Source organism: Felis catus, chromosome B4, assembly GCF_018350175.1.
Source record: "Felis catus isolate Fca126 chromosome B4, F.catus_Fca126_mat1.0, whole genome shotgun sequence".
NCBI lineage: Eukaryota > Metazoa > Chordata > Mammalia > Carnivora > Felidae > Felis > Felis catus.
Window position 1 is genome coordinate 76421278 of NC_058374.1, and position 140305 is coordinate 76561582.

At 47.3% G+C, this 140305-nt stretch overlaps 4 protein-coding genes and 2 long non-coding RNA genes across 25 annotated transcripts in view; 3 read left to right on the plus strand and 3 right to left on the minus strand.

Annotated features, from left to right (window-relative positions):
• Positions 1 to 334: 334 nt before the first annotated feature.
• FAM186B (family with sequence similarity 186 member B) lies at positions 335 to 24074 on the minus strand. 7 transcript variants are annotated; one of them, XM_006933676.4, is made up of 8 exons: positions 21840 to 22099; positions 20787 to 21012; positions 16345 to 16527; positions 12261 to 13935; positions 11553 to 11745; positions 9728 to 9906; positions 8840 to 9025; positions 335 to 495 (listed from the first exon to the last, which is right to left on the minus strand). In XM_006933676.4, the coding sequence occupies exons 1-8, from the start codon at positions 21933 to 21935 to the stop codon at positions 474 to 476; spliced, it is 2760 nt and encodes a 919-aa protein (XP_006933738.2). In that variant the 5' UTR covers positions 21936 to 22099; the 3' UTR covers positions 335 to 473. The 7 variants fall into 7 exon arrangements, with proteins under 7 accessions (XP_006933738.2, XP_044917697.1, XP_006933739.2 ...); XM_045061762.1 differs by having other exon boundaries at positions 8835 to 9025; XM_006933677.3 differs by lacking the exons at positions 335 to 495; positions 21840 to 22099 and adding exons at positions 5790 to 6125; positions 24013 to 24074.
• A 6033-nt stretch (positions 24075 to 30107) lies between these two features.
• Positions 30108 to 51166, plus strand: PRPF40B (pre-mRNA processing factor 40 homolog B). 7 transcript variants are annotated; one of them, XM_023257019.2, is made up of 26 exons: positions 30108 to 30270; positions 36774 to 36854; positions 37627 to 37770; positions 38082 to 38147; positions 38827 to 38854; positions 39083 to 39108; positions 39247 to 39357; positions 39645 to 39765; positions 39848 to 39872; positions 40091 to 40273; positions 40509 to 40638; positions 40721 to 40785; positions 41301 to 41465; positions 41567 to 41675; positions 42053 to 42203; positions 42837 to 42970; positions 43638 to 43752; positions 43901 to 43992; positions 48410 to 48526; positions 48755 to 48892; positions 49101 to 49187; positions 49455 to 49541; positions 49759 to 49936; positions 50199 to 50260; positions 50374 to 50517; positions 50618 to 51166. In XM_023257019.2, the coding sequence occupies exons 1-26, from the start codon at positions 30268 to 30270 to the stop codon at positions 50708 to 50710; spliced, it is 2655 nt and encodes an 884-aa protein (XP_023112787.1). In that variant the 5' UTR covers positions 30108 to 30267; the 3' UTR covers positions 50711 to 51166. The 7 variants fall into 7 exon arrangements, with proteins under 7 accessions (XP_023112787.1, XP_023112788.1, XP_023112791.1 ...); XM_023257020.2 differs by having other exon boundaries at positions 39645 to 39717; positions 49101 to 49196; XM_023257018.2 differs by having other exon boundaries at positions 30109 to 30270; positions 49101 to 49196.
• A 279-nt stretch (positions 51167 to 51445) lies between these two features.
• On the minus strand, positions 51446 to 105470 carry FMNL3 (formin like 3). 7 transcript variants are annotated; one of them, XM_011283911.4, is made up of 27 exons: positions 105056 to 105469; positions 73754 to 73837; positions 71684 to 71764; positions 71327 to 71403; positions 68055 to 68138; positions 65138 to 65290; positions 63810 to 63918; positions 63514 to 63590; positions 63070 to 63163; positions 61649 to 61723; positions 60758 to 60868; positions 60293 to 60439; positions 59793 to 59894; positions 58222 to 58501; positions 57690 to 57758; positions 57476 to 57600; positions 57074 to 57276; positions 56092 to 56326; positions 55860 to 55928; positions 55675 to 55755; positions 55456 to 55585; positions 54654 to 54814; positions 54201 to 54302; positions 53789 to 53881; positions 53379 to 53502; positions 53131 to 53247; positions 51446 to 52425 (listed from the first exon to the last, which is right to left on the minus strand). In XM_011283911.4, exons 1-26 carry the CDS (start codon positions 105179 to 105181, stop codon positions 53156 to 53158), a joined length of 3084 nt encoding a protein of 1027 aa, XP_011282213.2. In that variant the 5' UTR covers positions 105182 to 105469; the 3' UTR covers positions 51446 to 52425; positions 53131 to 53155. The 7 variants fall into 7 exon arrangements, with proteins under 7 accessions (XP_011282213.2, XP_011282212.2, XP_044917700.1 ...); XM_011283910.4 differs by having other exon boundaries at positions 60293 to 60442; XM_045061765.1 differs by lacking the exon at positions 105056 to 105469 and adding an exon at positions 104123 to 104479 and having other exon boundaries at positions 60293 to 60442.
• Positions 105471 to 113995: 8525 nt separating this feature from the next.
• LOC123386593 lies at positions 113996 to 117360 on the plus strand. Its single transcript, XR_006600703.1, has 4 exons — positions 113996 to 114216; positions 114936 to 115207; positions 116119 to 116432; positions 116874 to 117360. It is a non-coding gene; the product is annotated as an uncharacterized LOC123386593 (long non-coding RNA).
• A 3776-nt stretch (positions 117361 to 121136) lies between these two features.
• LOC109501571 lies at positions 121137 to 122383 on the minus strand. The gene is made up of 2 exons (XR_006600702.1): positions 122088 to 122383; positions 121137 to 121286 (listed from the first exon to the last, which is right to left on the minus strand). It is a non-coding gene; the product is annotated as an uncharacterized LOC109501571 (long non-coding RNA).
• TMBIM6 (transmembrane BAX inhibitor motif containing 6) overlaps positions 121206 to 140305 on the plus strand; it is a 21337-nt gene continuing 2237 nt past the window's right edge. Inside the window, exons 1-9 of one of the 2 annotated variants that reach the window (XM_003988673.5) lie at positions 121206 to 121345; positions 131710 to 131797; positions 132883 to 132991; positions 135928 to 136048; positions 137433 to 137481; positions 137588 to 137685; positions 137891 to 137970; positions 138281 to 138381; positions 139219 to 139294. In XM_003988673.5, the coding sequence (XP_003988722.2) occupies positions 131742 to 131797; positions 132883 to 132991; positions 135928 to 136048; positions 137433 to 137481; positions 137588 to 137685; positions 137891 to 137970; positions 138281 to 138381; positions 139219 to 139294 (690 nt within the window). In that variant the 5' untranslated portion in view covers positions 121206 to 121345; positions 131710 to 131741. Of the gene's footprint in view, positions 121346 to 121947; positions 122098 to 131709; positions 131798 to 132882; positions 132992 to 135927; positions 136049 to 137432; positions 137482 to 137587; positions 137686 to 137890; positions 137971 to 138280; positions 138382 to 139218; positions 139295 to 140305 lie in introns of those variants that run through there. The other variant, XM_006933679.4, reaches the window with a different exon arrangement.

Genomic DNA, 140305 nt, shown 5'->3' on the forward strand with positions numbered 1-140305 from the left:
GGGCATTTGAGCTCCCTTACTAACCTTTCCTGAATGGGATAGAAATTGTTAATAGCTTCCAACTGGTCTCCCTGCCTCCCCCTCCCAGCCTTCAGTCTGTTCTCATCACTGCAGCCAGAGCGATGCTCTTTTCTTTTTTCCAGTTTTTTTTTTTAAGTTTATTTTTGAGAGAGACAGAGTGCAAACAGGGTGGGGCAGAGAGAGAGAGGGGAACAAGGGATCCCAAGCCGGCTCCATGCTGACAGCAAAAAGCCCAATGCAGGGCTCAAACTCACGAACCTCAAGATCATGACCTGAGCTGAAGTCAGACGCTTAACCAACAGAGCCACCCAGGTGCCCTTCCAGTTTGTTTTAATTGAAGTACAGTTGACACATAATATTACGTTAGTTTCAGGTGTCCCAGGGCAATGCTCTTGAGGTGTCGCTCAGATTATGTCCTTCATCTTCTCAAAATTCTGCAATGGTTTCCATTTTCATTCAAAGTAAACATGGCTCCTATTCAACCAGAGTAAAAGGGAAGTCCTTACTGTGGCCTGCAAGACACTGATCTGTCCCCCGGTCACCTCTCCCTCATCATTCCTTCTTCTTCTCCCACTCACTCACCTGGTGCCAGACACACTGGTGACTTGCTGCTTCTGGAGTTTTCCAGGCATGCTCCTACCTCAACTGTTCCCTTGCCCAGTATGCTCTTACCCCATGGCTCACTTCTCACCTCCTCAAGACTACTCAAATGTCACCTCAGGGAGGCTTGATATGACATATTTTTTTTAAGTTTATTTTTTGAGAGAGACAGAGATAGCATGAGTAGGGGAGGGGTAGAGAGAGAGAGGGAGAGAGAGATGGAGACAGAGAATCCCAAGCAGGCTCCGCACTGTCAGTGCGGAGCCCAACACAGGGCTCGAACTCATGAAACTCTGAGATCATGACCTGAGCCGAAATCAAGAGTTGGACACTCAACTGACTGAGCCACCCAGGCGCCCCGACGTGACCTATTTTAAATTGTAACCCCTGTATTCTGGTACCTTACCCTCTTCTGAAATTTGTGTCTCTCCATGGCATCTTTTACCATCTAACATTTGGTGTATTTTAGGTCTAATTTCTTATCTGGTTTCCTCCAAAAGAATGTAAGCTCCATGAAAGCACTTTAAAAAATCTATTTTCTTCAGTACTGTATCCCTAATGCCTAGAATCATGCTCAGTATTAGGTGCCCAATAGATATTTGTTGAATGAATGAATGAATGAATGAGGACATAATGCATGTTTGAGGAAGTCTCAAGTAGGGCCTCCTGGCAGAGTTCCTAAAAACCAGTTGCCTGAAGAATCATTTGCAAAGACAGCACTCTGAACTGCAGAGCTGAGGCCCCTACTGGGGTGGTCAAGGGAGGGTGAAGTGGCCCTGACTGAGGGAGAGAGGACCCTGGCAACCAGGAATTGTCTGCAGGATCCAGATGTCCAAGGAGGAGTCAGGAATCTCTTGTCTCTTTCCCCTACCTTTGCCATACTTGCTTTCCACACTCAGCCGAGTACTGTCTCAGGGAAAGCCCACCAGTTTCAGCTGTGTCCATCTTTCAGCAGTGCCCAGATTTTAAATTCAACCCCTCTGATTCTCCAGGCCAGCTGAGGCCCTGAAACAAGCTCTTTGCTGCCTCCTTGTGGCTCCTGCAGCAAAGGAACTCTTCTGGAAAGTGAGGCCACACAGAAGCCAACACAGGGACTCTCTGAACATGGGTCGTGGGGGAGGAAACCTGAATCTTCTTGACCACATGGCAACTCTGAATTATGGCAACTGGCTGCCTCTCACAGACTTTGCCACCAATGGCAGTGACCATCCACTCAGCAAAGTCCTGACAGGTGTCCCAACTGGACTCAGGCTTTGGTTGTTCCAGGCTGGTCACGCCTGGGGAAAGGCTTTGGAGCAACATTCGGATCCCAGGGCCTACCTCGATGGGCGTCGAGGCCAGTCTACTAGTATGTCTAGCCTCTACCTACTCTACCTCCTTCCAACTCACAGCCAATAAATATTATTTGAGGGGTGATGTGGCCACAAGCCAGTTCAGGGTGGGGTGTGTGTAGAGAAAAGGGCTGGGTGTGGCATGGGGTGGTGGTGGTGGGGCTGCAGGTGGTGAACTGGAGAGCCAGTGCCCTGCAGGCTGCTGCTTAGCTGAGCCACTGCTCGGCTGCACCCCATTGTTGTTTTTGCAGGTAACAGAAATCTGCCCAAGCTCATATCAGCCCCCCAGATGGGAGAATATTCTGGAATGTTACTGGGCTTATCTTGTGGACCTATATGGCAGGGATAGAGCTGGGCCTCAGGAACCATCTGGTTGAGTTTATTTTTTCTTTCTTATCTTTGTTAATTAATTTATTTTGAGAGAGAAAGAGAGTGTGGGAGGGGCAGAGAGAAAGAGAGAGAATCCCAAGCAGGCTCTGCACTGTCAGCGTAAAGCCCAACTCAGGGCTTGAACCCATGAACTGCGAGACCATGACCTGAGCTAAAACCAAGAGTCAGACACCTGACTGAGCTACCCAGGCACCCTGCTGAGTTTCTAAGAAGACTGCTTCTTGCTTCTTTATGTAATTTTTTCTTCTTTCTGGCTACTTTCAGGATGTTCTTTTATCTTTGGTTTCAACAGTTGGGACTATGGTATGCTTAGGTGTGTTTTTCTTCCCATTTATCTTGTTTGGGGTCCTCTGAGCTTCTTGGATCTGTGGTTTTTGTCTTTCGTGAATTTGGGAGATTCTGAGTGATTATCTCTTCAAATATTTCTTCTGCCCCATTCTGTCTCCCCTCTTCTTCTGAGACTTCCATTACATACGTGTTAGATCATTTGTCATTGTGCCATATGTCTTGGTGCTTAGTTTTGGGTTTGCTTAATTGTTTGTTTGCTTTTACTTTTGTGATACAGTTTGGTTCATTTTTACTGAGCTAGCTCCAAGTTCACAGGTTTGTTTTTTTTTTCCTCTGCTTTTGTCCAGTTTATTGATAAACCTGTTGAAGGAATTCCTCATCTCTGATATTAAGATTTTCACTTCTAGCATTTCCATTTTTCCATTCATTTTTACAATTTCCTACTCTTTACTCAAATTCCCAAACTGTTACACATATTGTCTACCTTGTCCACTAGACTAGTTTCTTTACGGTAAATATGGCTATTTCAAAGTCCTCATTGATAGTTACATGTTAGCCATGCTCTATTGTATTTATTTATTTTTTTTTTTGAAGATGACTCCTCCAATCATGGAGTCAGTCATGCTCATCCTTTTTCTGGCTTTCCAAGTTGGCCTCCCCTGTACATGGAAGACAAGACCCTGCATGGCTTTTCCCTCCCTAGCCCTTTGGCTGGGTTGTCTTCCAAAGGTTTTTGTCCTTTCCACTTTACCCACACCTCCTTGAAGGTCACACTTAAGGCTTAAAGTAAACCCTTTCCTCATTTCCCCTTCTCCACATTAGTGTTGGTTCATCATCTTTGAGGTCCCCAAGGCCATGGCCATGCAAGCAGAGCTATGGCCAACCCCTAAATCTGACTCGAAGAAATATGCCAAGAAGTATTCCTTCCCATGCCTTGGGTTCCTGGGGATTTTTTTGGGGTGGAGGCAATATCTTATTTGACTAAGTACATCAACTTTGCTCTGAAAAAAAAAATGAGACTCATGTAATATCAAAAACCTCATCCCTGGAAAGCCACCATATATAGTGCTTTAAATAATTTGAAAGGATTTATATAACTCTGCCTTGAAACTAACTGGCCATGAGTTTTTTTTAACGTGTCTTTGACTATGACTTCTCAACAATCATCATGCATAGGGCGTGCCTGGGTGGCTCAGTCAGTTAAGTGTCCAACTCTTGATTTCAGCTCAGGTCATGATTTCATGGTTTGTGATATCATATATCATAATAAAGAGACATAGATAGGAATATATCTCCTTGGTGTCCAAATCTCTTGGCTTCACAGATTGGGATAATCCAGGCCCTCTTTGTCCTCAAGGGGATGACACCATTGACAAAGCAGAAGAATCAGTCAAACACTTTGCTTGCTTGCCAGAGAGCTTGCTAGAGGATGTCCGGAAAGTCAAAGTCCTTCATCACTAGAGCAGGTATAGCCACTAGGCCCCTTAAGCACAATGCCAAGAGCCTATGAAAATGTACAAAACCTTTAAGATATCATTGCCATCAAAATACAAAAATGTAAAAAAATTAATATGTAGTTGTTTACAAAACATAACATTGTCAGTTTCATTACACTGTCAAACTTAATATTAAAATATTTTCATTACATTTACAAAATTTGTTAGATTTCATCTCTATGCATGATGATGTTTTATAAATGTTCATTTATTTACTTGGAGAGAGAGAGAATCCCAAGCAGGCCCTGCTCTGTCAGCATTCAGCCCAACACAGGGCTCGATTTCACAAACCATGACCTGAGCTGAAATCAAGAGTCGGACACTTAACTGACTGAGCCACCCAGGCACCTCATATGCATGATGATCGTTGAGAAGTCATAGTCAAAGACGTGTTTTAAAAAAAAAAAACTCAAAAGATTAAAAAAAAAATTAAGAAAAAGGGGCGCCTGGGTGGCTCAGTTGGTTGTGTCCAACTTCGGCTCGGGTCATGATCTCATGGTTCATGGGTTCGAGCCCCTCGTCGGGCTCTGTGCTGACAGCTTGGAGCCTGAAGCCTGCTTCAGATTCTGCGTCTCCCTCTGTCTCTGTTCCTCCCCTGCTCTCATTCTGTCTCTCTCTCTCTCTCTCAAAAATAATAAAATAAAAGATTAAAAAAAACCCTCATGGCCAGTTATTTCCAAGGTAGAGTTACATAAATCCTTTCAAATTATTTAAAATGTTGTATTTAGTGTTAGGGCATTTTATTATGTAGGATACAATTTGGGTGAGGCCTCCAAAGAAAGAATAAGCTCGAGACCTGAAAGGCCAGGAGCGGCTCTTGGCTGTCACAGTTGTCCTGTGTTAAGACCTGCAGCAGGAATGCCTCTCCCCTTCCTCCCCAACCAGGCATCCTTGCCCTATGTTAAGCCATGGCTCAGCAGTCATTTCTACTCTCACATCATCTAAAGGCCAGCTTTTCACATCCCACATCTTCCTCTTCTTTTCCGAGTCTTCACCTTGGAGGGAAGCACGCATGGGCACCAATCCTGATAAACAGAATCACTGGGTTGCGGGTTCTCTGAGGACAGGGTCACTTCCTAGACAATGTCCCCAGGCCAGGTGTGTCTGGGCCAGTGGAGGAAAGTGGGAGGCTGAAGGCCAAGTGGTAGAGGAGGCAGATGGCTGTGTGCTAGAGGGGAGTAGGGTGGACAGCGGTGCTCATGAGCTGAATCAATTCACGAAAGCAGTGTTGTAACTGCTTGAATTGAAGAGTTGCCAGAGATGGCCTCCTTAGACCACACCATCTAGAGGTGGAACCTCTGTGTCTTCATTTCTTCCACCCTTGTCCTCATTCCTCAGAGACATATCTGCCTTTGCCTCCTACCCAGTGACACCTGGCTCTGACTGGTACTTGATACTTCCTTTTGGTCTTATCTTCTGAGCCTTCCTGCTAATCATCAGCACATCAGTTACTTATTTGTCCATGTCTCTGATGAATTGAAAAATTACTGGTGCCTACTGCGTGCCGGGCACTAATCGTGGCCGCCCTGGCTTACTGGCTCCCAAAGGGCAGAGGTGACACTTGGGGAATCCTCCCTGATTGGCGTCCAGGTCAGGGGCCAGATGGTCATAGATCCGGTTCCAAAACTGAGTTCAGTGTGGGTTTCAGCAACAACACAAAAAGTTTTAAAAAGAAACACACCTCTATTTTATTAAAAATGTACAGTTTGGGGACTGAAGGAGGGAAGTGGTGTTTCTCAAAGTTCTAGGACTATTTAGCAATGCCCAGGATGTTTGTTTAAAATGCAGCTGGGAACCTGCATTTGAAACAAGTTCCCATGTGATTTTCAGTCACCCTGAAGTTTGAGAATCACTGACTAATGGATGGAGTGGGGACTGAGACTGTCTTGATCCTTCTGGCTTTATGGTTCCAGGGAAAGACTCATTTGACTTTTTACAAACAAGCTCAGCTGACTCATCTGGGGCTTCCCGGGATTCATTTCTTTTGGTCGCCAAGACACTGAAAGAGTTAATTCAATTATGGGTTGGAGAGCAGCTGAGACAAGACCCCAGGATGTGTGTGCCCACCTGGCCCACCCAAGAGCTTCCCTAGTCAGCTCTGGGAGACAGTCCAGAGCTGCGTCCGGACTTGACCTGGATGCGGAACTGCTTAACATAACCTCCCTGCCACATCCCAGGGGCTCTGCTTCTCTTCTTGTGACCTGCCTCTTGTCTCATATCACAGAAAATTTCCTCTTCCCTCCCTTCATTCTTCCCTGCTCCTTCCTATCCATGTTCCTTCCTCTCCACTCCCGTCTAATCTCCTTCCCAGAAACCAAGTTTTAATAAACCCTCTCCTCTGTCTGCAGTATATTGGAGATCTGTGCGAGTCTGTGCTCACTGCATCTTGGCCATGCATGTGAACCACCGTGTATGTTAGCTGTGCAGGAATAGGCCGTGAGCAACAGAGGGCAGGGCAGTTAGAGTCAGGATTAAGATCCTTCTCCAACTGCAGACAGTGTTTGGTATATGCAGGCACACAGCTGTCTTACCTGTCAGAGCCCAGAGGAGATGCTTGCAAGACAAAGCAGAGAAAGCTCTTGCAGAAGGGGGTCTGCTGGCTTTTGAGGGACATGGCCTTTCTAGTGTCCCAAACCAAAGAGAGAAGATGAATAGCCCTTCCCCATATTCTGAGAGGCCACCCAGTGGCCTCTGGATGAGACAGGCTGTCCATTCCAGGCAGGCAGCATGTAGTTGGTCCTAGTTAGGAAACCAGATGGTGGTGGGACCTGGGCCAGGGGAGCTGGTGAGGCTGGCAGGATCACAAAGAAGTGAGTGACCTGAGACCACACAGCAGGTGGATGTGAGCATCTGTGATGAGGCAGGGGCAGGCGGTCAAAGAGAAGGTACACTCTGGGAATGGAAACAGAGTGTGTCTCCAGAGGCCACATGCACGGAGCACTCACAAAGAGAGCAGGATGGCCACCATCCCTGAGGCAGCAGGAGCCTGGACAGCGGCAGAGAACTTTCATCAGAGAGTGGCAGATTCCCATGTTATGATAACGGGGTCCCAAGACAACATGGCGAGCTCCCACACTGAACCACCCAGGACCAGCCTGACACGCAGGTAGGCAGTGCCAACCTGGGATGCGGATCAAGAAGACAGATGAAGCAGGGCTTTGTCTCTACACCTGATAGTATGATAAACTGAATGAACTTGTATGGAGTTAAAAAAAAAAAAAGCGGGGGGCGGGGTGGGGGGGAAGAAAATTGTATTCACCTAAATTCCCCTGGAAAGGGGAAGCTGTCTTTGTTGGGAACAATATTTTGATAAGTGCTTAAGCCTGAAGCTGAGATCCCAGTGGAGGCCTGGGTGTGGGTGGAACAGCTCTGCATGAGACAGGAAGGAGTTTTTGAGTTTTGCATGTTACGCCAGAGAGAGAGGGGAAGAAAGACGCTGTTGTTTGGTGCTTTTCATTCTGAATCCCTTTCCCCAACATCCTCTTAAATTTTCAAAAAGATACTAATATCATGAAAGGCTTGGGGTTGAGTGGAGTGCGTATTCTCGATATTTATGTACCCATATTATGTGTGGGGAAGAACAAAAGGGTTGGGGCCTCAGGTTCAAACAGATGCCAAGCAAAGCCCAGGCACTAGCTGGGATGCAGAGAGAGGAGGAGCTCGGGGACGAGAGATCTACTATAGGGGAACTTGGGCAAGTTTAGCCAAATCTTAGTGGGGCGGGGCCCCAGTTGACCTCTGGTTACTGAGTTCTGCCACAGTGTTGTTTTGGTTGCTCTCAATCAATTTTGTTTGCTTTATCCAGCTCAACACCACACACACATACACACACACAGATGCACACACACCTCTTAGCAATTCTCCAGGAACTGAAAACCAGGTATCTATGTACCAGCTGGGACTCTCAGACCCACTTCAGAGCAGAAGCAGAGCCAAGGACCAGCCTTCTTTGATGCTACCATGCCACCCTGTCTCACCTAAGTCCCTGTCTGGAGGACGGGGCAGCACCAGCATCTTACAGCCTTAATTCTGGTTAGATCTAGACTGGCAGCCATCAGTACCCTCTCCCTGTCAGAGATCTTTAATTGGGGCAGGGCCAGGGCCATAAGAGGCAGCAGGGATTGCTACAAAAATCTAAAAACGCTCCTTGAAAGAGCCTTAAGTCTTCAACAGAACCTTCCTAACTGGAATAGCCTCTTGTTGGCCTACTGAGTCCTGCCTCTTCCTCTCAGCTGCTGTTCCTGTGAACTATTCTCCAAGGCAGTAAAGAAATGAAAATGCCAAAGACAGGCCCAGGCCTGAGTCTCAGGTTCATCACGTGATTCTTGGTCTCCTTCATCTCTCCATTCCTCTACCTGGCTCTCCTTGAGAACAACCTTCAGGCCTAGGACAAGATTCACATCCTGAGCAACTCACATGCAGCTCAAAAAACAACAAACTCACATGCAGCTCAAAAAACTTGTGTAGCGATCTTCTGAGACACTACATAAAGTCCTCTGAGAAAACTAGAATGGTGGCATGGGGACCCAAGCTGATGGCCAATGAAGCAGGTAAGCATCTCTCTGTCTAATGTGGTACAATAAATGAGGTTGTTATGAATGTCTGGAAAGAGATCTCTTGGGTGGTTGGTCAAAGTCAGTGTGTACTCTGGCCCCTGACCTTGGTGGGAAGGTTTCTCCAAATCCAGATTAACTATCCAACCTTGTACCTTACCGGGCCTTGAGGGACCTCAAGCTTTTCTGGTAGGCGGAATGCACATCCAAGGTCAATAGCCGGGGAATGTCTGGGCACCCCCCTAGCTGGTCCCAGGGCAGGCTGGGGGGAGTCTTCTTTTCTATTGGGTGACTGGAGGAGGCCACATCAGTCTTCCAGATGGCTTCTATCTGGTTATCCTGTTGTCTGGGGTGTGGAGGTTGAAAGTGTAGAAAGAGATAAAGGGTTAGACACACAGAGGGAGACTGAGAAACAACAAGCTCTCCAAAGCCATAAGGCCCAAAATGTCAGGACTTGTTTTCTTTCCCTCTCAAATAGTTGTTATCACCATCCTGTCACCTCTCTTCCCCTTAACTCTAAGCCTCACCTCCCTGGGGCTCCTTTGGCTGAGGAGCTGCTGAAGGGGTGCTGGGATAGCCTCTGTTCTTCTAGGCACATGCCTTGGGGCTGCTGTGCACTGGGCCATACTAGGTGAGGATGTGGGTCTTCTTGACTGCCCAGAGGCTCATGGTATCTCTTTCTGAGCATGGGTGGTGGGGTCACACGGTGGGAAGGATCAGGCTTATTTATATGGACAGGCTAATGGCAGGTGCTGGACCAACAATGTTCAGGGCAGAAATGGTTGTAGGCTCTCAGATGTGGGTCCTCAGAGTCTTTCAGTTGTAATGTGAAACCTATCTGGATCGGGCTGGCTCCTGAGCCCACCCATCTGGGCCAATGGCTAGAACTGAGCAAGGCAGCTGAGAAGGCAGGCATCTTACAACTCATGAGATGAACTCTGCCTGCCTGTGCCTTCACCAAGCTCCCAGTCTCCCCAGTCTGGCCACCCCAGCTTGCTCCATCTCCCCACCCATCCAGCTGGCTGCCTACCCGCTTCCCTGCACCTACCGAGCCATGCACAGGGGCTCACATTCCCAGTGCTTGCATGGAAAGTGCCCAGGAGGCTGCCTGCAGGAGGGGCCACATGAGTGCGTGTGCCGGAGAGAGGATGTGGGTGGCTTGTTTTTCCTCGGCTTTGTGGAGGTGACCACGGGGATGTGCAGACGAACGTTCCACTCCAGCTGGAGCTAGGGACACCAGCAGAGAGGCATCAAGGAGACAGGAATTTATCCCCTCTCTAGAGCAGAAGGAGGCATAGCCTGACTCAGGGCTAAGAAGAGAAGGTAAGGCCCAGGGAATGTCTCCAATCAGAGAGCCCTAGAACCCCCAAGTATCAAATTCCCTAAAAATTCCTTGAATTATTATTTGCTAGGTTAGTTCCTGTTTTCTCCTTTGTTGTGGAGAATCTGGACAATGAGCAAAACAGCAAGAAAGAAACTAAAGGAAGCCAGAGCAGCTGGAACTCGAGAGAGCACTCAGGATTCACAACATGAGGCCAAGTTGTGCCTAGAATGCTCTGGGTATTTTTGTATCCAGCCTCTGCCCTGGCACTGGGTAAGGAGCTGGGGAAACCCTTCTAGCCACCCAAAGAATTGTCATATAGTCCGTTGTTAACAAGTCAAGACACCTACAACTTAACAAGTGAAGATACCTACAGGAGATGATTGGGACTAGTACAAAGTGATAGGAAACTGAGTTGGGAGATGGCCCCATGACCAAGGCTTCTCCAACTGCCTGACACAGGCACTTACACTAAGTCCCTCAGCACACGGCTTCCCCCAGACTTGGGGGGGATTCCCCATGGGTTCTGAGCCAATGCTATGATTTTCTAATTCCCTGGGAGGTCAGCTAGTCCTCTGTGGACCATGTCAGCACTTGCTACTTCTCTGACCCTGCTAGCAGGGGAAACTGAATCTAGCCCTCAGAGAGTAAAAACAGTGCAGACCCACAGATCAGGCCTCAGAGTGACTTTGTACTGTCAACAGCAACACCAAAACCCAGAAGGCAATGAGAAGTGCTGTCAAAAATGAGAGGGAAAATGCATTCTAACCTAGACTTCCATATCCAGTCCAACTGTCAATTAAGAAGGTACTAGGGGCACCTAGGTGGCTCAGTTGGTTAAGCATCTGACTTCAGCTCAGGTCATGATCTCGTGGTTCATGGGTTCGAGGCTCTGTGCTGACAGCCCAGAGCCTGGAGCCTGCTTCAGATTCTGTGTCTCCCTTTCTCTCTGACCCCTCTCCCACTCATGTGCACGTGTTCTCTCTCCCTCTCTCGCTCTCAAAAATAAAAAAATAAACATAAAAGAAAAAAAGAGTGAAGGTACTACGTAAAGACGTTTTCAGACAACCAGGGTTTCACTGATGTTACCTGGCAGGAACCTTGGTCAGGAAGTGATCAGAGGAGACCTGGCATCTAGAAAGCAAAGGAACCATCCACAGAGAGAGGCAAAGTGAGATCCCAGCATGTGGGTAAAAAGGACAGCTGAGACTAAGTCAGTAGAGGAACCAGAACACACAGGAACAGGGCAGAGGGTCCCGTGGGGGAGGGAGAACTTGAGCATAAAGTTGGGACTACAGGATCCAGCTGCCTTCTCTCTCCAGAAGAGTCTTTCTTCTACAGTTCTGTTTGAGGGCCCCTCTCTCTCCCACTCTCCCCATATAAAAAATCAGAAAGCTGCCCTTCCTTATGCTTGAGCCTCCAGCCTTTGCCTCTTCCTGGCTCAGAGTCTCTAACCTGCCCTCTTATTTCCTGTCCGCTACCCTGCCCCCAGTTACACCCCACCAGCTCACATCCCTTCCAGCTGTGCTGACCCCCAATGAGGGAGGCCCACCTTGGGGAACATGGTCACCATGCTGCTCAGGCACTCTCGGCGCTTCTCATCCAGGTCCTTCTGCTTGTCTGTCCAGGCCTGCAGCCAGAGATTCTGCAGGCGGTCAATGTTTTCCAGGTAGATGTAGAGGTTCTGGGTCTTGTAGGTAGTCTCAGTTTCTTGCATAACTTGTATGTGGTTGGTCACTTCTTGTCTGGGAAATGGGGTAAGGGAGTTAGTGGGTGAAAGGGCCTGCTCCCCAAGTCTCGTAACCAACGTTGACTCTGCGTTTGTAATTCCTGACAGCAAGGAGGGAAACAGAGGTTGCTGAGAGTCACAAAAGCAGGGAGCAGAGAGGTGGGAGGTGGTGGCAGGTGAGGAGCCTTGGGGCCAGGCTGGAAACAGAAAGAGAGAATAAGGCCAGCAGGGGAACATATCAGGTGCATTAGGGACAGTGCAATAGGAAGAGAGGAAGAAATAAGGAAGTGGCCTCAGAGGAAAAACCCACCAGGGGAAGAGCAATGTGTATGTGTAAATGCCCGACCTCCCACACCTCCAGGGTCACCCCAGGCCCAAGGTCAGACATCCTTTGCCAGCCCCCTCCCTCAGGGGACCTTGTCCAGGTCTGGGGTGACTCTCCATTCCCATTTGCTGCGTGCTCCTCCTCTCCCTTTGGGTTTTGTCTCTGCCCACATACTGCAGTTGGCGTGGGTGTCAGGGAGTACCTACCGGAGGCTCTGGAAGTGTCTGTAGCGGATGTACTTATGGCACAGACACTGCAGCCGAAGCACGTTCAGCTCCATGGTGGTGGTGGTGAGATCCAGCGCCTTGGTGCGTAGGTAGTGGGGCAGCCCCAGGTCAGCCTCCTCGCCCAGGAGCTGCAGATTCTTCCTCTGTGCCTCCACATCCATGTGGTATACCTTCCCCTTGAGAGTTACTGAGGAGATACGCAAAGGAGGCCGGGACACCTTTTGGATGGATGTCCCCGTGACAGGAAAGGAAGCCGATTTCTTGGGCTTCGTGGGAACCTGGCAGGTCCACGGTTTCTGGGTAGACTTGGCTGAACTCGTGTTCCTCTGGTTTCTGGGGGCAGGCTGCTGGGTATTAGGGGACCTGGGAAAGTGCTTCCTGCCTTGGTGAGCAGACTGGGCCCGGCTTGAGGGAGGTGCCAGCGATGCCTTCTCCAAGTCCCTCCACTGCCTGGTGGTCATGAAGAGCACCCTGTCTGTGCCCTCCCCTGGAGGCTCTGGCTCCCTCCATGGGCCCCCTTGCTCCTTTTCTTGCTGGCCCGACCTCTGCCACTGCTCCCTCGCCGCCTCCTCCACCTTCCACTGTTGCAGCTTCTCCCGGTGTTCCTGCTCCAGCAGGGCCCACTTCTTCTGACGCTGCAGCCACATCTCCTCCTCCTCCAGCCACTGCTGCCTCTGCCTCTCCCAGCGGAGCTCTTCTTCCCAGTGCTCCGCCTTGCTCTCCAAGGCCACCTTCCTGGAGCTCTCTGGGGACAGCTGCATCCTCAAGTGGGGCTTAATTTGGAGTCCTTCCTTCTCCTGGGATGCTTCCTGGACATCCTTTTGGTCTTTCACTTGGTGAAAGAAGTGGCCTGGGCTTTCTGCCACCAGTCTTTCCCATATCTTAGGAGACCTGTGATCCACCGAGGACAGCATCATGGGCTGAAGATGTTCGGTGTCCTTGGTGCTGTACACATCCGCAATCCTCGAATACATGGTCATGGTGGAGAGTGGCTGAGATGTTGAAGGCCTGGCACCGCCGTCCCAGGCTGTGGCCATGGGACCTGGGGAGAGTGGTGAAAACCACTGCTCCTTCTTGGGTTCCTGCTGAGTTTCCTTCATGACTGTTTCTTTCTCTGGGAGGGTCTCTTTCTCAGGGGGCCCCAGGGAGTCAACCAAGATCTTGGTCGGTTCTTCTGCTTGATCTCTAGCAGACTGAGCCTTCTCTAGCTGGAACTCTAAGGCATGCTTTATCAGGAGAAGGTCATGGTATTTCCCCCCTAGAATTTCCACTTGCTTTAGCAGGGCATCCCTCTTGCTCTGGAGAACTTGGAGGGAATTCTGGAAGTATAGCCTCTGGGTGCTAAGTTCTTTGGTCATCTCTATTTTCAGGTTCCTGTATTTGGTCTCCAGGCTTCTGTTCTCTTTGTGCTGGAGGGTCAAGGCCTTGTTGAGGTTCTCTACCATGGCAGACATGTACCTGATGGCTCTGACCTCCCCCTGGTTGAACATGGTGGAGTCCAGGAGCTCCTGCAGCATGGACTTCACCTCAGAGACCTTCGTGCAGGTAGCATGACTGTCCTGGAGCATCTGTTCTGGGCTCAGTGGCTGAGGGTAGGGTGCAGATTTTGGGGGTCTCTGTTCCCACCAGCCCTGCCAGAAGGTGTGTTTGGATACTAGGAGAGACAGAACAAAGGCAACAAACTCCCGTGAGCCCCAACAATTATACTGATTCTGCACACCCTGCCTGGCCAAATTCCCTTCCAACTCTCTTACGCCTTTGGCAAGAATAAGGAGCTGAGGCAACAGGTGAGGCCAGGGGAGATGTTGTCAGGAGAGATCTCTGCCAGGCTCAGAGCTTGCTCAGAGTTTACCTGTCAGGGTGAGCCAGCTCCATAGCACCTGCAGGGCCCATGGGCCTGAAACTATTCAATTCAGTTCAGTTCAATTCAGTGTACCTCTTTTTTTTAAATATTAAAAAAAAATTATTGTTTATTTATTTTTGAGAGAGAGAGAGAGAGAAACAGAGTGCAAGCAAGGGAGGGACAGAGAGAGAGGGAGACACAGAATCTGAAGCAAACTCCAGGCTCCGAGCTGTCAGCACAGAGCCCAACGTAGGGCTCGAACTCACGGACTGCGAGATCATGACCTGAGCCGAAGTCGGACACTTGACCGACTGAGCCACCCAGGTGCCCCTAATTCAGTGTACTTCTGATCTCATGTATTTCCCTGGAGTAAAGTCACCTTTCCAGTCATGCTACTTCCCAGACTCAATATCCATGTTTGGCTATCTATTGCCAACTATCCAAACTCTGGAAACCTACCTGGCACTTAGACTCCAGGTCACCTGAGAAGTTTTGTTTCCCTTTCCTGTTACCATTAGACTGTGTAGAGAATTTATCACATGGTTCTGCAACTGTTCATATGTTGGGTTTTTAAATGACTAATGCCATTTCCCATTTTGGGGGTCATGAACTCCTTTGGTAGTTCGATGAAAGCAGGGGACCTTCTCCCCAGAAAAATGCACATAAACACAGACCGTGCACTATGTTCAAACCCATTCATAGACCTCAGCTCCTCAGGGCTGGATCACGATTATAGTTGTAGCCCCTTGATCTACCATATGTAGAGCTGCTGGAGTGATTATCTTGGACCATCCATTCATCTGCCCATTCAGTGAACATCACTAACAGAAAAAACACTGGCTACCTTTGGGTGAGGAGCTAAAGGGAGATGGAAATTAAATGGCATTGAAGTCAAACTAGCATTTAGCTAATATTGTCAGAGAGGTCATATGGTTCAGAGCTTGAATTCTGGAATCAGATAACTTAGACTTGAATCCCATCCTTACCACTTGCTTTAGGCAAGTTTCCTAACTTCTTAGTGCCTCTGTTTCTAAAAAATGGGGATAACCAACCAAAGCATCTACTTGTAAGATTTCACTAGATTATGCATGTTTAGCGGCAAGCACAGTCCCAGGTATCTAGTAAGTGCTCAATAACTAATCCCTAAAAAGAAACTAATAAGACATAGTCTTTGCCATCTAGGAGTTTATAATCTAGCTATGAAATATATACAAATTACTATACTTCAAGATATAACATGGTAAGGATTGTAGGAGAGATTATCTCCTTATCCACCTTTCCCTGCTTCATCCCTCCCCCGACTATCAATCTTGCTTGATTGATAAGGAGTCTGGCCATGAGAGTCAATGGTGAAACACCAAAGTGACATATTGTTCATTAAGCTCTGAGCATGTTCTAAGCATGGTGCCAGATGACTTACACCCAGTGGAACCCTGCAAGTGGGCGGGTGCTCCTCATTTTGTATATGAGAAAAGTGAGGTTCAGAAAGATCAAGTAACTTGTCCAAAGTCACACAGTCAGAAATTGGCACATGGGATTCAACCTCAGGTCCATCTGACTGTGAAGCCCATATTCTTGAGTAAGATTAAAAAGCCAGAAAACCTAAGCGTGGGGTCTGGTTTTGCCACAGATTTTTGCTTTGTTTTGTTTTGTTTTGTTTTGTAGTCCTTTCTCTTCTCTGAGATTTAATGTTCTCATCTACAAAGCATAGGAGGAGTTAGATAATCTCAGGTTCCTTCTAGTGTTGACAGGAGTAAAATTTCAAGGTTGAACTATGTTGTCGACTGACCATTCCTGGAGCAGCCACAATTAAGAAGATCCTGGAAGGGCATCTGGCTGAGTCTCGCCAGACTTCTAGGCTCTACAGCTGGATTTGGAGTAAGGAAAAGATGTTCTTTGGGCTGTAGCTACAAATTCCAGCCTTTTTGGCCTACTAGCCTTGATTCTCAGGACCTGCATGAGGCTACAGCTCCAGAGAGTACCAACAGGGACCTGTCTCCCCATTACCCCTCCCTCTAGCCCCAAGGAATTGCTTAGAACTGCTCAGTGCTCAGCTTGGGTTAAACACCCCAACCCCTCGCTATTGCCTCTCCATCTCAGATAAGGCTTTTGTTATGGAGGAGAGTCAGAAAGACCCCACAGGTGCTGGCATGTGACCTCTTTTCCTGAGATGGTATCCACCCCATTCAACCCCCCCTCCCAGGTGTTCCTGGAACCTACTTTGTGTCCTTTGCTTTTGTCCTTCAATGAGAGTGGAACAAAGGGAAGTAAGAGATTCGATGCCTCCTTTGGTGGCAATGAGAGAGAGAGGTAATACCTTCTCCATCACCTCAATCCATTCATCCAGGGCTTCCTCTTCCTCCTTACACTTCCTGTTCCTGAGCTCATAGGTCAGACTGTCACCTAGAAAGGGAGTGGGAGATGCAGACTGAGTGCAATCTGTCCTCTAGGGAGCCCCAAGTAGTCCTATAGCACAGGGGTTCCAGCAGGAGGCTTTGAGGTTGGATTAGTTTCACCTCTTAATAACTGTATGATGTTGGGTAAATCACTTACTTCTCTGAGCCTCAGCATCCATGCCTGTAAAAGGGTTGCGTAGGGATTAAATGAGATAATGCATGTGAAATGATTAACGTGAAGCCTGCTGTGTCGAAAACGTACAATAGATGTTAAACAGTATTGTTGTTTAACTATAAGGCTAGGGATGTGTCTGCCTTGTTATTGCTCTATCCCCATTGCCTAGTTCGGTATCTGGACAATTAAATGAATTAACTGGAGTGAAAAGCCTACTTAGTTCTTGGGGGCAGCTGAAGGATCATAGAACTATGAGCTCCTTGGAGGCAGGGCAGGGTGAAGGGGGTAGGGCACATCCCTATACCATCTCACTCCAACACTGCGGCGTCCACCCAACCCCAGAGCAGCCTAAGGTCTCACGATGGCGCAACAGTGATGTTAACAGGGGCAGCACCTGGTCCAGGACTGGGTATAGTTGGTCCACACTCAAATGGCTATACCAGTTGTTTACAGCTGGCATTAGGGCTGTTTGGCCCATGCAGTAAGGGTCACTAAGTACTATGAATATCACCCATGGATTCTTCTATAAAACACCCGGCGTGGTCCATCAAAAAACTGTTAGAGCTAATAAACAAATTCAGTAAAGTTGCAGGATACAAAATCAACATACAAAAATCAGTTGCATTTCTATAAACTAACAATAAACTATCTGAAAAAGACAGAAAACAGTCCCATTTACAACAGCATCAAAAACAATAATATACTTAGCAATAAATTTAACCAGGGAAGGATCTCTACACTGGAAGCTATAAGACATTGATGGAAGAAACTGAAGACACATATAAATGGAAAGATATTCCACCTTCATGGATTGGAAGAATCAATATTGTTTAAAATGTCCATACTACCATTTAGAGCTATGTACAGATTCAATGAAATCTCTATCAAAATCCCAATGGCATTTTTCACAGAAAAAAAAAAAAGCAACAGAAAAAAAATCCTAAAATTCATATAGAACCACAAAAGGCCCCAAATAGCCAGAGCAATCTTGAGACAAAGAACAAAGCTGGAGGCATCATACTACCCAATTTCAAACTATATTACATGGCTATAATAATCAAAACAATATGATATCAGCATAAAAACAGATAGGTAGACAAATGGAGCAGAATCGAGAACCCAGAAATAAACCTATGCATATATGGACAATTAGTATTTGACAAGGGAGCCAAGAATACACAGTGGGTAAAGGATGGCTCTTCACAGTGATGTTGGTCAACCTGGACATACACATGCAAAAGAATGAAATAGGACCCCTATCTCACACCACTCACAAAAATTAACTCAAAATGGATTAAAGACTTAAATGTAAGACCTGAAACCATAACACTCCTAGGAGAAGACATAGGGAAAAAGCTTCTTGACATTGGTCTTGGCAATGATTTTTTGGGTATGACACTAAAAGCAAAGGTAACAGAAGCAAACATGAACCAGTGGGACTATATCAAACTAAATAGTTTCTGCACAGTAAAAGAAAGGATCAATAAAATGAAAAGGCAATCTACAGAATGGGAGAAAATATTTGCAAACTGTATACCTGATAAAGGGTTAATATCCAAAATAAGAAGTTCATACAACTCAATAGCAAATGAAACAAAACAAAACAAATAGTCCAATTTAAAAAATGGGCAGGGGCGCCTGGGTGGCTCAGTCGGTTAAGTGTCCGACTTCAGCTCAGGTCACGATTTCGCGGTCCGTGAGTTCAAGCCCTGCGTCGGGCTCTGGGCTGATGTCTCAGAGCCTGGAGCCTGCTTCCGATTCTGTGTCTCCCTCTCTCTCTGTCCCTCCCCCGTTCATGCTGTCTCTCTCTGTCTCAAAAATAAATAAATGTTAAAAAAATTTTTTTAAAAATGGGCAAAGGCCACACAAGATGTGATAAAGACAAAAGGAAGCTGGCCTGGTCTCAGAGATCTTTTCCTTCTTGATGCAAGTACGCAGCTTCCAGAAAGTGGTCCCATGACAAGTGACAGCAATTTAACTGTCTAATTGTAGCTACTTTGTAGCTAGTTGTAACTGTGCAAGAGTCATATCCACATCCCTTTGATCAAATTTACTGTGCTTATGACACATAGCTTATGACACATTTTGAACTGGTTTAAATGTACACGGCACAGAATCAGTTATCAGACAGCCTATCGACTTGGGGAGAAACCTATGCATAGGTGCAAATCTCAGCATCGCCCTGGAGTTTAGGAAAGCAGGCAAATGTGTGTCCCCCACTGTGCTGATAAATGTGTCCATGGTCGCTGCACTTTTCCAAACACCTGTCAGTGTGGGCCTGGCTGGGGCAGGACCAACTCCCCAGTGATGAGGAAAGGACAGCCCAGAAAAATTAAATGATTTGCCTAAGTTTACGCATCCACTAAATGGTGGAGACAGACACATCTCCTCCACAGCCAGTAATTTTAACCACAAGGGTGTGGTGTCTCCTGAAGTTGGAAAGGAAGTTCAGTCAATGTGACAACGGTCAGTGGCACTGAAGACAGAGCAGGAGGCAGGGGCCGACAGCACCAGACAAATACTAAAACAAATATCCTGAGATATTTTGAGGGCACACTAACATTAGAGATGATGAATTTAAAATGACACCAATTTGGAAGCACTTATTTTGTTATTTTTAATTTTCTCATTTGTAATATTAAGGAGGTTAAGCCAGATTATATTTACAATTCTTTTCAACACTGTGATTAAATATGTATGTGCAAAAAAAAAAAAAAAGACAAAGGATCTGTTTTTTAAAGAAGACATACAAATAGCCAACAGGTAATGGAGATCAACATCACTAATTGTCAGGGAAACACAAATTAAAACCACAATGAGATATTACCTTATTCCTGATAGGATGGCTATTATGAAAAAGACAAGAGATAAAAAGTGTTGATGAGAACATGGAGTAAAGGGGACCCCTGTGCACTTCTGGTGGGAATATAAATTGGTACAACCATTTTGGAAAACAGTATGAAGGTTCTTCTAAAAATTAAAAATACAATTGTGATATGATACAGCAATCCCACTTCTGGGTATATATCCAAAGGGAATGGAATCACTCTCTCCAAGAGATATCTACATGGCCATGTTCACTGAAGCATCATTCACAAAAGCCAAGATGTGGAAACACGCTAAGTGTCAGTCAGTGGAGGAATGGTTAAAGAAAATGTGGTATATACAATGAAATATTAGTAAATCATAATAAAGAAGGAAATCCTGCCATTTGTGACCAAGGGGTTATACCTTGAGGGTATTATGCCAAGTGGAATAAGTCAGATGCAGAAAAACAAACACTGTATGATCTCACTTATATGTGGAATCTAAAAAGCTGAACAGACACACATACACACACACACACACACACACACACACACACACACAAAGTTGAATTCACATAAACAGAGAGTACAGTGGTTGCCAAGGGCTGGGGGGGTGGGGGAAATGGAGAGCTATTGACCAAAGGGTACAAAGTTTCAGTTATAAAATTAAAATGTTCTGGGGATCTAATACACAATGTGGTGTCTATACTAACAATACTGTATTGTATACTTGGAATTTGCTAAGAGAGTAGATCTTAAATGTCTTCACCAGAAAAAAAAAGAGGGGGGGTAACTTGTAAGGTGACAGATGTGTTAATTAACCTTATTGTGATAATCATTTCATAACATATACATGCATCAAATCATCACATTGTACACTCTAAAGTTACACAATGTTATTTGTCAATTACATCTCAATAAGTATGGAAAATTTAAAAATATAGCTAGCATGGATTTGAATTTAGTTTCAACCCTGCTGATAGACGACATGTCAGAATGGACCTATGACAGGCTTCATCACACATGCAGCTAATGTCACAATCTACTAGGTTTTGGACTATTACATGTTTGCCCCTCTGGTGAGTGGAGATGATTGCCATGACAGAAGCAAGGGAATATCTCACTGGAGTGTGTCTTTTGCTCCCTTGGCAACCCACCAACTGCCCTGCTTTTTCCTCCCAGTGAGAGTTGACCTGGGGTGGGGAAAGGAGGAGCCAAGAGCCAGTGTGGGACCAAGTCAGTGGGGAAGCGGCCCGCCCTCAGGCAGCCAGTCTGCAAACTCACCCCAGTCACCCAGCCAGCGGAGAATTTCATACAAGTGCTTCTCTTTAGTATTAGCATCTTCAGAGAAGGAAGCAATTTTCTCCAGTAAGATGAATCTGTTCTTGCCCTTTTGCTCCATCTGGTCAGGTTTTGCCTTTTCTTTTAAATCATATCCTAATTCTTCCTGGAAGCTGTTGATGACACAGTTGACGTTGTCCAAGATGTCTGAGAGCTGGGAAGAAATATCCTATATGGGAGACAGCAGATTGTAGTGTTTAGGGGTGTGAACTCTAAAGCCAGATACCAGGTTCTGGTAGTGTGATCTCAGACAAGTCAGTTCACCTATTGGGGCTCTAGCGTTCTTACTTCTAAAGTGGGGATCATTATATATCAATGTCACAGAGTTTCTTCTAAAGATTAAATGAACTAATATTTGTAAAGCACTTAAGACAGTGCCTGGCACATAAAATAAGTGTTAGCTCTTATTAATGTCACTTTGATGATTAAGTCAGGAAGGGAAAGAATACTAAATATCCAGGGCAAACAATTCCTTCAGAATTTCAAAATTTTCTAGGGACTTCTGAACATCTCACAAGGATCCAGAGGCAACAGACTGGAAAAATGAGGCCCTAAGAAACCTTTAGGATCAAAGGTACTAGAGGCTCATGGGCAGGGTGATTTCAGCCTTTGGCTATTTCTCTATAAGCTTCTAGGGCTTAGCTTGAAGGATTCTGACAGGTTGCCCTGAACAGACCTCAATCAAGAACTCTGGGCTCTTCCTCTTGCCCTGCTAAGACCTACCACATAGTGGTAGGACCATCCTAGGGCTTCCTTATGGGCTGTTCCCTTCCTGTGCCCAGCCCTGCCTCAGAGGGCTGGTTTGATTCCAGCCGGCCCTGCAGAGGCCAAGTCAAAGAGTTGGAATTTTGAATTAATCTGTTTGCAAATCCAGCCTGTTGAAGATGCCAGGAACCCTGAGGGCCCAGAGCTGGAATCTAGTCCCAATCTGGGATCAGTTCTCAGTCTCCACATCAGATCCCAATAGAAGGGTGACCCCCTTATCTCAGGTGTTACCTCCTGAGCCCGTGTTAGCTGGGCAGCCTCAATCCTTGAGATGATGGCTTTGACCGACGCAGGGGTCACCAACTGTAGGGGCCTGTTTTTCTCCATTTTGGATCACCCTGTTAGTCGCAAAGATGTCCTGTGTCTCTGGTACACAGACCTGGACACGTGATACTGGCTGCTTTGGGGTTAAGGGCTCCAGGGCAGTTCCTGAGTACCCTGCCTAGCCACAGCTCCCTGTAACTGCCAGACATCAGGTTCCAACTGACCTTTTCTCCGGTGACATCATCAGTTAGATTAGAAGAATGGCTCCTTGTCATCTATCTGCTTGGCTATCTAGCTTTTTATCCATCGCTAATATACATTAAGTTGACCTGTTGCTTTAAATAATTAAATGTTCTTCTACCAAACTAAATATTAATGGCTAAAAATAAGAAAAAGCAATTAGAAAATGTTCTTTTCCCAAAGAGAAGTTTTTAAAAATTAAAGCCAGTCAATAACTAACAATAATACGTTTGCATTTGCACCAGGGGTCAAGGGTCAATCTGCACTTTCACTTACTGAAGGTGACCATTATTGCAAGATGGCTTTTAAAAACAAATGTTTAAAATGGACATTGCTATATGCCCAGGACCTAGAACCAAGCCTGGCACACAGTAGGCACTTAATAAACACTTGCTGAATGAACGCATATGTAAGAACAGGTACGTATAATGCAAATTATTCTTCCATGCTATTTAAAAGTATTCCCATTTAGGGGCACTTGGGTGGCTCAGTTGGTTGAGCGTCCGACTTTGGCTCAGGTCATGATCTCATGGTTCATGAGTTCAAGCCCTGTGTCAAACTCTCTGCTGACAGCTCAGAGCCTGGAGCCTGCTTCAGATTCTGTGTCTCCCTTTCTCTCTGTCCCTCCCTTGCTCACACTCTTTCTCTCTCTCTCTCTCTCTCTCAAAAAATAACCATTAAAAAAATTTTTTTTAATTATCCCCATTTAACAGATAAGGAATTAAATATTGTAAGTTTAGTTCTTAGCAGTGCCATGGCCATTTAATAACTTGTCACCTGACACCCATCTTTCATATACCATCATTCATTCATATATTTAAAGTTAATTCTTTTATTGCCTCTTTCACTCAACAAACACTTATTGGTAACGTTCTACATGCCAAGCCTGGTCCTAGATACTAGAAATACATAAATGAATGAGATCTAGTTCTTTGAGGCACTCATACCCTGGTTTACGGATACCTTTCTATCTATACATCTTGAACTGGATAGCCCTTTAATCCCTTATGATTTCAGAGCATGTTGTAATTTATAAACAACTTATTCATGTATGAGCCGGCTAAGGCTCAGAGGACTTAAGAGATTTACCTAAAGTTACAGAGCTGAGAAGTACAGAGTCAGGACTTTACTCTGATTTCCTGATTCCCAATCTGAGGTCCTTTCTTTTCTTTCCCCTTTCTCCTTCTTTCTTTTAAACCCAATCATACTGATAATTAGATTACATATAAATGACCCAAACAAGCCAATTAAAAGATAGAGATTAAAAGGTTCAATTAAGAAAACCCCAAGACTCAATTATGTGCTAACTATAGGAAACACACTTTAGGGGCACTGGGGTGGCTCAGTTGGTTAGGTGTTGGACCCTTGATTTAGGCTCAGGTCATGATCTCACCACTCATGAGTTCAGCCCTGCATCCAGCTCCTTGCTGGCAGTGCGGAGCCTGCTTGGGATTCTCTTGCTCTCCCTCTCTCTCTGCCCCTCCCCTGCTCGTGCACACGTCCTCTCTCTCTCTCAAAATAAATTTAAAAAAAGGAAGGAAACTGGGGCGCCTGGGTGGCTCAGTAGGTTGAGTGTTCGACTTCGGCTCAGGTCGTGATCTCACAGTTGGTGAGTTTGAGCCCCATGTCGGGCTCTGAGCTGTCGGCTCAGAGCCTGAAGCCTGCTTTGGATTCTGTGTCTCCCTCTCTCTCTCTCTCTGCCCCTCCCCTGCTCACATTCTGTCTCTCTCTCAAAAATAAATAAATGTTTAAAAAAAAAAACACGCTTTAAATAAAAAAACACACATAGGTTAAAAGTAAAAGGATGGAAAGAGGTAAACCATGCTAATACTAATCAAAAAGAAAGTTGGAGTGGCTATATTAATATCAGAGTTTAGAATAAGAAATATTAGTGGGGCACCTGCGTGGCTCAGACGGTTAAGCATCCGACTTTGGCTCAGGTCATGATCTTGTGGTTCGTGAGTTCCAGCCCCACACTGGGCTCTCTGCTGTCAGCACAAAGCCTGCTTTAGATCCTCTGTCTCCCTCTCTCTCTACCTCTCCTTCACTCTGTTCATTCTCCCTCAAAAACAAACATAAAAAAAGAAATATTAGCAAAGGTAAAAAGGGAGGGACATTCCATAACGATAAAGGTGACAATTAATAAAGGGGGATATAATCCTAGATGTACATGCATCTAATGACAGAGTTTCAAAATATATGAAGCAAAAAAATAGAAGTGAAAGGAGAAATGGACAAATCTACAATTATAGTTAGAGATTTCAACATTTCTCTTGTAGGATCTGGTAGAAGTAGAAAACAATAAATAAAGATAGAGAGGTTTTGAAAAATGCTATCAACCAACTTGACTAAACTGACATTTATAGAACACACCATCCAAATGCATATGGAACAATAATCTGGGCCTTAAAACAAGTATCAATAAATTTATAAAAGTTAGAATCATACAAAATATATTTTCTGACCACAATGGGATTAAACTATAAATCAGTAATTGAGAAAATTCCCAAATGTTTGTAAATTAAACAACATGAGTAAAAAAGAAATCACAAGGAAAATTATGAAATATTGTGAACTGAGTGAAAACGACATGACAAAATTTGGTAAATCAAAATCAAAATTTGTGAGATGCTGCTAAAGCAGTGCTTAGAGGGAGAAACTAGAAAAGGAAGAAAAGAGAAACCCAAAATAAGTGGAACGAAATAATAAGGATAAGAGTAGAAATCAATAAAATGGAAAACAAACAAACAAAAACGGAGAAAAATCAATGCAACCAAAACTTGGCTCTTTGAAATATTAATAAAACAGATAAAACGCTAACCAGATTGTACCAGGAAAAAGAAAAGGACACCAGTTACCAATAACAGGAATAAGAGAGGGGACATCACTACAGACTCTACGTGGGAATAATGAGTATTATGAAAGAACTTCATGGAAAGGAAGTTGGTAAGTTGAATGAAATGGACAAATCCTTGTAAGATGTAACCTATCAAAGTTCATAAAAGAATAAAAAACCTGAAAAACCCTGTATCTACCAAAGAAATTGGATTTGTAATTAAAGACCTTTCCCTTGCAGAAAAATCCAGCCCCGGATGGCTTAATTTTTGCCAAGGGGAAAAAAATACAATTTTATAAAACTGCTTCCAGAAAACTGAACAGTAGGGAACACTTCTCAAATCATTTTTTTTTTAGTTTATTTATTTATCAAGAGGGAGAGTGAGAGCATGCACACTCATTGGGAAGGGGCAGAGAGAAAGGGAAAGAGAGAAAATCCCAAGCAGGCTCCTTGCTGTCAGTGCAGAGACCGAGGCAGGGCTCGAACCCACGAACCGTGAGATCATGACCTGAGCTGAAATCTAGAGTTGAATATTTAACCCACTGAGCCACCCAGGAGCCCTTCAAATCATTTTTTGAGGTTAGCATTATATTGCTACCAAAACCAGACAAAAATGTTACAAGAAAAATATCCAATATACACCACACACATGGACATAAGAGAAAATAAAATGGAAGCCACTGACTAGAAAAAAAATTATTTGCAAAACATATATTTGATAAAAGACTTGTACCCAGGATATATAAAAAAATCACTACAACTCAATAATTACAAGAAGAAGAACACGCCAGTTTTTAAAACAGGTAGAAGATTTAAGTAGACATGTCACTAGCTAAGATGTACAATGGTGTTACAAATATGAGAAGATTCTCAATATCATCAGTTGTTAGGGAAATGCAAGTTAAAACTGGAACCAGATGTAAAATCTGAGAAGGATGAGCCAGATAATAAAAAGTATGACGATACCAGGTGTTGAGGAGGATGTTGAGAAAATGAAACCCTTGTATATTGCTGGTGAAAAATGAAAAATGGTACAGCCTCTTTGGAAAACAGTTTGGCAGTTATTTAAAAAGTTAAATACACATTACCATACAATCCACCAATCCCACTCCTAAGTATTTTCCCAAGAGAAGTAAAACCATATGTCCACAAAGACCTATACACAAATATTCATAAGCAGCTCTATTTGTTAAAGCATAAACCTGCAAACAACCTAAATGGCTACCAACTTGTGAAAGGACAAATTGTAGTCTGCCTATGCAGCGAAATATACTAGTTCACATTGAAAAGGAATGAATTACTGATAGAGGGAACCACATGGATGATCACAGAAGCACTGTATTAAGTGAAAAGAGGCAGACACAAACTACTACAAACTGTGATTGCATTTATACGAAATTCTAGAAAGACAAAACTATAGTGACAAATACCAGATCAGGAGAGGCCAGGAGCCAGACAAGGGGGAAGAGATTGACTGCAAAGGGGCACAAAGAAAGTTTCTGAGTGAAGGAAATGTTTTATGTTGGGATTATGGTGGTGGTTACGTGACTGTGTACGTGTGTGAAAATTTACTGTATTGTACACTTCAAATTGGTGAGTTTTGTTATATGTAAATTATACCTCATAAAGCTGATTTTTTAAAATGTCATGTTTTCTAATGCCCAAGACTGTGGAAGGACTGTAGGCAGACAGTAGTAAAAAGGGCTAGAAGTTAGTTAGGAGGGAACTGGAGGGTGTGAGGAAATAAATCTTCCTCTTCTCTCAGATGACGAGTCTTCCCTACTTTCATTCCCACTAGGATGCCCCCTCTTCCAAGTTCCTCTCCCGTGCAGCTCTGTAGCCAGCAGCAACACCTTCACCATAGTTTAAGAGCCACACTTAGGTGGTCACTAGTCCAGGAAAGATGTTTGCAAACTTTTTTTATTTTAAAAAGCAGCCAACTGGGGCACCTGGGTGGCTCAGTCTGTTAAGCGTCTGACTCTTGGTTTCAGCTCAGGTCATGATCTGGCAGCTCATGAGTTGGAGCCCTGCATTGGGCTCTGTGCTGACAGTGTGGAGCCTGCTTGAGATTCTCTCTCACCCCTCTCTCTTTGACCCTACCCCACTTGCTCTCTCAAAATAAATAAACTTCAAAAAAAAAATTTTTTTTAAATCAACCTCCTTTTCCAAGCAAAGCCTTTTGTAGAACCTCACTGTCTAAAACAGATAAAAGCAAATCTTACTAGAGTACATCTATAGATTCAATTTCATGATATCTCAGTGCTATAAAATCATTCAAGTTCAACAAGGCTGTTTTGATGAACTCCAAAATTTAATACGTAGGACATTTGAGTGTATATATTTTTAAACTGTTTTAAGAACAGATAAAATATATTTAAAGTTTAAAGACAAGGCCAAGAAGATGACAGAGGAGATGCCAGGTTGCCCACTGTGTAGCAAGGGTTGATGATAAACACTCAGATTGGAGTAGGTCAGAAGACTCTGCAGAGATATCTTCAAGAAGATGAAGCTGATAGAATTTCTGCTGTGTTTACATAGTCTGAGAAGAGATTTAGGCAACTAGGTGAGGATTTGGGGGCAGAGTTTGTGATAAATACATAGAAAACATAAATAAATGAGTGGTGCCTGGGTGGCCCAGGCAGTTGAGCAACTGACTCTTGATTTCAGCTCAGGTCATGATCTCATAGTTGTGGGATCAAGCCCCACATTGGTCTCCACCCTGAGTGTGGAGTCTGCTGGGGATTCTCCCTCTCTCTCTCTCTCTCTCCCCCTCTCCCCTGCTCACATGTTCTCTCTCTCTCTCTCAAAAAAAAAAAAGAAAGAAAAGAAAACATAAACAAATGAAAAAAAAAAACAAGATAATTATTAATCCCAGGAAAAATCAAAAGTTGTTCAAGAGAGGAAGAGTAATCAAAGTGTTTTACATGACTCAACTCTAAGTAGCATATGAAGTCAGTATGGTGAAAACTGAACTAACAAAAATTATTGAATTAACTTTGACAGATGGGAGAGGAGAATGAGGTATCAGTGGGCAGGGGAGGAGATCTGAAGGGAAAAAAGTTAAATCCTCCAATCTGCCTCTATTATTTGCGGGAGCTGGGACAAGAGTACAAATGGGAAAATTACTCAAATATTTTAATGTTACATATTAAGCTAACAAACTGTTAAATAAAATACCTTCTAGGGGGCACCTGGGTGGCTCAGTCAGTTAAACGTTCAACTTTGGCTCAGGTCATGATCTCACGGTTTCTGGGTTCGAGCCCTGCATCAGGCTCTGTGCTGACAGCTCAGAGCCTAGAGCCTGCTTCAGATTCTGTGTCTCCCTCTCTCTGCGCCACCCCCACCCCCCAGCTCGTGCTCACGCTCTCTCTCTCCCAAAAAGTAAATAAACATTAAAACAATTTTTTTTAAATGCCTAACTTTACCAATGTACTTTCATAAGGACCTGGAAAGACATGTTCTAAATTAGAATTTTTGGAATTCTCAGTTCTAGTCTAAAAAACAGCAGCCCCCAGCCCCTAGCTCTTGCCTCACTCTTTTCCTCTGCCCTTGCCTCTGTCCTACATTGAGAGCCTCGCACGGGATCCCGTGGAGACCTCAGCTTGTGCTCATGCCTCTCTTGCTTCTTGCTCAAGTAACTGACCCTTGGCTACCCTTCAGGACTAGGGATGCCTACATCATCAGCAAGGAAGTAAGCTGGGCAGGGAAATCCAGGGTTCCAGATATTCAGAATATGGCCTATAAGGGGGTAAGTGGGCTTTGGCTAGGCAAGTCCCCTTGGACTCCTCACCCTGGGAGGGATGCAGCTGAAGGAGGGCCAGGGTAATGAAGGTAATGCCAAAAGAAACAGCTTAAAAGAGCTAAAAATGGCTGCCTCCGGGCAGGGAGAGATGATGGACGCAGGGCTCTGCGGTTTTTATGAACAAATCTCATACAATTATTTGATCCTTTAAAATAGATGCCTACGTATTCTAAGAAATACCTAATTTTAAAAAAAGAAAAAAAAATTAAAAAAATGTGATTGATAAGTTCATGGAAACTCTGACCACTTCTGCTATGCACAGAGGTCTTAGTAATAAAGTTTGAAAACCACAGGACTAGGCCCCCAATGAAGATCCTCTCTACAATGCCCCCCCCCCCCCCCCCCCGCCATGAATCCTTCTTCCTTTCCTCCTATTTGTCTCCTTTAATTTAGGAATTCTGCTTCCTGTTGGTAGTGTATTCTACCTCTCCCCGGTAGACTCTAAGCCCCTTGCAAGCAGGGACCCGGCTCAGAGTTTTGAATCACCAGCACCTAGCACAGCACCAAGTACAGAGCACAGGCTCAGCAAAGTGTTGACAAATAAAGGAAAATGGAAGCATCTCTATCTAGGCTTTGGAGAGAAGGTGCATCTCCCTTTCGGGCAGGAGCTCTGTCAGTTAGTAGCCCTGAGACTTTCTGCATATTCACTAAATAGCTTTGGGTTGTAACTCCCTTATCCGCGTGGGCAACACAGTATTTAGCTCACATCTGTAACGCCTATAAATGATTGCCCCCCTCTCCTTTCATCGCTCGGTGGGAACCAAATCTTTAAAAGTTCAGGCTCACGTGAGAAGCACGTACGAGGGCAGGAATTTCAGCGGATCTGTGCTTTTTTTTTTTTAAACTGCCATTTGCCCAGTGCCCAGAACAGTTCCTGGCACATGACAGATGCTCAACAAATACCCAACGAATGAATTTAAAAGTGCTAAACACAAGTACTCAACGAATAAAAAAAACTTTTTTGTGAGGTGCAAAGATACCCCTACAGTCAGAATGAATACGTCGGTCCAGCCCCCCGGTCCTGGGAGCGAGCGCACGGGATCCAGCCGCTCCGAGCGCCCGTGCGGGACGGACGCGCCAGCCGAACGGCTAACGCCGGGAAGCGACGCGCCCAGGTCTGGAGGCGGCCGGGCGGGAAGGGCAAGAAGGCAGGAGAGTTGCCGGCGCGCGCGGAGCTGGCCCGGGACGCGCGCTCTGGCCTCCGGAGCAGCCGAACTTGGGCAGCTGGAGCCGCCAGTCAGAGCCCGGAGCAGGCGCGCCCCGCGCCCCGCCCCCCGTGGGCGGCCCCCGGACCTGGCGGCGCGGGGGCGGGGCCAGGCTCTCCGCGCCGGGGGCGGGGCCGGGCCGGGCGCTCCGGGCCGGTGCAGGGCCGGCTGGTCCGCGGGCGCGACCGGAGCCCCGGCCACCAAGGGGTGCGACCCCCCATTGGCCCCGCCTTCCCGGCTGCGGCCCGACCAATCAGAGCGGCTTTTACTGGCGGGTGGGCCGAGCCGGCCCAGCTGCTCGGAGGCTCTGGCATGGTAACGTCCCCGCGCGGGGGTGGAGGGGCCCGGGGCGGTCCCACAGCGCCCCCGGCGGCTCGGGCCAGGGCCGGGGGGGCGGGGAGGCCGCCGGGGGTACCCGGGACCCCGGGGGAGGGCGAGGGGCATGAGGGGTTAGGAAAGGGAGCCCGGGAGGGGGAGGGGAGTAGGGATTTGGGGGAGAAGGGGCGGGGAGGCCATGATGGAGGATGGCGGGGTGAGGGGAGAGGGGGGTTGAGTGAAACGTGAGTTGCGGTACTGGGTGAGGAGGGGGAAGGGAAGAAGTGAAGGGTGGGTTTCTGGAGAAAGGTCGGAGAGGGGGTGGGAATGTGGGAACCGAGGAATAAGGGGAAAGCTGGGGCCACACTTTCCCCTCCTGGGATATTTGGCGTGCAACACGCCCCTCCCCAGACCCAGTGCTTGTTTCCTCTGGAGGTCAGGATACCCCGTAAGACCGCTTGGAGACCCCCCTCTCTTTCGTTTCCCCCTCATTGTCTCCTGAGGTGAGGAGGGGGCATTGTCTCCTGAGGAAAGAGAGGCTTCCGCCCCCATCCAGTGCTGGATAGTCCAAGAAACGAGAAAGCAGAGGACCCTTGGTCCCAACCCTGACTCTGCCATCAACAAACTGTGTAACAACTCTGTGTGACCTTGGGCAAGTCACTACCTTTCTCTGGGCCTCAGATTTCCCATCGGTTTTTAAAAAAGCAACAAGGAAAATGCATGAGAATGCTACCCCAGATCTTTTCCAGCTTCAAATTGGGGTGGTTCTTGAGGAAAGAGTTCAGGAGAACGGGTTCTAGGATGTGGGGAAGCAAGGGAAAGAAGGCTGAAGATGGAGGCGAGGCCTTCAGCTGGGGCTGCAGAAAATCCCCTGGGATGTGGGGGGATGGTAGGCACAAAGCGTGCAGGGCTGGAGCAGGCTAGGCAGCGCCTCTGGAATCCTATTGGAGAGACGGAAGAACTCTGGAAGTCACAGAGGAGGTTGAGACCTAACCCAAGAAAATGAAGACCAGAATGAGGTCTTCATCCTGAGGGGATGGCAGATCAGAGTGAAGCAGTGGAAGGTGTTTTCTAGTGAGACAGCCAGTCTCTTTGGGGAGTAGGAAATGCTAAGGCTGGTATAGAGGAGTGGGGACTAGGATGGTCTTGAAAACAGGGAGGGGCCCGTGCTGTTTGGGGCAGCTGAGGCAGGTAGACTGCGGGGTAGTCGGCTGGTCTCAGCCTCCATGGCATTTTTCTTTTTGATGATAGCTACTCTTTCTGAGAGGTGTGCCTTCCGGCTTTCGTTTTCCAACACAAATCCCGTTAGGGAGTGAGTGAGTCAGACCAGGCCAACCTTCAGGATTGTGTGTGAACTGGGGTGAAAAGAAAACAGGAGAATCCGTTTGTAAGAAATAGCTGTGGCACCACCATCCTTGCTGGGAGGCAGCTCGGTGGAGTAGTTGAAAGCACAGGCTTTGGGGTCAGACTGCTTGGATTCCAAACCTGCCTCTGCCACTTAATCTCTTAGAACCTCGGTCAAGTTACTTAATCTCTCTGAACCTCAGTTTCTTTATTTATAAAATGGGGATAATAATAACCTCTTAGATGGTTGCAAGGATTAAATGAGTATTTGGCATGGTATCTGGCTCGTAATAAGCACTCAATAAATATTAGTTGTTAGATGATATTAATCCCTCTTTCCATGCTCTTCCTTCTGTCTCTCCATTCTTGCTCTTTTCTCTTTTTATTCTTTCTTCTGAATCTTTAGTTCTGAGATGCCCCTTAGATGTGAAGTCTGAGAATTGATTGCACCTTGAGGTGGGGGGGGGGGGGGTGGTGATTCCACTGGCCCAGGTGAACATATGATGATCAGATGATCAATTGTCTCTTCATCATATCTCTCCAGCCCACAAATCTGTTTTTGTTCCAGGAAGACACAGGATCTCGATCTCTTTTAGCCCCATTTCCTATATCCGTCTCTCACATGAGTTACTTCAGAGTCTCACCCCAAAGTGTAATAAGACCCAAAGTTGTACAGGCACTGAGTGAGATAGGGGCAGGGGTGTTTCAGGAAAGAAAGTGTACACATCGCACAGGGGAAGCTGAAGAAAGGGAGGGCTTTGGAATTTCCATGGTAATTTATGTTCATTCCATTGCTCTGCCCTCTGCGGGAACTGTCCAAAACAGTCCAGCATCTGGATCCCGGCCAGGGGTCTCCATTCCAAGTTAAAGATGGTCAGTGCTCGCTTCGGCAGCACATATACCAAGTTAAAGATGGTCATATACAGTTCATTTTTCTATTATTTAGATTTTCCCATGCTAGTATTTGATTCCAGTTCCCTTTCCCCAGCCATACAGACAGCCTCTGCCAACCTCTGTCCCTCTCATCACAGGCTGCCTTGACCCAGGGAATTTATACAAATGTACCTGAGCATATGCACACACATGCACACATTTGCCTGTTTAGGATATTCCAGTATGCAAAAATCTAATAAGGTGAAGGATGAGCCTGCATTTGATCACAGTACTTTGTATGCAGGGCCCTGACTAGACACTCAAGAGGAGGCTTAAAAGGAGAAAACATAATCCCTGAATATAGAGAAATCTCCTGAGTAGGGAGATGGGCAGTCCCGTGGGAAACACCCAGCAAACGTCCACAGAGTAGCAGGTCATTGGTGCCAAGTAGTGCAGCATTTATCCTGAGGGGACGCAAGTAGGTAGGAGTGTGTATATGTGTGGAGGATAATCATAAAGGTAATCTGAAGGGGGTGAAGATTGGATCATCTTGAACAGAGACCGTGGAATAAGAGGAACACATGGCGTAACCTAACAATTGCTGTGCAAAGAGGAGGGCAGCCATGGAGTCAGGCTGAACCAAGAGGAGTGGAAGAGCGTTGTTGAAAGGCTTTGAATGTTAGGTAGGATTCTGTGGGGTGAGCAATAGGGAGTCATCACTGGTCCTCAAGGAAACGTTGGATCCTTGCTGATTTAACCACAGGGGGAGTGGGGAATATGCTAGAGTGAAAAAAACAGACCTGTTTCCTGTGGCAAGGGCTGTGCCCGGAAGATAGGACTGGAGGGCAGGTTGGATCCAGTCCTGGCTCTGTCCCTGACAGGCGGGGTATGGGACTGATAATTCCCCCTTAGTTTTCTCATCTGAGAAAGGAGACTACCTTGGGTGGTTGCCAGAATACCCTCCAGATCTGCCATTCTGTGTTCCTGAGTAACTACCATGCCTTACCAGTGGCTGTGTTTTGTGGGACCTGCCAAGACCATTCAGTCATTAAGTCAACAAACATAAACACCTACTTGTGTGCCAGTCAGGGACAGTGAGGAAAATACACTGGGGATAGGATATCAGAGTGAGCAAAAACAGGCAAAGTCCCTGCCGCTTAAAGTTTAAGGTCTAATGGAGGCAGCAGATAATTTCATTGATTCTGAGACTCACGTTTTAACATTTCTTGTCAAAATACATCTTTTTTATTAATTTTTTTTGAGAGACTACGTGTGTGCCTGCGTGTGGGAGGGGCAAAGAGAGAGGGAGAGGGAAGGAGAGAGAGTCTTAACCTTAAGCGGGCTCCACACCCAGTGCCGAATCCAACATGGGGCTTGATCTCCTGCCATGAGATCATGACCTGAGCCAAAATCAAGAGTCGGACCCTTAACTGACTGAGGCACCCAGGCACCCCACAGATAACATCTTAAAATCGATGAAGTATCATAATTTAAGTGTCAGCATTTGGATTTTATTAGTGCCACCTAAAATAATCCTACAATCAGCATTGTGCAAAAAAACTAAAATTCCAGTGGGTAATTGCTAAAGGGGGAGGGTACGTGGTACACGAACATGTAAAAGAGGGCTCTGACTAGCCTGGTCCACTGGGTTGGGAGGGAGCCTTTCCTGAGGAGGCGGTGATTGACAGATGTGAGACCTGTAGGCTAGGTGTATGGGGTTGGCAGGAAGTTGTGCCTGGCAAAGATGCATGCCTGACATGGGAGAACTGAGAGGAGGTGAGGGTGGCCAGATGGAGCACAAACCCAGGAGCTCAGCGTGGATGAGGCTGGCACAGCAAACCTCCCACAGCCTTCCAGGCCTTGGGTAGGGGTTTTGGTCTCCACCCTGAGAACAGTGAGAGCCGTCAAAGAATTTTAAGCAGGGAGTAACGCGGTCTGAGGTGCATTTTGATGAGCTTGTTATGGCTGCTGATTGGAGCGGATGTGAGGAGACTACTACAGGAGGTTGGATGAAAAAAAGGGGTGGTAGGGTGGAGGAGGAAATGGAGAGAAGTGGATGGATTCAAGAAATGTGTATGAGGCACAATTAGCAGGACTCCATGACATAGTGACAAGGAAGAGGGAGGTGTGGAGAATGACTCACTGGTTTCTATCTTAGACAACTGTATGGTTGGTGGTGCCAATCTCAGATGGGCAGCTCGAGCCTAGGAGGGCCCAAAGATGGTTATGCGGCATCTGGGAGGTCAGACCTCCCAGGGCCAGTGTGGCACAGAGAAATGGATTTCCTCCCATATTGATTAGTTTCTGATTTTTCATGCTAAGGACAGTCGCGAGCAGGAGCAGGTCTGAATACAGGGCCAGAGTAGGTGAACACTGAAAGAGGTGATTCAAGTTGGAATAGTTTGGCTTATGCCCTTCTCTCCTTAGGACAAGATGAGCGGAAAAAGGAAGGACAGATATTGCTAGAGGTAGAGATTAAAAAACATCTTTAAATGCTGAGCCTTCTTGGCATAGGGGTCATTGGGTAAGTAGGGAAATTGGGCAGCAGTGAGGTGTCTCCTCTTCAGCCAGCTACTACCTTTCCATAGAACTCCTTCCTCCCTGACACCTTCTAACCTTCAAGCAAAAAGGAGGAAGGGCAGGGCTGTTGGCTGCATCTCCAAGCCTCAGTTCACTTGAAAAAAAAAAAAAAAATATATATATATATATATTTGAATAGGGGGTATAATCACATGGTTCCAAAGGGTATACATACAGTGAGAAATTTCCCTTCCCACTTCTGTCCCCCTTCTACTGATTTCTTGTATGTCATCTTTTCTCTCCAGTTTTCATACCAATGATCCAACTTTGCTGTACTTTGCTTTTTTTTCCCCACTTATTAACGTATTTAGAGATTGCTCCTATCAAGACAATGAGCATCTTCATTTTTTATGACTATATAGTATTCCACTGTATGTTTGCGTATAATTTCATAGGTACCTAGTGATGGATATTTGGGCTGATTCCAGTCTGTTTTTACGAATAATATGGAATGGAAACACATACGTAATTTTGGCCATGTGGGGCTATATTTATAGAATGAATTTTCAGAATTAGGGGTGTTTGTTCCTTCATTTGTTCTTTCTTACATTCATTCAATATTTATTGAGTACCCATTATGTGCCAGACACTATCAGGTACCAGGAGTCCAGCTTTCAACAAGTCAGACATGATCCCTGTTCTCATGGAATGTTATTATACTTTAGTAAGGGGATAATAATAATAATTACAAAACTGTTATACGCACCAAGAAACTTAGAAGGGAATCAGAATAAATTGGAAGGGATCTGCTTTAAATAGTCAGGAAGTCTTTTTAGAGCAAGTGATATTTAAGCCAACCACTGAAGGATGGGATGTGGCAGCCGGTAGGTGTAGGACAGGGAGACCTAGGCTGTTCGGAGTATCAGCCACAGGAGATGGGTTTGGGATCTATAGGGGAGGGGGAGTAGAGCTAAAGAGGAGGGGGTGATTGGGAGTGGGAGGTCTCAGAGTGAGCGAGTGACTAAAGATGAGGCCAGTTGTGGGAGGCTGGCAGTGAAGAGAGGAGGCTAGTGCTTATGAAGGCATAGTGACTGTTCACAGGGCTTTGGGTTTGAATCTAACTGGGTGAATTCAGGTAGGGAAATGGGAAAAGAGGTCACTTCCTCCCGGGATACTTTGGGAATGAGAGGCCTCTGCTGAAGGTTTGAGGGAGGCTCAGCCTTTGCCCACAGACGGGAGAATGGATGAAAAGCCTTGGGAAGAGCTAGTCTGTGCCTGCGGTACAGCTGCCTCCATCTTTTCTGTGGCTTTGGCAAAATAAAGATGACTTTTTTTAAAAGTTTTTTTTTTTAACGTTTATTTATTTTTGAGAGACAGAGCATGAGCAGGGGAGGGGCAGAGAGAGAGGGAGACACAGAATCTGAAGCAGGCTCCAGGCTCTGAGCTGTCAGCACAGAGTCTGATGCGGGGCTTGAACTCACGAGCTGTGAGATCATGACCTGAGCTGAAGTCGGATGCTTAACTGACTGAGCCACCCAGGCGCCCCTAAAGATGACTATTGAAGGGGCATGGCCCGCTGGCTCTTGGCTGGTGGAAGAGAGTAGACATAGCCAGGGCTCAGAGCTGGGCATGGGCAGGAAACTGGGCCAGGAGACCCTTTCTCTGAACTTTGTGCTCCTTTTTCATCCTCACCGCTCTGCTTCCCTTCTGCAAAAGCCCATCTCTTTGCCCATCCTGGGTCCTATGACTTTTCTCTCCCTCAACAGTCGGTTCCCGATTCTGGTCCCCGGCCCCCAGCAGCGCCTGCCCCCTTCCCACCGGGGCCCCCCATGATGCCACCACCCTTCGTAAGTTTCATGTCTTTCCCTGGGCTTGGCTTTTCCAGCCTGCAACCCCCAGCTCCCCAGTCCCTAGCGCTGCTGCCTCGCCAGCACGGTTTTGTGTAATGCCCCCTCTGCTGCCCTTGGTAAAGGGGTGGTGTTGCTTGGGCATTGGGGTGGGATGAGCTGCTGTTAAGCATCCAGTCCATAAAGCTGACAGCTCCCCCTTTGTCTTTTTGTCCTTGGGATGCAGTGGGGCTGGGGTAGGAGAAGTGGAAGGGAAAAGACCCTGTTAGTGTGAGGGCGTGGCAGGGCTGCCTTTCTCTTTCACTACTCCTTATCTCTGTTCTTTCAATACGCCACAGAAGGCAGACTGAAATAGCGGCTGGTGGACACAGAGTTGGAGAAAAAGGGATGGGAGGCAGGGGACCGGGGGATTTGGGTACCTGGAGTCCTGCCTTGTGGCCCTTACTCTGAGAGGCCTCTTTGGGGAGAATTGGCGAGGAGGTGGAGCCTTCCAGCCACGGTCTGGCGGCAGTTACACTTCCCTTTTCCCTCTCCCTTCCCTACCTCTGAAGAAGTTGTATGCTTGCTTGTTAGACCCAGAAGACCCTCTCCCCCTCCCCCCCAGTTATCAGTCTTTCTCAGTGGTGAGGAGCAGGCAGTTTCATGCTTTGTGCTTCTCAAACTAAAGCCTTGAAATTGCCTCAGAGCTGGGGTGGAGGGTCAAGTCGATATTCCCTGATAGGTCAAGGCAGTGCCTTCTCTGCTCAGTATCCATTCCTTTCCTCATTTTCAGATGCCCCCTCCAGGAATCCCCCCACCCTTTCCTCCGATGGGACTACCTCCCATGAGTCAGAGACCGCCAGCCATCCCCCCAATGCCACCTGGCATCATGCCCCCAATGCTTCCACCAATGGGGGCGCCACCACCACTCACACAGGTAATCAATCCTCTCTCCTCACCAGTGCCTCAGAAAACCTGTGAGCCTAGCTGGGGGTAGGGGTTAGAGTGGGCATCTGGACTTCAGAAAGTAAGGGGAGAAGAGAGGGAGCTTTGGCTAGGCCCATGAGGATTTGTCTGCTGAATGACTGGAGAACACTCTTCGGCTAGGCCGAGAGCCCAGAAGCCGGGGATTGTCTGAGGGAGTGCCCATGTGAAGGTCATGGCCCCACATGGGATCTCTCAGGAGCCTGCCTAGCCTGTGCCTGCCCTCACCTTGGTAGCTGGTTTTTGTCTTCTTTGTATCCCTAGATACCAGGAATGGTACCTCCCATGATGCCAGGAATGCTGATGCCAGCGGTGCCTGTCACCGCAGCGGTAAGCACTGGGGACCAGCAGGAAGCAGGCTCTGCACTGCAGCCCTGTGGGTCTGATTTGAAGTACAGGGATATGGCCTCCATTCTTTCCCTCTTCTCATCGGATCCACCCTGGTCCTGGCAGCACTCCCCACACTCAAGTCCTCCTCTCCAGCCATGTACTCTGCTCTTCTAGTTTCTCGCTCATCCCCAGCGGCATGTACATTCTCTCTTGTTACTTCTCGCCGTGCCCAGCTTCCTTAAGGAACACATTCATGGCTGACACTACTGTCGCAGAGCTAGCACTGTGGACACTCGAATACAGTCCCCTCTTCACATCTTCTTTGTCTCTGAAGGAAGAAACGGCACGTGGGGATCTCACCGTACCTTCTTGTGCCATTGCTCAATATAGTAGAGTCTGGGTAGGATGTGGCATTTGGCATCCACTATGGAAGAGGGGTCTCAGAGGTTGACTCAACAAAATACTGTCACCTGAGGAAGACAACAGAGCTGCTATGCAGTTCCCCTTAGGGTCCTAGAGCCACGGCCCCAGAGGGTGGGGGATGCCTATTAGGGAGCAGAGGTCCCTGGGAGCAGGACACATGGATCCTGGCCTGGCCTGCTTCTTCATCCCCCATGGCCTGGGTCCTGGGGGCCACCGGGCTTGGCCCCAACCCTTCCCCCTCCTCTTTCTTCGGCAGACGGCTCCGGGTGCGGACACAGCCAGCTGTGAGTCTTCTGGGGGTCTGCTCACCCCAGGCTCGGAGGTTGGGGGGTACAGGGGAGAGGGGAACATGGACTAGAGCCCACCCTGGATCATGCCTGTTGGGATGCCAGGGGGCCTGGGATGTTGATGGGACCAGGGGATATTTACTGGGGTTGGAGTAAGGGAGGAATAGGTGGGATAAGATGGGGATTGGAGCAAGGACTTAATGTTTCCTTTGGCTTCTTTTCTAGCTGCTGTGGCTGGGACAGGCCCTCCGGTGAGTTCTTCCGGCTCAGGGGTCTCTGGGTTGAAAGGCTGAAAGTTGGGGGGCTGATGGTTAAATCTTTGGGGTGAGGAGGAGAAGCTTTGGGAAAGGAGCCTTGACCACCATTCTGTGCCCCCCCCCCCTCCCCAGAGGGCCCTGTGGAGTGAGCATGTGGCCCCTGATGGGCGCATCTACTACTACAATGCTGACGACAAGCAGTCCGTGTGGGAGAAGCCCAGCGTGCTCAAGTCCAAGGCAGAGGTCCTGAGCGGGGCTTTCTGGCCCTTCCTTTCAGCTGCCCTGACCCCTCCAAGTTCTTGGCTTCCCCTGAGTCTTTAACCATACACATGGTTCCTCTGATCCCAAGATCCCTAACCACCCCCCAACCTCCCTAGGATCTCAGGAAATCTACCTTCCCCCATGTTGCGCGAGGCCAGGTGGTAACTAAAAACTCCTACGTCCTCTATTCACTGGATCCCCTTAGCTCCCCCAATTGTGGCTAGAGGGCATGCCCAGTCCACTGATGTCCTCTGCCCATCCTCTTGCAGTTGCTGCTGTCTCAGTGTCCCTGGAAAGAGTACAAGTCAGACACGGGCAAACCTTACTACTATAACAACCAGAGTAAGGAGTCTCGCTGGACCCGGCCCAAGGACCTGGATGACCTGGAGGGTGAGGAGGGGGTGGGCCTGGGCTGTGGTTCTGGGGGGTGGCACTTGCCACCCTGTGACCACGTTATCTTTTCCCATTGCAGCTCTAGTCAAACAAGAGGCTGCAGGGTGAGTGACTTGCGCACCTATCCGTCCAAATTTGGGGGCCACCCGAGGGGTGGGAGTGAACCCTCTCTCCACGGTCCCTGCTCCGTGGAAGAGCCAGCTGTCAGTCTCCTTGTGGAGTGGTCTGCTCTGGCCCCAGTCCTTCGCAGGATAGAGACCAGCTGGTCCGACTCCCTGTCTCTGCTCTACTTGTGGACACTGCCCTTCTGGCTCATCTGTAGGAAGCAGCAGCCGCAACCACCTCAGCCCCAGCCTGAGCCCCCACCTGTGCCGCCCGGCCCCACCCCTATGCCTCTGGGCCTTCTAGAGCCTGAGCCAGGTGGCAGTGAAGATTGCGATATGTCAGAGGCTGCCCAGCCTGTGGAGCAAGGGTTTCTGCAGCAGCCGGAGGAGGGCCCCAGCAGGTGAGGGCTGCCCCCTGAGACATTCCAGATACTGGCCTCGAGCTCCCAACCTAGTTCAACCCTTGAATTCTGCCAGGCCTCTTGGGAAGGGTGTGAAGATCTGGGCTTGGCCTCTGAAGGGCAGAAAAGGGCTGCTCTGGGGAGCCAGGAGAGGGTGGTATGCTGCTGATCGCATAGGGCACTGAAACTGTGGGGACTGGGAGATGGCTGTGGCTGAGTCCCCTTTGCCCCCCAGTGCTGCTGGACAGCATCAGCCACCGCAGCAGGAGGAAGAGGAATCAAAGCCAGAACCAGAGAGGTCTGGCCTCAGTTGGAGCAACCGGGAGAAAGCAAAGCAGGCCTTCAAGGAGCTGCTGAGGGACAAGGTGCGGGGGTGGGGCTCCCAGGGTAGGCCTGGAGGGGGCTGGAGGTGGGCAGGCCCCGTGACCCCTGCCTGCTCCATTCTAGGCTGTCCCCTCCAACGCCTCGTGGGAACAGGCCATGAAGATGGTGGTCACCGACCCCCGTTACAGGTAGGCCTGGGCGGAGGGAGCCAGGCCCTCCAGACCATGTTTGTGAGAGCAGCTGGGCTAGGGCCTCCCTGAGAAGCCCAGCTCAATACTCAGGCCCCAAGGGGGCCTGAGTCAGGAGAGCGATAGAAGGGCAAGGGTGTAGGGAAAAGAAGCTGGAGGGCCTCCTGGAGGAGGAGGGGAAAGGTATCTGATATGAGATATTCAATAAATGCTTGTTGAATTGAATTGATTGGAACTGAATTAATTGGGGTGAGGGGGCTGGAAAGGGTGGAGGCCTGACTGCACCTTGAGCAAAAGGGCCCAGTGTTAGCGGTGTCTTGGAGCCCCGTCTTCCCCTGACTGCCTCCCACCCCTCCCCTCATCCCAGAGACCCATTTTGCCTCCTTGCAGCCTGCTGTGCCCATGCATGGACCCCTCACTCAGATCTGTCTGCCATGACCCTGCTTGGTGGCTGTGCAGGGTGGTTCAGGCTGACTCCCCTATCCCCATCCCGCTCCCACCCTCTTCCACCCCAGTGCCTTGCCCAAACTGAGTGAGAAAAAGCAGGCATTCAATGCCTACAAGGCGCAGCGGGAGAAGGAGGAGAAGGAAGAGGCCCGGCTAAGGGCCAAGGAGGCCAAGCAGACCTTGCAGCATTTCCTGGAGCAGCACGAACGCATGACCTCTACCACCCGCTACCGGTCAGGGGGCCTGGCTGGGGTGGGGCCTGGGAACCCTGAGAACATGCGGGCCCAGGGTCTCTGTTCCCTGCTTACCTACCCATGGGCCATATACTCCACAGGCGGGCAGAACAGACCTTTGGGGAGCTGGAGGTATGGGCTGTGGTCCCTGAGAGGGATCGAAAAGAGGTTTATGATGATGTCCTCTTCTTCCTGGCCAAGAAGGAGAAGGTAACAGTCACTGGCTGGATCCATTAGCCTGTCTCACTTTAGATTGTTCATGTCTTTGCATCCTTATGGAACCTGGCCATTCATTTCTCCACTGTCCCAGGGTCCCAGCTCCTTACTCAGAAGCTGGTATGGCACTTGCACATCTCCCTGTTTCTGGTCTGGGCCTATAGCCTGGGTACGGGAGGGCAAGAAAGCATCTATGAGGGGTTGGTCTGTAACCTGTGCCCCTTCCCCTTTCTGGGAGCATGAAAGTCTGGAGTCTGGCCCTCCTAGGTTCCCTAGCTATCTGCCTTCCCTGAATGCTCCTCTGTCCAGGCCCACTTGAGTAGCTCCGACCTATCCTACCTTACCCTGACCCTGACACTGTGGCTCCCCAGGAACAGGCCAAGCAGCTCCGGCGCCGCAACATCCAGGCCCTGAAGAGCATCCTGGATGGGATGAGTAGTGTCAACTTCCAAACCACATGGTCCCAGGCCCAGCAGTACCTCATGGATAACCCCAGCTTTGCTCAGGACCACCAGCTGCAGAGTAAGCCCGGGTCTCCGTTCCTGCCTGTCCCTTCCCCTTTCCTCACAGACCTGGGACCCCACTCTCCAGACTGGAGATGGAGAATGCTGGGTCACTCCCTCCTCCCCTCTGGTGTCCACTGTTGACCTAGACATTGTATGTCCTTGGAGGAAGAGCTCTAGGATAAATGTCAGAAGACCAGGAGATGATTTTTATAACTCATGTGAATATGGTCTTAAATTGTCAGGGCACTGTGGGCCTTAACTGGTCACGTGTGTTACAGTGAGCTGTTGTTGGCCTGTAATCACTGGTAATATCAGAAATTTATCTTCTGAACTTGCATCAGAGTCTGACTGATTCCCAGTTCTAGAAAACCTCAGATCCTGAGATTACTGGTTTCATATGATTACTTCCAGTAACTGAATTCACAGAGCTGAATACATGCTAATTTTTTTCTTCTACATGAATGAACCCTCCCCCAGAACCACCATTCCAGCAGCTCTCCCACATAGCCCTCTGGCCCTCTTGCCCACCACCCTGGGTGACCCTGGCATCTACCAAGGCAGCATCCTTGAACACTGGGGGTGCTGGGGTCTGTGAGGGTGTCCCACTAGTGCGGTACAGGCTGAGCCTCCCCCCCCCCCCCGCACTTAGACATGGACAAGGAAGATGCACTGATCTGCTTTGAGGAGCACATCCGAGCTTTGGAGAGGGAGGAGGAGGAGGAGCGGGAGCGGGCCCGCCTTCGGGAGCGGCGTCAGCAACGCAAGAACCGGGAGGCCTTCCAGGTATCTTTGTTGCCCACTAGATTGGAACTCTGCTCTGCTCTGCTCTGGACCATAACCTCTTTGCCCATGCCCTGCCTCCTCTCAGCTAGGCCCACTGTTTCATCTGTGTCTCGTCCTGTCCCAGCTCCATGAGGCCTCTCTGTGCCTGCAGTTCTGCTCCTGCTGTGTCCCCTCAACTCGGCCTTGCTCCTCTAGGGAGACTAGATGTATGCACCACCCAGAAACTGCCAGCAGAGAGCACCCTAAAGGCATAGCTTGGCAGCTCAGCCAAGTTCATTTCCTTTTGGTAGGGAGCCAGATAGGCATAGCTAGCTTGTCCCCCAGCTTGGAGGTGGTGGTGGTGGTGGCGGGTTACTGAGATGTATCACTTTGGGAAGCTGAAAGCAAAAACTACAGGAAGAACATGCTCCAGACAAGTTTCTGTTTCTCTGCCTTCTAGCCCAGCTTCTGCTCAAGTTTTAGTTCATTGCTGTCTGTATTTACATTCTCTGCATTTGCATTGCTGTCTGCCTCTCCATCTGTATCTCCTCATCTCTGCCTCCTTTGCCTGCATTTCCTCAATCTGGATTGTTCCTACCTCTCCCTACCATCTCCTCTCTTCCTCGTGTCTTTGGCTCTGCCTCTCTCCCTGTCTCACTCTCCCTGTAACTGGCCTCTCTCTGCTCAGACCTTCCTGGATGAGCTGCATGAGACAGGGCAGCTGCACTCCATGTCCACCTGGATGGAGCTGTACCCAGCGGTCAGCACTGATGTCCGCTTTGCCAACATGCTGGGCCAGCCGGGTAAGGCAGCCAGGCTCCCCCTTCTCTAGCCTGGCTTCCTGCCCTGCCAGCCTGTCTGCACCCCCACTCCCTCGTCCTGTCCTCGACCCCACCCCCAGGCCTTGGGAAGCTGCCGCCCGCCAGGCCCCCCTCCCTCCCTCCCCCGCAGGCTCCACCCCTCTGGACTTGTTCAAGTTCTATGTGGAGGAGTTGAAGGCACGATTCCATGATGAGAAGAAGATCATTAAGGACATTCTTAAGGTGAGGGAGGCCTGGGGTTGTGGGTGGATGCAAGCTGGGTGTAGGGCACACTCTCTGGACAGGACTTCCTGATAAGTCCTGTTTTGTAGGAGCATTGCAGCTCAGTTCAGCAGATAACTACTATGATCCCTTACTGTGCGTTGGGGACGCAGAAATAAGTAAGGTACAATTTCTATCTAGAAGGAGCTCATGGCCTTCCTATCTCATAGAAGATAGACATGACACCTATTACACAGAGGGGCAAGCGCTATTACAGAGACAGGAACCCAAAGAATTGACATTTGAACTATACCTTTAAGAACAAGTAGGTGGAGAAGGATGGAGGTCCTGGGCATAGGATATTACAGGAGCAGAGGCAAGGGAGTGGAGAGGCCCCGGCACGTTAGGCCGTGGCACAGCTGATCATAAACTGGTAGCTCACAGATGTGTTCCTTCTGGCCTGTACAGTATTTTAGAAAACTTTCAAATTTGTTGCTAATATTTTAAAACTGGGAGGTTGCACATAAAAATCTGAGTCTTCAGTTCTTTTAAAAATATGGATTATTGGGGCACCTGGGGGTCTCAGTTAAGCACCCGACTCTTGATTTCGGCCGAGGTCACGATCCTAGGGTTGTGGGATTGAGCCCTGCATCGGCTGTGCACTGAGTGTGGAGCCTGCTTAAGATTCTCTCTCCCTCTGCCCCTCGGCCCCCAGCTCACGCGCTCTCTCTCAAAAAACCAAAATGTGGATTATCTGGCAGCACTGGCTGGTTTTGCAAGGCATTCAGTGGACCCAGGCTGAGACGCCATGCATGTCATCCTTATCGTCGTCACTCCTTATCACCTCCCTGGCGTGGCAGCGAGTTCAGCTGCCATTTACTGCTGTGCATGCACATTGCTTGTCTGACACTGGAGAGAGGGTTCTCAATGTCTGTGTCCATCAAAGGTAGAGAAGTGATAGAGACACTATAAGAGAGCCTTTTGTTTCAGAAGGAGAAAATCTAAGGAAAGTATATTTCTTTGTGGAAGTCAAGAACATGCAAATGCACTGGGGAGGCAGTATGCCCGGCAGTTAGGAGCAGCACCGTGGAGGCAGACTACTTGGGGCACAAGTCTAGCTTAACTGACACTTGTTAGTTGTGTGACCTGCAGCAGGCTCTTTAACCTTCCTCAGCCTCAGTTTCCTCATCTAAAAAATGGGGGAGTTTTCCACCAACATACACCTAATTACCGAGGGGAATAACTTGGTACCTGGGGTGAAAAGGGTCTGAGACCAAAGCTAGGAATGTCCCACTGCACACACATTTCTTTGAAATCTGGTGTTTTGCTTTACAGATTCAGGTGTTGCATCTTAATGCCACATTATTTCTCTCTTTAATATAAACTTAATGTTTTAAAGTTACTTACCATTAGGTAAGACATACCATATGGTCTTGTGGCTTCCTCTGTTTCTCTGGAACCACACACCCCAGTTTGGAAGTAGAGCCCTATGTATAAAATGCCTTGAATGCTAAAATAAGAAAGTTGGATTTTTATCTTATAAGTTACAGGGAGCCAGGGTCAGATGATGTCCCGGAAGAGCCACTGGGTGAGTGTAGAGTAGTACCTCTCAGACTCAGTGCTTGTGTCCTTAGGGATTGATGGTGATAAGACAGTATTTGAAGCTTTGGGACACTGAAAGTCCTAGTGGCAAGTGGTTTAAACACATCTTGAGCTCGAGCCATCCTCTTCTGACTCACCCCAGCCTTCTCTCCCCTGCTGTTGGAGCCCTTTGGTAGAAAGGTTAGAGCAGCATGGGACTCTGGAGGCGGGGTTAGAGGTGCAGGAGGTGGCAGGGAGACCAGTCCGGAGGTAATCTAGGTGGGAGACAAGCTAGAGCTCCACAGGGAAAACAGATGAGGGAGAGCTGTAGTGCTCCAGCTGTGTTTCTGAGACCCCCTGAGTTTCCTTGGGGGCACCTTGGGACAGGGAAGGGGAGCTGAGTCAGGGGAGGGACTTTATGCTCCTTCTACTCTTTCTAAGTACAGCAGCTTCTCTTTTATATATTGAGGTTCTACGTAAGATTTTTGTTGAAAAACATGTTTCTGCTGTTGAAAAAAAAGGAAGTTTAAAATCAGTAGGTTAAAGTCACTCAGAAGTCGGATGGACAGAGAGAGGCTGGAGAAAATAGAAATTCCATTTGGGGAATTAGTCTCAAAAGTAACCTGGGGCAGGGAGGAATAAAGCAAATACCGTATTTTAAATAGGATTATCATGTAAAGTATAAATATTTAATCTCGGGAGAGCTAAATTTTATTGGATGCTTACATTTTAGCCACGGAGTGGCTGGTCTTTGCTGACAGGCCTGTAGGAATCCGGTCCTCGCTGAGTCCTGTCTGGCCACATCTCCTGAGAAAGAAGCTGCTTTAGATAGTTCCCCTTTCTGTTGCCCCTTTTTGAGCTCCTGCCTATGGAAGGCTGAGGAGCCCAGGAGTCTCTATGGCCATCCACCAGCCCTGCAGACTGGGAGGGCACCTCTCACCCAATAGGATAATGCAAAGAGCCTTGGACTTGGAACAGCTGGAAGCCAGAAGATCTGGGCCTGGGACATCCATGGGAGTAGGGGTGGGGAGGGGGGGTAGCTCATAGGAAATGAACCCTCTTGGGATCTGCTTAATTTGAAGTTTCTATAAAATATCCAGTCAATTACGGGTCTGAAATCAGGAGGGAGGTAGGGGTTGAGATTGCTAGAGATGGTGTAGATTGAAAAGACTAAATGCTCTTCTCAGGGGAACACCACATGCAAGAGAGGCACTAAAAGAGGTCAGAGACAGGAAGACAGTGTTGAAGTGAGCAGCAGAGGTGCAAGGACTGATCAGTCAAATGAGGACTGAGAAGGGGCCCTTGGAATTGGCTATGAGGAGGACATGAGCACATTTAGGAAAGTAGTGTCTGTGAAGAGGGTAGAGTAGTAGGTACGGCACAGACCTTAGGGTCAGGTGACTCCTGCCTGTTTACTGGTTGAGATCTCTGCAAGTTATAGAATGTCTGAGCCTCAGTTTCTTCATCAGCAAAATAGAGATAATTTCTGTGCACAGTTGTGAGAAGTGGTAGTATTTGTAAGTGTCTTGCTTATAGTAGGCCCAATAAATGTGTATTCATTTCCTTTCGTGCTGCGTTTAAAGATTTTGAGTCAAAGGGAAAGAAGCAGAGGTCGTTAGCTTGAGGAAGGGGAGAACAGGGTGGACAGGATGTTCCCGGTTAAGCAAGGTATGAGCTTGATGGAAGGAGCCAGTGGAGAGGTGAGATCGGAGCTTTCATTTCCCTGAGAGAGAGACTGGTGTGTTTAAGAAGGGCTGGAGCATGGGTTGAGGAAGTGCCCTCGGAATAAACAAGAGCATGCTCTCTATACTGTACACCTGAAAACGAATACAACACTGCATGTGAACTAACTGGAATTCAAATAAGAACTTAGAGAAAAGAAAAGCGTGCTGTGCATGGACACGAAAGCCAGAGCAAGTGAGTGCGGTGTGGAAGGAAGGGGAGGGAACTGGGCTGGTGCCCCAGCCGACTCCAACTCCAGTGGCTCTGCTTTTCACCAGGTTGACATGGGCCAAGTGAGATAACTTTCCTAAGCTTCTGCTTTATTGAGGTGTTGGGAGGCAGAGATGTGATGCCCTGAGCCTGGCCCAGGGTGCTTCAAGAAGGGAAGGTATTTTTAGTAGTGTTCTGGAGATGCACACCCGATGGCCTCTCTTTCCCCCGTGGACTGAGGGGTCTGTGTGGGTGTGGTGCTTTAATCTGTGGGCTTTGGTGTCAGAAGGACTTGGGGTGGAGTTCTCTGTCAGCCACATACTAGCTGTGAGACCATGGACAAGCGCTCTAGTTTCTCTAAACCTTGGTTTCTCCTTCCACATAAAATTAGGAGGCCAGGACCTATGCTTAAATTTCAATACTGAGGATTAAAAGTGATAACGTATGCGAAGTGAATGGTACCTGGCACATAGTAAGCACTCCAGAACTGAGCCAGAGGATGGGGCCAGCAGGTGTTGACTGAGAGTGCAAGGAAGTTACTGAGCGGCCGGAGGGCCCCCCTGGGGCCTGGCCTTAGGCCCAAGGAACAAAGAATTAATTGTGAGAAACCCAGGCATCAGTCAGCAGACATGGCACACACACACCCTGTTCCCCCTCCCCGTGTGACCCAACGCCCCCCCCTCCCCCCGCCCCTGTCCAGCTCCCTGGGACATCCAAACCAAGGGTAGGCATGGGAGGCTTAATCATCAGATGGTGAGGACTTGGACAGCTTGGTTTCAGAAGTGCATCTGAGTCCTGCGGGTCTCTTCTGGAGGCTGGGGGACTTCTAGAGCATTCTGTAGTCTGACCCTCTGCCAGCCCTGGAGGCCAGCTTCAGGCTTCAGGCCCGTGCTGGCCCCTGCTTCATGTGCCACTGTGCCCACAGGACCGGGGCTTCTGCGTGGAGGTGAACACAGCCTTTGAGGACTTCGCCCACGTCATAAGCTTTGACAAGAGGGCTGCTGCGCTGGACGCAGGCAACATCAAGCTGACCTTCAATAGTGTGAGGGGCCGGGCAGGGCGGGGCTGTAGCCAGGGCTCCATTCTCAAACTCATCCCTTTGTCTCGTTCCATTCCTTCTCATTCACTGCCCCCGTGTGACCGTACCCCCTGTTCAGGGGATGGCTACAGGAGCTCAGACCCCAGCTTCCCTCGACCTATGGTGTGCTTGAGTGGGGCCTGGGCACCCACCCTCCTGGGTGACCCAGTTCTACGTCCTTTCTGCCCTCAGCTGCTGGAGAAAGCAGAGGCACGGGAGAGAGAGCGGGAGAAGGAGGAGGCGCGAAGGATGCGGCGCAGGGAAGCTGCCTTCCGAAGCATGCTGAGGCAGGCCGTGCCTGCTCTGGAGCTGGGCACTGCCTGGGAAGAGGTCAGGGCCGTAGCCTGGCACCAAACACCACCCCCTCAGTCCTGAGGGCAGCGGTGCTTCTCCACCACTGGGGGCCCACCCCAGTCATGGCACAGCTCGCGGCCAGCTTCGGCTCCCTTCCTTCCTCTGCCCCAGCCCTCCCCTGTGCTCATGGCGGTGTCCGTGCCGTGCCGGGGCTGGTCTGATCAGCAGTGCTCTCCCGTTCAAGGTCCGTGAGCGCTTTGTGTGCGACTCAGCCTTTGAGCAGATCACCCTGGAGTCGGAGCGGATCCGGCTCTTCCGGGAGTTCCTGCAGGTACTGGAGGTGAGGCAGAGCTTCTGGCCCCCTGCCCCTGTCCAAGGCTTATTATGAACACCCGGTCCAGCTCAACAGAGACTCCAGTGGCCTCCTCCTTCCCCTGGGGCTTTCCTTTCCCTGAACAACCAGGGGAGGTCTGACAGTGTCCTGGAGAAGCCTGAGGCCCTAGCCTGAGAGGAGGAGGCAAAATCAGATTTTAGGGTGCAGGGTCCTTCCTGGGGCTAACCCTGGTGCCGCCTTCACCGCTCCTTCTGCCTCTACCAGACTGAATGCCAGCACCTCCACACCAAAGGCCGAAAACATGGCAGAAAGGGCAAGAAGCACCATCGAAAGCGTTCCCATTCGCCATCAGTGAGTTGGGGGGCCGAAGGGATGTGGAGGGAGGCTGGACTGTCTTAGGGAAATAGGAACCACGTTTCTTGTTTTTTCCCTACATCACCTCCCCCTCGAGTGAGATTTGAAAATTCCTTTGGCCCTGGATCCGCCTCTGTGTCCCCAGTTCCTAGACTTGAGGGCTTCTGGAGGCCAGAGAACCTGTGCCCTGACATGTATCTGCTGATCTGCCCAGGGTTCTGAGTCGGAAGAGGAGGAGTTGCCCCCGCCGTCTCTCCGACCCCCCAAACGGAGAAGGCGGAACCCCTCGGAGTCAGGCTCTGAGCCCTCTTCCTCACTTGATTCGGTTGAAAGTGGGGGTGCTGCCCTTGGAGGACGGGGTTCCCCATCTTCTCGCCTTCTCCTTGGATCAGGTAAGCAGTTGAGAGCTGGAGAGTTGACTCAGATGAGAGAAGGCCTCTGGGGAGCCCAGCCAGTGCCCTGAGGTTGGAGGTGGAGTGGACCGAGTAGGAAGAATGTCCCATCCCTGCCCAGGCAGGAACTGGGAGAAGGAAGGAAAACTGGACTGAGAGACTTCCTCAGATAGCTCCCTGTCTAAAGAATGAGGTCTATGGCAGAGAAAGGGATGAGCCCTCCCTTCTCCTGTGAGACTTACTGGGCATTTTCTATCTCCAGATCATGGCCTTCGGAAAGCCAAGAAACCAAAAAAGAAAACTAAGAAGAGAAGACACAAGTCGGTGCGTAGAGAAGGGACTTCAACCCAGGGCCCTGCCATGTTGAGAGAGCTCTTCAGCCGCCTCCCGGGCTGTCCTTCACAGGAACTGAGCAGGCGGGCTCTGGGCTCTTACAGAACAGTCCTGAGAGCGAGACAGACCCTGAGGAGAAAGCTGGCAAGGAGAGTGATGAGAAAGAACCAGAACAGGACAAGGACAGGGAGCTCCGGCGGGCAGAACTCCCCAACCGCTCCCCAGGTTTTGGAATCAAGAAGGAGAAGGTGAGAGGCAGGCACCTGACCCCAACCCAGTCAGCACTCTCTCCAGACCTCCGTGGCCCTCGGGGGAGGCTGTGGGTGAGCTGTGCCTTTGCTCCACCAGACGGGCTGGGACACGTCGGAAAGTGAGCTGAGCGAGGGTGAGCTGGAAAGACGGCGGCGGACACTCCTGCAGCAGCTGGATGACCACCAGTGACCCGACGAGCTGCTCGGCCTCGGGTCTGTGTGAGGCTGTGGATCCTAGGTCACCCTCACCATCTGCACTAGACTCCTTTCTTAGTCTGGTCTGTGTCCACTCTTCCTCAAGTAACCCCACCCCCAACACACCATTGTTGGCACCTCCCGAGGTTGCTTGTGGTGTTTAAGGGTCCTCCACTTCCCGGGCAACTAGTGCAGTCCTTGCCCTCAGCCCCAGACCAGAGATTGGTATGCCGTGTGGGGTGGGTGGTGCCAGTAGAGAAATGTGAGAAGGGGCCTCTAGGGAAGAATGACAGGTTGGTGACAGGTGGGGTCCTTACCCTCTAGCACCAGTACCTGCTCCTGCCTGCCCGGGCCCTCGGGCTCTACCACTCCTTCCTTCAGCCCCGGGACCCAGTGTATGTGTGTTTTGTTTTGTTTTGTTTTTGTTTTTTAAATAATATTTATAACATGGCCAGTGGCTCTTTTATCTTTTCCATATATTGCTGGGTAGGCTGGGTACTGGGCAGGTGCACGTGTGGCCAGCAGAGAGCACTAGTGTCTCATGACAGGCCAGCCTCCCTTTGTGTGGTTGGAGCCCACGCAGCCCGGTTCCCCTTCCCCAAGCTTTTGCCCTCACCTCCCCCAAGCAGGGGGCATCTCCATGCAGCCTCCTTTCTGTCTCCACGGTTCAGGTCAGGCCAAATGGCCACCCTAGTCCCCCACACTCAGAAAAAGGAGACAGAGTCAGGCCTGGTGCTTCAAGCCTTTGTTGAGAAAGGTCTGGGATTTATGTACACGGGAAAAGGGAGGTGGTACATGTACAAAAAGAAGTGGCTCCCTGTATTCCCCTCCAGGGGCTGAGAAGAAACTGGCAGGAGACTGAGAAAATAGCTAAGACCACCATGTCCCCTGTCCCCTGCCAAAAAAACAAAACAAACCCCCCCCCCCCAACAAAAAAAAAAACACCCTTGCTGTGGAAAGGAAGTGAGGATGCTGATATCACACCCTTTCTCTAGCTATCCTGGGGTTGGGGCTGGGAAAACCTCTACCCTTCTGCCCACCTCGACAAGAACAGAGTCAGCCTAGAGTGGAAAGGGCCAAGGGCAGTAAGCGTGGCATGGCATCTCTCCTCTACCCTTATCACCGGGGCACAGCTGGGTGGGGCCCAGGCTTAGGTGGGCCTTGCTCCTGGTAAAATATGATCTGTGACTGGAAGGGTCCTGGAGCTCCCTAAGTCTGGATACTTCCAGACCACAGCTGACCACAGAGCTGCAAAATGGAAGGGGAAAAACAGAAGGAATAGTCGCTTTCTCCTTTTGTCCCTCTGGCCTAGTGACAGAGGGCCTAGGGGCCCCTGTATAGGCTAAGGCTGGAATTGATTTTTCCCAGCCCTGAGCTGACCATTGGTGACCTTTTAGGAAAAGAAGACCCTGGGGGCAAAGTGCAGTACTAGAGGCACCAGGGGAGTGTCAGGCCCAGTGCCCCTGACATCAGGCACGCGCAGCTCTGAGCGCTGGGGTAGACGCTGGGTTGAAAGCAGCATAGCTCTCTGCTGCACCCTCAGCCAATTCCAGGGCTCCAGGTCCACGGGTTGGACTTGCAGGACTCTGGGAGTTGAAGTGCTTCTGCCACCAAGAGGGCCTTAGTGGGGGCCTGGAGCCCGAGGGGGGCCGTTGGGTGGTGCGGCACTCCTGGCTTGGTGGCGAACAACAATGGGCTGGCGGTGGAGGCCTGTGGGGAAAAGGAAGGCCTGTGAACAGGCAGGGAGGCTGGGCCAGGCCCGCCGTCTGTAGGAACAGTCCCTTCAGGAGCAGCCCCACAGGCAGGGCCAAAGAAGAGGCAGCCATGAGGCCGATGAGGGAGAAGCTTAAAGGAAGGTAGAGAGGATGGTCAGAGACACTGCTGGGGCTCTGCATTTTCAGAGGACCAGGTAGGGGTGACTAGAGGCCACTGGGCAGTGGTAGAAACAAAGCAGACTCAACAATAGCCAGAAGCTGGGGAGAGACCCCAGGTAGACCAAATATCGGGGAACAGATCAAGGGACATCTGATATGCCCTGGGCAGAAGCTACTGCCAGAGCTTTTATGATGGGGATGGAGAGGCACAGGTCACAAAGGATACCAGGGCCCAGGAATGGAGCCTCAGCAATGAGAGGTGGTGGCCTGGTCCTGCCTGCTCTGGAAATTCCCTGCCCCTTGGGTCTTAGTAGAAGCCAGGACAGCATTAGTCGGGGAGAGAATACTTCCCTGAGGGCACATGCAAGGGATAAGCCATGGTTCTCAGAGCATGGGGCATGCAAGTAGAGAAGTATGTGCCCCCATCACCACGAGGCTGCCAGAGGATGGTTCCAAGTCATGCAGGGGAGGAGGTGCCTGTGGGCCCAGCAGGAGTCCTGGGAGGTGGGCATGCAGAGGGGACAGCTGCGGTGCCCAGTACCTGTCAAGGGCCCCAGCCTTGGGGGTTAACAGTTTGACTCATCATGGTGGGCTGCATCGCAGAAGAAGCGTGAGCCCCGCTTGGCAGTACGGGCCGTGAAAGGGACACTCTTCAGCACTGCGGCCCAGGAAAGAGACACAGTGGTCAGGCCTCATGGGGATGGGACGGGAGGAGGGCCCAAAAGGGTAGGGTTGGAGTCTGGGAGCTGGGCCTAGTGGCCAGACCCAAGGGAAGGACAAGGGCCCCACCTGTAATGATGTCTTCAATGGTACCGTCCTTCCCTTCGTAAACAGGCCGATGCTCCTTGGCCTGGCGCCTCCTCAACTCTGCAATTAGCTCCTGCTGTTGCCACTTGTTCCGCTGGGAGGGGGTCTAGGGCCAAGCATTTGAAGGGGAAGGGAGTCATCACTAACCTACCATGGGTCTGGTTCCTGCCCCTAGATGCAGCCTGAAGATGCCCTTGATTTGTGTACAGCAGCCCACTCCTCATCATTGCCTAGGAATCCCTCCCAAAGCCCCTCTCCCCATCCCTTCGGACTCCAGCCTCACACCCTCTGGGTGGTCTCTGGGCTCCAGTTTTCCACCTCTCAAGCTCTCTCCCCACCCCCTCCTAATCCTTTGCTCTGCTCTCCAGGCCCCAGCTCTTGGTCCCACCCACCTTGGCATCCAGTTTCTTGGCTTCCTGAGCCAGCTGCTTCTCCCGCATTACCTCCTCCTGCTTCTTTCTAGCTTCGTTCTCTTGTTCTGCTTCCTAAGAACCATGGGGGGTTGGGGGGTGGTGGTGAAGCTCACACAGGCTGTGAGGGGAGGGGCTGACACTGAGGGTGGAGAATGGGTGGCAGTGGGGCCAGCAACCCCAGGTGGCCACCCTCTGGAGGGGCACTTCCTGCCCTGAACAATGACAGGAAGGGCCTGGGCCCCCACCCTGCCCACCCGTTCACAGCTGAGAGGCCTGTGGCCAGCTTCCATCGCTCCCTCCCAGGACTCCGAGGACTTGGATCCCAGCCTTCCCTCCCCCTACCAGTTTTCTTGCAGCCAAACTCCTTTTTAAAAGCCTTTCTTCCGCTCACCTTGTAAGAACGAATGAATCGGACAAATACCGGGAAGAATACAGAAGGGGGTGTGGTCTTGGGACTCTCACCGAAGTAGCGCACAACTGCATTGTAGGCCTCCTGGGGAAGGGGTGGACAGAAGGGATCAGCCTGGCAGAGGAGAAGCCCGGCTCCCCGCTGGGGACAGGAGGCTCACAGAAAGCAGTGCTCAGGGCCAAAGGAGAAAAACCAGCATCCCCCAGCCCTGTGGGATGGAAGAGAACTCAGGACTCCCAAAGCTCCTTAGAATATGTCCCCGGGGGCAGCTGTCTGCCCCCGCACCCCGGCCTCTGCCATGCCTCTTCTCCACCACATACAGACACCCAACTGTGTGGTAAAAGTTCTTTGGTTCAAGAACCAGAACAAAGTTCACCTGGAGGGACACAGTGCCTCGGCCCTGGCCGCTCCCACCCGCCTCCACCTTTTGCCCACCTCAGCCGTCTTGGCATCACGCTGGAGCTTGTCCAGTTTGCCTTCGTTGGTGCTGAGGAAGTTCCGAAGGACACTGTTGTCATGTATGCTGCACTCCCGCCGAATCAGCTCCATGCCACGGCCCAGCTCCTTCACATCTAGCAGCACGTTCTCCAGGGACACTGTGGTCACCAGAGCCTTGGCTGAGGCCTACCCAGGGGCCAACATGCCCATCTCCCAGCCCAGGGCTACACAGAACTCTGTCCACGCAACCCCCGACCCCCACCCTACGCCCTGCAGCAAGCAGGTTAGAAGGGCACACCCAGCTACCAGGGCTCTCACAGGCAAGGAAAAGGAATGGGGCTATGAGCTCATGACCCCAAAGAGCAAGGCAGCACAGGAAAGCAAGCCAGAGAGACTGCTGGTCTCCAAGATGGAGCTGCCTCAAGCCCACCTCAGTTTTCATGAGTGGGGCAGAAATGACAGCTGCCTTATGTCTGTGGGGCTTTATAGTTTTTCTATAAATGGAGAAAATGCAGTCTCCAGGGCCAGCACGAGGGAGCTGGGAATGAAGAGCCACCTCTGCCTTCCTCTGCCTACTCCCATGGCACCCAAATGGGAAAGGCTGGGCTAGGCGGGTGCCTGTAGGAAGGCTCCCTCGGGGGTGGCCCCTACCCATGGCCCCAGCGGAAAGCTTTGAAGTGGCCAGAAGGGAGATAACAAAGGCCAGAAACAAAGGACCCAAGCGTTCCCTCTCCTAAGCTTCCTGGGATTGTCCTGGCCTAGACACGAGAGCAGGCTCGCTGAGCCAAGCTCCCCTTACCTGCTGCAGCCTTCTCCACAAAGTGTAGCTCATGCCAGAAGTTGGCCAGGTCTGGGTACTTCTCCTTCACGGTCAATGCGATGAAATGCAGCAGTGTCATCTTCCTGTCAGTGGACTTGGTATCCAGCAGCTGAGAGAGGGGGGCAGGGGGTGGTGAGAGAGGGCTGAGCACCATGGCTCCTCAGGCTTCCTAGCCCTGGGTTGTCCCCACCATCTTACCAGATCCAAGCTCTGGAGCTTGAAGCCGTACACAGCTCCTCGCTTGCTGCTGTTCATGTAGTTCCCTAGTGCAAGTATGATCTATCCAAAAGATGCATGAGAGGAAGTCAGGTCATGGCCTGCGGGCTCCTTCCTCCACCCAGGCCCCAGGCCCACCGGTGCCTGCATCCACAACCTCTCCTCACCTCCAACATCTGCTTCAGCTTCTGTGAGGACTTGACAGAGGCAGAGGCTGCAATGATGGCATTGAGTTGCTGGAAGAAAGATGAAGAGCTGCGTGAGCCTAGGCCCGGGGGGGGGGGGGGGGGGTTGGCAAAGTCTGAGACGGGCTGGCGGGGACGGACTGACAGGGCAGGGGAGGGGACTGGCAGGTGGAGGGGTAGCCGCAGATGACCCCGACTGGGCCAGAGGATATACCGGCGTGAGCATCTGCAGGTTGTCTTGGAAGTTGCCCAGGAAGGCCATGCCAGCCATCCTCTGGGTTAGCCGCTCCACCTTGCTGAAGAGCAGCATGAAGCGGTCCTCGGCCGCCAGCTCCTCCAGGGGCTGCCGCTCCCGCTCGTATTGCCTCAGAAGCTTCACCTCAGCCTCTGTGGGCAGGAAGCGCATCAGGCACTCCACGAAGTCCACTGGTAGGGTCTGTAGGTCAAACCTGTGCAGGAGGAAGGAGTTTAGTTCAGGTCTTGCATTTGCCCATTACCCATCATCCCTTTTTTCTCCAGCTCCTAGAGGGACTGCCGGTGGGGTCGGTGAGCAGGATGCAGCCAGAGGCCTAGAGGGCCTATTGCCTCATCTATCAGAGCGTGAGTAACATCCTAGGTGAACAGTCCATGGCCTGGTTTAAAACCCCTCAGCGCCCTCCCTCTACCCTTAGGGAGAAATCTTAATACCTGAGTGTGGCTTATGAGGCTCAGCCTGCAAGACTTCTGCCCACCTGTCTCTACCCTGTCTCTTCAACTCCCCTCCTATGCTGAAGTCATGGTCAATTTTCAGTACCTAGGGCACCAAGCTTCTCCCTCCAGGCACTGAAATGGACTTCATATACTTCCTCACCTCCTCTGGGAAGCCTTCCTGAATCACCAAGCTCAGCTACCTGGCCTGCCCTGTTCCCCCAAAGCTGCCTGTACCTCTGCCACCTAGGTGGTTATCACCCACGCTACTGAACTGTTCTGCCTAGACTGGCAGCAACTTGAGTGAAGGTTTGCGCTGAATGCCCAGCACCTCACATGGTGCCTGGCACACAGCACAAATATACTAAGTTCTGGCCAAGCCAGTGAATGACTGAAGGATGGGAGACACATCTGTCGAAGCCCTAGAATCCAGGGAAAGCCAGGATAGTAGGTGGAGAACTGGATTGCCAACTGGCTGGGGACCAGGACGAGGTCAGTGGGAGCCTCACGTGTGGATGGCCCTGCAGATCTCCTCGGCCGAGCGGCCAGCCTTGCGTAGGGTGATGGCTAGGTTCTTGGCACGATTGGCTTCCAACAGGGTCACCTTGCTGGCGGCCTTTTGCGCTGTCTTGTTCTTAGAGCAGATGAGATCAAGGGCAGGGCCCTGGGCTTTCGTCTTGAACAGTTCTTCAAATTTGTCCAGGTCCAGATCCTGGCAGGAGTGGACAAGAAGGGACAATGCGGTCACCTCATTCTACTAAAGGGCCCCTGGCAGCACGCCCAGTGTCCATTCAGCTCTGGTTCACGGAGGCCTGATTCTAAGGGGGTTTCCAAGGCCAGGAGATCTGGCTAACAGCATGATCTAGTCCCCAGCCCTCAACCCCACCCCTGAGGGCTCCAGGCCCTGCTACCTCCAAGATCTTCTCATCATCAAGTTCACTGAAGACAGTGCCGCTGATCTGGTTGGGTTTCAGTGCTGTCCAGTTGAAGACAGGCAGCCGGAACTTGGTCTTGATAGGTTTCTTGATACGAATGGCTAATTTGGAAGGAGGTTCAGTGAGGCTGGGGCCAAGGACACTCTCTCTCCATCCCACTAGCCCTGCCCAGAGTCCTGGGGACACTCACCTGACAGGCCTACTGTCAACACCACAGAGGGAGCAGCGCCAGGGAGAGGTGGGGCTGGGGGACACTTGTCTGGGGGAAAACAAATGCCACAGTGACCCACGGTCCAAAAGCCTCTTTAGAGACGCCCTCCCCAGTGCTGCCCAACCTGTCTTCAAAGCCTCTTGGGGAAAGAGGATGCGTGAACTCCCTGCCCCTCCGGCTCCCAGGGGTCCTAACTCTGGTAGGGCAGGTCTCACTAGCCTCTGGCTCCCTGTCTTCTGCTCTGGTCTAAGCCCTCTCTTCGGCTTTCCACAGAGGAATCAGGAGCAGCACCTTCATAATCCTTAAAACAGACCCACGTCCACCCTTGGACACCCCCTGCCCAGTAACTTGAGCCTCCCTCAGATTCTTGCCCTCCCTCAACCCTCCCCCACCTGACTTCACGTCCTTCTACCACATCCCCGGTTTCTCCCTAAGGGAGGCACTGTGGGCCCAGGTTTTGGTCTGGCCCCAAGATGAGGCTGCCCTTCAGGACTCCTAGGGTTCTCCTCACCTGGTAATGGGGGTGGTGGAGGGGGCAGGGGAGGAGCTGGTGGTGGAGGCAGAGGCAGGGACTCCTCGGGTGGTGGGGCTGGAGCCAGGAGGTCCAGGTCGGAGGGCAGCATGCCCTCACTCAGCTCTGCAGGGCCTACCCGGGCCAGGGCCTCACTGCCCACTGACTCTAGGCCCCGGGCCCCGGGCTCTAAGTGGCATCTGCGCTGGAAGGCCTCCTCCTTCTCTTTAATGAGCCGCCTCAGGGTGTGTACCTGGTGGCTCGTGTTCTCGTAAGTCTCCTATCGGGAGACAGCACCATTAAGGAAAGCGTAAGTGGAAGGCACACACAGCAGTCATTGCCCCTACCCAGGTCTCTCAGCTAGGGTCTCTGGGAGGGTCCCCAGAGGCAGAGAGCAGCGGAAACCCAGGTGGGGGCTGGGGAGGCTGTTCCACAGAACAAGAGATGAGCAGAAGAGCCGTTGGCCAGCTGGCACCTTCCAGTGCGCTTCCTCCCGGACCCAGCCTTAGTCTTGCTGGTTCCTCAAGGCCTGGGTCAGAAGCTGCTCCTATGTAAACCTCCCAGGCCCACCTCTAGCCTCCTGCCACACTGCCCTCAGTGCTCTGTTCCTCGATACTGCTCTCATTGTACTTGGCCTTGTAGAACCACTCAGGTGGCAGCCCCCTGTGGACAAGAGCCTGCCCTAGCCATCTCTGTATCCTCCGCATTCCCCAGGACGGCACTTTGGACTCTTAGCAGGGGCTTGGCAGATGTTGACCAAGCTCAGTAGAACCAATATAATTGTATCCCTCTGGAAGAAAAGGTAGGTTGGGGCATGACTTTATAACAACAGGTGAAGGGAGGGGCAGAGAAGCGCTTAAATATGCGAAGCCTCTGGTCTCCTGACTTAGGATACCTGGTGGATAGCACATGGGCTACTCGGCCCTCTCATCACGCAGGGCCCCACCTGCTCCCACCCTCCTCTGTGTGTGTCCTGACCACTTTGGATTCAGTTTCCCTCTCCAACTAAAAATTAGAGTGAAATCATTAGCCCACCCTCATGTGAATGCCTCAAGTGTGAATCAAGATCTGGATTTTCAAAGACATGAAAATCTCAAGAAAGAAAAGCCAAATAAAAAAACCACAATTTTCAGGGGTGCCTGGGTGGCTCAGTCAGTTGAGCGTCCGACTTCGGCTCAGGTCATGATCTCACAGTTTGTGAGTTCAAGCCCCGCATCAGGTTCTGTGCTGACGGCTCAGAGCCTGGAGCCTCCTTCAGATTCTGTGTCTCCCTCTCTCTCTGCCCCACCCTGCTGGCACTCTGTCTTTCGATCTCAAAAATAAATAAACATCAAAAAAATAATTTAAAAAAATTACAATTGTCAGATGCACTTCATATAATAGGATGCAGCTAGCTATATGAAAGAGCAAAGAGATAAAAAATAAATTGATAGGAAAAATATCAAAAAGGAAGAAAAAAGAAAGGAAGGAAGGAAGGAAGGAAGGGAGAAGGAGAGAGAAAGAAAAGCCAGATCCCCAGGCCCTGGCACCCAGTACCCGTCAGAGACTCCCTTCTCCAGATTACTTGGTACCTTGATGCTCTCTAGTTCCTTTTCCCGCTGCAGCAGCTGCTTCTCTAGCTCTGCCACACGCATCATGTTCTCGTTCTCTAGGTCCAGAAGCTTCTCCGTGAGCTACAGGATGGGAAGGGTAGATTTGGCGCTGACCCTAAAGCCTGGGTACTTTTTTATCTCAGTCAGGACCTGGGCCCGACCCCTGTACCCCTCTATTCCTAAGGCAGCGTGGCCCAGTGGCTTCCCTACATCACTCCCATGGGCCCAGGGTCTGAGACCACCTGAAATAGACCACATCTGACTCTCTCAAGCCTGAGGCCACCCCACGCCCAGTCCTGGAGGTCAGTGTTTGAATCTGTGGATGATCCAGGGCCTGAGTCAGAGCATGCTGGGTTCCAAGGCTTCCCTGGGACTCAATCTGGAGGCAAGCGGGTCAGGTCAAGATTCCTGGAACTGAGATGTCCCCTTCCTCTCCCCTCCCTCAACAGTGGTCCTGGCAACAAAAAAAGACTACTTACATGGGAAACATGTTCTTCCAGCTCCTCCACCTTCTCCAGGGCCACGTTCTTGGTCTCAGCATCCTCCAACAAACCTCCCACATCAAACACATTGTCCAGGTATGCCTGGATCTGCACCTGCAGCTTCTCACTCTCTGTGTGCCTTGACTTCTGAAAAAGCAGAGAGAGTAGTAGTTGGGGGAGCCTCCTGAGAGAGACTCAGTCCTTACCACCCTCTATGACCACTTTCTAGAGCATAAGACCCAAGGAGTTCCTCTGCACCCATGTCACATTCTCACCCAGTGGAGCTGCCTAATTGGAGAGCCCTGTGCAGGAGGGCCTGAGACCCAGGCCTCAGAAGACAGGCAGGGTTCCAGGAGCATCCGTGACTAGGCTCTTGTAAAAGAAAAAACCCTTTGTGATGTGACTAAGCTGGTCCTCTGCCCCCCCCAGCTCCTCACCTGTGAGGACTCTGGCCCAGCTCACCTGCAGGAACTCCTCCAGCCCCAGCTTGGTAAACTCATACTGCAGGTGGACCCGGAAGTTCATATCCTCTACTGAGTGCACCACGATGTTGATAAACTGCATGCATGCCACCTGGAAAAGCAGCCCAGAGGGTCAGAGGCAGGAAGGGAAAGGAGAGACGGAAGAGCCAGGGTGTTAGAATCAGTATCATCTGGTGGATACTCAAAAGGAGTGAATAGGGGCACCTGCGTGGCTCAGTCAGTTAAGCTCCCAACTCTTGGTTTTGGCTCAGGTCGTGATCTCACAGTTCGTGAGATTGAGCCCCACGTTGGGATTCTCTCTCTCCCTCTCTTTCTGCCCCTCCCCCACTCATGCACACCCTCTCTCTCGTAAAATAAGTAAACGAACTTAAAAAAAAAGGAATGAATAAAAAAATTGAGTCTTTCTGGGAATAATGAGTATTTTAACTTAAAAATATCAAACTTAATATTCAGTTCATGAAGACAAGTAAATTACACAAGATATAGATGGAAATGAAGATGCAACTTGTTTCCTTTGTACATCAGCAGGTATTTCTTGAGACAACACTACTTAACTAAAGACCCCAGGCTGAAGGGAAGAAAAGCCAAAGGAAAAGCCCCGGTAAAGCGAAGCTGCTCTGAATGGATCCAAATTAGAGACGGTAAGGCCACAAAAGGGGGCAAAGGAGGTAGACCCAAGACACAAAAATGACATTGCCCTGACGTTTCTAAAAGCTCTCTAGGGTAGGTGAGTGGACAAGGAGCATTAACTGAGTAGAGAGAATCCTTCTAGGTTCAACACAGAATATCAAGATATGCTGTTGGCCTGGCCTCGTTCTCCAGGAGCATGGGACCTGCTGGGCATGTGCCTGACCCAGGCCCAGGTCCTCACCATGAAGTCGATGTTGCTATCCTCATTCCGGAAATACTCCATCAGCTTCTCAAAGCGGTGCAGCTCCTTGCATACCTGAACAAACAAACTTTCTCAGTGAAAAGATCTATCCCACGCAGAACTTAAGCCCTTGAGCCCTGGCTCCCAGGAACATCATGGCAGAGGGACTGACTGGTTAGTCAGTCAGACTAAGCTGAACTACAACTCTTTCTATGCAAGGGGCCATTGGGACACTTAGAAGAAATCCCGTAAGTTTAACAAACTCGTTAGGCAGAAGAAAGCCCAGGACCTGGCATCTGCCCGGGTCCCTGATCCCCACATCAACTTGCTGAGGGAACCCAGTAAAGCCTGTGCCATTAATCAGGACTTTAGGTGCCTCTGGGGTAGGCCAAGAAGAAACACTGTTGGTCAGTTAGTTATTGAAGGAAGGAGGGAGGCAGGAGGAAGGTTGGAGGCCATGGCTGAGGCAGGAGGCTGAAGTCCGAGTAGGGACACAGGAGAGGCAGGGTGCAGGAAAGCCCTGTGCTAAGAGGGGTCCAGAGACTCCTCTGAGCCTCTGGCTTCTAGGAGGAAGAGCTATTTCCTGGCTTGAACAATGGATGCTAGGGAAAAGGTCCAGAGAGGAGGAAGGGGTGGGGCCAGCAGCTGCAACTGGATGTCGAGGAATCCTACGTTCAAGCAGATGAGAGTTTCACAGCCAGGGCCAGAGGCGGGGGAAATTCCAAGTAGGAGCTTCCTCTCCCCTCACCAATAACAGCCAATAACTCAGGAAGATCCTTGCTTGTCTTCTCCTCCCACCACAAACACATCTACCTTGGGTTCTACCGGTGGGTTCACCACCTCAAAGCCACCTGGGAAGCCTGTTAAAGCACAGGTACTCAGGCCTCCCAGGGGTCTGTAAGTTTAACAAGCTCTTCAGGTATCCTGATGCATGGCCAGGTTAGGGCCACTGGACTACCGCCCTCAAATGAGGGCATCTTTAGCTGGCCATTCAGGAGCTGTCCTGCCCTAAGATCTGCTAAGACTGAAGTTCTGTTTTTGGTAAAAAGAAAAGAAGGAAAGACAAGGAAAAGAAAAGAAAAAAAAAGAAAAGAAAAAAGAAGAGGAAAAGACAAGAGAAGGAATCAAAAAGAGAGAAGAAAAGAAAAGAGAAAAGGAAAGAAAAGGAAAAGAAAAGAAAAGAAAGAAGCAGTGGGACTGGCTACTTAGCTAAGCACAAGATGTTAGAATCACCGGGATGTGTGAGATCACAGGAAAGGGTGCTTACCTACCTGGCTCCCCACCTCCTCACCAAACACACACACACACACACACACACACACACACACAGACACACACACATGTGCATGCATGCGTGCGCGCGCATGCGCGCGCACACACACACACACACACACACACACACACAGATGCAGGAGACTGACCTCTTTGAAATTGTCAAAGGCAGCAAGAATGATTTCGTGACCTCCCCGCACCAAACACACGGCTGCCAAGAGCTCCAAGACAAGGGCTTTGGTCCTAAGGGATGAAGAAAAACAATTAACACCCTAGCTCCCCACCCTAGCCACCATACAGTTCACTTCTACAACTAGGTGAGTCCCTTCAGAGAGTGGAGACAGCCTCAGAAGTGAGGGGAGTGGGTTTTGGAAAGGAAGCAGAGGAAGGAAGTCTTGCCCCTCACTAAGCTGTGCAGACCAGAGGGAAGCCAGGGACACTCCTTCTCCTTAAGCTGAAGGGAGGGAGCCGAACCAAGGCACTGACCAGGGCCACAGGACTCCAAAGCCAGGCAGGACTTACAAGGGATAAGTGGAGCCCAAATCTCCAGAGCCCTGGGCACAGTGGGAGGAAAGGGGAGTGAAGGAACTTACCTTGGATTCTTGTTGTTGAGACTGAGTGCAATCTCATTGACAGCATGGGGGTGGGACATGACCAGGTTGAATCCGTACTATAACAAGGGGAAAGGACAGAGGAAGGAAAACCTTGATGCTGAGGAAGGTATATCCCGGCTGGATCTCCTGGACTATAGGCCTGCCAGCAAATGTGTCTTTTTTTTTCTTTCTTTTTTTCAAAATCATCTTTTACAAGCTGGTGCCCTCCTAGCTCTTCTAGTTTGGCAGATGAGGCAGAACAGGTGGGGCATCCAAGGCTAGTGCTGCCCCTTTACCTGATAGTTCATGATGGCTCTGAGACAGAGGATACAGACGTGGACGTCATCCTTCTGGCTCACCAGGCGGGAGTTCTTCAGGGCCCTGCGCCCAGGGAGAGTGCTATACCTGGGGAAGAGGGGGCTGCTGGTGAAGGGTCTAGGAGCGCTCACCATCACCCCGACAGCAGCAGCACAAAAGGGGGACAGGAGACCTTGACCCAACAGCCTAGAGAGTGGGGAACGGAGGAAGGGGACAGGGTGTTCAGCTGTTTTCATTTCTCTGCAATAGGCCTTTGTGAGTAAGTATCCAGGATCCCAGCTTTATAATCAATGCCCAAACCATCCTGAGCCCAGGGGCCCTCCAAAGTACAACAGTAGATGTGCAGGCTTTCCTAGTCCTCCAGATGGATCCAGGGAGACGTTTATCCCTGCCTTCCCTCCTCCTCCTTCCAGTCGCTGCATCTTCCACAAATTCCCTGGGGCAGGAGCATCTTGGCTCCCATCCCACTTCTACGTCCCGGAAAGGGCAGAGCAGACCCCAAAGGCAATAGGAGGGCTGGGGGCTACATCTGGCTTTGCCCCCGATGACGTTTCATGAAAGAAAGAGGAAGCACAAATGGTGGCTGCTCACGCAGGACTAGAATGATGAGCAGAGTCAGAAGGACAAAACCCAAAGGAGACCAGGAGAAAAGCATGGCCACGAGAGGGACAGAGACCACAGAAAGGGCCACAGGGCCCAAAGGAAAGCCTCCCTGTGTAGGAGGGGCTCTGAAAAGTCATCCGGTCTATCCACCTGCCTCTGGGCAGGAAGTCTGTTAAAATACTGCAAAAAAAATGAACACAAGGCAGCCTTGGAGAGAAAAGTCCTAAAGGAAGAAGTGAAGGGAAGGTGAGCAGGAGGTAGGTTGGTTGGGAGCTGGTCTCGGAGCAGCTGATGGGGCAGAAAGCAGAGCCAGAGGGAAACAGACATGAGGGCAGGAACTGATCACCCAGTGAAGACCAGGGAGCTGGGTGAGGGACAGTCTTGCCCAAGAGGCTGGGAGGAAGGGCAGAGTGAAAAAGCGGAATGGAGGGGGCCCCTAGGAGGGGAGTGCGGAGAGGGGAGAGCTGGAACCCCAGATGGGGTGGGCACAGCCGAGGGTGATGTACTTACCCAGGACAGATTGCTGGGCAGAATCAAGGAGACAGAGAGGACAGACCAGAGACAGACTGGCAGGCAGAGGGCAAGAGAGCTGAGCCTGGAAGCAAGAGTGGAGGGAGGAGCAATGAGCACTCACCGCTGTCACCCACGACCTGGACTGGGGGCTAGGATGGGAGGCAGGCGGGCAGAGCGAGAGCACACATACCGGAGCACAGACTGGCGCGCAGAGCGAGCGAGGCTGTTGGTGAAGGGGGCTGACAGGGCGCTGGGTGGCTGCAGGTCCTCGATAGACCTGCTCCAGGACCGGAGCTTGTCAAATGCGCCATCGTCACCACTCTCCAGACCCTCAAAGTCAAACCTGGAGCAGGAAAGGACACACAAGCGCACGTACAGGAGAAATTCAGTGCTAAGCCCCCTGGCAAGCCCACCTCCCCCCCCTTAGACCTCTAGGGCAATGAAAAGCAAAGAGGGCAAGAAGAGCAAGCAGAGTTGGGCAGCAGAGACCCAACTCTGGTCAGGAGAGCCACCAACACAGGACAAGGGCAGTGCAGGCACAGGCAGCAACCAGGAGGAGGGCCGGAGGACATGGGAAGGCTGACGCAGGTGAGCTGCTGCTCCCCACTGGCCGGGCAACTCCAGGAGTGACCTCTTCCTGGGCCCAAAGGGACCCAGGGAGCTGGCAGTCTTTCTGCACTCCTGGCCTTAGACAGGGCATCCCAGAGAAGCTGTGGCTCCCCATGGAGAAGCTGCCCTGTGGAAGGGTGGTGGGGAACAGGTCAACTGCAGGTCTTGCTGGCTGGCAAGCGGCAGCGGCCAAAGGGGTGCCCTGCAGTGGCCCAGTTGGTTCTGAATTGGGTTCACGAGGGCAGGTCTGAATGGAAGGGAATGGGGGTCCCAGCCAACCTAGAGTGGGACAGTCCTCTATGTTCAAGAGTACCATGGTCCCATCCCAGCACTGGTTTTTAGTGACTGGGTTTTCTGTGGTTCTACTTGAGACTTCTAGGTTTTCTGGTATAGAGGCTCCTTGGGCTTCAGCTTCCCTGGGGGAAGAAATCACAGGTCGAGGGTGTGGACTGGGGTCCTTAGTGCCTACAGGAGTTGGGACAGTTTCTCTGTCACTTTCTACTTCTGTGATCACCATCAGCAGTTTGGGAGTGTGACCAGGGCAAGGAGGGCAGCTTGAGGTCACAAACCCATGGGGCACTGTCTTTTACAAATCCCCACGTCTGAGAAACAAGCCCCACTCTTCTTTCCTGTCCTCCTCCCCCAAGTAGGTCATTAAGGACTGAACAAGCATCTCCTACAGGCTCTTCCCCCAAGGAACCTTCTGCTCAGACATGCATAGCCCCAGGGTCAAAGGCACAGAGGCCAAGGCTTTCTGTAATGAGAAATGATATCTGCAGATATCTGAATATTCCAAAGGGGCCAGAGCAGGCTGCAGAGTCTTGACGATCAGATGTTCGATGGGCTCTCAAGTAAACATCAGAGGAGTCTCCCTGACAGGGAAATTTGCCAGTGGCTTGGCAGTGGCGTCCCTCAATCAATAATAGTATTCCCTAGCACTGGTACATGCAGTTTACAAATAAATGCCTTCACCCAAACTCTATCCGGCTTCACCCTTTTCCTTTCAACCCTTCTCAAAACACACTTTCTTTCCCCTCTACCCCCTTTCCTCTTCCCTGAATCTTTCTTTCAAAAACAGAGTCAAAGGCACTGCTGTGGACACTACTATACTGAGGATCCAGTGTATTTTGGTTTTGAGCAGCTGGGATTTGATTGCTTTTCAAATGAGATAGGCTTATTTGGAAAAATGATCTACATCTTTTTACTATAAAAGCTCTGAATTTAAAAAAAAAATCACTTCAGCAAATGTTTTTCATTTCTTTCTATAAAAAGAGCGGTTTTTAAAGGGATAGGAGGATCATGAGGCATGAGTTCTGCAGGAATGGGAATGAGGACTAGGCCACTCTTGATTTTAACAGGGGGTGACCTGGAAAAAGTGACAGGCCAAACCTAGGAGAGGCATTAGTTCAAATCCCTAAAGAGAGAAGACTGAAGATCTGCTAGACAAAGGAGAATGGCCATGGGCAAGGACAGTAACAACAAAAGTGAAAGTCTAGGCTAGGACCGAGTCTCAGAACTGAGGAGTTTCCCATGAGGAGTTTCCCAGGACTCGGGACTTTTGGTGCTAACACTGGGAAAAGCCCTGGGCAAACTGGGATGATTAGTCAGCCAAGGGCTGACTTAAGTCTTGGGTAGAAGTCTGAAGTATTTATTGGTCATCACATGAATGATCACTATAATCCCTCTTTCCATATATTCAGGTAATTATGGTAGGTTACACCGCCTTAAATAATCATAATTAACACTAAAGTGGCCAGGGCAATATGGACTTACTACGTTCCAAACACCACTAACTGCTTTACACACATTATCGTCTAAACCTTACAACAACCCTGGAACATGGATCTCCTTTTATAGAAGAGGACGTAAACATGCTTGAGGTCACATGGATAGTAAAGGACATAACCGAGACCCACAACCAGCTTTGTGGTTGTCATACTTGAAAGCCCTCATTTTCTTCACCACCTCATGCTGCCTTCTCATCTGTACCAATTCGCTTAGGGCTACCTCCAACCCCCAACCTGCTTGAAAAAGCCTCCTGAATACTTCATTTTTAGTTTGGGTCAAAGGTCATGTCCACTGCTCCTAGGGCCCTTCAGCAATGACCTGCAGTAACCCTCTCGCATCTCACATTTGGAGACCCAAAGGAGAATCTTAAAGACAATTTTCCAAAGGAATGAATCCCACCAGGCATCTCTCCCAGAATCCAGGACGTTTCCTTTGACTGCTCTCAGCCTGGAGTCTGGATCCTTTGAGTTCTGATCCCGAGTGCCCTTTCCGTATCGCTCTCCTTCTGTTCCCCACCTGGCATTCTTTGCAGATCCCAGACATCCCCTTGGCTGCCTGTCCATTCCCACACCATTGCCTGGGCTCTTCGTCTTGGCTTGGGATCTCCATTCCCATCTTCACTACTGCAACCTCACCCCTCCTAAGCAAATCAGAATGGGACTGTGTCCTCCCTTGTTGGTCCTGAGCCCTGGCCCCAGGGTGGTACTCACATGACAGAACATTGGGCAAAGGACAGGTAATCCACCAGCACATCCAGGCCTTTGTTCTCATCATTCAGAAACTCTCGCACCCACCTGCAGATAAAGGAAACATAGTGGAGGGGTCTGCTAAAGTGAGTCGAGGGTGAGGAGGGGCCTCTGACCCAACACCCACTCCTGAATCCTCTGGAACTTAGCACCGGGCTGGGAAAATGCTGAAGTTCAAAACCCATGGCAGACTCATCTACGGTCACATCACTGGCCTAGACCTCTGCTAGGTTGGGGAGCCAGGAATGGGGAAAGGTACAAGGCCTTCCAATACCATGTCAGCCAAACAAGCTTTCAGGAATCCTCTCCTAAATGGCCAGGGACCTGGCTCAATCATTTTCTGTGTCCTTGAGGTCTAGCACAACACTGGGTGCACTGTCCCTGCTTGATGTTTATTGGCAGAATTATGGGGAGGTGGGGAGGTTTAGCAAGAGCATTTACCACAGGCCGCTGTGCAGAGCTATGCCTAATAACATCTCGCAGGTCCCCAGTTTGACTGAAGTCTCAGTCAAAAGACAGGCGGGAGGAGTCAAAGAGAAATCTGGAACAGAGACATGGTGGGCCAAAGGGGCCTTCCACCAAGTTCAAGGAAAGATATTTGGGACCATAGTGAGCAAAGAGAGATATGTGGGGATTCTGTGTTTAGTTAGGGTGAGTTTGGCAGAATAGGAAAAGGATGGGGGAATAGTCAGGGACTCAAGTAACTCTAGAATGGCTATGACCACTCAGAGCCAGACTGAGGACTCGGGCCCCTTCAGCCAGAGAGGCAGGAATGAGGACAACAAAGATCCTAAAGACAATGGACCAGGCATTTCCATCTTTCTGCCTTCAGGCCTCTTGGCCTAAGATACCCCTGGAAGGAAATTCAAGAGCCGATCCCAGGAACACTGTTACAGGACAGGTTCATTCCACAGCACAGAGAGATATAAAACTCTCAGGACAAAACCCTGACTCTCCTGAGCATTCTGTTCCCTTGGATGTCTGGGGCTCTTTACTGGCCAGCTGTACCCCACAGCCCTGCAAGGCCGCGTCTCCCCCACAGCTGGAACACCAGCGCCATGTTTGCTGGCCACACCCTGGGTTACAGTGAGAGGCTGGGCCAGAGCACCAGGCTCAGCTGAGGCTGACTGACACCGGAGCTGCCTGAAGTTAGCTTCCTCTCTGGGGGCCGACAGGCCTCCCGTTTCCTGTCTGTCTGCTCTCCAGCTCCCCACCCCCTTCTCATTTCCTGTCTGAGTCTACACTGCTATTTTCGGGATCTTGACACTTTGAGGAGAGGTTAAAGGGCACTTCGGCAAGGGAGAGAAACCAATACAAACCAGAGAGAGGAGGAGCTGGTGAGGCTCTGGAATCCCACTTCCCAGCCTGCCCCGCTCCAGGGCCTGAGTTCCCATTGGGCTGCCCCTGCACACCCAGCTTCGGCAGGCCCTCGGGCTGATCAGGCTATGACAGAAGCAGGATCCTCCTCTCCCCACCTTGCCCTGGGCTCCCACTGCCCTGGAGCACTCACACCCCAGCCTGACAGCCTGACAGCCTGACAAACTCTTCCTGCCCAGAAATCCAGGAAGGAGCCTGGCCCTCCCCACATGATTACCACAGCCTGGCCCGTCCCCACAGACAACAGGAGCTCCTAAAATGCCAGACACTATGCTCTTCCCTGGGAACCAAGGGCCAGGTCCAGACCTCTGACTTGTGTGCCAACTGCCAAGAGGCCCCAGGCCTGGGAACCGTGCTGCTCTGGCCCCGGCCCCTGGCCAGTGGCCAGAGAGGCAGGCACCAGGTAGAAGGGGTGAGCAGAAGGGAGTGTCGCACACTGCTCTGTGGCCCTGTCCCAAGAAGAACAGGCCCCCATCCTCATGCAGCTAGACTTACTATGAAAGAAAGGAGGGCCTGAGAGGGAGGGGAGGGGAGAGGAGGAGAAGGCCCTGTGGTAGGGTGCAGGGTGGTAGGTGGGATTGGGAGCTGCCATCTGTTTCACTCTTGCCCTCACACACAGGGTAGCTGACGAGGCCCTGTCACTCTTTCCCTGTGCGAGGATTTACCAAATAAAGCCGGAGGTTTAGTTTCCTAGCATGTCAGCTTTCATTCTGGTTCGTGGATGAGGTGTAGGAGCCAATTCTGGCCACCAGGCACAGCTCCGAGGCCAGGAACTATCCCTTTCCTGTTCTCTCCTGTGCCATTTCCCCTGTGATGGCTGCAGCAGCTGGCTACAAACAGGTAGCCTCTATAAGAGCCCCAGGCAGACTCAGCCTGGGGTGAACAAGTGGGCGGCTGTTGCGGACAGAGGGGGAAATGCAGATGATGTCATCTGGCTCATTCTACCTCTGCTCTCAGGAAGCCCAGGACCCTGGAGATGGCACCTGCCCAGCCACCCTACCCCCACCCCGGGCTCAACTTCTCACTCATGCAAGCTCTCAACATTTGTGCCAGGCCCTTCGATCAGGATCGTAGCCCTGCCTGCAGTCCAACATCAGGTATCCCTCACTATCCTTTGTGTACACACACACACACACACACACACACACACCTTTCTCTCACTCTCTCTCTCTCTCTCTCTCTCTCTCTCTCACTTTCACTACATATACTCTGATTGGTTATGGTTTTATAAAACTGAGACCACTGCCACCTTTCATTGTCCCTCAGGCATTAGCCTTCTGCCTGTTTAGCAAGTTCTGGTTCCCCACTCAGAAACTAGAAAACAAGACTCACGCAGTTCCCAGGGGCCCCATCAATAGGTTGGCAGTACCAGGGTCTGTAGATACAGAAGACGTTCAACTCCTCGCCCCCACTGCCTTAGATCTTCTTCCTTGGTGCACTAGGAAGCTTCTTCTGCTTATGAACTAAGATTGTCTCGTAATCAAGAAAATAATCTTCTGGGCACCAAACAGTCCAGGAACGAGGTCTCAGCTACCCAATGTAATATGCTCCCCCATTACTAGCATTCTCTGGGCCTCCCTTGGCCCAGCCCCAGGCCACAGGCAGACTCTAGTCTCAGCTGCTATGGGAATGTCTTCTACTCAAAGCCACAGGCTGAAGACCCCAGGAGAGGCCCCAAGCTTGCCAGCAGCATCAGTCAGCAGCTGGCAGAGCTGAAAAGGAGAAAAGCCAGAAGAAGAACAGTCTGAAGCTCTGGGGAACCAAAGCCATTCAAGGGGCCACTGTGCCTGATGACAGGGAAGTAAACAGGCAAACCATCCTCAGAAGACACCAGATCCTGATGGCCGATTCGGACTCACCCAATGTGGTTGGTACGAAGTGAGATCTCCAGCTCCCTCAGTACTTTGGTTGACTCCTGAACTCTCCTCCTGAACTTCTGTAAACATGGAATTTCCTGTCACTATTGGAGGCCCCCAATCCAACTTTGCAGTACAAACAAAAGGGGTAGAAAAGGAAAAGGAAGGGATACAAGAGAGCGGTTATAAGCCTTCCCTCTGTTATTAGCCAGCCACTCCGGACCCATGGCCTCCAAACCCAGCAACCAAAGTCCCATTGCTCAGAAGCAGATGTCCCACCCTGAGTCAAAATGTTTGCGCCCAAAACCCCATAGGACTGTAAGGGACAGCAAGGGGGGGCCTCCCTGCCTCACACTTCACCTTCCGAGTTACGCTGGGGTCCAAGAAGCTCTGGAGTTTCTGGATGTAAGTGTGGGGAGGATTCTTCACCTGGAACCGCTCCTGTGAGGGAAACACACGTGTGTGCACAGACACCCAGAGTTCTGAGGAGAGCGCTGAGGAAGTCGAACACTCATGGTGTCCAGTGTGAGGGGACCAGCCTCCTAAAGTCGTCACCTGGCCCTTAATATCACCTAAACCATAGGTTCTCTTCCTTATTTTCAGGTGCTTCCCATCTATTGCCATCTTCCCCTTCTCCAATTAGTGATCTCTGAGCCTAAAATATTTTTCTATGCTGAAAATTATTTTAAGAGCCTGCTGCTTGATAAGATGTGGGGATTACAGAGCTGAGAATAGCACCCAAAATAGAGATACAATTGAGAAACGGTGCCCACTGCCTAGCTAACTGATGGGCTGGGATTAGGAGGGCCACGGAGAGAGGAGCTAGGCCTTGCAGAATGCAGCTTCCTCAGCCCTGAAACCCAGACTTGGGACCAGACTGGCGTCACAGTACTGACACATTCAGGGCTGCAAACACACTTTCTGCTCCTTGCCCAGGCCCCGGGCCCTGACAATTCAAGCAACCTCAAACGCTGAAGCCTGCTTTTGGTGAGGTCATCCGCCGATCCCCTTCCACACAGGGCACAGGACCATACCCTCCCCATTTTGGCCCAACCCCCGCATCTGACCCAAGAGAAAACTCAGGGAAAACTCTTAAGCATTCTGGTCCTGTTAGGGCCTTCACAACTGAGATATCTGAAGAGTTGGTGGAGGGCGGGAGGGGGGAGGAGCTGCAGAGGGTCCAGGAGAACAACATAATGTTAGGAAATAGAAACTAAACACAAAATGAAAGAAAAAAGAAAGGTTTGAGAAATGCTGAAATTATGTGACCTAAAAAAGACTGGAGACATTATCAATTAAAGAAACTCAGTACCAACCGGCTACTGTTCTGCAATCCCCAAGCTGACCGTGCTCACCAGCTCCGCTTAATGCAGAACACATGGAAATGGGCCTTCCCTGGAGAGGAGGGGACTTGGGCTAGGCTCTCTGAAGCATAATTCTACCAGAGGTCAACGATTTGGGAGACAGTGGAGCATAATAACAGCACAGATGGAGTTGGCTCCAAGTGACAGGCAAGGTACTGAGCCTTGGGGTTCTTCATCCGTAAAACATAACAGTGCCTTCCTTGAGGGTTTTTGTGAGGACTAAACGAGATACTTCAGTATATGTAAAGACCTTGGTCCACAAGAAGTACTTAATAAATGTTAGCTATTATGACTCTGCTCAGTGCTTGAAAAGAAATAATAAATTTGTGACAAAGCTGAAGACAAAGTGCTGGGTAAGCACGTGGCCTACATCCTGCACCAGGTGCTTTCATACCCCAGGAGGTAAGGAAGTAAAAGCGGACTCTCCTGGCTGTGCAGACAGGCCCATCTGAGTTCAGAACCTCATGGCCTGTGGTCTCCAAATGTGTGCAAGGGAAAGAACCAGGCCATGGGTGTTGGTTCTTGGTTCTGATAATCTCTATGTTCTCTTCCAGCTTGAAACACCATTCATGTTGGGGAGCTTTCCATCCTCACGTTCTGAGATTTGGGAACAGAAGACTAGGGGGCTGAGTCTTCTCATTCCTAGAGGCCTGTAAATAATGAGAAAAGGCAGGTCTAGGGCAGAGTGAGAAAGAAACGGTCCTTCGGTCTACCCTGCCAGGCAGAGCCCTCATCCTGAGGAGAGGCAGAAACGGGGTCTGTGGGGAAAACTACTCCACTCCTCTGCAGACAGACAGACAGCCAGACTTACACAAACTTCCTCAGGCTCCTGCCCATCAGGAAGAAATCAAGACAGCTCTTTGTAGGAGTTAGAGAGGAACTTGGCCTACCAGCCCGGTCTCTGTTGGGAGCATCCTCTTGGAACAGAAAGCGAGCATGAACCGAGGTGAAGCCCAGGCCAGAGTTTCTTGAGGGACCCCAGGGCTAAGGTCAGTGCCTTTGGCCCTGCTGCCTTGTCCAGCCCAAGACACAACCCCTGCTTCTGGACCTGCCCCAAACCTCGTACCTGGTCACAGATCAGATCCCACTTCTTCTCATTGTCATACTGCCGCAGGAGCCGGGCCTTGTCAGGAGGCAGGTTCATGGAGCTCTGAGGAGAGAACCTGAGTCAATGGGCTGAAAGCTCCCTGTACCCAGAGAAGAGAAAGGCTGAAGCATGCATACCTTTTCCCTCCTGGACCCCCCAGCTTCACCCTCACACTCTGTGGCTGATAAGGAAGGCTCAGAGAGGCAGGGCAGTCCATCTGCCTCCCCTTCATATTTAATTCAGTTTGGTTGAGCAATGTTTTCCAATTTAGTGAGCCGAGATTAACTTTATTTTAAAATGAAAACAGATTAAAATAGAATAGGCTAGAAGATACCAGAATTAACTGCAATGTTTCATGAAACTTTTGTTTCTTTTATGTCTTAAGTAATTTCATATACATATGCACACACAGAAGTCAGGCCATAACATGTGTTTCTTAACATGGGACAAGGCAAAAAAGTTTGAAAGCCACCTGTCTAAAGCAACACATTTCTTTTTTTTTTTTTTTAATGTTTATGTATTTATTTTGAGAGAGAGAACACAAGTGGTGGAAGCACAGAAAGAGAGGGAGAGAGAGAATCCCAAGTAGGCTCCACACTGTCAGCACAGAGCACAGCATGGGGCTCAAACTCACGAACTGTGAAATCATGACCGGAGCCAAAATCAAGAGTCAGATGCTCAACTGACTGAGCCACTCAGGCGCCCCTAAGGCAGCAACTTTCAATCTGCTTTTTCCCCTCAGCCTGAGGGATGGGTGGCCTTCCTGCATGGTGCATAACCGAGGGTGAATCCTGGACCAGCCACAGCCCATGTAGATGCTACGAGTCTACCCCCTTTCCCCATACTGGGATACAAATGCATGAGAAGGACCTTAGCATGAAGATAACTGCTCATTTTTCTAAGGAAATAATTTACAAAATTTCAGTACTTTAATCATTAATAGCAAATTACTTGTGACATACCTTCCAATTAATTAAGACACAATAAAATGTCCCACCCCCTTACTGAAAGACACTCTAACCTAGACTATGGAAGGGGCCAGGAGTCATTTTCTTTTGCTCACTACTGTTTGCTAAATGAATAAAGAAAGAATAAAGAGTGAGGGAAGCCCAAGGCACCCATGATCTATCCCCACACAGGCTAACAGTCCTACCTTCCCCTCCTTTACCCCCATCCAGTCAAGCTTCTCTTCTAACCAGCGTGGCTGCCTTTGTTGCAGGTCATAGCCCTTGCCTCTAAAGGCAGATCATTGCACCTGCCCCCCACCCCATATTCCTGAATCAAATATGATCTCTTACCTGAAGTACCACGGCTGTTTGATAACCCACAGGACTTCCCACAAATCTGACTTCTTCCCCCAGCACACTGCAGGCCACCTGAAAGGCCTTCCTCTCATCTTTCTCTCCCTTACTTACTGCTCCAAGTTCAGCTCTAACTCCCTGGTCACCCAAGCGTGACCACTGGGTTAGGTCTGCCCACTCCTTGACATTCTCATCCCTGGGGACACAAAATGTGTGCACCCACAATCCTCGGGAGTCACACAGGCCTGCATTATTCCAGAAGAGTGGGAGTATCCTGGGAGTCGGCCCTCCATATTCTAAGAAACTGAAAGAAAAACCTTAAATATCATTTATTTCTGTTAGATTTATCTATTATGTATTTATCTACACACATACTATTAAACTAGTTATACGCTCTCTTAACCCCTAAAGGACTGTGTCTATTCATATGGTCTCCAACCCCTGATAATGTCTGATACCATGATAGGCACCTAGTGGAGAGTAAGTGGATGGTAAACCTAAGGTTAAGACATCCTGGTTCTGAGTAATGGGCCCAGCTCCACTACACTTCAAAAAAGGAGTACGGTTGGGATTTTTGCTCAGTGTTTAGGAATATCAAAATGGGGCAGGAGAGAGAAGAAAGAAGGGGAAGAGGATCACCCATCATACCCCTCCTCACGGTTTCTGCTGCCCTGCTAGTCTGCCTGAACTCCTGCAGGAAAGAGGGGCTAATCAAATCCCCCTACTGCTGATGCAGTAGGGATGGCTGGCTGGGCAAATACAATCCCGAATGTTCTCTCTGCAACTCCTAGGCTAAGGGCCAATATCAGCATGTCTGTGTGGAGAAGAGGACAGGGGCAAGAGGCCACAACAGAACAGAGACCCAAAGGTTGAAGGTGAGCTCAGACCAATGTCTCCCTCTTAACCACAGCCAGGCTGCTGCTAGCTAAGCCTAAGTGAGACCAGAGCAGAAACAGACCTCAGGCCTGGTTCTGGTTCTGTGCACATCTTGAGCACTTCATTGTCTTCTGCCTGTTTCTCCTAAGTCTATGCCATGGAAATAGAAAATAGTTGTCTCCCCTGGAAGAAAGTGACTGGCGGAGAAGGCGGTGCGGGGTGGGGTTGCCGCTACGGTAGCAGACATCACATCCTGTCTACACCAACTTCCTCAGCCACCCCACTATCAGCTGCTGCGGCCTCGCGCATCCCCACCTCCCCAGGTGAACTGGGGAGGAAATGTCTGGTGCCCCCAGGGCTTCGGAGACGGAACAAAGTCACCCCCTTTGGGAACCCTAGCCTAAGAGCCTGGAAAAGGCACCTCAGGGACCTGGTAAAACTTTAGATGCCCAGGAGAGATGGCCTTCCGGAGTATGGACACTGGTGGCAAAAGCATGAATCAGCTGTGACCACAGGCCCACAGCCTCCAGTCTAGAGCTTTGTGTGGCACTTTCTAGACAGTGATGCTGTCTCTGCTTCTGTGGGGCCCAAGTGTGATGGGGAAGGAAGTGGGTGGGGGAATTCCCTCAGCCTCCAGCACTCCCACAAGAAATCAGTCCCTGGCTGTGGGGTGGGAGCCACCCACCATGGGTTTCTCTCCTTGCCAGACAAAGGCATTAGGGCTTCTGACTCTAATCGATAACGTGTGTGAGTCCAGCAGGCTTCTGACGTCTTGAGGAAGGACAACTTCCTGAGTTCCGGGGATAGCCAGGGAACAAACCTGACATGTTCTGGTCTCAAAGGTGTGTTTCCTTGACATTTTTGTTCAGTGGTTCCACAGAGACTGTGGGCTCTCTTAAGGCAGCAGCTAGGCTAAATTCTTGCTAACTCCTCACTGAAACCCTTGCTGAACAGAAAGGGGGTGCAGCTGTCTTGGAACAGAGGCACCAATTGTGGAGTCAGAGAGCCCAAGATCAACTTTGGGCTCTTCAAAGCTCATCCATAAAACAGAGATAATCTCACTACTTCACAGGATTTTCTGAGGATTAAATGATAAATATTTTATGTCCATATGTGTCTGGAACACTGTGGGTGTTCAACAGTTTTGTTCCCCTTCCTCTTGAGAATCCGGTGTAATGTTCTAACATCCCAAGGACCCCTCTTGGCTTCTCGGTCGTCTCTATCTCTGCCTCTGTCCCTCCTTCAGCACTGCTTCTCAACGCTTGGAACAGAGTAATCCTTTATACCTACCCCCACCCTCTCAGCCCTCCCATCCCTAAGACTAGGAGACAATTATATACCAACATCCTTGAGGAGGGAGGGGGAGACCCCAGAGAGATGGAAGGAGAAGGGGAAGATGAACTCACACCGAAAGCAACTCTGAGACTAATTCCTAAATCAGAGCAACCAGCCAGAAATCTAATAATAAAAACCTATAACGGGAAGCAGCAGAAAGGGGTGGGTCTGATGCTTCTCCGGCAGGGCTGGTCTGGTTGACTGCCAGTTTGAGGTCAGGCACAGAGCCCTGATCAGTGCCTAACCCCCCTCCTGGGTTCTGTGAGAGCAAGGGCTCAGTCCCTCCAGCAAGGCTTCCTGATTCCCCACCCACCCCCTGTCAGCCCCAGTGAAGCCAAGGAGGAATGAGGGGGCTCTGGTCACAGAGGTTCCCTTCCCTTTCCTGCTCTGTACCCCTAGCCAGTTAGCCCCTCCTCATTTCCTTCCCATAGCTGGGGAAGGGAAATGCCGGTGGGGTTGGAGTTTCCTTTGAAGGTGTGGGTCTTGCTCTGGGACTCACCCCTGACTCTGTCAGTCTCCTGGGGCCAGGTCTGGGGAAAACCCAACAAACAGAAATAGGAAGGACCAAAAACTCCTGTTTCTGTTGGTCCCAGTCAATCATGATAAATCTTAGGAACAGAGACGAACGCTGGCCCAGCTCCTCTGAGAGGCATGAAGAGGGATGTCTGAAATTTTCCTGCGAAGGGGATTCTGGAGTCTTTAGGGAAGGCAGGTAGGGACTGTTTATTCTGAGCAAATACAGAATGTGGGCTGGTTTTTTCAGTGTTTTCCCTCTCAGAACCACCTCCCACCAAGTGCCTTATGGCTGACACTTCTCCCAAGTATGGTAGCCCCAGTCCCCGTGCTCAGCCCATGGAGGGTGGGGAGTCTGAGAAGCTGAATCTAGAACTTCCCCAGAGATTAAGTGAAGCACTATCCTGGGCACCACATGCTGCCGAGCCCCTGGCCACAGCTGCCAACAAGTCCTCTTAGGCACCCACAGATCAGCCCATTGTACAGATGGGCAGAGATAGAATATGGTGAGGAGGCACAAGGTTTGGGAGCCCAGGAGACTGCTGTAGGAGGAGCTGGAGCACTGCGTTCCCGCCCTGTGTTCCCGCCCTGCATTCTCTCACAAACCAACAACTCTGCCCAAGCCGACAGCAAAGCAAGCAACACCAGGCACAAAGGCCCAACCCCAGCTGCCAAAAGTACAGAGCACTAGGAGTGGCCCAACCTGCCCTCCACGTATCTCTACTGGTGGGCAGCAGCCACAGCTGTGGCCAGCTGGGCATCGATCCCAAAGGGCAAGAGCCCAAGGAGGTGGGAGGTACCAGCTCTGCCGCCTCAGCCCCCTTGGCGGCCACAGCCAGCCCTGCCGCAGTAGCAGCTCCCAGACAATGAGAGTTATTTTCAGCCAGCGCTTTAACACAAGCCAGCTGGCCAGTGTGCAGGGCGGGAGCCCTCCACCCAGCCCGCCCAGACGGCAGGCAGGCAGGCAGGCCGGTGGCCCAGCCCACTGCCTACGCTGCTGCTGCCGCCTCTGCGTCACTGTTTATCTTCTTTCAGGACAGCTCCTCCTAAACTCCCCACCCCCAAACTACAATCCTGTCAAAAAGAAATAAAAAGTCAAACTAAAACTCAGAGTTTGATCAAAGATCCAAGAGCTAAAGGGAAGAAGGTCCGGAGCAGCCCCTCTACATCCCCTCACTTTTCCCCAGTCCCGTAACTGGTGGGAGTAGTGCAGGGGAGGAAACAAACGGATAGGAGGCCAGGTCTCACTGCAGCCCTTACGGACCAAACAAACTTAAGCCTGGTTTTGCTGTCAAGTGGGAGACTGCTCTCCTTGCCTCCCTCCCATCCTCTTTCCAGAACTCAGGTATGGAGATAACACTTGAGACAGCCTGGAATGAAATGGAGTCAACTGTAAAAGGTTCTGGGAGAAGAACCGTGTCCTGTGGCAGAAAAGCAATCACAAGATGGATTCAGGACACTTGGCTGCAGGGAGAGGTGGGGGTGAACGCTTCACTCAGCCTCCTGTACATGGGAGAATTCGAGGATAAGAAGAGGTGCATTCTAGGCCTCCAGCCCTGGTGCTGCCTCAGGAGTGCAGTTCGCCTCTGTTCCTCATTGCCCTCGGGCTGCAAGCTCCTGCAGGGAGCTCAGGCTGCAGACATGCAACACATCTCTAGCCACACACGGCTTCCTCTAGGCCCCAGCTGCCCTATCACACTTAGGGGAAATTTGCTGGGGCACCTCACGACAGAGGACATCAGAAAAGTAGGTGCTCCTCGACTAAATGTTTGTACTGGGTAGGTGTAGCTTTCTGGTTTTGTTTCCTTGGAGCTGTCGCTCTGGGGATGAGCTGTCAGGGGAAGGCCAGCTTTCACAGGCTTGGAGCCCTGACTGGAGAACGTGCTTCTGTGGTCACTGATGACTCTATAACCAGAAATGACTTGCTGAGCAGTTATGGGCCAAGTCCCTGGGCAGCCTGGAGGAAAAAGAGATGGGTTCACCAGATGTCTCCGGCTGAGCTCTGCAACTCACACCAGGGAAGTCAGAGGAAGGAGAGGCCCTAAAAGGCCAGCATCAATCAAAGAGGTAGCTTTTTCCAAATAGAACCGTACCCCCAAGGCCTCTTCCTAACCCTGGAGGACCTTTAGATTCGACCCTGGAAGGCAAAGGAAGTTGGCCACATCCCGAATGCCAGCAAATCCCCAATTCCACCTTTGCCACACTGTTGGCCTCACACGTGATGTCAGGTAACCTGGCATCCAGACGCCAGCTGAGGACATCCCTTATGGCCTATTCGGTCAAGGAGCACACAAGCTCACGTAGGGGAACTCATGTTAGCTCTTCCCAACAGAGCCCCCAGGCCCTAGCTAAAAAGCTACTGCCACAGCAACTTGATCTGTCTGCTGGCTCCTCAGCCCCTCCTCGCGGTTAGCCAGACCCACACACTCCCCAGTTACGCAGAATGGAAACTATTCTGCTGGGGGCAGCTAGATTTCCAAAGCTAAGGAGGCTTGAGACAGAGAGCCTCACATTCTTCCTGTGGACAGCCAAGGTGCCCCCTTCTCCTCATGATATTCTGCCCTCCTGCCTGGGGAGCCCTGATAGGCAGCGCTACCTCTCAGAGGACACAATACTTACGTCCCACAAAGGGCATTTTCCTCTCTCTTCCCAGACCACAGCCTGTTACTTACCGAGACTCAACGCACATCCCTCCCAGGGCCTCTCATCCATACCTTCCCTTCCATTCCCACTATCACCATCAGATAGGCCTTTATTGTTTACTCCTGACCCTCTGGGATAAACTTCCAGCTAGCATCCCTACTTTCAGCCCTCCTTCTCCTCCAACCTGCACATGGATGAAATTTCTCAACTTCTCAGCAACATAAGATAAACCATGTCTCTTCTCAAACAAGATATCTTCTCTCACTTCTTATCATTCACAGAAGAAAACCTGAACTTTGGCATGCTGCTCTTAACATCTTAAAATAAGAAAGAGATTCAGAGGTGGGATTCTGCCTGGGTTGGTTCTGGCATCTCTGACCAGCCTTGTCCTCTTCTGGAACAGCCACTCTTGCTTGTAGTTGGAGTTGCTTGTAACTGATGCTTCCCCAATCTCCTGAATCCCTACCTCTTACTGACTCAAAATCCATCAGCTCCGTGACCACCCAGCCTAAAAGAATCAGCCCCTCTTCTGAGCTCCAAAGCGTAATCCTATGTGAAAAACGATATGGCAGAGACCTGCTTGCTATGCCCCAACTTCTTCTCCTCATGTTCCTTAGTAATGAATCTCCAAATTTCAGTTGAGCAGTTGGCAGCCCAGCATTGATATATTTCTCGTCTTCCTTTGCATTTAGGTATAGCTATGTGACCTGTGGGACATAAACAGAAGTAGTGTGTATGATTTCTGAGAGCTGTCATTAAAAGGAGGGAGCATACTCTTCTTTTCTCCTTTCTGCTTCCAGCTGGTTGAAATGCAGAGGTAATGGTTAGAACTTCAACAACTACTCTGGACCATGACGTGACCTTGGAAATGAAGTCCAGATGGGTGAAGCAACAAGAAAGAAAATACCTGGTCACTGATATCATGGACCTCAGCACAAATTAAATGTGTTCCATATAGTGTCTTTCATGTGTGTGTTTCCTCTACTCACAACTAGAACATGAATTTCTTGAGGGTAGGCATTATGCCTTTTCCTTTTTTGTTTTTTTTTTTAAATGTTTATTTATTTATTTTGAGAGAGAGAGAGAGCGTGAGCAAGGGAGAGCCAGAGAGAGAATTCCAAGCAGGTTCCACACTCAGTGCAAAGCCCAGTGCAGCGCCCCATCCCACGACCATGAGATCACGACCTGAGCTGACATCAAGAGTCCGATGCTTAACCAACTGAGCCACCCAAGCACCCTGCCTTTTCCTTTTTTGAATCATGTGCAGGTGCTTAATAAGTAACTGAACCTGCTACTACCTCTCTACCACCAACTTCTTTTTTGGCCCTTGGTAATTTTTGGAGGGGATTATCCAACTTCTCACTACTGCCCTTTCTACTTCCGGGTTCTCTCTCCTATAATCTGCCTCATCTACTGTAACACAAATCACTTTCTTTAGATGCTGCAGCTCTCTCAGCAAGCTCCCACTCCTCATGCTGAGTTTAAACTCTGTCTTTCAGTTCATGTCATAAATCTGAGTCATTTCCCTGCCTTTCTCTATAATTAGACTCATCTTCTTACAGCCTGCTAGTCCAAGGCTCCTGAGCACAGGGATCACCACCAGAGGGATCACTACCAGGTTGTTTACCACTGTAGTAGGTGCTCTATAAAGACTGGGCAACTTCAATTTCCCCATACATATACTCTTCTTCTTCCTAGATTTAAGTGTTCTGCTGCATGACACCCTAGAGAGATCATTCCAAACTGTCAGCCAAGCCTCTTCTTCTATTAAGAACAGGCGAAATCCCACCTTTTCTAGCAAATCTTTCATAAGTGAAAGTGGGAAGGTTACCCACCACCACCCCAACAGTGTCTCCACACATTTACTAATGCCTTTAAAAATGTATTCATAGAGCTGTGATTTTGGCTAATGTCTCCTCACCCTTTCTTGGACATCCAATAAATATCCTATCACAACCTCAGAGCGTGGTTAAAGCAGTGAATGATGAGCCACACTGTCCTGGCATGAATCCTGGTTCTACCACTTACCAGTTATGTGGCCTTGAGAGAATTATTTAATCTCTATGAGATGCAGATTCCTCATCTATAAAATGGAGGTAAAAATAGTATCTACTTCATAGGGTTGCTATGATGATTAAATAAGTTAATATATGTAAAGCATTTAAATCAGAACCTAGATAGTAAATGTTACATATAATGCTAGTTACGTTTTTTTGTTTGTTGGTTGGTTTGTTTGTTTGGGTTTTTTATTCAACATTTAGCTGGAAAACAACTATATGCCAAGCACTAAGCTAGGAGCTGGGAATATAAAAATAAATAGGGCAGGATCCCTATATTCAGGAAGTTTACATCCAAAGGGCAAGGTAGATAAGCAAACGAGGGTGAGTGTAGGCAGCACTACTGTGAAAAGCTGCACATGGGCTGTAGGAGCCCAGGGAGGCAACATCTAACTGGAGAGAGTGACCAAGGAAGGTTTCCTGGAAGAGATCCTATAGGATTTAGTCTTAAACATCAAGCAGGAAGGACTCAGGAAAAGGCAAGGAAAGAGGGGAAGATGGTGATATTCTAGGCAAGGAAACAGCATCTCCATGACCTGGAAGCACAAAACATCATAAAAAGTCCAGAAGTCCCTAAGTGATTTGCCATAATGAAATGATGGTGTATAAGAGGAAATTACAGTAGGCAGGGAACAGCCAGAACATAAAGGGTCTTAGGAGCTAAGGTAAGTAGGTGGCTATGAATAGGATAATAATGATACTACTATTAAAATGAAAACAGTAATAATGACAAAAGCTAACATTTATTCACAGAACTGTGGTAAGAACTATATATGAATTATCTCACTTAAGTCTCACAACAACTCTATGAAGTTGGGACTAGCATTTTTCCCATTAAAAAAAAAATATTTTGAGAGGAGAGCAAGCAGGGGAGGGGCAGAGAGCAAGTGAACGAGAGAGAGAGAGAGAGAGAGAGAGAGAGAGAGAGAGAGAATCCACACTGTCAGCATGGAGCCCGATGCAGGTTCACGAAACATGAAATCATGACCTGAGCCAAAACCAAGAGTCAACCCTCAACCAAATGAGCCACCCAGGCACCCTGCATTATTCCCATTTTATAGGCGAGTTAGCAAAGGCTTGGAAGGGCTGTGGAACTTGCCCCAGTTCACAGAGCAAGTATGTGGTGGGGCTGGGATCTGGACCCAGGTCTGACTCCAAAGCCTGAGTTTGTAACCTCACACAATGAGACAATGAATTACATTAGCCCTTCTCTGTGCCTTTTCAAATTGTACGCATCCTTCAGGATCAATACAATCAACCTTCCTCATGGAACCTCCCCCAAACCACCCAGATTTCACACTCCTTCGTCTGAACTTCCTTGAGGTTTTTTGCCCTTCACCTCCTATTGACAATCATATTCAGTCACACCTTCAACAACTCTAGTGTCCTCTATGTTATCACACACTGTGCCAACTGGAAGACATGTGTTCCTTTGTGATAACTCCTACATATTTACAAAGAAAGGGGAAATTGCAATTGATAAACATCTACCCTAGTCCAGGTACTGTACTAGATCCTTCAACTACAAGATGTCATGGAAAAACCACTTCTTTCTCATATTGTTATTCACCTTTCACATTCTGTGTTATTTCCCAAACTACATTGTAAGCTCCATGAGGGCATGGACTTTGCTTTGAACACGCTTTTCCTAAACAAAAATGTCTGGCACCCCGAACAAGTTTAATAGGTGCGGTGGGCCACCCACGTGGACAGCGGAGGCCAGCTGGGGGCAGCACTCCATCTCACCCAGTACACTGGCGACGGACCCGGCTCCGGCTTTCCAGGAGTCTCATTATAAATCCAGGAGCTTATTACCAAACCATAAAACTTAATGAATCCCTTCCTACTTCCAGACTGTATGTGGGAGGGGCATGACTCCTGCTTTATGGAAGGATAAACTGAGGCCCAACAAGGGCACACATCTGTCACAAGTCCTATGAGCTGGGGAGAGGCACTACAAGTCTTCTGTCTCTCCTTGCTTTCTCATTTGCTCTCAAATGGGGGTCTGTCCTCAGTGCTTCGGGGGGGAGGAACAATAACGACTCCGGTATGCTCTTGATCAAAGCTGTCTTCCCAACATTGTCCCCCTAATGCCTTTAAGGCCAGAGCTTGACAGAGGTGCCGTAGGTGCCCACACCCCAATTGCACCTTTGAGTGCCCCAGATTTTTTACATCTCATTTGACTGTCCAGCTAGGAAAAAAAAAACACACACACACAAAAACAAAACACAACATCTCTCAGAAGCCTTCTGAGAGTTCCCACCCCATGACCCAAAGAGATCCTGAATCTTCTCTGCTTCTTGCGATGTCTGGCATCCTAACTGCCATATTCACTCAGGGCCACAGATGGGGAGGAGAATGTTACTGAGCACCTCTTGCATGCCAGGCACTTTTCTCACATAATCTCCCTTACCGCCTTCAATAACCACTGGAGGTAAATGTTATGCCTGTTTAATTGGTAAGAGAATTAAGAAGCTGAAACCAACTGGCTGAAGATCACACAGAACATGGCAAAACTCAGATTCCAATCCAGATATGTGGCCTCCATCATAACTTTTACCAGGATGGCTTTTTCTACCATGTCTTGCCATCTCTTTACCAAAAAAATGAATAAATATAAATCTCCATTCTAACTTGGGAAGGTCCACCTGGATTTGTCTGACTGGCTTTGGTTGATTATTAAACACTGCTTCCCTGGCCAGCGTGACTGGGGTAAAACCAGCTAAACAAGGTACGTGTGCCAGACGCCTAAAGTTCAAGACTTCTGTCCCAGAGTAAGAGGGAGACCACACAGCGCAAAGAGACAAGGGAACTGCCTTCTTGGATACCACGTGGTGACAGTTCCCTCATATATGAATGGCATTTAAAACATTCAGAGTGCTATTGGAGCACCTGGGTGGCTCGGTCAGTTAAGCATCCGACTCTTGATTTCAGCTCAGGTCACGACCTCACGGTTCGTGGGATCGAGCTCCGCATCGGGCTCTATCTACCCTGGCAGCACAGAGCCTGCTTGGGATCTCTCTCCCTCTCTCTCTCTGCCCCTTTCCCCCTCTCTAAATATATACATGAACATTTAAAAAATAAATAAACACTCAGAGTGCTACAGATAACAGTGTGGGCTTTGAAATCGGGGATGACCTAGATGGAATCCTGGTACTTTTTATGAGACAGTGGAAAAGTTATTAAATTTCTTTGAACCTAAGTTTCTTCACCTATAAAATGTAGATTATAGTATCTACTTCTTATAAGAATTAAATGAAGGGATGAATGAATAAATGAAAAGGATTTTGCATGGTGCCTGGCACGGGAGAAGAGCTCTGTAAACAGTAACTGGGATGAGCAGCTCCAGGAGTTAACTTCTAAGCACCCATTCAAAATACAATTTCATAGCTTTATAATACATAAAAGTGGGGGGCACCGGGTTGCTCAGTCAGTTGAGTATCCAATTTCGGCTCAGGTCATGATCTCATGGCTTGTGGGTTCGAGACCCGCATCGGGCTCTGTGCTGACAGGCTTGGAGCCTGGAGCCTGCTTCAGATTCTGTGTCTCCCTCTCTCTCTCTGCCCCTCCCCTGCTTGTGTTCTGTCCATCTCTCTATCTCTCAAAAATTAATAAACATTAAAAAATAAATTTAAACCAATGTTTTTAAATACATAAAAGTGAGACTATATAGAGTGGAACAGTATAGGTTAATACACCTATTTATATGTTTCTTAATTCTCTAGGTTAAAGCAGTTGCACACACTCCCCTTTGAAAGATAAGACCGAGACACCATCGGTCACCCAGGGGATTCACAGGAAAGCTGGGACCAGAATTCAGGGAGACACAAATGCATCACTGACTAAGGCACCCTGCTGAGTGATCTGGAACAATTCCTCTAACTTTCTGGAGATTTTGCTAAGCTGACTTTAGTGTTCCACCTTATCTCAAATCACTTCCCCATTGTCTCCTGACTTCCTCAAGTTAAACCAGTAGTGTGCAAACCTGAGGTCTGATTTCTACCACAAATCTCTATTTTTGGCCCCTTCAACTAACCACTCTTCCTAGAGAGTCTGTCCTCTCCTTGTGATAGTGAATACGTCCTAGTTGTTGTCCCTCCCAGTCACTTAAAGGGCTGTGCTGTCTGTGGGGATACAGAGAAAGGCATGAAAATGTTTTAGGCCCAATTTTACTTGACCAGTAGACACAGATGACTGTCAAATACTTATTTCCATCCTAGACTTCTCCTTTGAGTTTCAGCTTTAAATATCCAACAGTCCATTAGACATTCCACCTGGACTTCCACAGGCTCTTCAACTTCATGTGTCTCACACTGGCCTTATCACTTTTCCTTCTATGTTATTTTCTCTCCTATGTTCTTAACCAGTGGAACCTCCATCTAGCTAACCTAGCAAGCTAGAAACCCGGTGCCATCCTGAATTCCTCCCTTGTCCCTCATCTCCATCTTCCCAATGTCAAATCTAATCAATTGTCAAGTCCCCTCAATTTGCGGGGGGGTGGGTAGGGAGAGAGGGAGGGAGAGAATCTCAAGCAGGCACCATGCCCAGCACAGAGCCTGACCTGGGGCTTGATCCCACAACCCTAAGATCATGACCTGGGCCAAAATCAAGAGTCAGACACTCAACCAACTGAGCCACCCAGGCACCCCAAGTGCCCCAAATTTCATTTTGGTAACTATCTATCGAGTCTGTCCCACGGTCTCCATCACACATACCAGCCCTGGTTCAGACCCACTGCCATCACTCCACTACCAAGGCCTCCCACTCGGCGGCCCACCTCCAATTCTGATTCCCACCCATGGCTGCCAGACTGACCTACCCACAACTCAAAATCTGACCATGCCACTCTGTACAAAAAGTAGGAAGTATAGTCCCTTCTGCACGGCATTCAAAACCTCCTTACGACTCTTGTCTTCTTTCCCACCACTCTGCCTGACACCTTACAATTCAATGACTTCAAGTGGCTGCATGAGGATTCTCAACCTATCTGCTCTGCCTCACTATGCTGCCTCTGTTCATGCTGTCTCCTCTACCTAGAATGCTTTCTCTCCTACACTTCTCTCCAACTCCTAATTATCCCTTTAGCCGGCATAGATTTCCTCCCACAGGCAGCATTCCCTGAGCCCCACCTCTCCTCTGTGCTCCCCAGATGCTCCTGCATTATCTATACCATTGCACTTCCCAAGCCGTATACTGCAATTATATGTTTAGTGTGTTTGTCTCTCCCTCTAGACTGAACTCCTGGGGGCAGACATGGTCTTAGTCATCTTTACTTTTCTTAACACTTAACATAATTTTAAGTGCTCAATAAATGCTTACTGAGTGAATGAAGGCTAGGCTGCACTCAGCAAATCTCTGAGGGCTAGCATTGTGTCCTTCTCCCCTCTCCGGGCAGGGAAGATGACACCTTAACCATTCTCAGTTCACAGCCCCAGAGGCCCTCCAGAGCACTGACGGGAATCTTTGCCTGCCTTGCCACAGAATAAGGATGGACTAAGCTGCCTGCCCTCTTGCTTCCAAGACAATCGGAAGCAGCTGGTAGTATTTTTATAATGTTATGACACCATCTTGATATTTCCCTGGGCATCTGCAGCAACAGGTCCTAGATGATTTCTTTACAATTCTTGGAAAGAATCAATGGAGAAGCCAAATGCCACTAGACACTGTCTAGCTGGCTACCCCTCACACCTCCTGAGCTCATGCTCAAAACTTTTAACAAGAATATTCTGGTGAAATGACAAGTAAATGCCTTGGGAGCTCACCAGGACCAGTTGTCCCATAAAAGCACAGATTCTTACTTCCTTAGTCACCCATGATGCCAGCAGTAATTAGCCAACCCAAAGGGAGCGAGTAATAGCTGCTATTGGACCATCATTCTGGAACTCATGCCAGATGCATTGGAAAATAATCTGCAGACGTGAGCACTTTACAAGGGATTCACCAAGTGCCCTGACTGCCAGGGCCTGAGGATAATGAGTGCTTGTGTGATGCTGATTCCGCTGAGCAGTGAGTAAAAACAAAATAACCACAACCACAAACGAGAAGCCTGTCCAAAGTAAGGGGCTCAAGCATATTCTGGACACAGAAGGTTTAAACAAAGACACTCTTCCTCAGTTAGCTCTCATCCATCCATTCTAGAACATTGCATGGGCCTCACTCTAAGGCTGCCACTGAGGGGAGGGGAGTATGTGATCTCCAGTCTACAAATGAACCCACATAAGAGTGGCCCCTACCACCCCAGGGTTCAGTACTGTCCCAGGAGCACACGTCTGGACCTGGGCAGGCTTATGCTAACTGTTCTGGCCTTGCTAAATGCCCCAGTCCAGAAGGCTCTTAAAGGCTGATCCTTCCATGGCTGTATAAGAAATGAAATGTGCTAAAGGGCAGGTCAAGGGCTATGCCAGTTCCTGGAGATCCTAAGGCCTTTGTATAGGTCATGACAAGGCCAACGTCGTCAAGTGGTAAAGCAAGGTGGCTACCGTGTGGTGGGCAGTTCAGTGATTTTACCACTTGAGGTACATAAAACCAATCCCTACCCATCAACAATAATTCATACTTCTTGAATATTCTTATTGGGTTCCTTAATACTAAATCCCTTACTTTATGAGGTTAGTGGTCTTAGAATATTTCTACTTAAAATTTATTAAGCACCCAGTATCCCGGACACTGCCCTGGATCCTTTACATATGTTATTTAATCCTCACAAAATCCCTAGAAGTTAAGTATTATTATCCTGATTATATAAAGAAACTAAGGCTCAAGGAAGTTAAGGCCCTGGCCCAAGGTCACAGAGATAATAACTGGCAGAACCAGGGTTCAAATCCAGATTCATTGAGCCCAAAAGCTCTTGCAAAAGGCCTGGCTGAGCAGGCAAAAGGAAACCCTGAACTCCCTGCAGTTTCCTAGGTCAGATTTCTTATTCTTCCATTGGCTAAGAACACACAGAATGACTTGAGGAAATCTTGAGAATCAGGCCTGAGGAGCCCTTGAAAGATAAGTAACTATTTACAATCAGTGAAGACCCTGCCCAGCCCTGCTCTGACAAGTGGATTGGGGAAAGAGACAACCACAGGCTCTGACAGGGACCCACCTGGGGCTAGGAACCAGCTGTGCCTCCAGATGAATGCTAATCTGACCCTTGTCCAGACTCGCTGTGCTGCCAGAGGGAGCCCCCTTCTTGAGACACACTCCCTCAGGAGCTGGGATCCAGAGTCTACAGAAAGTAGTCCTTCACTTTCTCTTATACCTCATCCCCCAAAAGTGCCTTGCCACCTTATCTAAAATATTGCCCCTATAACTCTTCTTACCTTCTTTTTCTCCATGGCACTTACTGCTACCTAACATTACACTGCATACCTATACATTTGTTTATTGTTCACCCCATCAGCATGAACTCTGCCAGGCAAGTTTGTCTCTCTCATTTACTATGGTATCCCTAGTGTCTAAGATACAGAGCACTCAATAAACTTTGTTGAATGACTGACTGACTGACTGAATGAATGAATGAATAAACAAATAAATCATTTAAAAACTCTACTTCTATCCCAGTGGGCTACATAAGAAGACTGAATAATACTGCCTTTGCAGGAAGCCCCATCAAACCTGTTGTTGGACACTTACATCCCTTCCAAATATCCCCCTAAAGTTTTGCACAGCTCACCCCCCAGACCCCCAAACCCCAACCCTCCCCAGAGCAGGTACTAAAGGGAGAAAATGGAGCAGCTCCTAGGGAGGAGACACATTTCTCCTCCACTTAAATACAGCCCAGGACCTCTGCAAATTAAAAGCTCCCTCTTTACTGAATCCACTCAGCTTTAGTTATAGGTCGCACTTTTTATTTTTGTAACCAGCCAACCCGCCAAATTATAGGCTCAGGCCACTGGCAGGCACGCCAAACACTGAGGCCAGCTTAGCACAGGCACTGCCCTTTCTGGCCTGAGGGCGGGTATAGGAGTGAGGACTGGGCACCAGTCAAACCTGAAAGGACAGAGGGCATGATCACTCTGCTGGGCAAAGTAGAGTGAGGAGCCTGGTATCACTCAGGCCACCACGCTGCCCAGAGGGGAGCCAGATTCCGGGACTCTCCACACAACAGCCATAGTGAACTCTTAACATCATAAAGCAGATCAGGTCACTCCCTCTACAATTGATATCCAAACTCCTTACCAAGGCTGACAAGGTCCCCCGTGACCTAGGCCCTGCTCACCTCTCTCCAGCATTCTTGTAAACCAATCTGATGTTCCTGCAGGTCCTCAACTGTGCAGAACTGTTTCCCACTCTCTGGTTTTGCACAGATTGTTCTCTCTTCCTAGAAAACCCTTCCCCGAGGTCTTTACATATGGCTATGTGAGGGGTCAGGGCAGGTAGGTCTGCAAGACTGGGGTTGAGAGACCACTAAGGAATCTGTTACAACAGACCAGGTAACTGATGAGGACCAACTATGGCCTGGCAGTACATATGGAGAGAAGGTGAGAGGAACAGTAGCCTAGAGTGACTCCCAGGCATCTGGCCTGGATGACTAGCTGGAAGAGGGTATGGTACCATCCTTCCACCTTCCACCCCAATAGTGTGCAAGAAAACACTAGGAGGTAGAAAGCGGCTCACAAACACTAGATACTGTTACTATACAATGAGCTACATTTATTGAGCACTTACTGTGAACAAGACATTGTTAATAATATCAATTATTTAGTGCAAGATAAGATTTCATACTAAAAGAAGGTAAGAGAGATTTGACAAAGGAAAGAATGCCCAAAACCTGGTGACTAGAAATGGAATCTTCTAAATTTTTGGACTTCTGCAGTTCAGGGGTAACATATGGATCATCCTCTATCCAGTGATATTTACATGAAATTATTCTGATTTTGTAACCTATAAGGACTGAGTCACCATTCATTTCTCCTATATTTCAATCGTTCAGTTTAAAGAGCAACCCCATGAATGGCTATGAACCACTTACCAACTAATCTCTATTCCCCACTGAAAGCCTAGGCAAGAAGGCCTCCACAGCCTTTTCCACCAATCAGGGACTCTTCCGACAAAACTCTGTGAACTGCCCATCATCCATCCTGATCCAAGCTCAGCCTCTGTCTGTAACTAGGCTCCTCTGTCCCAGCAGCAGAGCTCCTGGCTGCCCCTCACATGGCTAGCTGGTTCTTCCTCTTTAATCTCTTTAATCTCCTCCCATCTGCTCTGGCCTGGAACAGCCTCCTAACTCCTGATCCACACCTGTCACCTTTTGACCTGACTGGAAGTCCCTGTCCTTCTTAGAGTACTGCCTGGTTAGCAATCCTCTGCCACACCGATCCTTCCCTAACTCTCCAATCCTTCTGTACTTGTAACTGTGTGACCCCATCACCTCACGATCTCATTTGGCCTTCACAAATGCATGTGACCAGATGCACATGTTATGGATAAGACAACTGAGGTACACAAAGAGTCTTGTAGACAATCTGATGACACACACTTATTCAAAGTACAGTTCTAAGTATATATTTTGTCTCTCCAACTTGGATAGTGATCATTGTCTTCTATTTCTTTGGAATTCTCTGAAGTACTCAGGAAAGTGCTATGTTTATAGCAGGCACCCAAGACACATTTTCTTAATAAGTCAAGAAAGGCAGAAAAATGAAATGAAAGCAGAAAATCTCTCCTAAACTTCCAACGTCATTTTTGGCCTTCATTTAGGGGGAGTCTTTGTTATGCACTCTCCGAACGACTTGTTCTTTGCCTCTAAGCACATTATCATAATTTGCAATTAAATATTTATTTGCTTAATATCTGTCTTTCCCTCTAAATTCCACGAAGGCAGAGGTGATACTTGTTTTTTCACCACCAGCGTATACCCAATGATATCGCTGGCACATAGTGAGTAAAAAACAAAGCAAAAATTCCCCCAAAAACGAAAACCAAAACCAAACACTTGAATAGCCCATGTCCTGGTGGGATAAGTCTAGCTGATTCCCAAGTCCAAATCTTCCCACCACACCTCTTAGCAGAGGAAAACTTGTTCTGGAATTTCCCTTATATTCTGCCTTAATCTACACAATCCCCTCCAAAGCAGCACTGAGGACAAGGGGCTGACTCTGGAAAGAGAAGAAAACCATAGTTTAGAACATGGGCTTGGAGTCAGGCTGCTTGGATTCAAATCCTGACTTTATCACTTACTGTGTGATCCTAAGTGAGCCTCCCTGGTCCTCAGCTTCCTCATCTATAAAATGGAGATAATAATAACTATTTCATACAATTGTGATGACTAAATGAGATGATGTGTGGAGAGCTTTGCACCGTGCCTGGCACCCCACCAGCACTCAGGAAATGTTAGCTATGAAAATGATTAGCTATCTGTATTCCTGGGAGACAAGAATCTAGAGAATGTGGCTTCCCTGGGGGTCAGGGCTGCTAAACTGACTTGACTTTGAGAAACTTAGCTGCAGTGAAGTCCAGGGCTCACATTTATTCTCTTTGCTGATTTCACCTGCTACAGCTCTGCTAAGGCTGGAGCTGCAGATTTCACTGTCCTAGAAATAAAAGAGGCTAAAAATACACAAGCTGGCTACATCTAGGGACCAAGATCATGATGGCATTAAAGAATTTAAAATACAGCCTCAGGGCAGAAGAGCATCTCCTGGATTCTTTCTACTCTAAAAACTAGTGCCAGCTCAGCACCGGGCAGGGAATGGGGTGCGGCCAGTTGCTGACCCCACGGGTGTCCTTTCTCTTACGCTCTTCTTTTGCCTTAGTGCAGAGAATAAGAAGGAGGAGCTTTCTACTTTGCAATAAAAGTTGAGTACTCCTCCCCTATTTTCCCCCCTTTTGCCTCAGAGGAGGAATAAATGCACAAGTACATATTATAAAAAAAAAATTTTTTTTCAATCAAATCAAAAGCTTACAGAATAAAAAATAAGTCACTGTTCAGCCTCCAACTCTATCCATTCCCCTCCAAGGGTCACCACAATTGACAGTTTGGTGTTGACTCTTCCAGGCCTTTTTTCTATATGTTTACATATAAACATATGCGACTTATAAAGCATTATACACAGTCTTCTTTTAATTGCTCTTTTAGATGATTATATTTACACACAAACACACACAGCTTGGAGATTCCCATCAGCCACAGCCATTTACTGAGTGCCTACCCAGGGCCAGTTATTTGTCTGTACAGTGATAAGCATACATAAAGTCTCCACCCTCATGGAGTCAACAGGCTCAGGAGACAGATAATAAAAAGTAATCAACAAATAATTTAAAAATAAAAAAACAATACAAAAAATTAGTAAGATGCTAAGATAGAGAATAATAAGTGAAGGAAGCCTTTCTGAGAGGTGGCTTTTTTTTTTTTTTTTAATAGGCGGTATTTTTGTTTTTTAACTGAGACCTGAAGAATACGCTGGATCAAGTCATTTGGAGATCCAGAGGCATTCCAGAAGAGGAAACAGCTTGTGCAAAGGCCCTGAGACAGAAAGGAGCTTGTACTGAAATGAAAGAAGGCTAACATGGAGCTTGGTAAACAGGAGGGTGAGTGAGGTCAAAGAGGTCAGCAGGACCAAACAATGTACAAATCTTAAGGGCCAATGCCAGAAGTTTGCTTTTTTTCTATTGTACAAAAGGAAGCCATTAAAGGTTTTAAGCAGGGGAAAGATGCTATGTGATTTAGACTTTAAATTTGGCTGCTTTATGAAGAATGAATAGGGGGATGGAGAAAGGGGCAATAGGGGAAGTTGGGAGGCCAGTTGGTTGGATATGATACAAGTAAGAGCTGATATTGCTTGGACTGAGGCAGTGGCAGTAGAGATAGAGAGAATGGGTAGATCTGAGCCATATTTTTAGAAATGGAATCAGCAGGGCTTGCTGATAGGGTATGGGAAAGGGAGAAGGAAAAAATTAAGGATGACTCCCAGCATTTGCCTTAAGTAACTAGGTGAATGGAAGAGAAACAGATTTGACCACAAAATAGACCATTGGGTTGTTCCCAGTTTTTTACTGTTAAACAATGCAGCCCTGAGGATTCTTTACATGTACCTTCATGTACATGTGTAAACAGTTCTGTAGGATGGTTTCCTAGAAGATGGCCTGGTTAAAGGGTATGCACATTTGAAATTGATAGACACTATAAAATGCCCTCTAAAATGCCTCTACTAAGTTACCCTACCATTAATAGTGTATTATTGTACTATTAAAGACAACCACAGACATTATCAATCTCTAAAATTTCGCTAGATGATTAGCATAAAAAGTGTATATTTTAAATGTTCATTTTCTTGACTTCTAGTGAGATTAAGAATTTTTTTCCTTTCCTTGAACTTTTAATTACATAAGTAACACATAAGTACATTCTCCTTGTAAAAAATGTAAACACTGTAGATAAAGGTAAATTAAATTCCCTTTGACTTTCCTGTTCCTTCCAATATGGTTCCCTCCTTCCATCCCAGAGATAACCACTCTTCTTAGCTCTATTTGTATCCTTCCAGACATGTTTCTATGCATTAAACAAATCTATGTATACAATCAAAGATTAAGCATTTTTTAGAAGTTGTATTTCTAGCAGTCCTTTCAACATGAACAAAAAAAAAAACTAAAAATTTTTGCTGAAGGCCTCTCTAAGTAAATGACATTTAAGTAGAGACCTTCTCCAGGTTAGTTAACCGCTCTGAGCCTTGGTTTCATCACCTGTAAAATAGAAGTGAAATAAATGCCCCACAGAGTTGTTGAAAAGTTAACTGACATAACGCATGTAAAACATGTGGCATATACCCAACAAATGTTAATTCTCTTTCCTTAACCTATGCAAGTTAAATTGAGGCATTTGGTGGAAACCAGAAACTGATCTATTCCTATAAGGATGAGATGGGAGACTCTACCCAGAAGAAAATGTTTTTAATGCTGTCTTAAAAAAAAAAAACCTTTTTTTCATAATAAGGCCCCTAAAAGATCTGAATTTTTCTTCAGAGATTTTACTATGAAATATTCCAAGCAGCCAAAAAACATACAGGTCATTTAAAAGTCTTTTAGTAGTAGCAGTTAGGGTTAGGGTTAGGGTTAGCTGTTGTAAGGTAGAAAGCAAGAGGATTTAACTGCTAGAGACTGGTTGTTCACAGTTCCCTCTCAGGCACACCCTGGGAAGCCGACTGCCTGGATATTCCCAGAGAAATTAGGCCTATATGGCACTACCTCCAAACACAGGATATGAGCTAACCTTTGGGTCTCCCTGCAAGGATGCCACTGGTTCCCCTGGTTTATCAAAGTACATCCTGTCATCCCTACCTAGATGTTCCTGGAGGTTGAGGGTGTAGCTCAAAAGGGCAGACCCCACCACACAGTGTCCTTAATCAAAATTAAGTCAAAATGTCCAGGGGCCAGAATATCTCCCTCTGAATGGGAGTCAGCCAAGTTTGATCAAGCTCTCTTGTTTGGAACTACCACCAAGAGACGTCATTTCATCTGACCTGATAACCAGGGCTTCTCCTTACAAAACATCAAGAGTACTTGTATCTTGTACTCACTCAGCTCTACCTTCCCATTACTCTAGGCTCAAAGCCAGAGATTCCTAAGCAGATCCAAGAATAAGCTTTAACCCCCCAAAATATTGTGTGTGCACATATGCATTAGGGCAGGGAGAACCAGGGGTCACACGTCTAATCAGATTCGAAACAGGGCCTGTTACCCAAAAGATTCAGAAGCATTGCTGAAAGATCTCTCATACATATTCCCAACCTAAAAGAATTTTTACCCTGGCTTAAGGAGCTATCTGGGGTGGGTAAAGGTCAGCAGTGGAGTACGCATACCCCACACTGCTCCTTGGTAAGTTTTAGGGTAGGGCCCAAAGCACAGAGGGCATCAGGGAATCAGGCCTTAAACCTAAAGACAGAAGTCACAAAAGAAGTCCACTTCTTGCCTGAGGGCATAACAGGGAAAATCAAGAAAGTACCAAAAACTATGGTTGTGCCTTCACTTTCGCTGCACCTGAAGCTTCATCCCCAAGTGAGACACAAGGCAATGGAGGTACAGATTAGTAGATGAGGATTCTCAGTGGGCGTGCTATCAGCATGTGGACAGGATCATTCTTTACTGTGCTTGACTGACCCAAACACTGTAGGATAGTTACCATCCCTGACCCTCAGGCACTAAGTGCCAATAGCACCACCCAGTTAGTGTGATAACCAAAATATCCCCACTTGTTTCCAAAAACTCCCTTCTGGGATCACACCTCCCACACTTGACAACCACTTTTATTTATTGGGAACAGAAGTTGGTGTAGTGGGCAATGTATATGACACAAACATTTCCTGGTAGAACCGTTATAGGTTACAAAGTATTTTTACTATGTTTTCTACTGTAAATATCCATCAAACCCTGTAAGGTAGGTATTATCATTACCCATTTCATAAAGAATGAAATTTGCTCAGAAATGTTATAGGCTTTCAGCTTCAGGTCATTCAGCTGAGGGAAAAAAGCTATAAAGTAGGATCAGAGGGGTGCCTGGGTGACTCAGTTGGTTAAGCGTCCAACTCTTGATCTTGGCTCAGGTCATGATCTCACAGTTCATGGGATCAAGCCCAGAGTCAGGCTCTGTGCTGACAGTGCTGACTGCTTGGGATTCTCTCTGTCTCTCTCTCTGCTCTCCCCCACTCTGCATGCATGCAAGTGCACTCCCTCTCTCTCAAAATAAATAAACATTTAAAAAATAAATAAAGTGGGATCAGAACCTATGTCTTCTGACTCCACACCGTATGTTAAGTGACTGGAATTTAAATAAAAACTTGAAAAACAAAAAGTTTTCTGGTTCCAAAACTGATGCTCTTCCTTTCCAATAATCAGCAAGAGCCAGCAAAAGTCTCAAACCAGCTACTTCCACCCAGAATAGATGCTTTTTAAAAAGTTTCATGAGGGGCGCCTGGGTGGCGCAGTCGGTTATGCGTCCGACTTCAGCCAGGTCACGATCTCACGTGAGTTCGAGCCCCGCGTCAGGCTCTGGGCTGATGGCTCAGAGCCTGGAGCCTGTTTCCGATTCTGTGTCTCCCTCTCTCTCTGCCCCTCCCCCGTTCATGCTCTGTCTCTCTGTGTCCCAAAAATAAAGAAACGTTGAAAAAAAAAAAAAGTTTCATGAGAAACACTTGGGAAGATCTAGGGATTGGCTTCCCAGCTCCCTGCTAGGAAGCCTGTAAAAACTGAGCAGAAACTAACTCTACTCTAAGCTTCAGGTAAGCAGTTCTTAAAACAAGATAACCATCTCCTGAAGTACCAAACGCAAGGCTCATCCCTAGCTCCTACTTCAAGAAGCACTGGGCGACTGGAGGAGGGTATGGCATTCTCTAGTCTAGACTTGGGTCGATGAGCAAGTAGGGAAAAAAGAGTATACCAGCTCTGTTAATGCTTCTAGGGAACCAGAGGCAAGGCTACCAGCCCAACTCTGGATGGGGTTGGGAAGGTGGTAAGAGATGAGGAGGGGATAGGAGGAAGAGATAAGTACAAGAACTGAGCCATCACATTGTAAACAGCCTCTACTGGCAAAATTCATCATGTAAGTAACTCTGCCAGCCCTTTGTGGTGCTGAACATTATTTGCAACACATTAAGGATCTCAGAGTACTTCATAAACTGAGAGAAATATGCAAATTAGTAAATCTGGGGGGGAGGGGAAAGGTACTTCCAAAAACCCCTATCCAGTTCCTCTCCTACCCCACACAGAAACTCCCAACCCACAACTTTGTTGCGAGGGGATGAAAGACAGAAAAGGTGAGAGAATCTGGAAAGAGGAGGATTCTGAAAGACAAAAAGAGTAGAGAGCAGGGTGGGAGGGAGAGAAAACCAGAGCATCTCAAGGACAGAGAGGCAGCCTGACAGCTCCACATCTTTCTTGGGTGATTCATTCTCCCTTGTGGAAGGAAAACAACATACAAAGATGTGGCTTTGCTGAGGGAGGCAAAAGAGAGACTGGAACTGGGAACCCAGGAATTCTAGCTGTTCATCTCATCTCTATTCTGCAACACACTTCTTCATGGACGACAAAAACCCCTTAAATTCCCAACTGGTGCTATCCAAAGGGGGAGCCCTAAAGTACCCAGCAAAGAGCTGGGGGTGGGAGGGCTGTGTGGAGACAGCACCCTCTCTTATCTTCAAAGGAAAAGGTCCTTCCTCTTCTCTGAAGTGCATTTCCGAACTGGAATGAACCCCCGGCCTTTCCCTGGCACTGCTTCAGCTCAGCTCAGACTTGGGAAAAATGCTTCCCCAGAAAGGAGGTGACCAGCCTGGCCGACCAGTTAACACACCGACTTCAGGCAGCCAGTGCTGCTGTCCCCGGGCCCGCCGCAGTCAGTTCTGGGGAGGAACTCTGGTCTTGACCACAGAACCAGGGCCCTGGCTCCAACCAGCCTTCCCAGGCGACCTCAGGGGCAGGGGAGGATCTGTGGTCTCATTTCCTTTCCACCTTGGCTTCTTTTTTCACTTCACTGAAGATTAGCTATTTCCACCATGACCAGTTCCTGTTCTCACCAGCTGTAGCGGCTGTTTCCCCACAGACAGAGCTCTGAAACACTGGTGTGCCTGCCACCTGGACCGTCCCAGCTGCAGACTTGTACCAGACCCAACAAGTCCCGAGCTAAGGGTTTCTTCGTCCCAGATAAAATAGCAGGGAGAAGAAATTAAGGGACAGGAAGCAATTCCAAGAACTCCACAGTAGATACACCAGTGTCCATTTTTTTTATTATTTTAATCTTACATAATATGCTCTTTCATGTGTGAAAAAGTTATATAATAAAAATGTGGAAATGTATACATTTATTACATAGAAATATGTATATGTAATAAATCCCCAACAGAGAGCAAAGGTCACAAAAAGATGGCCAAAACACTTATGATGAAACGTTGAAAGAAAAATGCAAAGTAAAACAAGACACCATTTCTCATGAATGAAATTGGCGAAGTTTTAAAAATATTAAACATCCAGTAATGTTTAGCTTACAAAGAAAGGGAGAGATGCACGCTATCAGTGAAAAAGCTAACTAGTACAACTTTTTTAGAAGCATATTTCTCAAAGGACCTTAAAAAGCATATTCCCTTTGACCCAGTAATTACACTTCTAGCAATTTATCCTAAATAATCAGAGATGCACACAAATATTTATGCACAGGATAGTCTTCACAGTGTTATTTATAGTAGCAAAAAAACGAAATATAAGATAAAGCAGTAAGAAAGTACTGTACTATGGAACACTATCCAGCCATGAAATTATTAATACTAAGGAATGTTTAAACAAAGGAGAAAATGCCTAAGATAGTAAAATAAAAATCAGTTTACAAAACAATTTTCATAGTATAATCCCAATTGTTAAAATATATATAAGTACATCACAATGTTAATAGACGGTGAGATTACAGGTGATTTTAATTTTTTTTATTAAAAAAACTTTTTTTTAACATTTATTCATTTTTGAGAGACAGAGACAGAGTGTGAGTGGGGGAGGGGCAGAGAGAGAGGGAGACACAGAATCTGAAGCAGGCTCCAGGCTCTGAGCTGTCAGCACAGAGCCCGTCGCAGGGCCCGAACTCACAGACTGTGAGATCATGACCTGAGCCGAAGTTGGACGCTTAACCGACTGAGCCACTCAGGTGCCCCTTAATTCTTTTCTTTATTCTTTTCTACACAGTTTATACTTGTTATGTTTTTAACTTCTAAATTTGCTTAACAAACATGTCTTATTGTCATAATCAGGAGAAAAGAAGCTTTTCTCAATCCTCCTCCCTCCCTTTGAGGATACTCACATGCATTACCCCCTTTCTAAAAAACATTTGGCAATGTGTATTTAGGACCTGAAAAATTTTATATCCTACCACCTAGCGAGTTCAATTTTGGATTTCTATCCTAAGGAAAACTCTAAATATTGAAAAGGTTTTGTACACCAAGATGTTCATCACAGCATTGTTTATGATGGCAAACAGAAGCAAACAACTTAAATGTCCAACAATAGAACAGTTAAGTACACAATGGTACATTCACTTGAGGCACCACTGTACAAGCATTTTAAAATGTTTACAATGACTAGCTTGGGAAAACTAGTGAAATAACAAAGCCAACCCCCCCCCCAAAACAAACAAACAAAACACCACCCCAGACTGGATTAAAAATATATACATAGCAATATTACAACACTGTACAAAACCTTATGCAGAGAAAAATATGAAAAGTTTTAAAACGCATTGGCTCCACTTGGTAAAGGAACTAGAGAAAATGTGGATGTTTTTCTTCAATATAAATCTCTAATCTTTTCTCCTTTCTAAATCACCCATACTTTTCTCAGGGAATGAGTACTACTTTAAGAGAAAAAAGAAAAAAAGCTGAAACTCCCTCTGAGCAAAGAAAACATTCCCAAATGACAAGAAGTCCACTCCGTCAGTCCTATGCCCCCACCCCACACACTTCTCCCAGTCTAAGGCAGGGTCATATGGGAAGGTCAAGGGAATGAGGCTCCTAAGGTCTTCTCAGTGGGGTCTCTGAGCAAGGGGTTCCTCTGACCAGCTGCTGTCAAGGGTCCTTTCCCTCCCCCATGTCCTATTCCAGCCCGAACTAATTCACCACAATCCCCAGGGCTGGGAAAAAAATTTCCACCATGGCCATTTGGAACTTGATATTTAGTCCAAGTTTTTCCCAGCCCCTTTCTGTGTCAAAGGAGGCCCTCGAAGCCTCTTAGACAACTAGCACCCAGCTTAGCTTAGCTCCCACATCAATGCTACACTTACAGCAAAACCCCAAGCCATCAGTCATCACCAGGGAAATGTGAGAGGAGGACCCATGGTAAGGACAGGCTCTGTCATACAACCCCACCCTTAGGCCCTGAGAGCCTCCTCCTAAGGGATATCCAGGGTTTTTTCTGGCGTCAGAACCTTTGGACTCTGTTTCAAGTTTGTAATAAGTCAGCAAAGAGAAAAATGAGGGTACAAACACAAGGGCAGACGGCTATCCTTCCAAAGCTCTTAAAGCCCTCTGCCTCCCGTCTCTATCTAAGCAAAGGCCAGTACTGGCCAGAATACTAATTTGTGCGAAACTGAGCTTGGGTAGTAATCTAGTTGGGACCAAAACACAGACTATGGCTTTATCAGACCAGAGATAGGTTCTCATTCTGGTATTAATAGAGAAGCTCCAATAGCTGCAGCATCCCTAAGCTTGTCAGTACTCAATAGGAGCTGCTGCTCAGACAGGGTGGGTAAGGAAGGAACCCAAAGAAACAGCATAACACAGACTCACAACCATTTTTCATACTAGGGCACACCTAGAAAATAATACTATTTGTACAGCACATGGGATAAATGGTAGAACTAATCCCAATCAGAGGTGACCAATCAGGGACCTCAGCTGCCCCCAGGGATAAGGGAATTAGTATCCCAGCGTAGCAGTAGGGAAGCCTTGCATTAGGGCACTGGGCTGGGTTAGGACTCTTGCCATCAATGTCCTGAACAAATCACCTCATGGCCTCAGACCTTGAGCTCTCCAACCTCGGCTGACAGGCTGTGGGTCAGATCATGTGTCTACACCAGAAAGCTGGGAGCCTGTGGTCTTGACTCACAATGATACAACTTTCCCAGCCAGTGTTCTTTTCAGGGGGGAGTTTCCACAGATACGTTTCCACAGATACAGTGGAATTGGGGGAAGCCCTCCATCTGACAGCAGAAGGCATATCCTGAGTCTAGCTACACAGAACAGGGTAATTGGTTTCATCAGATTTCTAAACTTAAAATCCTTTTTGGGAATACCAGTGATCTCAGATCTGAGTCACTGCTGGGAGCTACAAATTTAAAAGCTACCACTTACTGAGCATATAGTAGATGCCAGACTCTGCTATCTAAGTACTTGACTTCCCGTTTCATTATATGCACAAAGCAACTTCATGTGACAATTACTCTTATTATCTCCATTTGTAAGAAACTGGGACTCAAAGATATTAAGCAAGTTGCTTAAGTCCAAACACTTTTCTAACTAGAGACTGTGGAGAGGCCAGTATTTCAGCCTACTTTGATTTGAAAATCCATCCATACGCTTAACCAAGACACTTCAACAAACTCCCAAACAGGTTTTTCATTAACCAAATCAATCATAGTGATGCTAACAATCTGGGAAAGAAAAAAGTAAGAAAGCAGCAACTTGTCTGACTCACAATCAAGAAAAAAAAGCTAATCTATATTGAGTACCTACTGGGTACCAAGGGCCTTATATATATACATGGTTCATCTAATTCTCATAAACCTACCAGGACAGAGATTATTACCCCATTTTCTAGATAAGGAAATCTATAAAATTTACAAATGAGGCTCAGAGAGGTGAAGACAGTTACTAAGACAGCCCTTGCCTTTTCTACTACAATATGCTTCTCCTGACTATTCAAGAAATACACCTGAGCTTGCTCTAGGTTCAAGTATCCAACAGCCAGTACTGTTCCCAAACAGTAGGATAGTAGAAAGAAAGATAGTGAAAAAGGGTATGTTTCAGAAGCAGAGGAAAGAGAGTTCTCTAAGTGCCCCCAGAGAAGAACTCAAATTCCCAAGAAAGCATGATTTTCCTGTGTTGGAAAAGTGAGGTAAAATCCCCTCCTCCCATAAGACAGCTAACTAGCCCTGGCCTGCCCTGTCCCAACCCCCCAACAGCAGCAGCTCAGGCACACAGAAACAAGACCAAAACAAAAGCCAAGACGAAACAAATCAAAACTTTATACAGATAGTATAACTTGCAAGTGGGTGGTCCTGTCTCTGGCTTGACCTGTGCTCTTTGGGTGCTCTGGTTAGTAATCAAGACACCATGTGCATTTTGTAGATATTAAGCCATCAATTTGCCAACTAACTAAACAAACTTGTCAACCAAGCTCCAGTGAGGACATGACTGACTCTGGTTCTGAGCTCTTACAACCTGGCAGGTAGCCTGGCAGCCCCTATCTAAGGCGGCTCCCCACCCAGTCCACCTCAAACCATCCCTTTCTCTCCAACTTCTGTAACTACCTCCTGTCAGCTCACTGGGGGGGGGGGGGGGGGGGGGGGGGGTTCACACCCCCACGGGAGTACAGATTCCCTCCCACTCGTTCTCCCAACAGTTGAGCTCTTGTTCTCAAGGGCACCAAATCTCAATCTCTCCTCCTCAGCCTCTGAGTTGGCCACAGCATATTACTAATCACTGACTCACCCAACCCCTTGAGGAGGCTGGGGGAAATGCAGAGGGCCACAGGATGTGTGGCCCAGATCCCTCTGGCCCTCTGCAGACCTGATGGGCCGAGAGGTGCCAGTAACACCACTTCCCCTTGGAATGCCTCTAAGCTGGCTGTGGTGCCAGTGGGCTAATGTCAGGCTCTCCACCATCGGAGAGGCCAGGATCTCTAGACAGTCCCACTGATGCCAACAGATCTAATCTCCCTATTCCAAGGCAGATGTAATCCAATAAGGCTGCTAAGTCCACAACTATTCCCTCCGCATGGGCAAAGGCAAAGTCGGCCCTTCAGGCCATACCAACAATAACAGCAGCATTAACCCCTTTAGAGAGTTCTTTGAGGGACTGGGAACTATTTCCCCAAGTTTCTCAAAGGTTTACCTCTCCTAGCAAATGTTCTGTCACCTAGTTCACTTTCTTTCTCCAAAACTTCATTTTTACCTCCAACATATTTTCTGGCTCCATCTCAGTGATACCAGCTCAGATCCTCTCTATCCACAGGGCCATTGACATCAATGTCCAATTCCCACACCAAAGGAGATTCCCAAAGTCAGCTTAAAATTCATCTACACCGGTCTTTGGGGAACCTACATAAAGCCTAAAAAGAAGCACAGGCAAAGAACACAAACCAGCCACCAGGGCTTAACATAAAAAGAAGGAGAAAAAAAGGGAGGCGAGATAGTTTGTGTATTGTTTCAATTGGAAAAATACACTGGTGAAATGGCTTATCCACATGTTCAGCCTTTTAGGCAAATCCACTATAACTTTGCAGGATGCCTGCAGGCCATTCTGAAAATAAGTAGAATGGCATCACTCTTTATTCCACCCCCTTCAAGAGCTCCCAGCCCCCTCTCCGTCCCCCCCCACCGCTCTCCCCAAACATCTGGTCTAGGCTAGAAGTGGGACCCACTCCCTGGGAAGCCTCCATGTTAACGAGAGGCAGTCTCCCCAGTCCGAGAACCCTGACTTAAGCTGAGGAAGGGGCCGGCCCCAAGTTTCTGAATTCCCCCGCACCAGCCAGAGACTTAGAAGTGAGAATTCCAGGGACCCGGGAAGGCTGTCGGGGAAGTGGGGAGAAGTGAGAGGGTTGCAGAGAAGGGGACTGGGAGGAGGGAGAAGCGTGGATCCTGGGGAGGTCCCAGGCTGAGGACCCCTCCTCCGAAGTGTCCAGCGGTTGAGGCCGCGGTGGAGAGATCCCCGACAGGGCTGTCGGGTGGCCAGCGGCTGCTCAGAGGTTGCCAAGAAGGCACTGAGTCTGTCGGAAGCGCCCCCCTTAAGGGGTGGGCCGGATGGGGGAACCCGGGCAAAGTCCTACCCTGGGCGCTGGGACCTCGGAGACGGTAAGAGGGGGAAGGGACTGGGCTCAGCTCTCACCAGCACCAGGGCGAACCTCTCTTCCAGTTCACAGGGCTCAGGCATCGGCATCTTGCCGGGCGGCGGCAGCAGCGAGACTGAAGGCGGCTCGCCCGGGCCCCCCTCGGCGCTCTCCAGGTTGCCCATCGCGGCGGGGCCCCCTCGGGGGCCTCAGCCCCCCACCTCCACGCCCGGGGGCCTTGGGCTCGGCAGCTCCGACCCGGCTCCTCCCTCTGCGCCGGCTCCCCTAGTCTCGACTCCTCTGCCCCGTGAGGGGCGCTGGGAGCTCCACAGGGTCCCGCCGGCGGTGGCGCGCGGCGAGGGCGGAGGCAGCGCAGCGGACAGCGGCACCGAAGCGACCCGTACGGCGGCCACCGCTCTCGCTCACACCCGCCGCCTCGCCGCTCTCGGCGCGCCGCTCCTGCCGCTGCCCCTCCCCGCCCCCTCGCGCTCTTTCCCTTCCCTGCACCCCCCCTCGCTTCCTCCCACCCACTCCCGGCTGAGACTCCGGCTTCCCCCCCGTGCGCTGACTGCAGCCCGCGCGCCGCGCGCCCCATTCATGCAGGGCCCGCCTCCCGCCCACAGGCCTCCCGGGCGTCCCGCCCCGCCCCCCCCCCGCGCCTGATTGACGGCCGTGCCTGCCAATCGCAGCGCCTCCCGCCCCCCGGCGGCCTCGCGCCTGGCGCCTAGCGCGCCCTGGCGGCCCCGGTACGAATCGAATCACCGTGGTTGCTGAAGGTGTGAGGCGCCTGCTTGGACATCCGGGAAATGCACCCGGCCCTTTCCCGCAAGGAGCTCGTAAAGTATACAAATAAGTAAAATACTGGGCATAGTGTGTAAAGCTAACTACAAGAGAAGTAGGATGCTAAAACAATTAGAATGCTCAGGACACGGAGAGACCACATCTGTTAAGAGTTATCTCCAGGGACTCTTATTTGAATTGGGCACTGAGGGATGAGGAAGACCTTAACTGACAGAGACAGGTGAAAAGGCATTTAGGAGGAGAGAGTCTTACAAAAGTTCAGAGGTTGATCTGACTGGACATGAAAAGGGAGGTGCAGAAGAATGCTATTCTGGGCCAGGTCTGCTGATCGGTCATCACTGATGATGTGATGGACATTTGTTGTTTCTGCTAGCCTAGCTTCCATCCCTCCTCTTCAAGTAATAAGCACCCCCTTTATTCTTAGGGAACCCCCAGCCCCCTGTTCTCAGTCCAAATAGAGCTGAACTTCACCCCCTTTCCAAGGGGCCCTATAACCCAGGCCTTACCACAGTATTTTCTTGCCCTATTGTCAGAGACTGTTTTAGACTTGACCCAAACCCAGAATATAAGGCTCATTTCCAAGGCTTTCACTGGAACAGTCAGGAAAAAGATACTCTCCATTAGGGCTACTGGATTGTTAGAATGTAAATCTGGAGCTGCTGGTGGCCATCATGCCATCCCCCATCACACCTCACGCCTGCTGGGGAAAGCAAAGCTAAGAGACAGAGACATAGTTCTAGTAACATGCTGAAAACCTGAATCCAACCATGCCTGGAGTTATCCCCTTGACTTTTCATTTATTTATTCAACAAATTTTGATTGAAAGGCTTATTATATATTAGATACTGTTTTATACATTGAAGATATATCTGTGAACAAAAAGAACATATATCTGGCCCTTTTGAAATTTACAACTAAAGAAGTAAAATGTACAGGTGTTAGGGATCAGTGTTAATAAAAATAAAACTAAAAAGGGATAGAGGTGGAAGAAAGGTTAAAATTTTATTTTATTTTATTTTTTTAATTTTTTTTTCAACGTTTATTTATTTTTGGGACAGAGAGAGACAGAGCATGAACTGCGGGAGGGGCAGAGAGAGAGGGAGACACAGAATCGGAAACAGGCTCCAGGCTCTGAGCCATCAGCCCAGAGCCTGACGCGGGGCTCGAACTCACGGACCGCGAGATCGTGACCTGGCTGAAGTCGGACGCTCAACCGACTGCGCCACCCAGGCGCCCAAAAAGGGATAGAGGTGGAAGAAAGGTTAAAATTTTAAATAGGATGGTCAGAGAAGTCCTCATCAATAAGATGGCATTTGGATTTGGAGAAATATCTGAAGAAAGTAAGGGAGTAAGCCATGTAGATATCTGGGAAAAGAATGATCCAGACAGAGAGGATGGTAAATGCCTACTATGCCTCATGTGTTAGAAGAACAGCAAGGAGTCCAGTGTGGCTGGAGTGCAATCAGCAGGAGAAAGAGGAGTAAAAGATGAGGTCAGAAAGTAACCAGAAATCATACTGTGCAGGCCATTGTAGGCTACCATAATGACTTTGATTTTTCTCAAAGTAGGATAGATAGCTATTGGAGGACTTTGAGCAAAGGAATAATATTATCTAACTTATGTGGGTTTTTTTAAATACTTATTTATTTTGAAAGAGAGAGAGTGTGTGTGTGTGCATGAGCAGGGGAGGGGCAGAGAGAGAGGGAGAGAGAGAATCCCAAGCAGGATCCACACTTGTCAGCTCAGAGACTCACACAGGGCTGGATCTCACAAACTGTGAGATCATGACCTTAGCCAAGATCAAGAGTTGGACACTTAACTGACTGAGCCACCCAGGCACCCCCTAGCTTATGTTTTAACAGGATTATAATAGCTGTTGCATTGAAAAAAAAAACCGAATGGGGTGCCTGGGTGGCTCAGTCAGTTGAGTGTCTGACTTCGGCTCAGGTCATGATCTTGTGATTTGTGGGTTCAAGCCCCACATCAGGCTCACTGTTGTCAACATAGAGCCTGCTTCAGGTCCTCTGTCCTCCCTCTCTCTGCCCCTCTCCTGTTCACTCTCTCTCTCTCAAAAATAAGTAAACATTAAAAAAAAAGAAAATAAACTGAATAGAGGCATGGACAGGGAGACCAGTTAAGAGGCTAATACAATAGTACAGGTGAGAGATGTTAGTGGTTTGAACCAGGGTAGCTGTGCAGATGGAGAGGAATGATCAGATTCTTTTTTTAAAAAAACTTTTTTTTTCTTGCCACATTTTGTCTATAGATACAAGCATAGTTATCTCTAACTTTATTTATTTATTTATTTATTTATTTATTTATTTATTTATTTATTTATTACATTAAGCTCCGTGCCCAACATGAGACTTGAACTCACAACCCTGAAATCAAGAGTCGCATGCCCTACTGACTGAGCCAGCCAGGTACCCCAGAAATAGTCAGATTCTTGATGGATTTGAAAGTAGAGCCAATAGAATTGTTTGGCAGTTTGACTGTGGAGAGTGAATAAAAGAATTCACCCAAATTCACCAAAAATTCCAAAGTATTTGACCTGAGCAACTGGGATGGTGGAGTCCTCATTAACTGAAATGGAGAAAGGAGTAGATTTGTTGAGGGAGAGCCGTAAAGGGAAGGTTAGGAACAAGGCATTGGCCATGATGAGTTTGATTTGCTGACTGGACATCCAAGTAGAGGTAGCCACTTGGCAATTGGATATAAATGAGTCTGGAGATCCAGGTTGGCAGCATCATTTTGGAAGTCATCAGCATATAGATGCTATTTAAAGATGGTAAATTATCTTTTGCAAATTAGTCTGCATTAAGTTTATTTTTTTTAAGATTTTATTTTTAAGTAATTCCTACACTCAACTTGGGGCTTGACTTCGCAACCCTGAGACCAAGAGTTTCATGTTCTACCAACTGAGCCAGCCAGGTGCCCCTACATTAAGTTTCTGTCAGTAACAACCAAAAAGTGGAGGAATCCCTGTCTTTTCAGACCACTGAAACTCTCCTGTGAAGCCCAACCTCTTCCAAACGGTTGGACAAATCAATCAACTCATATCTCATCCTCTCTTTTCCTCCCCCTCCACCCCAAACACATAATTCCCCAACTGCTGTAGCAGACTCTTCTAGAACAGAAGAGTTATAATATGACTGAAGACTTCTAGTAGATAAAAAACTAAGAATTCAAAAGGGGAAATAATTCATCAATCATTTTTAACAGTGATCCAAGCAATATCCAGCAGAAAGAAGAGACTTGATAAGATGGTAAACAGCAGTGTATTTACCCTGGTGTGGTCTTTTGGTCCCTAGTCTTGTAGTTTTAGTTTTGCTTGACCACCAGATTTACATACTCTAGGGACTTCTGGAGTCTGCTATATTACTGCTTTCAAGGTTAACTCTCTGCTCACCCCCTTCAAAGCTTTCTAACTTTATATAAGATGAAGCCAAAACTTAATCTGGTATTCAGATCTATAGGTCTATATCATCTCTAAAACCCAATGTCCCTTCAATCTACTTTTCCTATCTTACCTGGCTCTAATATTTTATGAACCCTTTGTTTCAGCTGGAAAGGTCTATCTCTAGACATTAGTTGTACATTTGTATATCTTCAGCTTCGCTCTTTGTGCTAAGCATATAATGGCTCCCCCACATGCCCATGTCCTGATCTCTAGAACATGTGACTATGTTGTTTTACAGGGCAAAAGGGACTTTGCAGATGTGATCGAGTTACAGGTCTTGGGAAAATTATTGTGGGTTATCAGAGTAGCTCAATGCAATCACAAGGGTTCTTCTAAGAGGGAGGCAGAAGGGTCAGAATAACAGGAGGAGACATGACAACAGAAGCAGAAGTCGGAGTGATGCAGGGCCACAGGCCAAGGAGTGCAGCAGCCTTTAGAAACTGGAAAGGGCAAGGAAATAGATTTCTCCCTAAAGCCTCTGGAAGGAACACAGCCCTATTAACACTTTAATTTTAGCCCTATAAAACCTGTTTTCAGACTTCTAACCTCTAGAACTGTAAGATGATAAATCTGTGTTGTTTCAAGCCACTAAATTTGCAGTAAATTGTTACAGTAGTAACAGAGAATTAACTGTGTCCCTGATTTAGATTTCTGCTTTCTTCTATGCAGCCTATTCAAATCCCACCCAGAGTCAGCACAATCTTTTGTTTTTAACCAAATGCAACAAATACCTATTGGATGCCTATCATGTGCAAAGCATCTGGCTAGATACCAGTACATAGAGAAAGAATGCAAGACACAAAGATGAATAAGAGCTCACAGCCAGGAGAGGCAAGGTAGAGAGAAGGAATATGGACTGAGTTTGAAGGCATCAGATGGAGTCGTTGGTGTTACATTGGTGGATACCAGGTTTTAAGTCCCATCCTGGAGTTCTCCCAGATTTAAATGATCATAACTCTTATTATCTCTACTTTTCACTTAGAACTTAATTCAACAACATTTACTGAGAGTCTGCTACATGCAAGACACTGTGCTAGGGGCCATGCAGGATACTCGGATTCATAACTCATGGTTCCTCTACTGCTTTCTATTGTTTAATTTGTGTCTGTGTCTTGTCTGGACCGTGGGATTTTTTGTTTACTTAAAACATATGTATCCAGTACCTCCTTTGTTTCATAAGCGTGAAGGAAGATTCAACGATGACTAGGTCTCTTTCTTTCAGGTGCTCACAATCTAGTAGGAAAGAGTCTCAAAATATTTACAAAACAGTGTGATCCGTGTTGAAACAGATGGGTGTACAAAATGTTCCCAAGAGAACTGAGGATGGAGCTGTAAAGGGGGGGCTTCAGGGAGAAGGTGACACTTGAGCCAGGGCTGAAAGATGAATAGATGTGCCAGATGGAAAGGTAAGACAGTGGGATGAAAAGGTGATCAGGAGGGAAAGAGGCGGTTCAGGAAGGAGGAAAAGTACAGGCCAAAAGGGGCACGGATGTCTAAGCAATGATAAGAATTTCAGTGAGGCTGAAGCATAGGATGTGTGTGTAGCAGGAGGACAGGAGACAACACTAGTCATGCACGTGAAATCAAGTTCAAGAGGAGCCTTGTGCTCAGCTCAGAAGTTTGTCCTATGCTGTAGATGGTTCTGTATCCTAGACAGTTTTTAAGTATGATCTTTGAAAAGATTCTTTTATCAGTATTTGAGAATATAGAAAGGTCTGCAGAGCTGATGTGGAAAACAGAAGGGCCTGGACCAAATCAGGGCAGGGGTAATGAAGAGAAATAAAATTGCAGGGAAAGATTACATTAGCCTGCTTGTGTTGCCATAATGAAATACTACAGATTGGGTGCCATAAACAACAGAAATTTATTTTCTCACAGTCTTGAAAGCTAGAAGTCCAAGATCAAAGTACCATCAGGGTTGGTTTCTGGTGAGACTTCCCTTCCTGACTTGCCGATGGCCACCTTCTCACTATGTGCTCATATGGTCTCCCCTCTCTTCACACACGGAGAAAGAGGGTTGTAGTTTTTCTTCCTTTTCTTAGTAGGACACCAGGCACCAGTCCTATTGGATTAGGCTCCACCCTAATGACCTCCTTTAACCTTGACTGCCTCCTTAAAGGCCCTATCACCAAATACAGTCACGTTGGGGGTTAGGCTTCAACATATGAATTTGGAGAGGACAAAATTCATTCTATAACAGAGATATACTTGAGACAGAATCAAGAAGACTTAGTTATACCTATTAGATAATAGTGTCTAATATTTTTACAGTGCTTTATAATTTACAATACTTTTTTCACATCCATTATCTGATTTTATCTTTACAACACTGTAGGAGGGGGATATTATCATTATCCTCATTACATAGATGAATAAACAGACTAAATGAAGTTAAATAATATGTTCAAAGCTATGTGCTAGTAAGTGGTGACCCTGGCACTGAACCTGGCCTTGGCTTTGAAATCCCATGCCATTCTGATTCTCTTATGAGAGGTAAGGGAGTAAAGAAGATTGGAAAGTTGAGGCCAGCTTGAGGATGCTTTACCCTTAATCTCTAGGGAAGCCCAGAATCTCTCTTAGGTCAACCGCTTCTACCTCCTTAGTCAAAATGTTTTCAAACTCATGCCTCCACCTGTGCCCTTTCCACTGAAGAAGTTCCCACATTACCCCTAGCCTCCTCCTCTAAAGTCTTGAGAAATACACACTTCCTTTCTTCCCTTTCCTGGGAAGGGGTGGGGTGTGAACACAGATATTTAAAAGTATTTCTTAATAATTTACCCTTTTACAGACAGAATGCTCTTTCCCTCCCTCTTTGCTTGCTAATTCCTACTCATCCATTAAAACAAAGCTTACAGGTCACCTCTTTTATGATTTCCACATTTAATTGAGAACATGTCTGTGAACACATAGTGTCTCAACATATCTCCATCATCATATCATGAAATCATCAAATTGTGTAAGCTCCTTCAGGGCAGGTAGATATTCCTAGTACCTAGCAATACCACCCGCTTCATGTCTGTTACATGCTCACTGAACAAATGAATGACTTCATATATTGTCACAATCTTCCCACACAATGGCAGTCCCTTTATTCTTTATCACTCCTCCCAGATACAATCTGTCTGCTTGTATCACTCAGGGTTCAACGAAGAGAACAAAAATCCCTCCAAGTATTGTAAGGATACTAGGAGATAGGTGCTTACAAAATCAACTGGAAAGTCTAGAGGAGCCCACTGGAGGCTGAAACTCTGCCAAGAAAGTTGCTATCTCTGTCCCAGTCAGGAGAGTGGTGTATCTGGAGGTCTCCACTGATGACTAGGTTTAAGAACACCTACAAGTGTGATCCAGGGATCTGGAAGCTATGATCGGGACATTGCTGCTGCTACACTCTGATGCAACCACCTCTCAATATTTACAAAACTAGAGACGTCACTGAATCACTGCTATACAAATATATCACATCTCCATGACCAGGAGAAATAGTCAAAGCAGCAGTACGATGGCCTTTGTCTCACTTCTGCCTTCTAAACCTCATCCAAATACATCTGACTGGCTAGGAGGCATTCTGACAAACATAATCCTTAGCTTTTCAGCTTCTGCATATCAGAAGGAGATAGGAATATATGCTGAATGCTAACTAATCATACCCACCACTCTGCTAGCCTGAAATCCACCCAAAGTCTTATCATCTGCAACTGGGCCTTTTCCTCCTTCCCCACTCACTGTTCCCAATGCCTGCCCCAGTGGCTGGTTTAGTCTTTGGTCTTGGTGCTGTTAGTATGCTCCTTCAGGCTATTGTTTGCCCTTTTCTGTGACCTGGGTGAGGCAAAATTTATTAGCTATGATTCCAAAAACACGATCTGTAAAAGAATGAATTGACATATTTGGCTTCATCAAAGTTAAGAACTAATGCTCTTTGAAAGGCATTGTTTGTTTATTTGTTTGCTTGTTTTTAAGATTTTGTTATTTTTTTTAATTTTTTTTTAATATTTATTAATTTTTGACAGAGAGAGAGACAGAGCATGAACAGGGGAGGGGCAGAGAGAGAGGGAGACACAGAGTCGGAAACAGGTTCCAGGCTCTGAGCTGTCAGCACAGAGCCCGACGCGGGGCTTGAACTCACAAACCGCGAGATCATGACCTGAGCCGAAGTCGGACGCTCAACCGACTGAGCCACCCAGGCGCCCCAGGATTTTGTTATTTTTAAGTAATCTCTACACCGAACATGAGGCTCAAACTCACAACCCCAAGACCAAGAGCTGCATGCTCCACTGACTGAGCCAGACAGGTGCCCCAAAAGGCATTGTTAGGAGAAGTAAAAACAAGCCACAAACCAGGAGAAAATATTGCAAATCACATATCTGACAAAGGACTTGTATCCAGAAAATAGAAATAACTCTAAAAAATCAATAATTAGAAAACAAACAGCCCTTTTAAAAAAAAATGGGCAAAAAATTTGAACAGATCACTCACTAAACAAGATATATGGATGATAGGGGCACCTGGGTGGCTCAGTCAGTTAAGCGTCTGACTTCGGCTGAGGTCATGATCTCACAGTCCATGAGTTCAAGCCCTGTGTCAGGCTCTGTGCTGACAGCTGGGAGCCTGAAGCCTGCTTCAGATTCTGTGTCTCCCCCTCTCTCTGCCCCTCCCCTGCTCATGCTCTGTCTCTCTCTCTCTGTCAAAAATAAATAAACATTAAAAAAAAAAAAGAAAGAAAGAAACTGGACCTCTCATATATTGCTGTTGGGAGTGTAAAATGGCACAACCACTTTGGAAAACAGTTTAGCAGTTTCTTAAAAAGTTAAACATACACCTACCATGTGATGCAGTCATTCTAATTCTAGATCTTTACTCCAAAGAAAAAGAAACACATGAGCACACAAAGACTGGCACACAAATGTTCTTAGCACTTTGGAATAGCAAAAGACTGGAAGAGATCTCAATGCCCATCACCAGGTAAGTGGATAAATAAATTACGGTAATCCATACAATGGGATAATAAAAAGAACAGAAAAAACTATGATATTATAATGATGGGTAAATCTCAAATAATTATGCTGATTAAAAGAGACCAAACAGGGGCGCCTGGGTGGCGCAGTCGGTTAAGCGTCCGACTTCAGCCAGGTCACGATCTCGCGGTCCAGGAGTTCGAGCCCCGCGTCAGGCTCTGGGCTGATGGCTCAGAGCCTGGAGCCTGTTTCCGGTTCTGTGTCTCCCTCTCTCTCTGCCCCTCGCCCGTTCATGCTCTGTCTCTCTCTGTCCCAAAAATAAATAAACGTTGAAAAAAATAAAAGAGACCAAACAATATGGCCATACAGTATGAATACACTTATTTAAAAGTCTAGAAATTTCAAACTAATTACAATGATAGAAAGCAGATCAGTGGTTGCCTAGGGATAAGGGAGGGTAAAGGCAGGAAAGATTATGAAGGAGCATGAGGAAGTTTAGGGGGAGGATAATAGATAGGTCCATTATCCTGATTATGATGATGATTTCATGTCCAAACTCATGAAATTGTAAACTTTTAATACATGTAGTTTATTATACGTCAGTTATACCTAAACAAAGCTATTAAAAATTTAAAGTAGAGACAGTTGGACTGGAAAGAAACCCCTATACTCCCTGTGTATATTCACTTATGTGATTGATTGTTTGATGTCTGTCTTTCCCACTAGAGTGACAACTCCATAGAGACTGGGGCGATACCGATTTGCACAAGCACATCTCTAATGTTTAACATAGAATCTGGTGCCTACTAAGGACTTGACACATAGTTGTTGAAGAAAGAAGAGAGAGAGAAGGGTTGAGAATAACTCCAAGTTTTAACCTGAGTAAAAGAGAGGATGCGTTACTGCTGATAGCTATGGAGGAATCAAGAAGAAAGGCAGAAATGGAGCAGTGAAGGAGAAGGTGAAGGACAGCCAAGTAGTGCTGGAGCGTAGCCAAAGTAAGTAGTAGTTTCAAGGAGAAAGATTAGAAGAAGGCCATTTGATTTTTAGATTTAGCAGTTATAAGGCATTGGTGCCCTGAAGAAAGTGATTTCAGACAGAAGCCGGATTGTTTTCCCCGCCCCAGTCCTCTACATACACAAAACACAAACTTCTTCATTCAGTGGAAGTATCCACGTGCTTCACTCCATCTTCACAAGTTGCCACTCCCATCCAAGCCCTTTGTTCTGTTCTGATAGCCTGACTCCCTTCTTGGATGTCATTCTTGTTCCCTTACAATCCATTTGCCACTAATCAGCTAGAATGAGTGTTTTAAAACACTAATAGTGTCATGTGCCTAGTCCTTCCATGGGATCTCCTCACCGTTTAGCTCCCTCTTTACACTAAGGGTTAATGCCCTCATGTGCCCAAGCTGTGAAACCCTCAAATTTTGTCACATTGTCAGCTGCAATCAGGAAAGGATTGAGTAAGAGTATTAGTTATGTATTTCTGCCTAACAAATTACCCAAAACTCTGAGGCTTGAAACAAACAAACAAACAAAAACTTTATTATCTTACAGTTTCTAAGAATCAGGAATCTGGGACAGGCTTAGCTGGGTTCTTCTGGCTTAGGGTCTCTCAAGAGGTTGCAGTAAATCTACTGCCTGGGGCTCCAGTCACCTGAAATCTTGACTGCTTTTAAGAAGCCTCACTTAGATGGCTATTGGCAGGATGCCTCAATTCCTTGCTAGTTGTTGGCAAAAGGCCTTAGTTCCTCACCACCTGGGCCTTTCCACAGAGCTGCTTGAGTGTCCTCCTGACATGACAGCTGGTCATGAGTGATCTGAGAGAGAGCAGAGAGGATGATACAGTGCTTTTTATGATAAAGTCTCCCTGGTCTTCATCATTTCCACTTTACTGTATTTATTAGGAGCAAGTCATTAAGTCCAGCCCACACTGAAGGGGAGGAGAATTAGACTCCACCTCTTGAAGGGAGAAGTCTCAAAGAATGTGTTGACCTATTTGAAAACCATCACCATAAGGCAAGGAAAAAAGGTATATCAATGCCTTAAGGATGAAGAAAAGGTTTGGATCATCAGTTGTGAACAGCCATACAGGAGTCAATGTAGTAAATAAGCAACTGTTATAAAAGTGTGATACCTTTTCTACCTATGCTACAGGACAGAAGCAGGACCAGGGAAAGTAAGATGAAGAGGCCGGCCAAGTGTTTGGGACTTGGAAATGGTAAGAGAATAGAAGAATGTGGACATTAGAATGCTGGGAAATACTGAAGTAATTGATCTGAAACTCAGACTGAAGGTCCACAGTGATATGGAAAGAGCTAATTACTTCCAAGAATGAAGCATCTATGATAGTTCTTTGAGGAAACTAAGTTAATCTGGGTTTCAGTTTTCTTATCTGTAAAATGAGACTGATAAGGTCTGCATTACCATCTTACTGAGTTATTATGCAAAGTGAAATTTAATTTGAAAAGAATAAGGGTTCTAATACTCTTGTTATTGTTATCAATGCTTTCCAAAGTTAGAAGGGGCTGAATTGATATTAAAAAATACTGCAAGCTGTATTTTTTAGTTTTTTTTTTCTCTTGCCAATTGACGGTAATAATAGCCCATAATACTGAGATTGGAAAAAGAAAACTCAATTTTCTTTATTCCTGTCCTTCAGGTGTCAATGGATATGCAAATGAGATCTGGGAAGTGAAAAGGCTCCTCTTGAATCTTAAATGGGGTATTAAATACACACACTTCTAAGTGATGGTATGGATTTTAATGTGTTTCATTCCTGTGACCTGCATGTTCTCATAACCACTGGGCCGAACAAGGTCAGTGCATTTGAGACCAGAATGAGGTATTGAGGTTGTAAAAGTAGACAAGGAAAGGTGTGAGATACAGAAAAAAATGACTTCAGGAAAGCCATGTTTATCTCTGTTTGTTAGGAAAACAGTGACTTTCCTAAGGTTAAATTTAGACCAAGGGCCCCAGGTCATTCCCAGCTTGCTCTCTCCTTTGTTCTCTTCTCCCTTGCCCTCGGCTGAGGAATTCAGCCTGCTTTCTATTTCCTCTTTAATTCAGCCACATCCTACTTCCCAATTTCTGGAATGCATAATCTATTGCTATCTACTCACCTTCTTCCCCACCATTTTACACGTCCCTAGCGCTTAAAGTCAGGAACAACTGTCCTTTTCTTTCAAAGATTTTATTAAATTAACACACACACACACACACACACACACACACACACACACTTTTACAAAATTACATTACCAATATATGTCAATTTTACAATGAGAGGCAGTACAGCTTAATGAATAGGATTATGGGCTTGTACCTCTTAATCCCTTTCACCTATTTCCTACTTCCCCCTCCATGTTTTCTTCATGTTCTTTATTGTCAAGTATGCTTTCCTGGCTAATTTCATATCTCCTACCAGGAGAAAACGTAGTAACACTATTAACACAATACCATGGCTCCTTGGAAACTTTTTATATTGAAACAATAAAGATGTAGTTCTTCTATACTATTTATTTTACTCCTGGTTATATCATTACTCATGACACCTTATCATTCATTCATCATGTTGCCCATGACTCTCAAAGATTATTACTGTACTCTCTTGATAATGACCAGAAATGGAAGTCTTACCCACAGTATGCAGGAAATTTTGAACAATAGTTTTTTGTATGGTCATGTTAAATTTTCGTCCAGAATTTTATACCGTAAACATGGAATAATACCTCTTCCAACCATGTCTTCTCTTGTATTCTGTAAACTATAATCACAGCATTCCCAGACTGTGATCTCTTTCAATGTTGACCTCATTGCTGTCTTCCACATACCACCAACAGGGAATATATGTTAGGGATCCATGGGTGCAGCAAGAGGAATGATGCCATTTGTGCGTATTTCATATGGCATGACTTAAGACTGACACGGGGAGGGCATTTTATCACGACATCATTCAGAAGCAAAAGAAGACATCAGTTGGGAAGGGCCTGTTGGTACTTTGAAGTGACAGTCTCAAAAGCACCTCGAAATGATATTGGAGGAGAAGGGTGGGGCTACTTTCAGATGACTGCCTGATTTATGTCCTAGGGTCCTTGAAGGGAATGGAGTTCCTTCCCTGGGTGCCAGCGTTGGGGGGGGGGGGGGTAGGCAGTGGGACTGGTGGTATATGGTGATGTACAGGAGAAAAGTAGCCTGCTGCCACTCTACCATCCTCTGGTGGACCATAGGTAGTTCCACAGTCAGACACTGAGAGGCGAGGATCAACACAGGGACCCATACACATGACTCAAGTCCAAGAGCTGGTGAAGTTCTGTTTGTAGTCCAGAGGCCTGAACTTATCTTCTATGAGACCACAAATAGGCTTGTCAGTGCCAACCTGGAGACTCAATCTCACTTGATTCCCCAAAAGGAATACTGTACTGGACAGTAAGAGTAGTTGGCTCATCAAGATGCTCTCTTAAAATTGAGACCTGGTCTCAGGGTCTTGGGATAACCCTATAGACATGAGTTCTAGAGTTCCTCAGGCAACCTGGGATTGGGGAATTCCATGAAGGAGAGAAACTGGGACAAGAGCTCATTCAGGGCCTGGTTTGGGCTCAGCTTTGATAGCACTGCTGGCCCTGGCTGGTTCCAGGCACATAAGGGATACCTAGAAAATTTTCAGGAAGGCCCTCCAAAGTATGAGGCCCTCTGAGGCACACAACCCAAAGCAGGGGCCTTGGAATAGGCTGTCCTTAGAGGAAGTGATTGCTATGTGACTTAGGGGATAAGTTGTAAAGAGAGTTTCCATCTAGCTCTCCTTGTCACTGTGATTTCTCACTCTGAAAGAGAAAAAGAAGAAAAGAAGCCAGCTCTCATACCGTGAGGACATTCAAGCAGCCTTAAGGAGGACCCCACATGCAGAGGAACTCAGGCCTCCAAGCTAACAGCTAGCACCTAATTGTCAGCTTTATGAGTGAGCCACCTTGGAATTCCTCCAGCGCCAGTCAAGTCTTTGGATGACTGCAACTCCTGCTGACATTTGACTGCAACCTTATGAGAGACTCTGAGCCAGAAAGGGAATGAATAACCTATGTTCGTCAATGCCATGCAGACCAAATCCTTAGCAACTTATTCTTCTAGGCAGAGAGTTCAGCATTAGCCTGACAAAAGTTTTCTTGTGCCTTAACTATGGCATGAAATATAGAGCTGCTGCACTAGTACAAAGGTAAAAACCTCTGCAGCAACCTGTGTGGGTTGATGACCAAGAACCAGATAGGCCCTGTTCCCAAGCACTTTACCCAAGAAATGCAGCAGAAATTAGAGTCGGGTAGGGAGAGAAACCCCAAGGAAGTCTAATAGTACATTTTCACCCACTCTGATGGAATGAGGTTCAGGATAAATATTGGGTTGTACTATAGAAAGTAAAATTGTATTTATTGCATACCTGAGTTGGGTACTGAGAATCATACCCTGCACATTTGTATTCTTTACAAAAAAGATAACTGTTTTATCCTTCTAGAAAGTTATTTCCTAAATCCTGAATTCTGATCTCATCTCTACTGATCCAATGCTTAATCTAAATTTCTTGCCTTATTTTGCCAGAACCTTTTCTGTCCAGGGACCTGTTTCCTCATCTACAAAATGAGAGGCAGGGGGTGCTTAGGTGGCTCAGTTGGTTCAGTATCATTGACTCTTGATTTTGATGCAGGTCATGACCTCAGGGTTGGTGAGTTTGTGCCCCAAAGAGGGGAGGGTGCTCTGCACTGACAGCAAGGAACCTGCTTGGGATTCTCTCTCCATCTCTCTCTGCTCCTCCACAGGCATGCTCCCCCAACCTCCTCTAAATAAATAAATAAATAAATAAATAAGCCTTAAAAAATACACTAAAAAAAATAAAATGAGAGGCAGGGGTGAATCTATATTCTGTGCAGCCTAAAACATGCAATTCTGGGGCTGTATTTAAGAAACAGAATACAAAGTTATATAATAAGTCAATATTTATTTAGAATAAGAAAAAAAATCATTGCCTATTTTAAAATGCTGACAAAACAACATCACACAATCCAGGGGAAAAAAAAGAACATTTTAAACTACCTGGCAACCACTATAAGCTCTCTTTTTCTACATTTTTGGCTGCATACTTTTGCCTCTTCATATGTCAATTTTGTACTATTTTTATAGAGATATTAGATAAACTAGTAAAAAAACGAGTTTAAAAAGTTGATAGTGTTGAAACTTTTTTTTTTTTTAAACCAGCTTCACAACCCTTTACTACAAGTTCTTGCACAAGTGGTGCTTCTGGCCCGGGACACGCCCTTGGGGAGCTCCAGCCCTTTGATCTCTCTTGGTTTAGCTTCTCCCAGTTGCCTGGGCAGCTTTGCCCGATCGCCGCCCTAGTTCCCTCTCCCATCCACCCTACTCCACAGGCCGAAGTGATTGTGAAGTTGTCGCCCACTTCCCCCAAGCAGGCAAGGTGATCCTGGAAGCCCTTCAGTCCCGCCCGCGGCCCCAGGACCACCACCTGGGCTAGAGGGTGTCGGTGCTTCAGATGCAGGACGGGGGCTGCTATATTTTCCTCGCATTCCTGGACAATTCGCTGAGCCTACAAGAGTGCTCTAAAGCCTAAGCTCGGCAAGGTTAAAGGTAGACTGGCTCCTGTGAGACCGCTTTTTTACGTGTTATCTGAATTTTTTTCCCGTTTTAACATTCCATGAGAAGCTTAAAACCAGAATCCCGGGACTTTGCCGCGCTATACCACCTAGCGTTGTGGGGGCTCCGTGACTAGTCAGGTACCTTGGGTGCGGCCTGCCCCTCTTCACTTCCTCCACTAGGGGCGGCTTTAGACCGCGGTCTTTCCCAACTATGGGGAAGAGGCGGAGACCTTTTCCTACGACATCGGTTGGCGGCCAGAGTCTTGATTGACAAGGGCACTAGCGAATGGTTCTGAAGTAAGCAGCCGTTGTTTACGCACGTACAGCCAATGGGAAGGTAGAGGTGCGGCCAGCGGCCAATGAGGACTGGCTTTAAGCGGAACGCAGGGGCGGAGCTTCCTTCGACTGGCAAACGCTGAGTGAAGAGTCTGGAGCGGACCCTGGGAGTGTCAGAAGCACATCCGGTGTTAGAAGAGCTGTGTGGGCTTCTAAGAGGCCGGTAAGAACAAACGTCTAAAACTGGGACTGCACAAGCCGGGAGTGAGAAATGGAAAGGGGATTAGCAGTTATCGACTGAGCAAGAGTGGGAATAGTCTCGGTTTTCGGACAGACTGCACCTTTGGGGAATGGGGCCCTGCTCCGCGACGGAACTCTGGAAAGCTGGGCGGGGAGGGGAGAAGATCGGGAACTAGTACTGCGCATGCGCAACCGTACCGGAGCGGGGGAGGGGCGGGGGCGAGTCCGGCAGGTTTTGGGGCCCTCGAGGCTCCGGTTCTGCCCGCGAGTGCTAGCGAAGGGTCCTTGTTAGTCCCTTTTCCTTCCTTCCTCCCTCCCACTCTGCGGTTTTTCTCTTTTTCCCCCCCGCCAGGAGTAGGCGCAGGGGCCCTTTTGGCCCAGCCTCCACTACTTGAATTCAGGTCACGTCCCCCGCCCCTTTCTTCCGAGGCTAATGAAAGCGAAACTTCATGGGTTTGTGGTCACCCTTGCTCCACCCGACTGATCGCTGCTCTGCTGCTGGCCCTCTGGCCGACCCCCCTCTGGGTGAGCGGCGAAGGCCAGGACTCGAGGAAGGGCCTGGTCAGGCAGCCTGCCCTGTCACGCCAGTCAGGTGATGTCACACTCCTCTGTGACACGCGAGGCTCCTTAGTTACTTGGAAGCCGAAGGCAGAGGCAGGAGGTGGGAAAACCCTTCCTGGCTTTCCAGCCCCACAGAACAGCCCCATTCTGGTCTGATTGATTACCTTTGGACAGGTGAGGTGGCCTTGGCTTTGCTTGGTCCTGAGCCTTGTGGGCGTCTTTCTCAAAGTCCCGTTCAGGAAAGGCGTCGTTGGGCGGTTGTTTTTTTTCTTGGACCTATTTGCTGGATCTTACTTACTTACTTACCACAGGTAGTAAGTAGGCTTTGGTAATTTTGTATATTTAAGTGTGAAATTGTTACCTAGTGCCAGCCCAGAAATGCATTGCCTACCCCATCCGCCTTTCTTTGACCAAACAATAACAAAAACCGCTCTGAACTTGACTGTTTTAGCAATAGTTAACTTGTGAATGTGTAACCCTGTGGAAGAGCTGACTGTGCCTGAAACAAAGATTTTAAGGTTAAAAGTTCATTGCGAATAGGCTTTTCTAGTTATTTATTGATACTCAGTTTTAGTTTATCGTTGGGGTAAGAATTCAGTTGAAGGAAGATTATTCAAGTTGCATAACTAAATTCTTATGGTTTCTACAAATACACCTATTTCTGTAATTATTAGGTTTACTCTCTTTGGCAGTTTATCTTTGTCTAATTTTTTTTTTGTTCTGACTTCAAGAATATGCTGGTGCTTAGATTCTCTGCCATTTTCCTCCCAGTAGAAACAGAATGGTTGAATCCTTGAGAAACACCCTGTAATTTGAATTCCGTTTCCTTCTTCCATTATTTAACTGTGGAAACATGGCTTAGTGAACCCCCTTTCTTCTTGTGTCTCCCTTCCCTGCTATTGATGTGACTGAAGTCTTGCTGTCCTAAGAATAGGAAAGGTAAAATTAATCCAGATATTTAGTCAGCATTTCTGTTTTTTTCCCCCTCGTTATGCATATAGCTCATGTTTATTGCAAAGTGCTGAAAAATCTAGAAGAGTGTGACAGGAATCAGCGTGTGTTAATGTTTTTAAGATTTCTCTTTGCCAATGGCTGGAACTGCCTTAACGAAAACCTGCTTTTCTGCTGTAGGTAGAGTGTAATGGTAGAGAGAGCACCAGACATTAGAGGTCAGAAGGCCCCTAATCTGGTTTGCGTTCTATTACTTAACTTTGCGGTGTTGGTCAATACTAATGTCCGTTTGTCCCTTTCGTACTTTACAATGATTTCACACAGATTTTTTTTCTTCTTTTTTTTTTTTTTTGGCAGTATAGTTGACACGGCATTACACCACTTTTCAGGTGTACCGCATAGTGATTCAACAAGTCTATACGTAATGCTGTGCTCCTTATGCTGTGCTCCCTGCAAGTGTAGCTACCATCTCACCATACAAACACTATTACAGTCTCACCGACTTTGTTCCCCTGTGCTGTACTTTTTATTTACGTCACACGGATTTTCTTACCAGCGTTCAGTAAGCTTGGTAGAGCCGGTAGAGCAGGGATAATCATCCTGATCTTACAGATAAGGAAGCCTAGATGATCTTAGGTAAAATGATTTCCCCAAAATTATGAGGTAGAAAATGGCAGGATTTCTGACTCCAAAGCCAGTGCTCGTGTCATTATTATACTGCCTTTTTGAACTTTCTTTTTAAAGGGAGACTAATCATTTTTGGTGTGAACATCAAAGGAGATAACGTATATAAAAGCACTTTAAAAGTTGTGACATTTTATATAAATATAGTTAGTGATATTATAAAAGATACGACTACTGGCCTGAAGTTTCACTTTATTTCATAAACTACCCGTGGGTATTAGTCTCCTCTGGGAAAATACTGAATATTCTCTTGATGTTCTATCTGCTAAATTTTCCTTTGCTATTTTGGCTTGGCCATAGAATCTGTTAGAAGTGTCTTCCACTTCACCCTGTTTTGTTCCCCCAGAGGTGGTTTTTTTTTTTTTTTTTTTTTTTTATGGAGATGTAATTGTTTTCTTTAAAAAATTTTTTTTTGATGTTTATTTACTTTTGAGAGAGAGAGAGAGACCAAGTGTAAGCCGGGGAGGGGCAGAGAGAGAGGGAGACACAGATTCCAAAGCAGGCTCCAGGCTCCAGGCTCCAGGCTCCGAGCTGTCAGCAGATTCCGACATGGGGCTCGAACACACGAGTTGTGAGATCATGACCTGAGCTGAAGTCGGAAGCTTAACCGACTGAGCCGCACAGGCGCTCCAGTTCCCCCCCCCCCCACCCCGAGTTTCTAACCAAATTTCACAGAGTAGCTTTTTTAACAAACCCGTTTTTGTTTTCCGAAGACTGTAGACATTGGCTTTTAGGGCCATCACGTTACCCCTCATGGTAGGTTCCCTTTTGAGCCAGTTGGGGAATGTCAGCTCTTGATTAGATACAGCACTCTTGATTAGATAATGGGGTCTACATTTGCTCTGGGGACTCCTGGTTGTGCTTAATCACACAAGCTTTGTTAGAATCAGATGCAAGAGAGCTGAATTAGATGCAAGCTCTGGTCTCAGGGTGCTTACAGCCAAATATGTGAGAGAGGTTCCGGCACAATTAACTAGAGTCCAAAACACTTAAAAAGAGCTTCAAGGATACGAATTGAATGGGTGTGCTGTTTTTCCTAATCTATGCCTGCTCTCATTTGGGCTAAATATGTTGTTATTGGAGAAGGCTTATTTACTGGTTTACACTGGGAGATGACGTCGTATTTAGGACATTGGTGCCTCCTTATGATTCAGTCTGTCAGACGTGGTTATGGAGAAAGGGATTCAGTAATGTCAAAGTTCGATGCAAAAAATAATTTATTGAAGGCAGGAGGCATTCCATGTCTAGTTAACTGGCTTGGTTCTGAGGCAGCACCCTAGTGAGACAGGATTCAGTGTTAGCTAGCTAATCTAGCTAGTCAGGAATCTTGGTCCAAGTTAAGGGAAGGTCTGGGACATCTAGGGTTCAAATCTAGGACCATCAGAGCCCAGCCATGTCGAAACAGTTCTTCGGATTTCCTGAAACCAAACAGACCTACCTCTTAGGGATGCCAAGGAAAGCATCAAGATAATGACCATTTACTTCATCAAGTTCTCAACCACTTCGGATTATCACTTAGTGGTTATTAGGCTGTCTCAAAACACCTTGTGGCCCTGTGGGGCAGGAGGTACCGTGTAAATATGCCCGAGGAGAGGCATGCCATTTAAACAAAAGTAATGTTATCCAATAATAAAATTTATCAAATTCCTTTAAATTCCAGTTTATAATTTTCTTAGATTTCTCCCCATCTTCCCCATTTAATTTTACTCTTTTGAGTAAAATCATTAAGTCTTCAGGATATAGTTAGCTGTGAGTTAATGGTTGAATAATATTTTTATTTTTTTCAATGTTTATTTATTTTTGGGACAGAGAGAGACAGAGCATGAACGGGGGAGGGGCAGAGAGAGCGGGAGACGACGCAGAATCGGAAGCAGGCTCCAGGCTCTGAGCTGTCAGCACAGAGCCTGTCACGGGGCTCGAACTCACAAACTGCGAGATCATGACCTGAGCCGAAGTCGGTCGCTTAACCAACTGAGCCACCCAGGCACCCCTGAATAATATTTTTAAAAGGCATGTGTAGGGGCGCCTGGGTGGCGCAGTCGGTTAAGCGTCCGGCTTCAGCCAGGTCACGATCTCGCGGTCCGTGAGTTCGAGCCCCGCGTCGGGCTCTGGGCTGATGGCTCAGAACCTGGAGCCTGCTTCCGATTCTGCGTCTCCCTCTCTCTCTGCCCCTCCCCTGTTCATGCTCTGTCTCTCTCTGTCCCAAAAATAAATAAACGTTGAAAAAAAAAATAAAATAAAAATAAAATAAAAAAGGAATGTGTAAATTAGATTTACAATTAATGTTTTCTTTTATTTATTTATTATTTTTTTTTAATTTACATCCAAGTTAGTTAGCATATAGTGCAATAATTATTTCAGGAGTAGAATCCAGTGATTCATCCCTACTTATAACACCCAGGGCTCATCCCAACAGCTGTCTTCCTTAATGCCCCTTGCCCATTTAGCCCATTCCCCCATACACACAATCCCTCCATCTACCCTCAGATTGTTCTCTATATTTTCAAAGAGTTTCTCGTGTTTTGCCCCCCTACAGTTAATGTTTTCTAAAACTAGGGGAAATTAATGCACTGAGGACATGAGTATTTACACTAATAAAACAATGGTTAACTTATGGAGCCAGTCTTATTCATGAAGCACTATTCTAAGCACTTTATTTGTATTATCTCATATAATCCTCAACCCTATGAAGTGGAGAATATTATATATTACTATATACAAATTAGGAAACTAAAGCACAGTGAGGTTCAAGTGCCAGAAACTTGCCTCATGTCACACAGCTAAGGAAATATCAACTAGGGTTCAAATGCGTATAGCCATGCTCTTAACCACTATTCTAGGTACGTAGTTATGCAGAGACTGAAAGCTATTCAATAGGAAGAACTGAAAAAAAGGCAACTCTGCCCCCTCCCTGCCCTGCTTTTTTTTTATTATTATTATTTTTAAAAAAAATTTTTAATGTTTATTTTTGAGAGAGAGAGACAGAGTGTGAACAGGGGAGGGGCAGAGAGAGAGGGAGACAGAATCTGAAGCAGGCTCCAGGCCCTGAGCTGTCAGCACAGAGCCAATGCAGGGCTCAAACTCATAGACTTCTCGAGATTATGACCTGAGCCAAAGTTGGACGCTTAACCCACTGAGCCACCCAGGCCCTGCCCCCCCTACCTTTTTAATCACATGGGATTTTTCTTCTCTCTTAAGTATCAGTTGGTCCCTTCTAGATGTGTAGGAAGAGGACTCAAAATGGTGGAATTACAACAGAAATGAAGAACCATACAATTCACAAACTAAATGGTTTTTTAAATGTTTATTTTTGAGAGAGAGAGAGCACAAGCAGGGAGGGGCAGAGAGAAAGACACACAGAATATGAGGCAGGCTCTAGGCTCTGAGCTGTCAGCTCAGATCCCAACGTGGGGCTGGAACTCAGAAACCATTAGATCATGGCCTGAGTCGAAGTCAGAAGCTCAGCAGACTGAGCCATCTAGGCACTCCACAAACTAATTTTTTTTTTTTTTTTTATGAGACAATGTGAGAGACAGAGTGCAAGCAGTGGAGGGGCAGACGGAGGGAGACAGAATCTGAAGCAGGCTCCAGGCTCTGAGCTGTCAGCCCAGAGCCCAACTCAGGGCTCGAACTCACAAACCGTGAGATCATGACCTGAGCTGAAGTCTGACGCTTAACCGACTGAGCCACTCAGGCGCCCCTCCACAAACTAAATTTTTAATTAAATGTATGAACAATGTTTCTGTGACTTGCTGGTTTAATGTTGTTAAATTGTATACATCAAGACAGCCTTCTGCCCAGCAGTCAGCAGGCTCTTCTCTTTAAAAGGCAAGGATTTTTTTTTTATTTTAAATTCATGATTGTTCCTGTTTGCATAGCTTTTGGCCAGTTGGCCATGTTTCATGTGGTCTGTACTTAATAGATATTGAAATAAGATTGTAGAGAATTTTGTTTTGTTTTGTTTTTAAGGCTTGGCCCTTGATGATAATTTTTCATTTTAGGACAAGGGTAAGGAAGATACCTAGAACAAAACAAGAGATTTAGTGGGACATAAGACATGGATGTTAGTTGACGAGAGTGTCTGTCTTCTGCCTGCCCCTCCCTCCTTCCAGACCTCAGGAATACTAACTCAAAACAATGGATTAATTTTTTCTTTCTTGCTAAAGCTGTGCAGTAAGTTTTGTTGTTTTTGGGTGCCTCTGGCAGAGGAGGCTGGCCAGAGGAACCACAGAATGGTGACGCTTCTAACAAAGCTTTAGCAGTATATGCACGACAGATGTTGGCAAATTCTGAGAAATTAGATATTCCTGCTCTCCTAAGGTTGACAGAATTAAATGAAGCTCTGAACCAAGTTAAAGGTGTTTGATTATAATTAACATCTGAACATTTACTTCTCAAATGCAATACAGACAAATTTCTCATGAGTCTCTGAGGCACTGTATACATTATATTCTAAATAAATAATCCCACCTCCTTGTTTAAATTTGAGTGTAGAACTGGGGAATGGGAGAGCACATACAATTTTTAAATTTTTCTATGACTTGGCATCCAGAGTAAGACCAGTGCTGGTATGGGTTTTGTAATGGGCTGATATGTATTAGGGGAACTATTGTATTGAATAATTTTTGAGCAACTTGTAATACACTTTTTTCCTTTATTGTAAAATATACACACAAAGCATATGATACATTTTAACATCCTTTTTTTAAAAACAAAGATTTTCATTTAATTGTTTTTTTTTTTTAATTTTTTTTTTTTTTACGTTTATTTATTTTTGAGACAGAGAGACACAGAGCATGAACGGGGGAGGGGCAGAGAGAGAGGGAGACACAGAATCGGAAGCAGGCTCCAGGCTCTGAGCCATCAGCCCAGAGCCCGACGCGGGGCTCGAACTCACGGACCACGAGATCGTGACCTGGCTGAAGTCGGACGCTTAACCGACTGCGCCACCCAGGCGCCCCGATTTTCATTTAATTGTGGGGCCCCTTTGAAATGTTAGCTGAGTTACTTGGTTAATGGTTTTGAATACCTGAAGCCCTGTTAGGTGCTGACTGTTTCCTGGGACTGAAAATACTTTTGGTATGGGAGCTGCTATTTTTGAGTTATGAGTGCAGTTGAATCTTGTTCTGCTGAGTTTGCATATTGACCATTGCAATGTAGATATGTTTTCTCTGCAACTTTTGAGCACAGTAGTTGAGGCTAAGATAGAGACTTGGTTAGTGTAATCCATCTTGCAAAACTTCTAAGAACCGTTTTTAACTTGTTACTTATCTGTACATTAGTTCTTGTCTATTTGAAACAGACCTAGAGCAAACTGTCATATTTCCTTGATTCTAAGGAAATAACTTCCCCCCTCTCATGTTTTAACAGTTCTGAAAGGAAATAACTTCCCCCCTCTCATGTTTTAACAGTTCTGAAATAAATTGTGTCATATATACATCATGTCATTTATTAAATGTATACCTTACTGTGTTTTTCCCTGTAACCCTATTATTACAATTGCTATGTGCCTTTGCATCTAGAAAAGTTGGTAATTACATATTTCACTTAATTTTAGAATCAGTGGTGATGCTGGGAAACTGGTTTTGTTTCATTGATTTTTTTAATGATTTTAAACCACGAGGCACTACTAAATCATGGAGAAATTCCTATTTGATACTCCCTGTCCTCATAACCTTTTGATAGTTTGGTTTTTCCATCAGCAGTTGTAAGAGGCAGTCAGTACCCCCTGGGAAATATCAAAGAGCAAACTGGGAAAGAGGAGTTTCTGTCATTATCCCCTCCCACTGTTTCCACTCAGTGGGGTCTGATTACAGGGTGTTGCCCCTTTCTAACAGTCCTCTGAGTATTTGAGGATTTACACTGCAGGGCCCATTCACCACCTTTTTTTAACTCTTGAAATTGGAAGCAAGAGGTACTTGAGTGTTGTTGTGAATCCTGAGAAACTTGGCTCTGAAGGTTGTTTCAGAACTGTTGCAAGTTCTGTCTAGGGATGTCATTAGGGATGTTAATGGAAGCCTTAAACAAAGACACTTTCCAGGTGCTGGATTCTGCCAGCCTGTAAGTATGCTCTCTGGAGGATGTGTTCATCATGATTCTGGAAGGCTGTGGTTGGCCGTGCAACAGCCTGCAATAGTTGCACCATCTAGATCAAGAGGGCCCAGAGCCCTGTGACTTCGATTTGCGAGCAGCAGCTTTAGTGGGCTCTGCAGCTTCTTACTGTATCCATCCTTAAGAACAGAACTAACAAAAAAATTGAGGTGAGTAGGCATGTTGGTGAGAAAGGAAAGAGCAAATCAAGAGAAAGCCAGCTAGCCATTGTCATTGTTTCATGTGTGCGAGAGCGAGCCTCAGTAAACAAATGGTAGTGATCCGTGAGAACTAGAAGAATGGAATCTTTCCACTGGCGCAGGATTTCTCAGAAGTCAGTTTGGGATTGTAACTTTTCTTGCTCAGATTAATTTTGCTGAGTATTGGGCTAGGTGCTGATTAGAATATGTGGGAGTAGTTGGCCTATCTTGCCTATCTTTCAAATTACTTACCTTTTGTGTTTTAGTACCCCCCCACACACATACACACCCCGTTTTTGGTCAATTTGAAATGAGTAGACATTATGGGTCTATTAAGAATCTGGATGATTGTGGATGATGGATATTTAGGGAAGATGAAAATTCTTGATTAGATTTTTAGCTCTGTAGATTGAATATATTTATTTAGAATTGCATGTGAGAGGAGGGAGCAAATTTTTTTTTTTTTTCCAACGTTTATTTACTTTTTGGACAGAGAGAGACAGAGCATGAACGGGGGAGGGGCAGAGAGAGAGGGAGACACAGAATCGGAAACAGGCTCCAGGCTCCAAGCCATCAGCCCAGAGCCCGACGCGGGGCTCGAACTCCCGGACAGCGAGATCGTGACCTGGCTGAAGTCGGACGCTTAACCGACTGCGCCACCCAGGCGCCCCGAGGGAGCAAAATTTAAGAGCCTAACTTTATGGTGTTGATGGAATGTAACCTGGGTACGGTTCAATTAAAAATGTCCTTTCTGTGACATATTGGGACAATTGACAAAATCTGATTAAGGTCTCTAGATCAGATAGTAGAATTGTGTCAGTGTTAATTTCCTGGTTTTGGTCAGTTTTCAGGATGTACACGCTGAAGTGTTTAGGGGTAAATGGACATTGTGTTATATATTGAGGGCAGGGCATACAGCAAATATGGCGAAATATTAACATTTAGGAAATTTGGGTGTAGGGTATATAGGAATTCTTTGTACTGTTCCAACTCTTCCATAGGAAACATTCTGAAATTGTGTTTTAAAAAATCCTTTCTGCACTTTTCTCTTTTTAAAATTGTAAATCCCATGGGGTGCCTGGGTGGCTCAGTCGGTTAAGCGGCCGACTTCGGCTCAGGTCATGATCTCGTGGTCCATGAGTTCAAGACCTGCGTCGGGCTCTGTGCTGACAGCTCAGAACCTGGAGCCTGTTTCAGATTCTGTGTTTCCCTCTCTCTGACCCTCCCCTGTTCATGCTCTGTCTCTCCCTGTCTCAAAAATAAATAAAACGTTAAAAAAAAATTAAAAAAAATAAAATTGTAAATCCCTTTCAGTTCAGTTCTAACATGCACTAGATGGAAAGTTTCTACATGTATATATTTAAAGTTCAAGACTTATTGCCTGGCCTAGCTCCCTTCCTCCCTCCCTCCCTCCCTCCCTTCCTTACTCCCTTCATCTTTGAGGTTCTGTGCACCTTTGCTGAGAGAATTCTCTAGCATCTTGGAACAGTGACATAAGATTGCTTTATGTTCCAGTGACTGGGTCCCTTTAACTAGATTGCTACTGGTAATTTCTCAAAGAAAGAAACTATTAAAGGGACAAATTACCTTCTGTAAGAATAGAAAGCAAATGCTAGTAACAAAATAGTTTGGGGAGGAGATGGCTTTATTTCCTCTGTCCCCTTTAAAATGGTTGAGTAGGATTGCAAACGTATCGTGGAAGCAAATACATAAAAATGAAAATGGCTGTGTTAAGACAGTGGGGTTTTAGATACTTTCATTTTCTGAAACTTGTACTATTTTTCCATGAGAAAGTTGTTTATGTTACTTTGTACATCTTGTATCTTTAAAATAACCTTTCTTCTTATCCTTGATTCTACAGAGTGGAGGCTGTGTCCCACAGACTCTGGCATCATGAACATATTTGATCGGAAGATCAACTTTGATGCGCTCTTAAAATTTTCCCACATGTAAGTGTTTTGATCTTGACTGTAGTTTATTATTGCATTTCCTTTCACATCTTGTTTCTTTTCCTACTTTATTAACTTTTGTATGTATAAACTAACATATTAACTTTGCTAGAATCCAGACACTGATAAAAGCACCCCAATTCTTTTTTTTTTGTTTGTTTCCACAAAGTTTTTTTTTAATTTTTTTTCTTTTTTTATTGATTTTTTTTTAATATATGAAATTTATTGTCAAATTAGTTTCCATACAACACCCAGTGCTCATCCCAAAAGATGCCCTCTTCAGTGCCCATCACCTACCCCCCCACCCCCCCATCAACCCTCAGTTTTTTTAATTTTTTTTTTTTCAACGTTTATTTATTTTTGGGACAGAGAGAGACAGAGCATGAACAGGGGAGGGGCAGAGAGAGAGGGAGACACAGAATCAGAAACAGGCTCCAGGCTCTGAGCCATCAGCCCTGAGCCTGACACGGGGCTCGAACTCACGGACCACGAGATCGTGACCTGGCTGAAGTCGGACGCTTAACCAACTGCGCCACCCAGGCGCCCCAACCCTCAGTTTTTAAGAGTGTCTTATGCTTTGGCTCTTTCTCCCACTCTAACCTCTTTTTTTTTTCTTCCCCTCCCCCATGGGTTTCTGTTAAGTTTCTTGGGATCCGCATAAGAGTGAAAACATATGGTATCTGTCTTTCTCTGTATGGCTTGTTTCACTTAGCATAACACTCTCCAGTTCCATCCACGTTGCTACAAAGGGCCATATTTCATTCTTTCTCATTGCCACGTAGTATTCCGTTGTGTATATAAACCACAATTTCTTTATCCATTCATCAGTAAAAGCACCCCAATTCTAAGGGCTGTTGTGTGGTCATTGAAAAACCATTTAGTTATTCTAGTTTGGATACTGATTGTTCATAATTTGGGGCCTTTGGCTCCTCCCCAGCATTTAAGATTCTCAGTTAACCTATTTTCAAATCATTCTTTCTTTATTATAACTTATACATATGCCCTGGGAAGAAGAGAGAGAAATGATTATTAGCTTAGAAATGAGATTGGTCCTAGAATGATGGCTGTTTAACATTCTTTCCTAGAACCCCCTCGACACAGCAGCACCTGAAGAAGGTCTATGCCAGTTTTGCCCTCTGTATGTTTGTGGCGGCTGCGGGGGCCTATGTCCATGTGGTCACTCATTTCCTTCAGGTAAGAGCAGTGTCTCTCCCAGTTGCTGTGGCACAAATTGCATTAGGTTGAAACCAGCTCAGCAGGATGGTGCAAGCCTGTATCCTTCCTTAATCCTTTTCTGTAGTTTTTGTTATCTCAATCAGCCAGAGCTAGCTGGTAAATAAGGACGTGCAGAGCCATTTAAATTTTTTGGCAGCTGTGCCCTCTCTAGAAACTGAAAACAGGATGTCATAACCTGGACACTGAATGATGGGCAGCTGACGTGTAAGACCCTGACACTAGAAGTAGTGACATGATGTGACTGCTGGGGTTTGCATGGTAGCCTTTTTATCTTTTCCTTCGTTCTTCCTCTTTTTTGCCTGTAACTGGAGTTCTTACATGCAACACACTGATTGTATGCTTATCAGGAGAGGCAGGGTTGAGACCTTCGAGGATTTGACCTATTTTATTCTCTGATGCTCTTATGTCTGCATGGTTGAGTAAAAACCTTCAAAAACTCACTTTCCTGTGTTGAAAGAGATCTGGGGTTTGGCCAGTTGGAATAAAAGGGACAGTTGAGGAATAACCAAAAAGTTTGAAGTTCTCACTAACCAAGACTTGTCCTTTCAAAGTGTCCTTTTTAGTGTAAGTACAAGGGGTGTGTCTGTGTTGGCATTTGCCACTACTGAGAACTGTCCCTATGCTCAGGCATCTCCTGGCAGAGGTTGTGTGAAAAATTACTCTAGATACTCAAAGGATAAGACTTTGGTCCCTGGAGTTTAGACTAAAACATACTCCACCTTCTAGGCAAGAGTGGCTATTTTGGCTTCTGGTTGTGTGTTGGGTTTTTTGGTTTGTTTTTTAAGTAATGTAGTAAAATGCAGTTATCCTCATTATTCACGTATTCTGTATTTATGAATTTACCTACTTGCTAAAATGTGTTTGTAAGCCTAAAATCAGTACTCACAGTGCTTTTACAGACATTTGCAGTCATAAGCAGAACCGCAAAAAATTTGAGTTGCGTATCTCACGTGTTCCAGCTGAGGTTGAATGAGGCAACACACTGCCCTGTTTCAAGCTCTTGTACTATAAACAAGGATCCTTTTTGTTGGTCTGTGTAGTGCCACGTTTTTTGCATTTTTGTAATTTTGATGGTGATGTCAGTGTTTAAAGTGGACCCCAAGCATAGTGCTAGAGTGCTGTCTAGTGTTCCTAAGTGCAAAAGATGTTCCTAGCTGCAAAAAAAAGTTTACTAAGACTGTGATGTGTCTTATGGAGAAAATATGTGTGTTAAATAAGCTTGTTCAGGCACGAGTTGTAGTGCTGTTGGCCATGAATTCAAGGTTAATGAATCAACAGTATATATCAAATAAAGTGTCCTTAAACATAAACACATGTAAAACATGTATTGTTCAGTTGAAGAAAACATAACCAGAGGTACGTGAGAATCTAACCCTTTATTTTCCTCAGGAGCATTTGTTCAGTATTCATTAATTCATTGTTCACAGTAACTTTATAGAGCATAACTATGAGAAAAACGAGGATCAGCTATACCTTTAAAGGAAGAAAGGAACTTTAGTCTGCACATACCTCCTTAATTATTTTCCTCTTTTTCTAGTGCCTGGCTTTTCCCACTTGGATTTTTTAAAGAATTTTTTATCTTCTTACAAAATTAATGCATGTTCATTGTAGAGAATTTGGAAAACAGACTAGTGATGAGAAAGAAATAAAAACTCCTTAATCCTATCGCCCAGAAATAACTGTTGACATGTTAGTTCTTAACCTCGGTCTCACTCCATTCAGACTGCTCTAACAGAATACCATAGACTGAGTAGCTTAAACAGCAAACATTTTTCACAGTTTGGGAGGCTGGAAGTCCAAGATTATGGCACCAGCAGATATGTTACGTGGTGAGGACCTGCTTCCTGTGTAAATAACCGTCTTCTTGCTGTGTCTCCACACAGCGGAAGAGGCAAGGAGCTCTCTGGGATCTCTGTTATAAGGGCACTAATGAAGTCTCCACCCTCATGACCTAATCACCTTCCAAAGACCCCCACCTCTCAAAATACCAGCACATTGGGGGTTAAAAGTTAAACATGAATTTTGGGGAGACATAAAAATCCAGTTTGTAGCACCCTCTCAGTCTCTTTTCTCTGTATAGGTATATATGTTTGTGTGTATGTGTTTTAAAGTTTATTTATTCATATTGAGAGAGAGAAAGAGAAAGAACAAGCTGGGGAGGAGCAGAGAGAGGAGAGACAGAGAATCCAAAGTGGGCTCTGTGCTGAGAGCAGACAGTTTCATGTGGGGCTTGAACTCAGGAACTGAGAGATCATGACATGAGCCAAAGTCAGATGCTTAACCAGCTGAGCCACCCAGGCACCCCTGTGTGTGTGTATGTGTGTGTGTGTTGTTGTTGTTGTTGTTTTAATTTTTTAATGTTTATTTCTGAGACAGAGTATGAGCGGGGGAGGGGTAGGAAGAGAGGGAGACACAGACTCAGAAGCAGGCTCTGAAGCTGACGGCACAGAGCCTGATGTGGGGCTCGAACCCACAAGCTGTGAGATCATGACCTGAACTGAAGTCAGATGCTCAACTGACTGAGCCACCCAGGTGCCCGTGTGTGTGTGTTTTAAAGTGATCAAAAAGAGGTCATTTCTACTTGTCCTACAGATTTGAATGTGCTTCAAGCACTTGTCACATGATCTTTTTCTTGGGCAAGAATCACAGTTTGCCTCAGGTAGTTGTGGCTGATAGACTACCCAGGTCAGAAGAGCCTCTAACACCCACCATAACCCACCTAATCCCGTCTTGTAAGCCTTCTGGTTTCTCCTTACCCCTCTCTGCCTTTTCCACTTCCTCCAGGTTAGAAGCCAGTATTAGGAAGTTCAGATGAATATTTGATCCCAATAAGGTCTCCTCCAGAATACATTTGATATTTTCAAGTATTTAATTATTGACTCTGGATCTGACAGGCTGGCCTGCTCTCTGCCTTGGGCTCTCTGGGGTTGATGATTTGGCTGATGGCAACACCTCATAGCCGTGAAACTGAGCAAAAAAGACTGGGACTTCTTGCTGGATTTGCTTTCCTTACAGGTATGGAGAGGACTGGGCTAATTTGGGGTGGGAGTGGGTACTGTATCTAGTATCTCTTTAGACTAAGGCCCAAGATTTGTGTGTATTCTCATTGACCTCAACTGGCACTCTGTACTACTCAGTCTTGTATTTGAGTGTATTTTGTCTTGTATTGCTTTCTTAATTCAAAGAGGTACATCTTGCTTTCCCATCCAGAGGATAAGCTCTTTGTGACTACTGACTGTGACTTACACACACTTTTGTATCCCAAAATAAGCATTTATGTGTGTGAATGAATGAGATTCAAGAGCTTAGGTAGCATAACTAAGCCTGACAGTGGACTCAGCACTGGCAACTCGTCCCTCCTGTGACCATCAATTCTGAACTTTGCTGACAGTTAATTAAAGCTGTACGTTGAGAGCCATCCTACAGAGCACATTGCTAATTCTCAAGAAAACAGTTAAAAGCACAGCTGTTCTGCAATTATTATTAAAGGAAACAGGACTCAAGCTACATAGTAAAAATATTTGCGAAGCAGCATTTGACTCAGTACAACTCATTTTGAGCGTGTCTGTATAGTGTTGAAGTAGAAGGGAAGGGATTTAGAGATTAGGATTTTTTTAAATAGGGAAAGCTAGTGTGTGAAGGCATTAAGGGGTGGAATTATCAGAAGGAGAGAGAGTGGCAAGAGTACAGGAAACGTTGGGGCTGGAACAGGTTGCCACTGCACCCTCCTCTTGGCCGGTGTCCACCCGCAGAACCGGTCTGGCCTTTTCTATAAAAGGAGTCAGCCCTGAAAGACTACAGGTTGCTGGCCACAAGGCACTGGTTTGCTCTTGATCCTTCTCTTCTGATTCCTGATCTGGCCTACATTCTGGTCTCACATCACTCCTCTTCAGAGTATTGCAGGCTTACAGTTTAACTCAAAAAAAAAAAAAAATTTTTTTTTAACTTATTTTTTGTTTAATGTTTATTCATTTATTTTGAGAGAGGGAGGGGGACTGAGAATCAGCCCAGAGCCTGATGGGCTCAAACCCACAAACTGTGAGATCATGACCTGAGCCGAAATCAAGAGTCAGTTGCTCAGCTGACTCAGCCACCCAGGTGCCCCTAGCTCAAAAATGTTTGATATGCCTGCTTCATTTTTCCTAATCTGTATTCATCCTGGGTCATCCAAGATTTTCAGCTAAGAGGACAGTTTTGTAGCTGTGTCTATAAATAACTCAGTCAAGTATATGTTCTCTGGAAAACAAGGAAGATGGAGAAGAGAGAGATTTAATTACTTTAGTACACATTTGTTTTTTAAGAGCAGGGCATGTCTGCACTTTTGATGGTCAACTTTTGTACAAGGGTCCTTTTCAGGAGTTGATGGTAATACTGTGTTCTGGGGCTTTTTGTTTTCTAGGAGTTGGCCTGGGCCCTGCTCTGGAGTTGTGCATTGCCATCAATCCCAGGTAACTATTTTAGTAGCATCTTATGTCTTTTTATCATTGCAGATACGCTTTCTAAATAGGTTTGCAGACCTGTAGCCCTCAGTCTAATGGTCTTTTCCTCTAACAGCATTCTTCCCACCGCCTTCATGGGCACAGCAATGATCTTCACCTGCTTCACCCTGAGTGCACTCTATGCCAGGCGCCGCAGCTATCTCTTTCTGGGAGGTAAGTGCAGACTGAAAAACAGAGAGAGGGTCTCCGCTTTAGCCAGAATTCTCACTGGGACTCTTTGCCTACCCTCCAACTTCTTGTGACTGTTGGGTTGAAATTGAAAGTCTTTATTTGGGGGGAAACATAAGGAATAGCTTTAATGAGGTTGCCTTACTTTGCTTTGGCTTTTCCCAGGATGGCATTTTGTCCTCTCTTGTAGGTGTCTTGATGTCAGCCATGAGCCTGATGCTCTTGTCTTCCCTGGGGAATCTTTTCTTTGGATCCATTTGGCTTTTCCAGGTGAGACTTTACATATAACTACCAGCAGCCGTTTGCCTTGCGCTTCTTTTTCTTGCTTCACCCTAAAGCAAGGTGGACTTAGAATCTTCCAGAAAGCTCACTTTCATTGGGCAGTGAAGAATTGTGCCTAGGGAAGCCATGTGGTTTCCACCATAGACTTCTGTTCCCATGAATGTTAATGTCATTCATTAGGCTTAGCATTTGTTGTACTTTCAAATTGCCAAGAGCCAAGAGCCAGAAAGAAGTACAGCTGGTTTTTTCCTCTGTGGCATCTACCACATAGTCACCCATCTCATTCTTCTTGTGTTAGGCAAACCTGTATGTGGGGCTGGTGGTCATGTGTGGCTTCGTCCTTTTTGATACTCAACTCATTATTGAAAAAGCTGAAAATGGAGATAAGGATTATATCTGGTGAGTGAAAACTGGTCTTTAACGCCTCCCTTTCTGTCCCCGTGAGTAGGGTTAAAAGTGGACTAGGTGGCCCTATCCGAACTTAAGTGGCCATCCTCCGGGAGTGTATATGGGAGGATACCCATGCTTTTGGAACTGTATACCAAATAGCATAGTCTCCCTCAATTCCTGAAAGACCTCAGATCTTTCAAAAATTGAATTAATAATACGCATTTAATTATCCTTACTTTTAAGGCATAGGACAGGGAAAGGGATCTTTCTTCACCTTTTGCTCTATATTTTTGTATTTTTTTTAACGTTTGTTTATTTTTGAGAGAGCAAGAGCAAGCAGGGGAGGGGCAGAGAGAGAGGAGACACAAAATCTGAAACAGGCTCCAGGCTCAGAACTGTCAACACAGAGTCCCAATGCAGGTCTTGAACCCACGAACTGGGAGATATGACCTGAGCCAAAGTCGGACGCTTAACCGACTGAGCCACCCAGGCACCCCTATTTTTGTATTTTTTAAACCTTTAACCATGAGAAGAAGAAACACATTCTTTTTAATGTATACATTTTTTTTAACGTAGTAATCCTCTCAGAGTTTCTTAACTAGCTAATGGTAGTTCAGGGTTCAGATATAGGCCCCTGTAGAGTCTAAAGCTGAGTTTTTCTTTTCCCTGTGCTGCATGGCTTTGTTGAGTTGTAAAGGATCTCAGACACCAGAGCTTTACTTAGTTGGTGGTTCGGTGAAGCTCACTTGTGGGGTAGACACAGGGTTTTTATGTCCTGCACCTCTGTGGACTGTGGATAAAGGAAGGTGGGAAATGCCAACTTATAATCTGGTTCTTCTGTTTCAGGCACTGCGTTGACCTCTTCTTAGATTTCATTACTCTCTTCAGAAAACTTATGATGATCCTGGCTATGAATGAGAAGGTTAGTCAGCCTACCACCTAAAGATGAGAGAATGGCTCCTGAACTTAGCATCTATGTATACTTCAAATTTGAAAACTTAACGAAGTGTGTAGGTCCAGGTTAACTGTAAGGCCACCAGAAGTCTTTAGCCAAAGGAGAAAAAGGAACAAGTAAAACAACTCCCTTAAAAAAGGGGAGGGTGGGGGTGGAGGATCCCTAGTGTGGGACTCTTGACCTCAGGGTTGTAAATTTGAGCCTCACATTGGGTGTAGTGATTACTTAAAAGTAACAAAACTTAAACAAAAAACCAGATCTCTGAGATTAGTATCAAATGAGAAAAGGGCTTCAGTGGCACCAAGAAACAGTCTACTATATAAAGAATTTAAAGGCTGTAAAGATGGTTATGACTCAGGAAAAGATATTCTAGGGAATTTGTTTAATCTTGGCAATCAGCTTTTATAAATGTGTGTCAGAAGTAGACCAGTTTTATCCGCTTGTTAGTCTTGTTTCCAGAGAAGCATTCTGTATATGGTTAGTGAGTGCCATATATAGTCTCCTCCGGCAGTAGGGGAACAAATGAAATCATGAGGTGTTTTTTTTTTTACAGATCTTACTAGGAAACAGGAGACAGTGTGATGCTGGTGGAAACAGATGAGTAGGTGGGATTGGTGGCTCTGTCTTATTTGTGTGGCGACTAGACTGAGCTCCAAGCAGGTTTTAGGCAAAGCAGCTCAACTTTCATTTGTTTAATACTCTGGGCATCCACCGAGGATTGAATGCCGTGTTCACTGGACTAGATCATTTCTGGGCGTTGGTTTGTGCCCAGGATTTATGCTTCTCTGGCTTAATGGAAAGTTGGTCTTGGCCTCTTGTTGGAGTTATTTTGGGGTGGACTGCCAGTGTGCAGCTTTCACTGGATGAGATCCAAGCTGTGGTAGTTATGAGTAAGCCAGGAGTGGTCAGGTGGCCCAGCTGGGTGCTCTTGGAGTGGAAGCGGGGACAGCTGCTTAACTTTTACTCCTGTCAGGTCTG

Excerpts from the sequence above, each read along its gene's own strand:
- FAM186B (XM_006933675.4), bottom strand. The coding sequence starts at position 21,935 with ATGGAGAAAAACAGGCCCCTACAGTTGGTGACCCCTGCGTCGGTCAAA. Across the intron at positions 16,528-20,786 it reads CCGCTGGCTGGGTGACTGGG|GTGACAGTCTGACCTATGAG; the intron begins GTGAGTTTGCAG and ends CTCCCTTTCTAG. Across the intron at positions 13,936-16,344 it reads ACAAAAGCAAAGGACACAAA|TATCCAAACACACCTTCTGG; the intron begins GTAGGTTCCAGG and ends TGTCTCTCCTAG.
- PRPF40B (XM_023257018.2), top strand. Across the intron at positions 37,771-38,081 it reads CGCCACCACCACTCACACAG|ATACCAGGAATGGTACCTCC; the intron begins GTAATCAATCCT and ends TTGTATCCCTAG. Across the intron at positions 48,527-48,754 it reads TCAAGCTGACCTTCAATAGT|CTGCTGGAGAAAGCAGAGGC; the intron begins GTGAGGGGCCGG and ends TTCTGCCCTCAG.
- FMNL3 (XM_011283910.4), bottom strand. The coding sequence starts at position 105,181 with ATGGGCAACCTGGAGAGCGCCGAGGGGGGCCCGGGCGAGCCGCCTTCA. Across the intron at positions 57,601-57,689 it reads GTTGACAGTAGGCCTGTCAG|CCATTCGTATCAAGAAACCT; the intron begins GTGAGTGTCCCC and ends CTTCCAAATTAG. Across the intron at positions 53,248-53,378 it reads CATTGAAGACATCATTACAG|TGCTGAAGAGTGTCCCTTTC; the intron begins GTGGGGCCCTTG and ends CCTGGGCCGCAG.